General features: G+C 42.9%; 1 protein-coding gene across 1 annotated transcript; it reads right to left on the bottom strand.

Annotated features, from left to right (window-relative positions):
* Window positions 1-7,179: 7,179 nt before the first annotated feature.
* On the bottom strand, window positions 7,180-67,067 carry DLGAP3 (DLG associated protein 3). Its single transcript, XM_070949370.1, has 10 exons — window positions 66,045-67,067; window positions 48,738-48,943; window positions 47,059-47,173; window positions 42,516-42,759; window positions 39,461-39,801; window positions 26,438-26,523; window positions 19,041-19,465; window positions 15,174-15,265; window positions 13,725-13,868; window positions 7,180-7,401 (listed from the first exon to the last, which is right to left on the bottom strand). Exons 1-10 carry the CDS (start codon window positions 67,065-67,067, stop codon window positions 7,180-7,182), a joined length of 2,898 nt encoding a protein of 965 aa, XP_070805471.1.
* Between the last annotated feature and the right edge of the window lie 77,112 nt (window positions 67,068-144,179).

Below are 144,179 nucleotides of genomic sequence, written 5' to 3' on the forward strand. Positions count from 1 at the left end.
GTCCCCATGACCCTAACCCTAAAAGTCAAGATGGCAGTCATTTTGTTGCACATGGGAACCAGGTAAAAATTTGATGACACCATCCTGCCTGGAAGTACCCCTGAAGTGATGGTTAGTTCCTTGCACTGAAATTTACTTTAACAGCAATAACAATAGCAATAGCATTTAGACTTATATACCTCCCCATAGTGCTTTACAGCATTCTCTGGGTGGTTTACAATGTCAGGATATTGCCCCCAACAATCTGGGTCCTCGTTTTATTGACTTTGGAAAGATGGAAGACTGAGTCAACCTTGAGCTTGTCAAAATCGAACTTCAGTCTGTGGGCAGAGTTTGTCTGCAATACTGCATTCTAACCACTAAACCACCAGGGCTCCAACTAACCCACCTTTCTTGGTCTGCATTGCATAATAAGATATAAATTTGATTGCACTAGGTGAATAGTGCAAGATTCCCGGTTAAATTGTGGTTTGCTAATTCATCGTTTACCTTTCTGGAGCTTTGCATGTATGTGACACACTGACTTACACTAAATTGCCCCTTAAATTACGAACACAAGAAAACAGAGCTTTTGCCAAAAAATAGATCCCCTCTGAGAGGTCAACAACAATTTTTGGATCACTATTGGATAACCTCACATGGTTTGTCATTCTCTTTTTCTCATCACATTAGCTTGAGAATCTGAACTTCCATCTACCTTCACATGGGGAACATAAAATATATAAAACTAGGGACTAGAATCCTTCCTCTCTGTATGTGTATTAAATGAGGGCATGCTTTATTGACCGAGATGGTTTCATTTTTAAATATTGATTTGCTTGTCAGATACAGTCAGAATTGCTAATAGGTATATTAAAAACGAAGCATGAAAGATGCAAAACAGGTAATAAATCTTATATTGGGCATATATATATATATATATATATATATATATATATATATATATATATTTAGTGCAGATGTAGATAAATCTTTGCTTTTCCCAAAATTCTTAGGGTCTTTGCAGAATCCAATACTGCTGGGGGGTGGGGGGCCCACAGGAACAGGATAGCCTATTCTAGATATTTTTTTTTTGGCTGCCAGCAACAGAGTTCCCCCCTCCCCCTCGAAAATTAACCACTGATTCATTTTGTGTGTATTCCTACTGAAATAAATTCCTAGTCTGCATCAGACAGGCATGAGTGGAAAAGCCACCTGATTTCATCAGATTATATTGCCTGAGCATGAGTCATAGTCCCTAATTACCTTTTCAGTTATCTTCCCTTATTTGATGTGCCAGACAATATTTGCATCTGTGTCTGAGGATGCTATGGTGTCAGAGTTGAATAATGTCCCAGAAAGGCATTCCTTTTCTCCTGCTCTTGTGGACTTTAAGGAAGTAAGGAGGGCATGAAGAAAAGCCAAGTCAAATGATCAGGCTCTATGTTTTCCTATCGTAGGTGAAAAGTTACCAACGTATAAAAGCCATGAAAACCCAAGATCCATGACACATAATGGTAGTGTTCTGAATGGCTCTATATATCATGGATCCCTGGTTTCCATGGCTGTTATGTTGGTAACTTTTCACCTATGATAGGAAAGCATAGAACCTGATCATTTGACTTGGCTTTTCTTCATGCCCTCCTTATGTCCTCAAAGTATATTATATAGATCTATACTAATCTCCCTTTATTTCTTTATCAGCAAAATATAAATGATCAGCGAAATATATATATATATATATATATATCTCAAATTTATATTTTGCTGATAAAGAAATAAAGGGAGACTAGCATAGATCTATTTCAAGCTATTTAGCTCTCATCAGCTAGCCATACCGTTACTTGGTCTGCCTGCATGTTAGGCAGTTGTATTAACCTCTGAGCCACAAGTTCTCCTCTCTTCATCAGTTTGAGCCAGGGGTGTATCCTCCAAAAGATGTCAAAGGCTAAGATCTTCTAAGGCTAAGATCTTCTAAGAGTAGAAGGTTCTTGAGAGCTGAACTGTGAGAAGTCCTAGGGCCGTGATGGAGAACCAATGGCACGTGTGCCAGAGGTGGCACGCAGAGCCCTCTCCCTGGGCATGCACACCGTTGCCAGCTGCTCTTCCAGGTTCCATCATGCATATGTGCGCTAGGCAGCTGGTCTCTTCTGGGTTCTAGCGCACATGTGCATGATGGAACCTGGAAGAGTAGTTGGCCGCCACATGCATGCACACCAGCCAACTGCTGTATTCTGGGTTCCAGCATGTGCGCGCATGAGCTCGTTTCGGCACTCGATGCCAAAAAGGTTAACCATCACTGTCCTAGAGGGTTGCACAAGATAGTGGTGTCTTATCTGACATCTTGCATGATGTCAGACAAGACAACCAGTTTTGTGATCTCTCTCTCTCACACACATATACCAGGGGTGAAATCCAGCAGGTTCTGACAGGTTCTGGAGAACCGGTAGCGGAAATTTTGAGTAGTTCAGAGAACCGGCAAATATCACCTCAGGTGGCCCCAGAGTGGGGTGGGAATGGAGATTTTGCAGTATCCTTTCCCATGGAGTGGGGTGGGAATGGAATTTTTGTAGTATCCTTCCCCTGCCATGCCCACCAAGCCATGCCCACCAAGCCACACTATGCCCACCAAGCCACGCCCACAGAACTGGTAGTAAAAAAAATTGGATTTCACACATACATGCACAGAAAACTGGTTGTCTTATCTGAGATCACGCAAGCTTGTGTAAGCTCCTAGGACCTCTCACAGTTCAGATCTCAGGAACCGTAGGAGATGTCCCACTCTTAGAAGATCTTAGCCTTTGACATCTTTTTGGGAAATGGACTAGGCCAGGGGTGGGCAACTGTGGCCCTTTTAGAACCTGTGGACTTCAACTCCCAGAATTCCTGAGATAGCCAAGCTGGACTAGACACCAGAAATATTTCGTAGTGTCTTCTGCACTGTTATTATCGTTCACCAGCACCAACAACGGGTCTTTCCTTCCTCTTTTACACAACACTAAGCTCAAAGCAAACAAATTATATTATGCCTTCGTTCAACATGCAGTATACTCTGCAGAGTTGTACTACTATAACAGAAGTGGAAACCCAAATAAATACAATTCTGGGAGATAAACTATCAGACTAAGAAGTAATACGTTCAAAGTTGAAATAAGCCCAGAAGGACTCTGGTTCTCTTTTCCAAAATCTGAATTTGAACTGGTTTTGGAAGTCAATAGAAAAGGCTAAGAATTGTCTTGTGTGAAAATCCTTTTATGAAACCAACTTATTTGCTTTCTCTCTCCCCCCAGGGAACCTGCAGGGGCTTCTGCCATACTAGACCAAATGCAAAGAGTTGACATTCACGGTTATGCATGTCAATCTTTTTAAAATATTTGTTTTTAGTAACTTCCTTTGGCAACGGAGGGATGAGAGATGATTGTAGAACAGATCATCCATTGGTTGTGTATACATGAGAAACCTAACTAAGTTAGATAAACACTTTGCAGATGCATTCACACAATCATTAAGCTTGGTTAGTTTTCATTTTCTTTTTGTGGTGGCTTAGTGTGTTGTGTAAGCGGGGGGGGGGGCATGATCGCTCAATGGTCAAAGACGCTGAGCTTGTCAGCTGGAAAGCTGACAGCCTGGGTTTGAGACCTGAGTGCCATGCTAGGGGTGATCTCCCATTACTTGCTCCAGCTCCTCTCTAACTAGCAGTTAGAAAGCATGCAAATGCGAGTAGATAAATAGGTACCACTTTGGTGGGAAAATAACAGTGTTCTGTGTGCCTCGGAATATAGTCATGCTGACCACATGACCATGGAAATGTCTTCTGACAACGTTGGCTCCCTATGCTAGGAAATAGAGATGAGCATCACTGTTAGAATCAGACACACCTAGACAGGGGAAACCTTTGCCTTTACCTTTACCTGTGTGTTGTCTAAATCTATTAGTTTATGCTTCAACATGCAGCAAAACCAAGCAAATGGGATATTTCAGCAAGCAACTTAAAGCATTATGTGGATGCAATCAGATATTTGGGATCCTGCTAGCACAGTCTTCCTGGATCTGAAAGTGACCTCAGAAAGGTTTGGCTGGGCATGATAGGAGCTATAATTTAATACCTCTGGAGGGCATGTCAAAAACTAGTTAATGCTACTTTACCCAAGCTGGTATACTCCATTCAATGGAGATTGGTAACTCTTTGTTGACAAACTAGGAACATGGACAAATAAACAGAATTCTGGTATCTGTTTATGGCTTGAAGTTTTGTAGCTGTAATTTATTCTTTTTTTGGGGGGGGGAGGCATGGTAATTCAGGGTTCTTTTTTGGGTAAATGTCCTACTTTGTTCTGGCTCTCCTTCCCATTTCCTTCTTTCCTGCTGTTCTCTCCTCTTAATAACTGCTGAGAATAGGAGAAAACAAGGATCTGTGGCAATAAGGCTGTCCTTTTCTTTTGGGATCCAAGACCGAAGTCAGGGTTTCTCAACCTTGGCAAATGTAAGACAATTGGACTTCAATTCCCAGAATTCCTCAGCCAGTCACGCTGTCAGGGGGAGTTCTGGGAGTTTGTATCCATGTGCCTTAAAATCGTTAAGGTTGAGAAGCTGCTGACTGAAGATTTCTCTCACCCTCTGATCTGACCATGGAGGTACCAATGACTCTGAATGCCACCCCGATGCCACCCCGTCTGGAACTAAGCTGCTTCTTCTAGGTTTTTCCTATTTCCCCCTATCATTTTTGTGTCGTCAATTCTTTGGTTATAAACTAGGAACTGAGAGAGCCCTAAATCCACAGGTCTCAGTCTGTAATACAGCACAATCAGGGGTGAGCTGCTGGGGGTTCGCAGGGGATTCGGGAGAACCTCTAGCTAAGATTCTGTAGAGTTTGGAGAACCCCCAAATCCCACTCCTGGCTGGCCCTGACCACACCCCCCCTCTCCCAGGAGTCCCCACGCGGCCCATTTTGGATGCAGGTAAGTGCAGGGCGCGTGCGGAGGTTCGGGGAGGGTGAAAAACGGGCCTATTGGAAATTCAGGAAGGCCAGAAACAGGCCCATTTCCAGCCTCCAGAGGGCCTCTGGAGCCTGGGGAGGCCATTTTCACCCTCCCGGAGGTTCGAGGAAAACCTCCGGAGCCTGGGGAGGGCAAAAATGCCCCCCTCTGTGGTGCAGGTGGCCGACAAGGCCACACCCACCATGGCCACACCCACCCAGCAACCAGGCAGAGAACCCCTTGCTAAAATTTTTGAAACCCACCCCTGAACACAATCCCAGCATTCAACAATTCAAGCAGTTCTTTCCAGAAAGTCTCACGGATCAATGGCACAAAGTCACTCTCAGCAAGAGTGGCCCAGTGATTGATTTTCTGTTTTTTAATGGGGGAGAGTAAGCATCAGTCCCATCACCCTCTGTATACTGATGCTGTTTTAAATATCCATGAACTGACTTACTGATTTTCCTTGCATTAGACTAGGAGCTCTCAGAACACCTGGTTCTTCTTGGGAACTTCCATCCAATAATCATCTCTTCCAATGTGGAATTGATGGACACAATTCACTTGTTTATTCTAAGGTAGACTTCCAGAGTCTGGTGTCCTTCACTAATTCTCAGCCATTGTGGCCAATAGGAGTTGACGTTCAACCTATTTGAAGTCCTCCAGTTCTAGGAACTGAAGCCTAACTTCTTGAAACTGAGTTTGGGAAGTCTTATCTAGGACGTACGTTGTAGAAAGTAATTCTAAGGCAGGGGTCAGCAACACGCAGCTCTGGAGCCGCATGTGGCTCTTTCATCCCTCTGCTGTGGCTCTCTGTTGCTAGTCGGCTCCACAATTGATAGGGCTTTCAGTTAGGACAGGTAGAGGAAAAAGGATGCTGCGCTAGGAGGAGACTCTATGATGGGGGAACCGGACTTCCGGTTGGCTCCAGAATTGAATGGGGGCTTTGTGGCTCTTTGAGTGTTTAAGGTTGCTGACCCCTGTTCTAAGGAATAAAAACTCTGGCCAGTGAGTGCCCCATGTAAACATTCCTTTTTCCTCCTTAGTGAGTTTCCACTGATCCTTTTGAAAAGCTCAATCTGGCCCTGGCATAACATAAAAGAATTATGAATGGAAGACATTTTTAGGAGGACCCCCCTGGAAAAATCCATGAATGAGGCACTAGCATAGCCCTCTCTGGAAACATCCCTCGATCTTCTTCGAGATTCTTTATAATTACCGTTGTACTATTCTAAATCTCATTTGGACTCTCATCAACAACTTCCTTCTTGGATAGCAAAACTGTGGCTTTCTGTCTGAACCACAGGTCCCTTTTGATGCATGTGATCAGATATTGGTCCCTTGAGGGGTACCACCAACCCTTTAACGTAAAATAACATTCTGAACTCTCCTACCAAGGAACCTTTTTCTGGGTGGTTTTTTTGCAAATTTCTCTAGACGTTTTATCCTCAAGGCTCCTTAGGAAACCACTGTGACATGCCAAGATTCACTAAGACACTGATCCGTCGACCTGACCACCATGTAAGACTTGGTTGCTTGCTAATGGTCCCAGCTTGAGACGTATCATATGTGAGTGGGTGGAAACGGAGGGAGATTTGTATGGTTTGTGCAGGTGAGTGGTGAGAAGGGGGCTGCTGATATGGAAGGGAACAGGGTCTCCTGAGGAGACGAGAAGCTCTCGCCATCAGAAACACAGCTGTGGTCTTGGGGGCAGTTTCTGCCCTTTCGGTTATATTTATAGAAGTACATATACATATATATTTTTTTTAATATAAATATTGATGGGTCTAGAACCCACGGAGGTGGAGTGAACGGGGGTCGTGGGAGGGGGCCCGAGCCTGCAGGACAGTGAGAAAAGCTCATATACGGGGTTGATTTAAAGTGGAAGGGATAATGCCCGCTGATGGAACAGGAGGCAAAGATGATAAGAAGAGGAAGGGAAGGAGATGAGGGTCCTGATGGATCCGAGGACAGCTTATGATATAGGCTGGTTGTTGCCAAGTCCTGCTGAGAGGGATGAGTGTAAGGGCCAGAACCTTAGTTTTCTCAACTGTCTTGTATGAAGTTCATGGATTTCTCAGAAGTTCTTCTTTTTTTTAAAAAAGTAGAGACCGGGTAGATCCTTGTGTTTCTCTCTTGAAAGAAACCATGGAACATAGCCAGCAGATCCCCAGAATGCTGTGCGCTCTGCCTGGCGGAGGGTTAGAAAAGGTGACCCCAGCCCTCACAGTCTGGTCTGGGCCTCTGGGATGTAGATCTCGATGCTGTCCGCGCTCTCAGTAGCTGAGCTCTGGCGGAAGGAGGCAGCCCGCTTGGCCGCCAAGAGCCTCTTGCGAGCTTCTTGTCTCTGCCGGTCCACAGAGTCCAGAGATCGGTCCTTCACCGGGTGCAGCCGGGAGCGTGGTGGCTTCTTTGGTATCGGCGGAGGCACCTTCTTTTCCTCCTGCTAGAGAGAGAAAAAAAGACACACAGAGAGAGAGGAGACATGTGGAGAGAAAAGGTATAAGCCATCCATGGGTAAAAAGAAGATGTATCTGAAAAGGTTCCTGTGTCTTAGAATAGGGGTCTCCAACTGTGGCCACTTTAAGCCTGGCGGACTTCAACTCCCAGAATTCCCCAGCCAGCAAGCTGGGGAATTCAGCCAAGCTGGGGAATTCTGGGAATTGAAGTCCACCAGGCTTAAAGTGGCCAAGTTTGGAGACCCATGTCTTAGAAGACCAAATGTGGCTACTGAGGAGAAGGCAGCTTTTGCAGCACTCCAGGATGGCCATCACAGAAGTTCACAATTAAGTTAGAAATGGATTTAGAAAACTCCTGCACAGAATTCTGGAAATTTTCCTCTGAGGTCCTTTGTAACCTTCATTGTTTTTAAGTATAAATTAAAACATCATTAATGTTATCAATTTCTTGGAGACTTGTGACTTCTTGGGTAATCACAGCATGACATCCACTGTTAAGTCCCAAAGGTGCCTTTTCAAGAGGATTTTCTGGTTTTTTCTTTGAAGATGTTTTGCTTCTCATCCAAGAAGCATCTTCAAAGAAAAACCAGAAAATCCAGTTGCCTCTTGAAAAGGCACCTTTGGGACAACCATGACCTGGATGACTGAGAATCTCCATAGACATTCACCGTTAAGGTCGTTGATTCTACCTCTACCCCTTGCAAAATCCGATATAATTGCAAAACAATTTCTTAGAGGACATTGAATGGCTGTCTAAACTGATGCTATAGACTAGTGTTTTTAAACTTAAGTGTCAGGCACATACAATTGGACAGGGTAGAGTTCAAACTGGCTGCTTTATTGTATTTATGCCACTTCACCCATGTTTTAATGATGTGTAGGTCATCCTGGAGTTGAGCATGACTCATGGTGATTCTGTATCTTGTGTCAAAACTCTACCACTTTTAAACATCAGGTGGAGCATTGATCACATCATCATCTTGTCTTTTGGGACCACACCCTATGGAGATAATGATTTCTGGAATTGTCATGTACTTACAAAGGCTGATTTTGTTTAGCTTCTGAGATCAGCCAAGGTTGACTAAGTGTTGTCGCCTAGGAGAGCTATGCGTATACAAATTTGTAATTTTATGCACATGTATTGATCACAAATATGCTCTGATGGAAGGACTGAAGTGCTTTAAAATGCATATTGCCATATTTCTATCAACTTTGTTTATGGCCCAACTGCATGCATTTTCATATTTCTGAGACCCTAGAAATATTGCCATTAAAATTGTAGCTTTTGCCTGATGCATGAATGAACCTGACAAACTTTGGTCTCTTGATCATCTTAACCCCCTCTCTGTCTAGGATATGGAATCGCTCTAACAAGAATGTGATTTTGACAGGGCTGGTTTAATGATCTCTTTGGCTCCCTTTAGTTTTGCTGAAGTAATGCAGAAGGAGAGACAGAAAATGCAGATAAATGAAGAGCAAAGAAAGTTTTATTCCCACACTAGATCAATTTTCCATATCCTGGCGTTCCTGGGACATTTTAGCCACACACTCTGTGAATTATGAAAACTGCTGTCCCAAGTCATCAGGATTAGGGATGGTGAAGAAATTCAGGGTGTGTGCAGATAATTTTAATTTCTCATTCTGTAGCCAATCCACAACGCAAAAGCTTTTCGTTCAAATGTTACCTTTTTACTGAATTTTGCAGTGCAGATTGTTTTTAAGGATAAGTTATTAAGGGAAAGTCTAAGATGATAGATAGATAGATAGATAGATAGATAGATAGATGAGAGATAGATGGAGATAATAGAGGATATAGATGATAGACAATGGATGACAGATATATACCAGTGGTGGGTTTTAAATTTTTTTACTACCGGTTCTGTGGGTTGGGTTGGTGGGCGTGGCATGGCTTGGTGGGCGTGGCAGGGGAAGGATACTGTAAAATCTCCATTCCCACCCCACTCCAGGGGAAGGATACTTTAAAATCTCCATTCCCTCCCTAATCCAAGGGAAGGTTACTGCAAAATCCCCATTTCCTCCTGATCAGTTGGGACTTGGGAGGTAGAGAATAGATGGGGGCGGGGCCAGTCAGAATTTTTACTACCAGTTCTCCGAACTACTCAAAGTTTCTGCTACCGGTTCTCCAGAACTGGTCAGAACCTGCTGAAACCCACCTCTGGTATATACTATAGATAGATGACAGAGATAGATGATAGAGATAATAGGATTAATAGATAGATGACAGACAGATAGCAGATAGAGCTAATAGATGGAGAAAATAGATATGATAGATAGATAGATAGATAGGTTGACAGACAGAGATAGATAGGCAGATAGACAGACAGAGATAGATAGAAAGATAGACAGACAGAGATGATAGATAGATAGATAGATAGATAGATAGATAGACAGAGATAGATAGACGATAGACAGACAGACAGTCAAACAGACAGATAGAAGAGAGACAGAGGGAGAGTGAATAGCCATGAATATATGCGTATGAACGTTCATTAAAATCATGTACAAAAAAGAATTAAGGTTAAGGCCACTTAATTATTTGCAAAAATGACATGTATTTGGAAGAATCCTGGCTTTCTGCACCCTTAACATGGAAGATGGGGAAGAAACATCTACCATATTTTTTGGAGTATAAGATGCACCTTAGTTTTTGGGGAGGAAAATAAGAAAAAAGCTGATTGGCAGGTGGATCGGCCTCCCGGAAAACCCCCAATCAGCTGTTCCCAGAGGTAAATTTTAGCAACAGGTTTCTTGGTTGTTTGCTCTGTGTCTTGCTTCCCCCTCCCCCTTTTTTTTCTGCCTCTGAAATTTCTGAAACTCTGTTTCAGAAAAAACTGTTTTTCCTGCCTCTGAAAGCCTCCGAAACAGCTTCAGAAAAAAAGCCTCTGAAGCTCTGTTTGGGGGCTTCTTTTCTGAAGCTTTTTTTCTGATGCTTTTTTCAGCCTCCGAAACCTCGTTTGAGAAGCTGGGCGGGGCTACATTCGGAGTATAAGACGCACCCAGATTTTCACCCTCTTTTTTGGGGGAAAAAGGTGTGTCTTATACTCCGAAAAATACAGTATGTCAAGAATCTGGGTTTGAAATGTAGTTTTCTGCCATGCTGGAGGTGATGAAGCTGAAACGCTAAAGAGAACAGGCCTCTGGCTAGCACCCAACCTTACCAGCCAGACGTGCTGGCCTTAGTCTGGAAGTGCCTAAAAAAGAAATAGGCACAGCTGTGAGTGGATGCACGGAAGTGGCTTGAGATGCACACACGCAGACACACACGAGCGCACACACACGGAGAGCGAAAGAACAGACGCCTTAAAATGAAACACATGGCAAAAATAAATAAATAAACCAAATCTGGGACTTGTTTCTCAGCCAAATTTCGAGCTGTTCCCCCACCTCTCTATTTTCAGGAAGCCTGGCTGTTTTCTTCCTTCCTTTCTTAAAATATAATGAAAGAGAACAAAGATTCACTAAAAATGCCCAATTATTTTGCCGTGGCCAGCAACGCAGCTTTTTACAGAGATGGGAAGGAGGTGTGTGTGTAGGAGGAAAAACAGCCCTGATTGCTGTCTCTCAATCCTTTCTCTCTTTTATGTTCAGCAAATCTCTCAGGCCACCTGCGAGGCAAGGAAGCAGAAAGCGTCTGATGAGTGTTTAGCTGAGAGTTTGATTTATTTTTTTCTTTCCTAAATTGGCAGATCTTTAGGAGATGTGTCTTCATGGGAAAGAGTCCCTGGTACCATTAGAACAGAGGTCTTCAAACTTGGCAGCTTTAAGACTTGTGGACTTTTTTTTTTTTTAAATTTGATTTTATATGCTGCCCTTCTCCGGAGACTCAGGGCGGCTTACAATGCGTTAAGCAATAGCCTTCATACTTTTGTATATTTATACAAAGTCAGCTTATTGCCCCCACAAACTGGGTCCTCAATTTACCTACCTTAGAAAGGATGGAAGGCTGAGTCAACCTTGAGCCTTGGCGAGATTCGAACCTGCAGTAATTGCAGGCAGCTAGATGATAATAACAGGTTATTAGTCTGCTGCGCCACCAGGCTCTTTTAAGAGTCAACTCCCAGAAGTCTCCAGCCAGCATAGCTTGAAGTCCACAAGTTGAAGTCCACAAGTCTTAAAGCTGCCAAGTTTGAAGACCTCTGCATTAGAGTAACAGTGACAATTTAACAGAGTTGGAAGGGACTTTGGAGGTCTTCTAATCCAAACTCCTTCTGTTTGAGAAGTCTCTATATACCGTTTTGGATAAATGGCGACTGTATTTTTCAGACTATAAGACGCAGAAGACGCACCAAAATTTCGAAGAGGTAAGTAAGAAAAAAAAAAGTTTTTGCCCTCCCCGGCACCCAGGAGGACTCTGCAGGCCTCCCAAACCCTCTGCACGCCCCGTTTTTTCCAAAAAATGGGCCTGTTTTTCGCAAACGTGTGACGAGCAGAGTGGGGCTTCGGGAGGCCAAAAATGGCTGTGTTTGGTGTATAAGATGCACCAACATTTCCACTCTCTTTTAGCAGGGGTAGGGGAAGTGTGTCTTATACTCTGAAAAATATGGTATTTAATCTCTTCTTAAAAACCTCCAGTGATGGAGCATCCACAACTTCTGGAAGGAAAGCCATGCCACTGATTAAGTCTTCTCATTGTCAGGAAATTTATCCTTAATTCTAAATTGGATCTGTCTTTGATAAGTTTCCATCCATAACTTTTTGTCCTGCCTTCAGGTGCTTTGGAGAATAGGCCAACCCCCTCTTCTCTGTGGCAACCCCTCAAATATCGGAAAACTGATATCAGGACCCCTAGTCCTTCTCTTCATTAGATTTCAGGTAGTCCTTGACTTACGACAGTTCATTTAGTGACTGCTCAAAGTTACAATGGCACTGAAAAAAGTGACTTATGACTACTTTGCACACTTAACGACCGTTACAGTATTCCCACGGTCACGTGACTGAAATTCGGATGCTTGGCAGCTGACTCATATTTATGACGGTTGCAGTGTCCCAGGGTCACATGCGTCCTTCTGACAAGCAAAGTCAATGGGAAAGCCAGGTTCACTTAACAACCATGTTACTAATTTAACCATTGCAGTGATTCACTTAACGAGTGTGGCCAGAAAGGTCGTAAAATGGGGCCAAAATTCACTTAAATGTTTCGTTTAGCAACAGAAATGTGGGACTCAATTCTGGTCATAAGTCAAGGTCTACCTGTACACATATCCATTTCCTGCAACTGTTCATTGCACAGGGTCCCCATTCTGGAGAATTCATAAGAAAGACCCCAATGCATCAAGCTGCCATTCTGGGTTTGTGAGCAAATGAGGCTCAAGGGTATAACTTTATTAGTGGGTCGAGCATAGAAAGCTGCTCTTGATAGTGTGGTTTCCTGGGAAACATCCATTACTCTGCAGTTTCCCTGGCTGTTCATGCTTCCCAGTTTGAAAATGTTTGGTGGAAAAACTTCTGGCTGGAGGTCATTGCTAGGAAGGATGAGAAGCCGGGCAGGCCACTGATTTAGAGAACGTCCTGTGAAATGCAAGATAGGAGCTTCAAAAGGACCTGTTCATTGTCTCATACATAGCCACAGTCCATCCAACTCTTCTCTACTTGGACAGATATTTCAAATTTCAAACGCAAACTTACCTTCATCAAACTTCCTTACATCAGATCAAAAAAGAGCCAATAGAAACACAAGTGAGCTAGAGAACTTCCTGTGAAATGCAAGTTAGGACCTTCACTGTTCATTGCCTCATTCATGCCATAGTCCCGTGATGGCGAACTTATGGCATGCATGCCAGAGGTGGCACACAGAGCCCTCTCTGTGGGCACCCATGCCATCGCCAGCTGCTTTTCTGGTTTCCTGGCATGCACATGTGCACTGGCCAGCTGGTTTCACGGGCACTAGAGTGCCAGAAAATGGCCTGAAAAACAGGGCCATTTTCTGGGCTGTTTTCAGGCCGTTTTCCAGGCCAAAAATGGCCTTTAAATGGCCCTGAGAATGGCCAAAAACGGTGTGATAATGGCCTGGAAAACAACTTGTAAATGACCAAAAAAATGGCCAAAAATGCCCAAAAAACAGGCATGTGCACCAGCCAGCTAGTCTTTGGGTTTCCGGCACTCCAGCTCATGTGCATTCCAGTTTGGGCACTCTGTGCCAAAAAGGTTCACCATCACTGTCCATCCAATTCTTTTCTACTTGGACAGAGATTTTGGAAGCAAACTTACTTTCATCAGACTAAACAAGAGCCAGTACAGTCAGCAAAGAAAATATAGGCAAGGGGTTTTATCTCATCCTCTTCTTTTTTACCTTAGCCTCAATGGGCTTCCACCCGTTAGATTTGAGTTGCTGAAGTTCGGCAAACTTCATGCTGACATCCTCAATGGAGAGCTGCAGGAGATCCCAGAATCCAGCCAGATCCTGGAAAGTGGGAATGGGGAAAGCATTGGGATCCTGCCAGGAAGAAAATGAAAGGGAAAAAAACGTTTAGTTTGGTATCAGAGTCAGATTTTGGTCTGCTGCAAGAATGATTGCATGATGTGGGCAAAAATATGAAGAGGGCATCCTTGAAGGTGAGATCAAAGCTTTGCCTGTTTTTTAGTGTGGAGAAAGGGTCTCCAGTCTCCAACCAGTTTGGACCGGATCGCCTCATCCGGTAGCGATGGCGGCGGGTGGTTCAGAGAACCGGTAGCAGAAATCCCTGCACTCCCCCACCCCCATGCCCAGCTGAGCCGCACGATCATCAGAGGCTTTTTTTTTTTTTACTTTTAAAAGCATTTTTTCTACAACCTCTTCGACTGAAAAAATGCTTTTAAAAGAAAAAAAAAGCCTCTGTGATCGTGCGGCTCAGTTGGGATCGTCAGAGGCTTTTCAAAGCATTTTTTTTCTGCAACCTCTTGGCCGAAGAGGTGTAAAAAAAATGCTTTGAAAAGTCTCTGAAGATCCCAGCTGAGTTGCCTGATCGGCAGAGGCTTTTCAAAGCATTAGAAAAAATGCTTTGAAAAGTTAAAAAAAAAAAAAGTTGGCCACGCCCACCCAGTCACATTACCCCCCCACCACCACCAAGCCATGCCCACAGAACTGGTAGTAACAAATTTTACATTTCACCACTGTCTCCAACCTTGGCAACTTTAAGCCTGGTGGACTTCTACACCCAGAATTCTGGGAGTGGAAGTCCTCCAGGCTTAAAGTTGCCAAGGTTGGAGACCCCTGGTGTGGAGTATGGAACATCAAAAGCTTTATGTGGCTGATTCATTGATTTTTGGACTATCACATCCTGTAGACCTTCCTGGTCTGCTGGCAACTGAAGTTTAAGAACATTCAGAAGACAAGGCTTTGCCCATTTCTGGTTCAGTATGGCATGTGGCATTTTCAATGACAACTTGGCATCTACTGTAAAATCACACCCAGGGAAAACTGGCTGAAGTCACAGGTAGCATGGGCAAGTTTTACAACTCCCTCTTTTCTTCCAAAATCTCAGAAGGTGGCAGCACCAGACTGACCATTGTGTAGATTGAAACATAAGGAGGAACCACCAGGAATTCAGGGTTAGAAGTTAGACATCAAATCAACCAATTTAGAAGAAATTTGTGGCAAGCTAATATTGCATTGTTGCCAAGAAAGTCCCTGGACGTGACCATGAAGTCACCAGAAGCTGAATTCTTGGAGGAAGCTGGACTTTTCTTTAACCACTCCAAATTAAGAAAGCCTATTTATGCATCATATAAATGTATATCATATATCAAATGTTCCCCTCACCATATTTTGCTGGCAGAGTCGGTAAAACTGTTGGACTTTCTGGCTCATCAGGAGCTGGGCACTGCCAACCGCACTACGGATCTTCTCAAGAACTGGACAGGAACAAGATAAAGCAAGAAAATCAATGGAAACAGTCACGATTGGGATAAATTTGAAGCCTGTTCTGTACTAGTGATTCTTGATAGGTCCTTCCTCTGCATGACAAATCAGCTTATAAGAGCCTCCAACCTTGTCAACTTTATGACTTGTGGATTTCAACTCCCAGCTGAGGAATTCTGGAGGTTGAAGTCCATAAACTGTAAAGTTGCCAAGGCTGGAGACCCTTGAATGGCATTGCATAGGTTTTTAAAGAGCAATCTTTTATTTTTTTTAAGACAAGGCAACCAGCACCGAGGGAAGCTTATTAATGCTGGAGTTGAAACAAGCTTGGAAGAATAGAATAGAATAGAATTTTTTATTGGCCAAGTGTGATTGGACACACAAGGAATTTGCTTTGGTGCATATGCTCTCAGTGTACATAAAAGAAAAGATACGTTCATCAAGAATCATAAAATACAACACTTAATGATAGTCATAGGGTACAAATAAGCAATCAGGAAACAATCAATGTCAATGTAAATCGTAAGGGTACAAGCAACAAAGTTACAGTCATACATAGAAGATGCTAATTCTTTGGAAAACTGGCATTTACGGCAGGCAAAAAGCCCCCAAATTTGGCACCAACAGCAGATTTCCTCCAGATGCAAATAACAACTTCAGAGGAGGTTCCTCCTTCCCATCTAAATGGCTGAAAGGATTAAATCCCTCTCCCCTTTCCATGCTTGCTGCTATCTGGGGAACATCCAGCCCCATGCATTCTATTTCCATGTTTCAGAGATGGCATGTTAATTACAAGCGATCAAGGGCATATTTGAATGATTCCCCCAGGAATGGAAAAAAAATATCTGCCTATTATTATACATTTCTATATGAACCTTCCAGTTGTTGTTCTGTTTATGTGTTATAAGACAATCTATGAAAAATTATGCTAACCATAAATAAAATAGTTGGGTGGGTTTACTTTTATGTACTATGTTGGCTTAGTTTAGTGAGTGAACTCAGTTCTACCCAAAGTAGGAAAGGGGACTCCATGTCTGTACAAATGTTGTGGAATTGCACTTCCTATAAACAATAGCATTTCTCTCTCCCTCCCTCCTTCCTTCTTTTTTTTCTCTCTCTCTCCTTCCTTCCTTTCTCTTTCTCTCTCTCTCCTTCGTGCCTCCCCTCTCTCTGTGTGTATCAGAGGTGGTATTTAGCCGGTTTGCACTGGTTCATGCGAACCATTGGAGGAAATTTGGCCAAGGTCGCTGAACCGGTGTAGCCGGCTGGCCACACCCCCGAACCAGTTCCCCGGTCGCTGCTTGTTCGCCCTGCCACCATGTTCTTCGTGCACGTGCATCCCATTGCCTTGCAAGTCCAATGAGATGTGCATGTGGCGGCGATGGCACGGCAGCAGCTTTTTCCGCAACCTCCAGTATTTTTCGGTGGCCTGCGGCCAGCCGCCTCTTTGAGAGCCACTTTGCGGCTGTGGCGGCTGGCTGGGGGCAGCTGAAAACTCCGGTCAGCTTGCCTTCCGGACTCTGGAGCAGCTGCTGTGGAAGGTAAGCAGCCCAAACAAAGAGGCGGTGGTGGGGGAGGAAGTGGGGCTAGGGCCAGGGCCACTAAAGGAGGGGAAACGGGGATGACTGGCGAAGGGAGGGCGGGCGTAGATAGGTGGAAATTCCAAAAATGTTCCTACCTTTTCCTGTGGACGTGGCTAGGTGGGGGGGGGTCATGTGACTGAGTGGGTGTGGGCATGAGTGACATCAAGTTGGCCATACCCACTCAGTCACATGCCCCCTCCAGCCATGCCAACCGAACTGGTAGCGAAAATTTTTGAAACCCACCACTGATGTATATGTATGTATGAGAGAGAAGGCAGGACACAGTTTCAATCACATGATCCAGTTGCCATCTTGACTTCTTTACTTTTTTTGGGATAGCGTTGTCTATTGTACAACCCTCTCTCTCTCCTGGCTCATTAGTTATGGTTTATGAGTTTCCAGAAGTAAGCAGATAATCCATCCCTGAGATAAAGCAATAATGATAATACTAATAATACCATCAAGCAACTTCTGCCAATCCCAGGTCCTTGGGAAGAACTCAAATGGTGGATAAAATGCCAAATCCAGCCTAAACATCTGGTTGACTGTATGACCAACCATAATGATACATACGAAAGCTGTACCAAATTCTGCCATGCATTTACTCCAGCATGTTCTACTTTCTACCCCAAGATACTGGAGAATATCTTAATTTCACTTGGAAGTGGTTTTGAGCTTACTTTATTATTGGATGTGGGAGAGGAGGCAACATTTGCTGATGTTGTTTACCGTGACATATCTTACCATCCCTCTGAAACCTCTGTTAGGTTCCATACTTCCCAGCCAGAAAAAGTTTCATGAAAGAGTTTCTTTTTCTTGGGATTGAATCCATGCGTGGAAAGCTAGATTGATAGTGGCTTTCTGGAGCAGGGGTCCGCCAGGCTTAAAGTTGCCAAGGTTGGAGACCCCTGCTCTGGAGACTTGGTTCTACAAGTCATAGAGGACCTTCAAACACCTCCTAAATACAGATAGTCCTCACCTTACAATGGTAACTGAGCCCAGAATTACGGTCACAAGTTGGCCGATTACTAAACGGGTCATCATATGACCGACCGGATTTTACAACTTGTTTTGCGGTGGTTGTTAAGTGGTCACTAAGCAAATTCATGGCCATTAACTGAATGCCACAGTTGTTAAGCAAACCTATTGTCTGCAACAGGTGTGTTTTGCTGAAATTTTGGTCAAAGTTGTTATAAATTGCAGTCACATGACTGCACGAGGCTGCCAATTGAAACGGTTCCCAAGCACCCAAAATATAATCACGTGACCACAGGGGCACCTTTGTCACCAGAACTTCAAACCCAGATCAAAAATACCATTTTTTGGAGGGTCTGTCGTAACTTCAAACAGTCATTAAACGACTGTTGTAATTGGAGGACAATCTATAATCAAATAAATTGAAGGCATTTCAAGAGGAATCCCTGGATATACTTCTCCCTTTTAAAAGTGTTTGAATAAGCAAATTATTTATGTAATGCAAGGATGATCGATAACCTCCCACCGGCCAATACGCTCTCACAGAGAGGGCCTCCTCGGGGTGCCGTCGGCCAGGCAATGTCAGCTGGCGGCCCCCAGGGGGCGAGCCTTCTCTGTGGGGGCACCTGCCCTGTGGAATGAGCTGCCTCCTGGAATACGATTGATCCCGGACCTCCGGACCTTCCGTAAAGCCCTGAAGACGTTTTTATTTTATCAAGCCGGCCTAGCCTAAATGGTTTTTAATTGGGATTTTAAATTTTATGGATTTGGGGTTTTAAATTGGGTAGCCAGTGATTTAATTCTTTTTAATTGTCTTAACTTTTGCATTTGTATGTTTTTTAATTTTGGCTGTTCACCGCCCTGAGTCCCTTCTGGGAGAAGGGCGGTATACAAATTAAATAAATAAATAAATAAATAAATAAATAAATAAATAAATAAATAAATAAATAAATAAATGACAATTTCTGCATAGCCTCTCCAAATATTTTCTGTAATCTAAAAGCAACATGAAATGCAGCACCTATTTATGGCTTTTGATTTATTGGTCTAAATGTTGGATACTACTCATCGCAATCATCATTTCGTTCTCTAGTTAGGTATTAATTTTCTTGTCCGAAAATATGTTCAGCCACAGAGCCCTACAGTTTGGCTTGCGCCCAGGAACAGTGCAGATGGAGCTACCCAACTTCCCGGCCCTGGGGAGACTCACTCTCTTCTGGCAGATCGTAATCTTCTGCCTCCAGTTCCATCTGCTGGCACCAGCCTTCCATCTTTTCCACCTCGGCCTGCAATAACTTGATGAACCACTCGCCGTCCCGGTGGCAAGGCGACGCTCGGCCAGAATCTGGCAGACTGCGGGAACCTCGGTCCATCCAGGACTCCTGTCGTGGCACTTCCACCGTGTCGTATTGCATCTGGTAGTCCTCCCGATAGGCCCACTGCCCTTGCGTGTGAACGGTTTTGTAGACGGAATATTGCCGCGTGGATTCGGGCTCGGAGGAGTGCCGCTGGAAGGATCGTCCAAACTGAAGGGCCTTGTCCTCGGTGGCCACGGCCAGCCCAGCCAAGCCTTCCAGCTCTAAGTCAGCCTGCACCCCTGCTGTCACACTGTTGGACCGCTTGAACCGAGCACGCCTGAGATGAAGAGGAGAAAGGATTAGATTTCCCTGTGTGAGGCAATATAGTAGGGGAGGTGGGTTCTCAGGAGGGAGGGGCTGCGTTCCAGAGGCAACTCAGCTGTGATATTTTGTGTGAGAGAACGAGGGTGAAGACAGCCTCTCCCTAATAGTTCCCAAAGTATGTCGTAGATGCAGATAGTAGAGTTTTTAGTCTGGCAAGACTCTGTCTATAGGTGTGGGAACAATAAAAAAACTTACTGTATTTTCCAGAGTATAAGACGCACCGTTTTCACCCCAAAAAAAGGGTGAAAATCTGGGTGCATCTTACACTCCGAATGTAGCCACACCCAGCTTCTCAAACGGAGGTTTCAGAGGCTGAAAAAAGTATCAGAAATGAAGCTTCAGAAAAGAAGCCCCCAAACAGAGCTTCAGAGGCTTTTTTTCTGAAGCTCTGTTTCGGAGGCTTTCAGAGGCAGAAAAAAAAGTTTTTTCTGAAACAGAGTTTCAGAAGTTTTTTTTTTTTAAAAAAACCAAGTTTTATTGTTTTTTTTCCTTTTCTCCTCTCCCACCTTTACCCACATCTTTCTTTTTTTTTTTTTTTTTGAACAGAGTGTTGGTCATTTCTTATCTTATACAATTAGTCAAATTCAAATACATTTTGCTCAATTACAATTTTTGTCAATATCGTCTTCCCCCCCTTTCTATTTTTTCCCCTTGAATATACCTCATTATTTCTATACTTGCATAAATAAAATATATAAAATTCACCTCTGGGAACAGCTGATTGGGGGTATTTTGGGAGGCCAATCCACCTGCCAATCAGCTTTTTTCTTATTTTCCTCCCCAAAAACTAAGGTGCATCTTATACTCCGAAAAATACAGTAGTTTGGAAGAATCATATGTCATTCTTGGTTTAGGGCCTGACATACTGGTATTCTATAACGCAAAGCAATTCAATGGAGAGAGGGTTGATCCACCTAACTCAGAAGGTTCTACTTTGACCACGAAGTTGAGTCATCTGGAACAACTCTTTTTTTTCCAATCCTATGGTACAAAACTTTCTCATATACATAGCTTTTGGGAACGGCATGTTTAAACTGAACGTCCCTCTCTCGACAGAGGGGGAGGGATACGACATCATCTATCTCCAGTCTACAACACGGTCCTTTCAACAGTTCCACACCCATTTGCATCACTCAGGTGACCCTTACGACACAGATAAACCTCCAGGTGACCTTAACGACTTGCTAAAAGAATGCAAATGACCAACTGTCTGCAAGGAGTATAAATCCTTCCATCCCCCATCATTCAGTCAGAGCTGAAGAAGCTTCTTGGATGAGAAGCGAAATGTCTTCAAACCCCCCCCCCCAACAACCAGAAAGTCCAGTTGCCTCTTGAAAAAGCACCTTTGGGACAGGGGTACAATGCTCGCAGTTTGGACCAGATCGCCTGCACACCGCCCATACCCAGCTGAGCTGCGCAATCATCAGAAGCTATTTTTCTTAACTTTTAAAAGCATTTTTTCTATAATCTCTTCGGCCGAAAAACTGCTTTTAAAAGTAACAAAAAAAAGTCTCTGATGATTGCGCCATTAACCTGTATTGTCAGAGGCTTTTAAAAGCATTTTTTTTCCTACAACCTCTTCGGCCGAAGAGGTTGTAGGGAAAAAAATGCCTTTAAAAGCCTCTGGTGATCCCAGCTGAGTTGCTTGATCGTCAGAGGCTTTTAAAAGCATTTTTTTCTGCAACCTCTTAAGGTTGTAGAAAAAAATGCTTTTAAAAGTAAAAAAAAAAAAAAAGTTGGCCACGCCCACCCAGTCACATTACCCCCCCCCTCCAAAGCCATGCCCACAGAACCGGTAGTAACACATTTTACATTTCACCCCTGCTTTGGGACAACCATGACTTGGATGTCTGAGAATCTCCATAGACATTGATGCATGTTATAAAGTTCTTTCTCGACCATTGGGGGCCATAAAAACCTGGGGGTGATTCAGTGACATTATCAGAGAGAGAGTAAGGCTAGAATGCTGAGCCCCTCTTTGTGATTGGTGGTCAAAATATATTAGAGATGGGTATGCAAAATGGGAAACTTGCCTTGGATTTTTTTTTTTTTTAAAAAACCATTCTCTTGGAACATGTCAGTTTTCTTCTGGAATGTGCTAATCTGTGCAACCCAGAGACGGTTTGATAGTTCTAGATGTTCACTGACGGACAAAGGAAGGGGTTCACGGTTTCCAGAGCTGCTTCATCTTTGAATCTGAATGATATGAGCAGTTTCCTTTTCCAGCCAATCTAGTTCTACAACTGTATGAACTACCATGTTTCCCCAAAAATAAGACTGGGTCTTATTTTCTTTTGGGTCCTAAAATAGCCACTAGGGCTTATTTTCAGGGGGTATTTTATTTTCCTCTCCATGTACAGGAGGCTTACTTCTTCTGCTTGCTCACGGTGGGGCAGGAGGCTGGCTGTGCAGGCTCTTAAGTAGGGCTTATTTTGGGCGTAGGGCTTATATTAGGCACATACATAAAAACCATTGGCCAAGATGTATCCCAATTTATCACCTAATTGTTGGAGATGCAACCATAAATCTGGAACATTCAACCACATGTGATGGACGTGCCCCATCGCAAGGAAGTATTGGTGTCAAATTCAAAAATGGTTGGAAGAAATTACAAAGCAAAAAATAGATTTGAAACCTGAATTGTTTTTATTAGGAATACTGGACCCGAAAATGAACAAAAACCTTCAATACATTATATTGCACATACTTACCGCAGCAAGAATCACATTTGCAAAAAATTGGAAACAAAAAAATGTACCCTCAGACGAAACAGTAATTAGAAAAATTCAAGAATGAGCAGAGATGGATAAAATGACTATGGAGTTGAAAGAGACAGAGGATTTGGAATATTATGAAATATGGAATAAAATATACAGTTGGCTCGAAAATAGAAATCAGAACAAGAAATGTTTAACTTAATATTGATGAAACTTAAAGTAACTGAACAACATTAAATAAAGAGATGTAAATATAAATGAATATAAATGTGTAGATAAGAACAATGAATATTATAATGTGTATATATATATATGTTGGAGTAATGCGATTATTCTACTATTGAATAGTAAATAAAAACTACAAAAGCAAAATATGTAAGTCGATACGAAATGCTGTACAATTACCATTAATGTTATGTAAATGTTCAATACGTTATGTCTTGACATGTTTTGTTTTTATATATGTGTGATTTTTGTGCTATTTTAAAAGACAAACTGTTTAATAAAAATTATTTTAAAAAAAGACCATGCTAGGGCTTATTTTCAGGGTAGGGCTTATTTTCAGGGAAACAGAGTACTTTGCGGCCCAAGAATTAGAATGTCAAGAATATATGGGGAACTTTGGGAAAACATGTCTTTTACATCCAGTGTGAGAGCTTACTGCAACTCTTTCTGCAACAAAGCTACTGGGTCCCAGAGGCAGGAACAAGAGTCAGAAAAACCCTCAACAAGCAGGAACAAATTCCATGCCTTCTTGTTTGAGCACCAACCTCCCTTGCGTTTCCTGGCCTGTTTCTATGGCAACCAGTGTTGGATGGATGCTAAAGGACCAGAGAGAGACTGAGAGCAGAAGAGGACATGCTGGCCAATTGCTCACGGGAAGAAGAAAAGGGGTATCTAGCGAGGTACTTCAAAATTCAAGGGTCTGGGTGGTGAATGGCAGGGATATCAGGTCAGACAGTACCAAAAATATTATAAACCCAAGTTTCTGGCTTGAGTGCTTATTCTTCTTTCAGAGTCAGGAATGCTCCCTTCCACGACTCAGACTGAGGAGTCCCTGCTCATTCCCAGGTAGTCCTCGATTTACAACAGTTCATTAACTTCAAAGTTACAACGGCATTGAAAGAAGTGATTTATGACTGTTTTTCACACTTACAACCATTGGTCATGTGATCCAAATTCAGATGCTGGGCAACTGACTCATATTTATGACGGTTGCAGCATCCCGGGATCACGCGATCACCTTTTGCGACCTTCTGACGAGCAAAGTCAACGGGGAAGCCGGTTAGTAACTAAACAACTGCAAGTGATTCATTTAACAACGGTGGCAAGAAAGGTTGTAAAATGGGGTCAAACTCATTTAGCAACTGTCTCGCTTAGCAACAAAAATCTTGGACTCAATTATGGTCATAAGTCGAGGACTACCTCTGTTAGGTTGTCCCAAGCCTGTATGTAGGGGTCTTGTATAAGCTACTATGATATCCCACCTATCCAGGGGTCAGCTCATGTATTTTTGCAGGCACTGATCTACTCATGTATTTTTGCAGGCACTGGTCTACTCATTTGTTTGCTTTTAACACTGATCAGCTGTAGGGCGGCCTTTTGAAGCCCCGCGGCAAGAGTTTAAACAGTTTTTTTTCCCTCTAGCCATCAGCTGGGACTCAGGAGGCAGCAATAGATTGGGGTGGGGCCAAATAAAAGGTAAGAATAACACGGGGTGTGTGTGAAGTGGGTGCGGGGTGCAGGGTGCGTGGGGGGGTGCGTGGGGGGGTGCATGGGGGGGGGGGCAGAACCGGTTCGGTGACATCATATCGTCACCGCTACCAGCTCGGGAGAACCGGGCCGAACTGGGAGGAACCCACCACTGTCTTGGAGGCTTCAGCTTTGCCACACAACGATGGGAGGGGGGGAAATAGTTAGATGGGGTTTTGTAGCCAAAACAATAATGTTTTCTTGTGGGGATGAAGGACATTCTCACAGGTGGCTGGCCAGAGGAGGAGCAAGTAACCCAGCAACCGGCCAGCGTCTGGATTGAACAGTGTGACCAATGACTTGGGGGGAAAGGGGAAACTTTTACTTCTAATCAGGTGAAAGCCACGGGAAATTTCAGAGTCGGCTTTCACCAATATGATGTATCCAATAAACTGTTCTTTGAGGAACTCGCTTGCCTTGGAGTTTTGTTTTCTATGGGTGCATTACTTGGAACGTTGACGCCAAGGTCCCTTCCAATTCTGTTACTCTGTTATTTCTGATATTACTTGCCTTGCCTGCCTTCCCACAGATGCTCATGAACCTGGGTCTACGAGACATGTTGCATTTGGGGATGATGGGAGTTGAAGTCCAACAGATCCAAATCACTCCAAGATTGGAATGCCAAAGTCAGCCCAACTGAAGTTCTTAATATTCTTGGCAGCTGGATGACATTCCCTAAATGCAGGGTATGTTCTCAGATAATTTTCACTTAATGATGGTAATTGGGACTGGAATTTCCATCATGGGGTGATGCAGTTATAAACATCACATACGTTGCTGCTTAGCGATGGAAATGCTGGCATGTATGGTTGCCGTCGTTAAGTGAATTACCACGGGTCATTAAGTGAGGATCTCATATGGGTGGCCATTTGTGACTTCCTGCTGGCTTCCCATTGTCTTTGCTGGTAGGAAGCCAAGAGCGCAAATGACGATCACATGACCGCAGGATGCTGCGAGTGACATAAGTATGAGAACCAGTCATTAAATATCACTCATTCAGCGCTGTCATAAATTCAAATAGTCATTGAATGAGTGAATTGTTTAGTGAGGACTACCTGCAGTTTGATTTGATTTAATTCACTCTTGAATACTACTTGTCAGCTGACTCTCTAGTCATGGATTTGTTCTTTCACATCAAACATTAGTGTTAGGTTGTGTTAAGAGCTCTCACTCAAGGCTTTCGATGGGTCCCGAAGGCCTTGGAGCAGGGGTGAAATCCAGCAGGTTCTGACAGGTTCTGGAGAACCGGTAGTGGAAATTTTGAGTAGTTTGGAGAACTGGCAAATACCACCTCTGGTTGGCCCCAGAGTGGGGTGGGAATAGGGATTTTGCAATATCCTTCCCCCAGGAATGGGGAGGGAATGTAGATTTTGCAGTATCCTTCCCCTGCCACGCCCACCAAGCCCACAGAACCAGTAGTAAAAAAATCTGGATTTCACCCCTGCCTTGGAGCCTCAAATTGTGCACCTCTGATTTAATCTGCTTTACAGGTCTGTCATTTGATCTTTTCTGGGTAGGGAGATATTGGAGGGAGCGGTCAAAAGTCAAAAAAGTCCAGATGTGGCTGCGATTGCAGGGTTGCCCTTTGTCCCAGGCGTTGCATCCAAGGAAGAGTCAAAGCCTCAATCTCTACTTGTGAGTATGTTTGATGGGTCCCCGTGTCATCTGAAAAGGGTATCACCTAGCGAAATCCCTCAAAAGGCATCCTGAAGTCATTCTGGCTTTTTTCCTACCATGTTAAACCCCAAGACAGGGCAATAATATTCAGATTTGGCCGTGAAGCATCCCTAGATAACCAAATTGTCCCATCACAGACTGTAGCAGGGATGGCTAACCTTTTCCGGACCGAGTGCCCAAAGCACAGTACAAACCCAAACCCCCAAAATCCAATGCACATGTGACCCCAGGTATGCGCCCTGCCCCCACGCCTCCCGCATGCCACATGCCACATGCCCCTGCACATGCGTGTGCCTCCCCACGTGCCCCACGCATGTGCGAGCAGCCCCCGGCATGCAGCCCACCCTCATGCATGTGCACGCCCCCTGTCCCCACCCCCCACATGTGCGGCAGAGACCCGATGACCAGCTGGCCAGAGGGAGGCACACGCGCATGCGTGACGGAGCTGAACTGGGGTGACGGCTCGTGTGTCCATAGAGAGGGCACCGCGTGCCACCTGTGGCACACGTGCCATAGGTTCACCATCATGGGATTATAGCAATGGATTATAGCAATGACTATAGCTTTTCTTGCTTGAGTTTCTCTGGAAATTTTGCCTTGCAAATACTGATCTGGGGTGGGGAGACGATACGGCTGATAATTTTTTGCATTAATTCAGGGGATTGGTGGCATGATGTGTGCTTGTGTATGTGTGTGTGTGTGTGTGTGAGTCTGCCTGTGTGCGTACATGTGTGAGGGAAGAGACACAGGCGCTGAGATGCATGCTTAACCAGCCATACCGTTTATCTTCTTCCACTTGAACACCGATGGAGTGAAACTCTCGACAGCTTCGGCTTTCGGTGTCAGAATCGGATATCGTTTCCACCTTTTGGGGAAGGGAAAGAAGACAGCAAGAAGGAAAGAAAGAAGTTGATTAATGGATCCGGAAGAAAAACCTAATTAGCGGAATGGAGGAGAGGTGGGTAGCTGCTTAATACAAAGGAAAGTTTATTAATAGAACCAAAAGAAAAAAAGAGAAAAAGAACTGAGACTTAATAACAAACATAATCCTGATAGTCTTCATCATTCATAATTAGGATGAGAATTTCTGTTGCTAAGCAAGACAGTGTTTAAGTAAGTCATGCCTGATTTTAAGATCTTTTGTGCCATGGTTGTTAAGCATGGTTGTTAAGTGAGTCACATGGTCATTAAGTGATTCTGACTTCCCCCCTTGACTTTGCTTGTTGGGAGCCAGTTGGGAAGGTCGCAAATGGTGGTCATATGACCCCAGGATACTGCAACCATGGTAAATACAGGATTGTCAAGTGCCCAAATTTTGATCATGTGCCTATGGGGATACTGTGACGGTTATAACAAATGTCTCACTGAACAGCATAAATTTTGGGCTCAATTGCAGTCGTAAGTCGAGGACTACCTGTATTTATTGAACCACTCTAATCCACCATCGAACAAGAGAAAACGATCACTGCACGAATAGTTGTTGCACGGTATGTGAGAACCTGGCTACTAGTTAGGTTTTTCACAACATGGACCATAAAGTGCCCGACTTCGATTTTAGCCTGATGTGCAAACATACTTGTTAGTGTGCAATTTATGTGCACATGAAGAGGTTTGCGTGTTTTTATTTATTACCGAGCTTCCTTCAAAGCAGCAGGAAGCAAAATGCTGAACTGGAACCCCACGAGGCTGCCAGATCTGTCTGCGGAAGATGCTCGGTCCATTTTGGCAGAGCGACCCCACGGTGGTTTACTGAAGGCTACCTGTGGCCATTGAGTCATAAGTTCACTTCTGTTGCAAAAACAGAGGCCTGGAAGCTGGAAGCTCTCCATGCCAGGGAAAGCTTTAATTGCCCAAACTTCTACCTGCTAGGCTGCTCTTAATGGCACCGGACTGGTTTAAAAGCAAAACAAAGAATAAAGTTGGAAATTCTTGTTCTTGTTGTTAGTTGCGAAGTTGTGTCCGACCCATCGCGACCCCATGGACAACGTTCCTCCAGGCCTTCCTGTCCTCTACCATCCTCTGGAGTCCATTTAAGCGCACGCCGACTGCTTCAGTGACTCCATCCAGCCACCTCGTTCTCTGCTGTCCCCTTCTTCTTTTGCCCTCCATCGTTCCCAGCATTAGGCTCTTCTCCAGGGAGTCCTTCCTTCTCATTAGGTGGCCAAAGTACTTGAGTTTCTTCTTCAGGATCTGGCCTTCTAAAGGGCAGTCAGGGTGGATCTCCTCTAGGACTGACCGGTTGGATGGCCTTGCAGTCCATGGGACTCACAGGAGTCTTCTCCAGCACCAGAGTTCGCTCAACCTTCCTTATGATCCAACTTTCACAGCCATCCATTGCAACTGGGAAAACCATAGCCTTGACTATATGCACTTTTGTTGGCAGGGTGATGTCTCAGGTTTAAAAGCAAAACAAAGCATACAGTTGCAAATTCTAGAGGCTTGCAATTGTCTTGATTTATGTTTGGAGCAGGTCCCGGAGAGGACTGGCACTGAAATAGTAAATAGAATTTTTTCAAACTCTCTTAAATGGCATGCAAAGTATCGCCATCTTTTGCAGAACACAACCCTGGACAGGTGAGTCTTTGAGAGACTGGCACTGCAGCTTAATTGATTCATTGGTGTCAGCTTGGAGTGGATTGTTAAGTGCTGTCCCCACTGCTTTTGACGCTTTGACCTTGTCAAAAGCAACTGCACACCATGAAGTTGGATCAGACACTTCCTTTCCGCTTGTTTGCCCCCTTGGCTGAACCGCTTGGATACCCTTGTCTAAACTTCATTGAACCTCTCCCGGCAACACCTGGACGGATGCTAAGTGACAAAGCCTGCTAATGAAGGAGACGGCAGGGCAGGTGGCAGAAACGCACATTTAGAAGATGAATAAAAATGAGAAGCGGTCCAAAGCGGGGCAGCTCTGGAAGGTGGAGAGGGGGGATGGTCAAAGAAGTGAGGACAATGGTTTCGGCTGCGCAATAACAATCTGGTCTCCTTTTTATATGCAAAGTGATAAACAGACAGAGGATAGAGCTACATTAGAGGATGGAGATAGATAAATAGATGATAGTTATAGATAGGTGATAGATAGATGATATAGATAGATAGAAGGGAGATTGTTGTTGTTGATGATGGATAGATAGATAGATAGATAGATAGATAGATGATAGATAGATGATAGATGATAGATGATAGATGATAGATGATAGATAGATAGATGATAGATAGTTAATAGATGATAGATAGATAGATAGATGGATGGATGGATGGATGGATAGATAGATGATAGATGATAGATAGATGATAGATGATAGATAGACGATAGATAGATGATAGATGATAGATAGATGGTAGACAGACAGACAGACAGACAGACAGACAGAGACAGCTAAAAGAGATGATAGCTAGCTAGGTAGCTAGCTAGAGATAGATGGATGATAAATAAATAGATAGGAGATAAATGATAATAGCTAGATAGATGATAGTGATAGCTAGATGACAGCTAGATAGACAGACAGAAGATTATGATAGATAGTTAGACAGAAGATAGATGACAGATAGATAGATGATAATAGATAGATAAATAGATAGAAGATGTGTATGCTGCTTTTATAAATTCAGCTTTGGGTGCACACATGCTGGCCCACCATTTCTGTGGCCTGCCGGTGGCTGGTGGCCTGGGGGTTGGGGACTCCTGTGATAGATGATAGCTAGCTAGATGATAGATATATAAATAGACAGACAGACAGACAAACAGACAGACAGACAGAAAGATGATGGATGAGAGATAGATAAATAGATGATAGTGATAGGCATATGGTAGATGATGGATTGAGACAGACAGACAGACAGACAGACAGACAGACAGACAGACAGACAGACAGAAGACAGAAGACAGAAAGACAAAATAGAAAGGAGGCAAATTTTTCTCAGCACAGTCTTAATTTTTTTTAATTTGCTGTGGATGCCCTTGAGCCAATCGAAAGGCCTGTTAATGAGGTGCTTTGAAGTGTGCTTCAGTTGATCACTTCCAACTTTTTCTGTTGCTAATGTGAAGTGAGAAAAATGTGATTGTCTTGGTTAGAAGGCAACTTTGGCTGCTCCTGTCAAAACATTGGGGGAAAGGAGGATGTTTCTGGAGCTGAAGCAGGGGTGAAAAACTCCTGGTTCAGACCGGATCGCCCAATCTGGTAGCGATGGAGGAGGGTGGTTCGGAGAACCGGTAGCAAAAATCCCTGCCCCCTCCCCCCATGCCCAGCTGAGCCACACAATCATCAGAGGCTTTTTTTTTTACTTTTAAAAGCATTTTTTCTACAACCTCTTTGGCCGAAAACATGCTTTTAAAAGTAAAAAAAAAAAAAAGCCTCTGATGATCATGCAGCTCAGCTGGGATTGTCAAAGGCTTTTAAAAGAAAAAAAAAACCTTTTTTTCTTTTAAAAGCCTCTGACGATCCAAGCTGAGTTGCCTGATCGTCAGAGGCATTTAAAAGAAAAAAAGTCTCTACCGATCAGGCAACTCAGCTGGGATCGTCACAGCCTTTTGAAAACATTTTTTTACAACCTCTTTGCCGAAGAGGTTGTAGAAAAAATGGTTTTAAAAGTAAAAAAAAAAAAAAAAGGCCACACCCACCCAGTCACATTACACCCCCCCCACCAAGCCACGCCCACAGAACCGGTAGTAACAAATTTTAGATTTCACCACTGAGCTGAAGCCAGTGTGGTAAGGAATGCTGAGATTTTATAGCCCTCCAAATTGTGTGTGTGTGTGGGGGGGCAAGAAATGTAAAGCTGACATTGAATTTATATTTCTGCCTTCAAGTCAGTATTGACTTCTGATAAGTGCCTGGACAAGTCCCAGAAGTTTTCTTGGCAAGATTTCAAAAGTGGTTAGCCATTGCTTCCTTCATAGGGCTGACAGAGAGGGACTGGCCCAAGGTCACCCAGCTTCTTTTGTGCCTAAGGTGGGACTAGAACTCCCCATCGCCTGGTTTCTAGCCTGGTGCCTTAACCACCACACCAAACTGGTTCTCTAGTATTGAATTGATCAGAGATAAACATGGGAAACACCTTAGGTGGGTTTAAATATTAAGAATCCTTCAGTGGCCAAACCACCTTGCAAAAATCTTTAGTCTACAGCCATCACGCACAATTCCTTGGGAAGCCTATTGCAACTGTCTTCCTACACCAGTGAACGAGACAATGCCTGGTACACCTTGAAGATCACAAGCCCTCTAGTTCAGTGGGGAAATCCAACTTTTTTTATGGTTCTGTGGGCGTGGCTTGGTGGACGTGGCAGGGGAAGGATACTGCAAAATCCCCATTCCCTTCCCCACTCCAGGGAAAGGATACTGCAAAATCCCCATTCCCACCCCACTCCAGGGGAAGGATACTGCAAAATCCCCATTCCCTTCCCCACTCCAGGGAAAGGATACTGCAAAATCCCCATTCCCACCCCACTCCAGGGGAAGGATACTGCAAAATCCCCACTCCCACCCCACTCCAGGGGAAGGATATTGCAAAATCACCATTCCCACCCCATTCCAGGGGAAGGATATTGCAAAATCTCCATTCCCACCCCATTCCAGGGGAAGGATATTGCAAAATCTCCATTCCCTTCCCCACTCCTAGGGAAGGATATTGCAAAATCTCCATTCCCACCCCACTCTGGGCCCAGCCAGAGGTGGTATTTGCTACCGGTTCTCTGAACGGCTTAAAATTTCCGCTACCCGGTTCTCCAGAACCTGTCAGAACCTGCTGGATTTCAACCCTGCACTAGTTGTTTCGTACTTCAACACCCCCCTCTGGCCAACAGGGCCAAAGGAAAGGAATTGTGAGATCTGCAGTCTGAACTGTGGGTAGGGCACCTATTTGACTATGTCTACTCAATGGAAACCTATAACTACTTATATCAGTATTATCTCATAAAGTTAGAATCATAGGGCTGGAAGGGGCCTCAGAGGTCTTCTAGTCCAACCTCCTGCTCAAGGCAGAAGGCTTTATACCATCCTGGATAAATGATAGTTCAGTCCCTTCTTCAAAACCTCCAATGATGGAACATCCACAACTCTGGAGGCAAGCTATTCCATTGATTAATTGCTCTCGCTGTCAGAAAATTTCTCCTTTTTTCTAAATTGGATCTCTCTTTAATGATCTTCTACCTCTTACTTCTTATCCAGCCCCCTGAAGCAGGGGTGAAATCCAGCAGGTTCTGACAGGTTCTGGAGAACTGGTAGTAGAAATTTGGAGTAGTTCGGAGAACAGGCAAATACCACCTGTGGCTGGCCCCAGAGTGGGGTGGGAATGGAGATTTTGCAATATCCTTCCCCCAGGAGTGGGGAGGGAATGGGGATTTTGCAGTATCCTTCCCCCAGGAGTGGGGAGGGAATGGGGATTTTCCAATAGGTTCCCCCCAGGAGTGGGGAGGGAATGGAGATTTTGCAGTGTCCTTCCCCTGCCACACCCACCAAGCCATGCCCACCAAGCCGCACCCACAGAACCTGTAGTAAAAAAAATTGGATTTCCCCACTGCCCTGAAGCCTTAAGAGAATGAGTCAATCCCCTCTTCTTTGTGATTGCTTGTGCTGTTGTGCATTCATGCAGCTATTCAAACTGCTGCTTTAATGCCGGTTCCACGCAATGCAGGCGGTCTTTGACTTACAATCATTCCTTTTGTGTCTGTTCAAAATTACAACGGCGCTCAAAAACGTGACCTACACTTACGACTTAGGAGCCTCGGTGGTGCAGGGGACTAAAGTGCTGTTAAAGTAGCACTTAGCTGCCAGCTGCCTGCAATTACTGTGAGTTCAAATCTCACCAGGCTCAAGGTTGACTCAGCCTTCCATCCTTCCAAGGTAGGTAAAATGAGGACCCGGATTGTGGGGGCAATAAGCTGACTTTGTATAAAGAAAGAACACCGTTTAGGGAGGGGCCTGAAAGCCCTACTAAGCAGGTATATACAAAAGTATGAAGGCTATTGCTTAACGCATTGTAAGCCGCCCTGAGTCTCCGGAGAAGGGCGGCATATAAATCGAACCAATAAATAACTAAATAACTAAATAACTAAATAACTAAATAACTAAATAACTAAATAACTAAATAACTAAATAACTAAATAAATAAATAAATAAATGACCGTCCCAGCATCCCTACAGTCACATGATTAAAATTTGGGTTTATGTATTTATGAATGATTGGAGCATCCGTGGATCACATGATCGCCATTTGCGACCTTCCTAGCCAGCTTCCGACAAGCAAAGTCAATGGGGGGGGGGAGCCTGATTTACTGAACGACTGCGCGAATCACGTAATAACATCAATGATTCTCTGAAAAATCATGGCAAAAATGTTTGTGAAATTGGGCATGACTCACTTAACTGCCTTGCTTAAGTCGAAAATTCTGGTCCCAATGGTAGTTGCAAGTCTAGGGCTACCTGTATCCTAAGCCACGATTGATAGAATGTAATGCTTGTAACAGAATGACAGAGTTGGAAGGGACCTTGGAGATCTTCTAGTCCAACCCCTTGCTCAAGCCAAGATACCATTTCATACAAATGGTCGTCCAGTCCCTTCTTTAAAACTTCCAGGGATGGAGCACCTACAACTGCTGAAGGCAAACCGTTCCCCTGGTTGATTGTTCTCACTCTCAGGAAATCCCTCCTTAGTTCTAGGTAGCTTCCCTCTTGGTTTAGTCAGAGGTGGGTTTCAGCAGGTTCTGAGCAGTTCTGAAGAACCGGTAGCGGAAATTTTGAGTAGTTCGGAGAACCAGTAGTAAAAATTCTGACTGGCCCCGCCCCCAACTATTCTCTGCCTCCCGAGTCCCAGCTGATAAGGGAGGGAATGGGGATTTTGCAGTATCCTTCCTCTGCCACGCCCACCAAGCCACACCCACCAAGCTATGCCACACCCACCAAGCCACACCCACAGAACTGGTAGTAAAAAAAATTGAATCCCACCACTGGGTTTAGTTTCAGTTATTTTTATGCCGGAACAAATTGGAGCTTAGTGGGACTGCCTAGTTCACCCAGTCTGCTACGACATTGTCTTCCATCCCATAAGAATCACAAACAGGAACCACCTAACCCCAACTTCCTTGCAAGTGAGTTCCATCTTTCTTGCGAGCGGCATCCACTTTTCCTGAAAATGCAAAGGGATTTGAAAGGGATAGTCAATAAATGCTTTTGTCATTTTTCTTTGGCACCAGAATAAATTAGATGAGGATTAAGGAGAAGAAGGGGGAGAGGATTATATTTGATTAAGTATCTATTTAGTCAGAAAAATACCAAAACAAAACAATAATCCCCAAAGGAGTTTTAAACATCTAAAGATTGCTTAGGGTACTCAAACTCCTTTTCTTGATTTTAAGGTCTCTTGGTTTTCATTTCTGACATTTAATATTCATTTGTTAGTTTGAGGGTCAGGAAAAAGAAAGATGGTGGGGACTTTCCATTTTTATTGAAATGTTCTTGGCTGATTAGCATTCCAGGGAATGGCCAGGGAGGTCTGTGTGTGCTAAGAAGATGAAAGCAGGCCGAGAATCATGGCTTCTCCTGAAGCTCTCTTGGCCCTTCCCTGAGCTTCTCTAAGAATAAGCTATGATGCCTGAATTTATATTTAAAAACAGGATTAAGGATGGTGACGAAAGAAGTTGGTGCTCATTAGAAACACGAGAGGTAAGTTAGTCAAAAAAGAATGGTGGGAAGGAGCTGAGATCAAAGTGGTGGCCAACAGATGCAGCTTAGTGCATTCTCTGAGCTGTATTGCTTGCATTGATGGATTGACTGATTTGATGGATTCATCACAATTACAAAACTGCCCGTCTTTTTCACAGAGCGATTCTAGATGGAGAGTTTTGAGTAGGATGGCGTGAAAATCAGTTGCTCACTCAGTTATGGTAACCGCAGTCCATCAGCGCTGCTTCAATTATAGACAAGCTTCCTATGATCTGTTGTGTGGATGTTTGGGTGGTTTAGGGGTGGGGAATTGTGGTGGGTGGGAGAGGGGTGTTTGGGGATTGTTATGTGTGTTGATCCTGGTCTTTTGGGTGTTAAGTGAATTTCGTTGTATGGGTATACTGTGTATACATGTACACTGAGAATAAAGTTATTATTATTATGTAACTTTCTCCTGAACCTAAAGTATCAAGTACCAATGCCACTATAGCAGTGGTGGGTTTCAAATTTTTTTACTATCGGTTCTGTGGGTGTGGCTTGGTGGGTGTTGCAGGGGAAGGATACTGCAAAATCCCCATTTCTGGTGCTATGCCATCCTAAATAGGATGGCATAGCACCGGGGTGGGTGGGCGCGCCACCCAGCCGCAGGTCGCCACTACTGGTTTGCCCAAACCTGCTGAATACCACCACTGCTTTGCACCATCCACTATTCTGTTCCTTTGCAGATCTTCTGGGTCCTGGAATATCTAAAGTAAGACCTGAAGGCCTTAGAAACATCACATCTGAGAGGAGGCCATGTGGGAAATTGATGAAATGTGTTGTGACAACATGACGCAGTCCCCCCTGACTTGCATACCGAGATGCAATATGAAAGCCTTTTGTGTTGGGATGTCACAATGCACATGACATCCTTTTCGCTTTGTTGCGGATTGTGCCACATACTTATGAACTATAAAGGTAACGGTTTTCCCTGTCCAGTTGTGTACGACTCTAGGGAATGGTGCTCATCTCCGGTTCCTAGCTGAGGGAGCCAGCGTTGTCTGAATATGCTTCTATAGTCATGTGGCTGGCATGATTATATGCCGAGGTTCAGTGGTGAAATCTTCCGTGGGTTGCCACCAGTTCGCTGTCTGCGCATGTGCGGTGTGCACCAAACACACGTTCTGCATGCCTGGGTGGTGCACGCCAAACACATGCTGTGTGTACCAAACACACGCTGCGTGTGTGCATGCACACTGCGCACCAAATGTGAGCTTCGTGTGGAAAAAGGACCCTTTTGAAGGTAAGTAGAACAGCGGGGTGGGGGGACAGCTGTGCTGCATGATTTAGATTCGCTTTCCTGCTTTCTAGCACAGCTGATCGTTGGAAATACCATTTCGGACAAACCGATAGCTTTTTTTTTTTACTACTGGTTCGCATGAACCAGTGCGAACCGGTAGCATTTCACCCCTGCCGAGGTGCACAGAACATTGTTACCTTCCCACCGAAGTGGTACCTATTTATCTACTTGCATTTCCTTGCTTTTGAACTGCTAGGTGAGCAGGAGCTGGGGCAACTAACAGGAGCTCACCCCATTGTGCACTGCTTGGGTCTCAAACCTGGGCTGTCAGTTTTCCAGCTGACAAATTCAGTGTCTTTAATTTCTTAGCTATCATACCCCCACAGTTATGAATGGTACTGTCTGCTCAAATGGGATCCTTGACTTAGTTTGCCTCTGGCAAACTCCTCTCTTAAGTCATCACACAAAGCAAAGTTATTGTTTGGGGGAATAACTTAGCCCAGGGGTCTGCAACCTTAAACACTCAAAGAGCCATTTGGATCCATTTCCCACAGAAAAGAAAACACCGGGAGCCACAAAACCCTTCCCTGTGCCTAACTATTTCTTGAGCGGCCACAAAACTAGCAGATGTAGTTTTTTTTTCTTTAATTTATATGCCGCCCTTCTCCGGAGACTCAGGGCGGCTTACAATGAGTTAAGCAATAGCCTTCATACTTTTGTATATTTATACAAAGTCAGCTTATTGCCCCCACAATCTGGGTCCTCATTTTACCTACCTTTGAAAGGATGGAAGGCTGAGTCAACCTTGAGCCTGGGGAGATTTGAATTTGCAGTAATTGCAAGCAGCAGATGTTAATAACAGTGTGCTTTAGTTGAATTAAACGTTCTGTTTTCTTATGAAATTTTTCTTTTCTTGGATTTATCCATGGTTGGCCTACTGGGTGTGTGTATGTGTGTTGAAAAGCTCGCAGATTGGTGGTTGTGATGCACATTTTGAGTGACAGGGAGCCACAGCAGAGGGATGAAAGAGCCACATGCAGCTCCAGAGCCCAGGTTGCTGACCCCTGACTTAGCCTGACAACAATGAGCACCAAATCCCAGATGTGAAGGGCCATGCGGTACTTTGGTTCTGAAGACAAAACACGGCTTTGGGCTCTGGATGCCATACCCAGCTGCAAGTCCTTAAACCAAGGACAACTTTTCCCAGGATCAGCTGAAGGATCACAGCATCTTGTGCAAAGAAATAGCTGCTTTAAGATGTTTCAAACAGATGCTATGCAAGGACCCAGGTCCAGGCTCCGGACTACCCTTTGCCTTCAAAATCAAAGTGCTGCTTAGCGTAACCTACGGATTCTTTGAAGCAGCAGCTTATCAGCAAAACCAGCTTACCAGGTCCAGTTGGCAGCCAGATTTCCTCAGAGGAAAAGTGTCAGCAAACTATGCAATTGTTTATTCAGTCAGCTACAAATACATCCCTTTGAGCTTTTCTTTTTTAGATCTTTAGATTTGCAACTTTTGGGAGTCTTCTTGGAGATGTTGTGGCCCGTCCGTGGCCTGTGCAGATTGTAGCCGATTCTGACAACGAGGAGGCTGGTGTGGTGCTGCGCCAGCAGCCTGTGCAGCTGGCACTTGAGTCAGATAATGAGGAGCCTGGAGAAGATGTGGTGCCAGAGGCAGGACTCAGCCAGGGCCTTCAGAACCTCCAGAAGCTCCTTTAAGTGAAGAGGACGAAGAGGAGGAGCCTCTTCTCAATGCAGGAGTGGCTCCTCAGGTGGAGGTCTCCTCAAGAGTAAGGCTTGGGGCTAATTGGCCACTCCCTTAGCTTATTTAAGGAGGAACGCCGACTGAAGCAATTTGTAGGGAACAACTTTAGTTCACTCTCCTTCGCGTCTGGATTCTCTGCAAATTGCTTCTGGACTTTCTGCCAACCATAGTAAGATTGTGATTACTTTATCTTTGGTATCTTGTAGGCTGTTAAGAAAGTTTATTAACAGCATTTGTTTGAGAAAGACTGAGTTATTTTAGTAAATTAAGTTTTGTACAGACTTTGTGTGTGCTGCGTTCTTTGGGGTCCATAGCTGGGGCAAAACAGGAGAATGCCTTGCCTGGTGGGAGAACTGAACTGAACTAGGGTTCAGGAGTTGGACTGGAGAAAACATAATGTGTTTTCCAGGCACCTGTACAATGTGAGATCACTATGAGAGGCCTAATAGATAGCTGGCTGGGGCATGTCGTGAGAATGGCTGATGGTCAGATTCCGAAAGATCTCCTGTATGGAGAATTAGTGCAGGGAAAGCGCCTCAGAGGGAGACCACAGTTGCAGTATAAGGATATCTGCAAGAGGGACCTAAAGGCCCTGGGAATGGACATTAACAACTGGGAAACCTTGACCTCCGAATGTTCAGCTTGGAGGCTAAAGACGCAGCATGGCCTTCTCCAATTCGAAGAGACACTTGTTCGGCACGCTGAGGCAAAAAGGCAGTCCCGGAACCAGCGAAATCTGGGGGCTGGGCAGGGGACAGAATGTATCTGCCCTCAGTGTGGAAGGGATTGCCACTCTCGAATTGGCCTTTTTACTCACACTAGATGCTGTTTTAGGACCTCTTTCCAGAGCACGATACCATAGTCTCTTGAGACTGAAGGATGCCAATGTACAATGTGAACTCTTGTATCCCTACAGTTTGGCAAGCATGGTTGCCTCAGAGGGGGTAATGTTTGAGAAACAAAGAACAGCAACAACAGCCACCAATGGACTTGATTAAAGGTATAATATAAACAGAGCCAAGAAGTCTTCTAGCAAACCCATATCATTTTCACGTTAGTGATTTGTAGTGTCTTCTTGAGCCATACAGTTTTCATTATCCCAGAATAAAAGTATTGTAGGCAGGCTTCACCTCACTTCAACAATGGATAGTTCATGCCGTGAAGACACTGTAAGTCAGTAGCACAGAAATGAAGTTAGAGAGCAGAAACACTCTTTGGTGACTTTGTAATATCACATTGCTTTCTTTGCAGATCACCACACCGGCTGTTTTGCTGGTAGAAATCAGATTCTAGCAACCATGGCATTGTAACCTTTAAGCTTGAAGGCAATTTCATTTTTGTGAGGCTGTGTGATGGATGGAAGAACCCTCTGTAGTCCAAATTTCATGGATCTTCTAAAGAAAATTCAATTTACTCAAGATTCATTCAACATTTTCCTTTTTTTTTTGCTATTTGCCTTGCAAATGTGACTGAGGAAGCTAAAGCTTCACAAAGAGTACCTCAAAAACCACCAAAGACTTGAGTAGAATAGAATAGAATAGATTAGAACAGAATAGAATAGAATAAATATAGAGATGTCTCATCGAAGTATTTAGTCTCTAGAAGACCTATGACTTGCATAGAATAAAATAGAAGAGAATGTAGAGTAGAGTAGAGTCGAGTAGAGTAGAGTAGAGTAGAGTAGAACAGAACAGAACAGAACAGAACAGAACAGAATGTAGAATGTAGAATTAGAATGTAGAATGTAGAATGTAGAATAGAGTAGAACAGAACAGAACAGGACAGGACAGAACAGAACAGAACAGAACAGAACAGAATGGAATGGAATAGAATAGAATACTTTATTTGGCCAAGTATGATTAGACACACAACGAATTTGTCTCTGCTGCAGAAGCTCCAGTGTACTTTCAAAGCAACAGAATGATAATAATCGTTCTCATAATAATACGAATAAGAGGGGAGTAAAGAAGATACTACATTTCTGATGGTCAATGATTACGACAGAAGTCAAGTAAGAGGCTGGTCACAAGCAGTGCTTGTTGAACTGGCCCCAGCCAAGATACAGCTTCCCTCCAGCATTGAGGCCATCCCAAACCTACCTGAACACCGATAGATGGACGCCATTTCCTCTGGCGAGCCAAACTTCTTAGCTCTTCCCTCCCTGGAATCGTCCTGATGATAAGGGTGGAAGGTTTGGGGGAAGTCCGGGGTTGGACCGAAGGCAAATCCAGAGACATGGCAGTGATCTTGGTGCTTTCTAAACTCTCAGAAGAGTTGCAGTGCTTGGTGGCCTCTTTGGCCCAGGATGAGCTTCGGTTGATCTCTCTGGGCAGGAAACTGTCATGGGTAGATTCGGTGCTGCTTTGGGCTGTAACAGCAATGAGGGGCTTGGCTTTGATTCCTGAAGGGAGGGCTGGTGGAGCTTTCCGGTAACTAAAAGCTATATGGAGGTTGGGGGTGGGTAGGGGAGAGAAAGGGAAGCAAAATGGAACAATTAAAAAGGATGCTACACTTTAATTAGCATCTACTAGGCTACATCCAGTGGTGGGATTCAAATAATTTAACAACTGGTTCTTTGCCCTAATAACCAGCTGGGTAGGTGTGACTTGGTGGTCATGTGACCGTGTGGGCGTGGCCAACTCAACTTCACTCACATCTTTATTTATTATTATTTATTTATTAGTCCAATTTATATGCCGCCCTTCTCCATAGACTCAGGGCGGCTTACAATGCATTATAGCACTAGCCTGCATATTTTTTTCTATATACCTGCTTATTAGGGCTTTCGCCCCCCCCCAAGCGGTGTTGTTCTATGCAAAGTTGGCTTATTGCCCCCACAATCCGGGTCCTCAATTTACCTACTTGAAAGGATGGAAGACTGAGTCAACCTTGAGCCTGGTGAGATTTGAACTCGCACTAATTGCAGGCAGCTGGCAGCTAAGTGCTAGCACTTAACAGCACTTAGTCTGTTGCACCACCGAGGCTCTTCTCATCGATGGGCGCTTTGCCTTAGCTGTTACAATGTAATAAGGGTTAACCAGAGAGTTTCTGTAAGCAGGGCAATAAAGATTAGGCTAGAAACAACACCAGAATGTTTCTTTCTTGCCTTCCTTACAGGATTAGCCCTATAAAGTGGGGAAAAAAAACCAAAATAAGATTTTTTCTAACAACCGGTTCTCCGAACAGCTTGGAAAATTAACAACCGGTTCTCCCGAATAGGTGCGAACTTGCTGAATCCCACCACTGCATCCTGGGCATCACAACTTCCTTGTCCCAAGGCTGCCTGGTTTGGTATTAATTTATTGAAATGGGAAGAAGGAATAACTCTGAGGAACAGCAGGAAGAGTTGCAACCAGAACAATGTCTAAGGGGCTGCCACAAAGAAGAGGGGGTCAACCTATTTTCCAAAGTACCTTTGGCGGACGAAAAGCATCTGAACTAATCAAGGAGAGAAGCAACCTGGAACTAAGGAGAGATTTCCTGATAGTTAGAACAATTAATCAATGGAACGACTTGCCTCCAGAAGTTGTGGGCACTCCAACACTGGAGGCTTTTAAGAAGAGATTGGACAACCATTTGTCTGAAATACTATAGGGTTTCCCACTTGAGTGGAGGATTGGACTAGAATCAGTGGTGAAATGTAAAATTTGTTACTACTGGTTCTGTGGGCATGGCTTGGAAGGATAATGTGACTGGGTGGGCGTGGCCAACTTTTTTTTTTTTTACTTTTAAAACCATTTTTTCTACAACCTCTTCGGCTGTAGAGGTTGTAAAAAAAATGCTTTTAAAAGCCTCTGACGATCCCAGCTGAGTTGCCTGATCGGCAGAGGCTTTTTTTTTCTTTTAAAAGCCTCTGACGATCCCAGCTGAGTTGCCTGATTGTCAAAGGGTTTTTTTTCCTTTTAAAAACATTTTTTCTACAACCGCTTCAATCGAAGAGGTTGTAAAAAGAATGCTTTTAAAAGCCTCTGATGATCAGGCAACTCATCTGGGATCATCAGAGGCTTTTCAAAGCATTTTTTCTACAACCTCTTTGGCCGAAGAGGTTGTAGAAAAAATGCTTTGAAAAGTCTCTGACGATCCCAGATGAGTTGCCTGATCATCAGAGCCTTTTTTTTTTTTTACTTTTAAAAGCATTTTTTGGCCAAAGTGGTTGTAGAAAAAATGCTTTTAAAAATAAAATAAAAAGCCTCTGATGATTGCAAGGCTCAGCTGGACATGGGAGGGGGTGGGGGGAAAGGGATTTTTGCTGCCGGTTTTCCGAACCACCCGCCGTCATCACTACCGGATTGGGTGATCCGGTCTGAACCGGGAGCATTTCACCCCTGACTAGAATACCTCCAAGGTCCCTTCCAGGTCTGACCATTTGTTATACAATGGTCAGATAAAAAAAAATCTGAGTCCAAAGCCAAAATGTAATTTGAGAAAACTGTCAGATCTGATCTTCCCTAGTTCTCATGAAGATTAAGAGAGGGAGGAACTTCATTCAGACTTGTTGTCAGTTCTCTAGGCTTGGAAGCCAAAGACCCTCAAGTAAACATTATTTTTATTGTAAGTTTATAATGACAGAATCTTGCAAATCTCAACGTGCTTTTTTCTTCCCTTCTTTATCTTCATGAGAACGAGGGAAGGTCATGTATGAGATGCTTTCTCTAATTACACTTCTCCCCAGGACTCAGGTGTCTTTTAGCTGACTGTTGTTTTGGTTGTGGATCTTCCTCTTGTTCTTCAAGGTTATTCCTTCTGTCCATTACATTTATAGACCCAGTTTATTGATAAGGTTGGCCAAGGACAGAAAATCCGATCAGTTTTTGTCTGTATTCTTTCCTGTACAAATACAAGCTAACATGAATTTATTCATAACAGAAACAAGTAAGTCAAGAATAGGTACAACAAATAGAATTCTACATTCCTGAAACTGAGAGTGAGAAGTAAGTTGGTTTGTTAGCCTGTAAGTTGGTTCAGGTATAGCTCCCTGCCTAAAACCATGGCAAGCTTCACATCATTCCATAGAACAGCATTTTCATACTTTCCTCAAGGTCAGCTCTAAATTCCTTTCCATCACATTACAGCTTATTACCAAAAGGTCTTCTGTTAATCTCACCTACCTAGAGGTTGCTCAACCTATACCTAGAGATTCTTCGTGGTACTTACAGGTGCTTGGCTTGAGGATGCTGCTGGTGAGAGGTTGGCCAGGCTGGTGAGTGGTTGTTGCCATGGTGAAGAGGGAGAGGCAGTCATCGTCCTGGGAGCAGCCGGCTTGAATGGCCCGCAGGTAACTATGGCTGCGCATGCGGAAGCAACCGGGCAGATCCAAAGCCTCCACAGCCTGGGACTCCACCTCTCCGAAAACAGACTCACACACAGCCTCAAACTGATGGTTCAACTCATCATTGATCTGGGAAGACAATGGAAGAGTGAAGAGGAGGGAATTCAGACTCATTCACACGTTCAATCATTTATCCATAAGTTGTCCTACTGCCTTCAAAGGAGTGTATCTACCTGGTGTCAACTTTCTGATGGGTGTCGGTTCTCACAAATCACTATCACATTCACCGTTACAACTAAGGTGTATTGCTGGTTTCTTACAGCACTTGAAGTCAAACTGTAGCAGCTTGTTGGCTATCATCTCAATGTATTGCCTGAACCTCACCATTTGTTTCACAGACCATGCCTAAATCAAAATTGAGGCTTCTTCAACAAACTCTGTTTGAATGCACCATACCTTTTGAGTGAGATGGCACAGGCAGCCCTCGACTGACTGTTCATCACTTAGAGACCATTCAAAGTTGCGAACGGAATTAGAAGTTCTGACAGCCGGCCCCTCCCCTGGGGTCATGTGATTGCATTTTGGGAGCTCAGCAACCAAGCCGCATTTCAGCTGTTTGCAGCATCCTGCAGTCAGGTGACTACAATTTGCAAAGTTTTTTGTTTTTTTTTTGCTAGAAACTGGCGTTTAACTTTTAATTTCTGGCAAAAAATGCCCATTGTGGACAATAGGTTCACTTAAAGACCAGCATGTTCATTATGTTTGTTTTATGATCACTGCATTTGCTTTATGATCCCTGCATTTGTTTTAAAACTGCTGAGTTCACTTAATGACTGCTTCAAAAAAGGTTGTAAGATCGGGATCAGTCACTTGATGATCTGTTTAACAACTGGCATGACTTACAATCGTAATTCTGGCCAATTCTGGTCATAAGTGGAGGACTATTTGTAAAGTGAGTCACTGAAATCTCCCAAAATGCCAGGCAGGAAACTTGTCCCCAATGAACTGTGTTCAATCCTAGGTTTTAGCAGTGGAACAGATAAAGTTAAGTATATGTGTAAATTAGATTGGCAACTTTGCCTTGGTCGAAGCCTTAAATTAATTAGCTAAGAGCTACAGCTTGAAATGATTATTCAGACAAAACCACAGAGTTCCAAGTTAAAAGCAAATCAGTCTTATTTTATAAAGGCTGGTTGATTCTGGTATACTGCTTAGTTGCGATTGCTGGAAATTGCAGAGATAATTTCTGCTTTGATTCATACCAAGTATGTTTAAATTCCACTCAAACCTATGTGAATAGTTAATTGCCAGTAAGAGTGATGGATTGAAGACTTCTTCCAAATAAAACAAATGCTTGTTTTGGGTTGTGAAAAGATAAATTCTGTTTCTTTCAATTGTTCAGAAAAGCACCTATTTCAAGAGTTTGGAAATCTGCAGATTTATGTATGATTCTCTTAGCCATTGTTGGGGATGGGAGAATCTGTCAATTTCAGTTGCTCTCAGTTGCTTTCCATTTCTCATTGGTGCAAATCTGTCAGTTTTGATTCTGTTTCTCATTTTTCTTTGCGTGAATTTGGCTTGTCTAGTCCCGCAGTAGTTCAAGATATATTTTTTTAAAAAAATTCCATAATATATGGTAATGAATTTTGCACATAATTATTCTTGCACAATTTTTGTTTGCAATTCTTGCTTCTGTCCTAATATGGGCGAGATCATCCGTGGTTTCGGGGTGGAGTACCATCAGTACGCTGATGACACCCAGCTGTACATCTCCACCCCGGATCACCCCAATGATGCCCTTGAAGTGATGTCCCGGTGCCTGGAGACTGTACGGATCTGGATGGGGAGGAACAGGCTCAGGCTTAACCCATCCAAGACCGAGTGGCTGTGGTTTCCGACGTCCCGATATAGTCAGTTGACGCCATCACTGACTATTGGGGGCGAATCATTGGCCCCCACGGAGAGGGCTCGCAACTTGGGCGTCCTCCTGGATTCACGGCCGTCTTTAGAAGAGCACTTGACGGCCGTGACCGGGAGGATTTTTTATCAGGTCCGCCTGATTCGCCAGTTGCGTCCCTTTCTGGATCGGGACTCGTTACGCACGGTCACTCATGCCCTCGTCACCTCCCGCCTGGACTATTGTAATGCTCTCTACATGGGGCTCCCCTTGAGGAGCACCCGGAGGCTCCAACTGGCACAGAGTGCGGCCGCGCGGGTGGTAATGGGAGCGACATGGCGCTCCCATGTAACACCTCTCCTGCGCGAGCTGCACTGGCTCCTGGTGGTCTTCCGGGTGCGCTTCAAGGTTTTGGTTACCACCTTTAAAGCGCTCCATGGCTTAGGACCTGGTTATTTACGGGACCGCCTACTACCACCAATAGCCTCCCACCGGCCAGTACGCTCTCATAGAGAGGGACTCCTCCAGGTGCCGTCAACCAAACAGTGTCGACTGGCGGCCCCTAGGGGGAGACCTTTCTCTGTGGGGGCACCTACCATCTGGAATGAGCTTCCCCTGGAGATACGGAGGATCCCGGATGTGCGCTCTTTCCGCCGTGCTGTGAAGACCTTTTTATTCCATCAAGCGGGCTTGGCCTAATCTCTTCCCTTTTTAAATATGTAAATTTTAATCTGTTTTTAAATTATTGGGGTATTTTAATTTGTCTGGGCCAAATAATTTAATTTGATTTTATCGGGTTTTTAAATTTTGTGTATTTATGTATTTTATTGTTGGCTGTTCACCGCCCTGAGTCCTTCGGGAGTAGGGCGGTATACAAATCAAATAAACTAACTAAACTATATAATAACATATGTGTGTGTTTGTGTGTCTATGCGTGTGTAAAAGTACAAAGTCTGAAGAACAATTTTGATTTGTGCATTGGTTTGAAAATGTAAAATTCATTGAAAAAATTGTCCCCAATTTTTAAATGCCCTAACCCACAATTTCAGTTAATTCTTTCCTTGAAATTCCGCTGGACCATCGCTGCATCCTGTCCTAGTGAATCTCATGAGTTAATTAGACATATCTTAAGAATGTTGTTTTCCCTTTAAACTTCTCAAATTCCAGCAACACTGACACAAATATCTGTTATTCATAACCAGGGCGGCCTTTTTATGTTTGCAAATCTAATGCGCTGTATGCAATAAATAAATATCAGCGCCCACACTCTCTTTTTCCCAATCACGATAAATAAAAAGCACAGCGTGATTTGTTACTTATCATTTCTCTTTCCTCTTTCCAGGATGCAGGGCAAATGAAATCTCAGGAATGCAAAGTGTGAATTTTTGGCTCCAGAGACTGAAGACTATTCCAGGATTACTCTGCAGAAATGGGTTGGTGTAAATGGTGCTTTTGAATGACTGAATGGCAAAGCATGCAGATGCCAAAACATAGAGAGGGAGGAATAATTCACGGATGCAGTTAAGGTGAGCATGCATCAGACCAAAGCATAGCAGCCAAGGTTTCTTAAGCCAAAGCAGCCTGACTGACATGTCTGGTATCCAATCAAATTTAGTCATTTCCACTGGCAATCCTGGCTCAACAGAGAGGGCTTGCATTGCAGATATTTGTGAATGGAACAATTCCTCATTTGCATGACAGCATTGCCATTTTTCAGTTAGCTATCAGTCCAAAGATCCAGCATTCGTCTGTTATAGCTAAGAGCTATGGTGGCGAAATAGTTAGAATGCAGCATTGCAGGCTGTATTCCTGCCCACTGCCAGGAGTTCGATCCTGACCAGCTCGAGGTTGACTCAGCCTTCCATCCTTCTGAGGTCGGCAAAATGGGGACCCAGATTTTTGGAGGCAACTGCTTAGAGAGGACTATAGACAGTGGTGGGATTCAGCCAGTTCGCACCACTTCGGGAGAACCGGTTGTTAACTTTCTGAGCAGTTTGGCAAGTGGTTGTTGGAAGAAATCATTAGGGAAGAGAACCGGTTGTTAAATTACTTGAATCCCACCACTGGCTGTTAACCACTATGGAGTGGTATACAAGTCTAAGGGCTGTTGCTATTGCTAGCTTTTGTTCCAGAAAGCTTTTGCTCCACAAAGAAGGGCGATCTAGAATTCTCTGGCATTTCTTAATGAAACATCCCTGGAGGAAAAAAAAAAAGCTGTACTTGCAAGCATCTCACTAGGGACAATGAAATGCAAACAAATGCCTCCTTGCCCTAAATTGATTTTTTTATTTGATCATCCCACTATACAAGCAGGGGAAAAAAGCAATGACAAACTCTCAATACAAGCAGGAAATAAAAAATGACAGACACTCAATATCCCGTACCCCAGTCATCCCGTTATAATACTGTACGTTATGTGACACAATTTCCACTCAGCTAAATTGACATCGGTGTTGCTTCTCATGACTGTCCATCACTTCTACTTGGTCAGCTTTCTACCATCCAAGAACGGAAGAGAAAAACCACCTCACCTGCCCAGTGGTGAAGGAACGTCCATACCCTTGTCCCCGTGGCCGGATTCGGGGTGGTGTGCAGCAGCTGGGACAGTTACAGATATATGAGTCAGAATAGTGTCTACTTGCAAACCTAATGAGAGACATGGGGAAGAAAGGTTTCTGAACAAACCCCCAAAGCAGGAGAGGAGCAGAAGACATGGAAAGGAGGCTGAGTGGACTGGCTGATTTAACATGGCCAAGTTCTCTGCTCCTATAAAATAGGTAAATCCTTGCAGGGGTATTGGTATGCTCCTTAATTTCAAACTGGCTATATATATATATATAAAATTTATATTTTGCTGATAAAGAAATAAAGGGAGACTAGTATAGATCTATTTCAAGCTTTTTAGCTTTCATCAGCTAGCCATACCCTTACTTGGGCTTCCTGCATGTTAGGCAGTTGAATTAACCTTCTGAGCCACAAGTTCTCCTCCCTTCATCAGCTTGAGCCAGGCGAAAGATTAAGTGTTTACCAAGACACCTGCTCTACCCCAACATGTGGGAGAGGGCATTCTGTTCCCTTTCACCTTTCAGCTCCAATCCAGGAGCCCTCAAGCAGTCGCATTCACGACAAACCAGGCAAAAGGCGAAAGGGAGCAGAATGCCCCCTCCCACACGTTGGGGTAGACCAGGTGTCTCGGTAAACACTATATATATATATATAGTGGCACTAAGGAATTAGAATTGTATGAATCAGGAAGACAAAATAATCAGCTATACAGAATGTGATTCTAGACTTGACCTCAACACTTCTCTGATAAGGAAGGAAGTTGGGTTGCCAAAGAGAGCAGTTTCTGGAGAACTTGGGGCCCTTGACATGGTACCATGTTAGCTCCAGGACAGCACAGAAGGCGAGAGTCAGTGACCAGATAAGTAGACTTCAGACTGTCTGACATTAAGGGGTCCTTGGTGCTCTCTGAGCTTGGTTGTTTTCTTGCAGATATTTCATGACCCAAAGTAGGTAACATCATTAGTGCTTAGTAATGATAATGTTACCTAGTTTGGGTCATGAAATATCTGCAAGAAAACAACCAAGCTCAGAGACCATCAAAGACCCCTCATTTCAACTCTTGAGGTACAAATATTCCCCTTTATTGACCATCATTACATTGCTCTGATGTTTGTTATTAATTACCATAATAAAATTTTGATTTGATCTGATTTTCAGTTCCTGGAAGCGGTGGAAGTCAAGGAAGAGGAAGACTGGCTCAGGAAGGATACAAACCCGCAGATCGTTGGGACAACTTGGCTGTCTGGAGCTACCCATGGTCCTGAAGGCTAGCTTTTTTCTACTCTGACCAACTCCTTCAGGTATCCCATATCTCACCTAGGTCAGGAAAAATAATTGGCTCCTAATCTGGGTTCAGGAACAAGCAAACACATTCTCAACTGACTTCTTCTGCTACTCTCTTTCTACAATTTCTCTGAACAGAGACACCATTATCCTCTACCCCTACCCACTTTGCCTTCCCCCATAATATATCAGTTTTGCTACAGGTATTAGGAAACCTCACTCAGATTTCCTATGGCTTCTTGTTCTTGGTTAAGAGAGCGTGCTTTATGTATAGCCCACAGCTCAGTTGAATGTTCATCCTTTCTTAAGCATTCCCCCCCATAGTAACCAGGAAATATCAGTACCCTTCTTAACTTCTTACTTGGTTCTGGCCTGATCTACGCTGGATGAACGGCGGTATGCCTCGCGCCGGGCCACCTCCTTGGGAGACACTTTGGTGCTGGTATCTGAGTCCCCACTGTCATCATCTCCCATGGCCTTGATGTAGCTGCCACTCCGCATCCGTCGACAAGGGATCTCGCCGTCCTTCCCCGATGTTGGATATCCTCCCCAATCATCCTGTGGCACCTGAAGGAAGAAGAAACTTTGTGCAGGAAGAGCACATGGTATGTTGGATCAGAAGGAAGTTCTATGGGAGGTCTTGGCTGTAATTAAAACAGACTTTATGAAGTGCTGTTAGAATATTGGAGAGAGAAACTGAGACGCATTGTTCCTTTTGTACCAACCTACTAAAAAAATTCCCACCTATGCACTAAATGCTGCCTTTCAGCTGTCACTTTTATCTTAGCTCTTTTTTGACTGTAAAAACTGCCGATCAGTGGAATGTGTGTCCCAGTGAATGGCTTCTTTCCCTTCTTCACCGGGATTTTTGAAACAGAGGCTGAATTTGAGGATCCCTTAGTTCCATTCCAGCTTCATGATTCTGTGATTCCTCTCCAGCACTCTTTTTCCACCTGGCTCATCTTTAATGGTTCTAAAAAAAGATAAAGACTCTAACTCTAGGGGATGGTGCTCATCTCTCTTTCCTAGCTGAGGTAGCCAATGTTGTCTGAAAATGCTTCTGTGGTCATGTGGCCAGCATGACTATATGCCGAGGTGTAGGGAACACTGTTACCTTCCCACTGAAGTGGTACCTATTTATCTACTAATCTATTTATCTAACGAGCCATGGTGGCGCAGTGGTTAGAATGCAGTACTGCAGGCTACTTCTGCTGCCTGCTGGCTGCCTGCAATTTGTCAGTTCGAATCTCACTAGGTTCATGGTTGACTCAGACTTCTATCCTTCCGAGGTCGATAAAATGAGGACCCAGAATGTCTTATTGCTATTGCTACTCACATTTGCATGCTTTCACATTGCTAGGTTTCACATTGCTGGGTTGGCAGGAACTGGGGCAAAAACGGGTGCTCATCTTATCATACGGTGCTTGGGTCTTGAACTGTTAACTTTCAGGTCAACAAGCTCAGTGTCTTAACCACTAGGCCACCACACCCCCTCTAATGGTTCCAGTAAACACTACCTTATCCCACCAACCTCCTTAATCCCATTTTTAAAAATGCCCTGTCCTTGGCACACAACAAGTCTCAGGATCAGAGACAGGCTGACATGAGCAGTAACCTGCTATAAAATAGGATACACTTAAGAGCAATAGAGTTGCTATGTTCATTTTGGTCATTTTCTGAATATTTATTGGGCTTTAAAGAAGCAGCATCAGAAGAGTATTGGCAACTTTCAACTTGGGTGTTGGAGAAGACTCCAGATAACACCATGGATAGAAATTGAACTGATGGGTCATCAAACAAAGAGTTTTCACGTAAGGTCCAAGTGACCAGGTCCAAATTTTCTTACTTTAAGTAAACTCATTTCTCTGGAAATGCTTTAATGCTTGGAAAGGCAGAAAGAAAAGGAAGAGAACAACCAGTAGCAAAGTGGATTGACTTAGTTATGTTGATGATAATTGCACCATTAGGAACTTGAAAGAACAGGTTAGAGATAGATTCATCATAGACAAAATCTACCTATGTGGTCATCAGGAGATGAACATGACTTAACGCCACATAATCAATCAATCAATCAATCAATCAATCAATCAATCAGTCAGTCAGTCAGTCAGTCAGTCAACCAACCAACCAACCAACCAACCAACCAACCAACCAACCAACCAACCAACCAATCTGAATACTTGTCCAAGGCAACCCCATGAAAATTCTGGTATAGTTACTGAATAGGAAACTGATGTAAGGGAATATCACTTGATTCAGATTTGATTTTTCAAGGAAAAGTAAATCACCTGAAATAGCAGATGCCTGAACCATATGCAGGGATGATGTTGGATCTAGCTCTCGGTGTCAAAATTAGTATTACACTTCCATAAATACATTTTCAGGGAAAATAGTATCCAAAAACATATACACGTAAATGCAACTTATTCTGTTCCTGAGTTTGAATTATCTGCCTGCCTGCCTATCTGCCTGTCTATCAGCACATTCTTGGGTCATTTATTGAGCATGAATTTTCACAGAACATATTCTTTTGCAGCAGAAAATGGAAGCCAATCAGTAACTACTCATGCAGGAAATAGTAATCAATATTTTTAATTATTGTTTCTCTTCTCTTCCCTGCCTTATTTCTAATCTTGTTCAGTTTTGGCCTATGGCCAAGACTATTAAACTAATTAAGAGACAACAAATCATGAAAAAAAATGGAAAGGTGTAGAGGAGGGAAATTTACTGCTGTGTTCACAAAATTTATTTAAGCAAGTCAAACAACGATCCAGTTTTTGCTCATCATGGTAAACTTGGCTAATGTTCATCTTAAATTTTTCTGTGGAAGAGCTTTAGCCCCTTTGGTTGGGTTAAGATTCATTGTATTGTGTTGACCCAGGAAATGGGTTAATGCAGTAATTAAGTAGAGTGTATGGTACAAAGCCATCCAATTTTTGATTCAAGACAATTGCCAAATCCTGGACATTTTCAGAGGACATTCATTCATTAGACACACACAGACAGAATGTAGATGGGGAAAAAAATAAAATGTCAAAGAACTAAATCCAGTATAATAATTATTAATTGAACTTCTGAGATGCTTTTCTTCTAATTTGCTAAAGCAAGCTTACTTGTCTTTTATTTTATCTTTATCTTTATAACAACTTTGTCAAGTGGTTGAAGCTGAAAACGATATCTGCAGTGAACTAAGAACCACTTCAATTTTTCCATTCTGTCCCTCACAACCAGAATCCTACTATGGTTCTTGTGAAAGTAAATTGAGATATTTGAAAGGGAATGTGAAGACTTTTTCCAACCTAGTAAATTTCCAGATGTTTTGGGATTACAATTTGCAGAAATTCTGGGATTCATCATGCCCACACTTCTGGGGAATACTGTTGTGATCTAGGCTTCCTTAATCATTAAATCATTGCTTAACGCATTGTAAGCCGCCCTGAGTCTCCGGAGAAGGGTGGCATATAAATCAAATTTAAAAAAAACAAAACACATGAGTATTCCCAAAAACCTTTTTTATTGCAACAGCTATGAATTACGCTCATTCACAGCTGAGTCCCAATTAGTTGCAAAAAGTCCTTCGGGAGAAGTCCTTCAGGATAATCACCAACCTTTATCTCCCTTGACACTCTGCCAAAGACCTTCTAGGCAAAGCCACACGGAGTCCAGAATCAAACAGAGATGCCGACTGGGAACAGAATTAACAACGTTGTTTTCCTGCAAAGTGCCCATGTGCCTTTCCTCCTCTTTTAAGCATTATGGGAGGGGCCAATCATCTCCAGGCCTTACTCCCGAGTCGTCCCTTTAGTTTTAACGGTTCTTGCCTTCTGGCAGCTCTGCACATGTGCGCACTAGGAACAGGCTCCTCCTGTCCCTCTGCCTCTCTTATGTCTGACTCTGGAGGCTCCAGAGTCTGCGCATAACTCCTAGATGGCCCTGGCCCCATCTCTGCCTCTGATGCAGAGCCCTCGTCCGAGCCTTCCCTAGACTCCAGGACTGGCCCAAGTTCCTCCCCAGCCTCCTCACTGTCCGACTCTACTGCCAGCTCCACAGGCTGCTGGTGGACCACAGCAAATACCAGATAGGAGACATCAGCATGACAGTTGAGGTGTTAAGTGGAAATAGGTTGTCCATTGCATCAAACTAGTTGGAGTTGTTAAATTTCTCTAACGTTGTTGTAACAAAGTGCTTTATATATCTTTTTTCTGTTTCTTTATCCTATTTTTTGTTTCTTTATTCTATTTTTTGTTTTGTTTTTGTTTTTTATTTCACTTTCTATTCCTTTGTATTCTTTTTTCTTTCTTTTACTTTTTAATTTGTAATTAAAATCACACACACACACACACACAATATGCTTGACTAAGTGCAGAATTTTATAAACCTGCAGTGAACAGGTTGCCAAGATGAAAAAAAAAATGTGGCCTTTGGTAGATTTTCTATTTCTCCCCAAACTCTTCTATGGTGATTGAAGACTGAAGCAGATAGTCACGATGGGAACCAACCAGTGGTAGAATTCAATTTTTTTTACTACTGGTTCTGTGGGGGTGGCTTGGTGGGGGTGGCTTGGTGGGGGTGGCTTGGTGGGCATGGCAAACTGCAAAATCTCCATTCCCACCACACTTCAGGGGAAGAATACTGTAAAATTCCATTCCCACCAGTGGTGGGTTGCTACCGGTTTGCCCCAGATCTGCCGAACTGGTAGCGGCGGCAGTGGGAGGCTCTGCCCACCTGCCCAGATGCTTCTGCGCATGCTCAGAAGTGTTGTGCATGCAAGCTTGCACACGCGCAAAACAAAATTGAAACCCACTACTGATTCCCACCCCACTCCAGGGGAAGGATACTGCAAAATCTCCATCCCTACCCCACTCTTGGGGGAAGGATACTGCAAAATTCCCATTCCCTCCCCACTCCTGGGGGAAGTATATTGCAAAATCCCCATTCCCTCCCCACTCCTGGGGGAAGGATACTGCAAAGTCCCCATTCCCTCCCCACTCCTGGGGGAAGGATATTGCAAAATCTCCATTTCCTCCCCACTCCAGGGGAAGGATACTGCAAAATCCCCATTCCCTCCTCACTCCTGGGGGAAGGATAGTGCAAAATCTTCATTCCCTCCCCACTCCTGGGGGAAGGATATTGCAAAATCTCCATTCTGTCCTTACTCCTGGGGGAAGGATACTGCAAAATCCCCATTCCCTCCCCACTCCTGGGGGAAGGATATTGCAAAATCTCCATTTCCTCCCCACTCCAGGGGAAGGATACTGCAAAATCCCCATTCCCTCCTCACTCCTCGGGGAAGGATATTGCAAAATCCCCATTCCCTCCCCACTCCTGGGGGAAGGATACTGCAAAATCCCCACTCCCTCCCCACTCCTGGGGGAAGGATATTGCAAAATCCCCATTCCCTCCCCATTCCTGGGGGAAGGATACTGCAAAGTCCCCATTCCCTCCCCACTCCTGTGGGAAGGATACTGCAAAATCTCCATTCCCACCCCACTCTGGGGCCAGCCAGAGGTGGTATTTGCCAGTTCTCCGAACTACTCAAAACTTCTGCTATAGATTCTCCAGAACCTGTCGGAACCTGCTGAATAGCACCCCTGGGCCAAGAACATTCTAATCCCAGTATCCATTCTGATATTTCCATTCAAGAGGATAAATCAAGCTACATCATTCCACCTTTCTTTCCATCCCAGAAAAACAGAACTGTAAGTTGAAAAGTGTTAGCAATTCTGTCACTGCTGCTTTGGGCTGGTCCTTCAGCCCTCAGTCACGATAGAAGAGTTTTTTTTTTTAAAAAAACTGGACTGATAAAAGGCAGAAAAGGTTCAGAGAAGAAACTGACATCAGATTTGACAGAAAGCATCCTATTTCCTCACTCCGGTGCTATCATTTTAGCGGAAATCAGAGTTTGCAAACCATAAAATGCAGGGTGTTAAAGTAATACATTCTTGATGTATTTCTTATATAGCATAGTTCTGGGAAGTGACAGAAAATTCTCTGCCCAGAAAATCTGGTAATTTGGGGGAATGTTATCTTATCTACAGTATATAAAACCACATCAGAAAGGTCTACATTGATATAAATGTGTTACGGGAGATTATTTGATGCTTCGTAAAAGAAGACGGTGTGACTTCTAATTATTTGCCTTGAAATATTTATTAAACATGACTGGTTGATTATGTGCCAACTACTCATCTTTGACTCCTAGTGATGACACAGGTAGATTTTTCTCCATGATGATCTGTCCCTAACCTCGTCCTTCAGCCCCACCCGTCACGCTGTTGGTCATCCTCTTCTTCTCTTCTCTTCCCTTCCACCTTTCCTTATTATTAAATATTTAATCGCTTAGGAAAAGGATCCAAAGTATCTTAGCTAGAAATAATTTCCTGTTCTGAAATGAAACCTCTGTCTTAAAGGAACGTAGAATAATGAAAGGGATCTCAAGCAGTGGTGAAATCCATTTTTTTTTTACTACCGGTTCTGTGGGCGTGGCTTGGTGGGTGTGGTGTGGCTTGGTGGGCGTGGCTTGGTGGGCGTGGCAGGGGAAGGATACTGCAAAATCTCCATTCCCACCACACTCCAGGGGAAGGATACCGCAAAATCCCCATTCCCTCCCCACTCTGGGGCCAGCCAGAGGTGGTATTTGCCGGCTTTCCGAACTGCTCAAAATTTCCACTACCGGTTCTCCAGAACCTGTTAGAACCTGCTGGATTTCACCCCTGATCTCAGGGGTCTTCTAGCTCAACCCCCTGCTCAAGCAGAAGACCCTACACCAGGGGTGTCAAACTCAATTTCATTGAGGGCTGCATCAGGGTTGTGTTTGACCTCGAGGGGCTGGGGTGGGTGTGACGTCACTCCGGTCAGGGGCACCTGTGGCCCGAGCGCTTTGCCAGTGAAAACAGGCTCCTGAGCTCCGTTTTCGGCTGGGATGGCCTCCTGCAACCCTCTGCCAGTGAAAACGGACCTTGCGAGGACCACATGTGGCCCTCCTGAGCTCTGTTTTTGCTGGCAGAGGCACCATGGGCCAGTCCTTCACTGTTTCCAGGGTGGCCCGGTGGGCCAGATCTAAGCACCCTGTGGGCCAGATCCTTGAGTTTGACACCCCTGCCCTATGCCATTTCAGACAAATGAGCCGAGGTGGCACAGTGGTTAGAGTGCAGTACTGCAGCTACTTCAGCTGACTGCTAGTTCAGCAGAGCAGCGGATCAAATCTCACCGGCTCAAGGTTGACTCAGCCTTCCATCCTTCCGAGGTGGGTAAAATGAGGACCCAGATTGTTGGGGGCAATATGCTATTTAGTATACTGTCTTTGCTGTAAGCCGCCCAGAGTCCTCGGAGAGTGGGCGGCATAGAAATATGACAAATAAATAAATAAATAAATAAATAAATAAATAAATAAATAAATAAATAAATGGTTGTCCAGTCTCTTTCCGAAATCCTCCAGTGATGGAGCACCCACAACTTCTGATGGCAAGACATTCCGTTGGTTGATTGCTCTCACCATTAGGAAATTTTTCCTTAGTTCTAGGTTGCTTCTTTCCTTGCTTTAGTTTCCAAGTTAGTTAGTTTCTCCATTTCCCTTTTAGCATTATTGTTGCAAAGCTGAAACCAAGTATTTTGTAGTTGGAATACTTTGACTCTGTTTCACGCAGTTCAAAAAGAAGGAGCTGCTGTGATCAAGGGAAGATCAATATGAGAATGACGGTACTTTTGGCCTTTTGCAGTGGCGTAGGCTCACATCACAAACTGTACAGCCTCTGCTGGGTGCAGAATGTGAGCATGTGATGCCAACTTTGTAGCTAGGGGAGAAATAGAAAATTCACCAAAGGCCACATTTTTTTTTTTGTCTCGGCAACCAATAACACTGCAGTTGCTGCTGCGTTTTTAAAGTTGTGTTTTCCGAGACTGTGCCATGTTTTGAGTCAAAATAGCTTTATTCCATTCCATTGGATTTTCTTTTTTTTAAAAAACAACATGAAAGAAATATTTTCTTGCCCACTTTGGGCAAATATGGAGAAGAACTCAACCCTGACTCTTCTATGGAAGTCCAGATTCCGAGGCTGAAGCTGAAATACTTTGGCCACTAAATGGGAACAGAAGACTCATCGGAAAAGACTCTGATGTTGAGAAAGATGGAGATGGGGAAGGCAGAGGATGAGATGGTTAAATACTGTTATCGACTCAATCATGGTCATAAGCTGAGGACTACCTGTATGTACCCATATACAGATATATACACATGTATACATATTATCTATCTATCTATCTATCTATCTATCTATCTATCTATCTATCTATCTATCTATCTATCTATCTATCCTTATGACTATAACCTTGTTGCTTGTATCTCTATGATTTATATTGTTTTATTCGTTTCTTAGTACGATTTGATTGCTTAATTAGTAACCTATTAGTTCAGCATTCAACGCCATCATTCCAGACATTCTTTTAAGCTAAACCAGCTAGCAGTACCTGAATACACTTGTAAGTGGATCATAAGCTTCCTAACAGAACATGAATTTGGGCAAATGATTTTAAATTTGTTTGTCTTTTTAAACTTTGGGCCAAATTGAGATATTTTCTTTTAATCTGTTCTTAATGTATTTATTATGTGTTTTTATTTGGCTATACACCGCCCTGAGTCCCTAGGGAGAAGGGCGGTATATAAATTTGAAGTAAAATAAAATAAAAATTCTAGGAGACAATGGAGGATAAGAGGGCCTGGTGTGTTGGGGTCCAGGGGGGCATAAATAGTTGGACATGACTTAGCAATTGAATAACAAACAACAATGGAGAAGGAGGAGGAAATTTTGCCTGTTCTCTAGCCAGTTTCACAACACAACTGAACAGAAAATTTTTCACAGTGCCATCAAGAATTCCCTGCATGAATTTAACTGCTTCTCAGTGTTCCATTTCTTTTCTTTTTCTAGCAGCATCTCATAATTAAAAGTGATTACACTCAGAAATGCCCAGAAGCCAGCTCTGTACAAAAGACTCATCATACAACCAGACTGGGGAAGAGTGATTGGAGACAGTGGTGAAATCTGAACTGGTTTACTGCCGGTTTGCTGGCTGCACATGCACGCTGCGTGCCAAGTGCGCGCTGTATGCACGCATGCACAGTGCCCACCACGCACCAAATGCGAGGTGTGTGTGTGCACACCTGTGCGCAGTGCACGCCAAAAGGAGGCATGGGGTAAGTAGAACAGCGCGCAGGTGTGTGTGTGTGTGATCAGCTGTGATGCGTGATCTTCAGAGCCTTTTTTTTAAACTTTTAAAAGCATTTTTTTACAACCTATTCGGCCGAATAGGTTGTAAAAAAAAAGCTTTTAAAAGGTAAAAAAAGGCTCTGACGATCGCGCGGCACAGCTGTGATTGTCGGAGCCTTTTTAAAAGCATTTTTACTACCGGTTCCAGAGAACCGGTAGTAAAAAAAATGCCTAAAAAGTAAAAAAAAAAAAAAAAAAAGTTCCGATGATCGTGCGTTGCTCAGCTGATTCGATGGAACTTTTTTAAAAACATTTTTTACTACCGGTTCGGGCTAACCGGACCGAACCGGGAGCATTTCACCCCTGGATTGGAGAAATATAATATCAAGAAGATAGGTTGGAATACGTGTCATTGATCTAGTAGGTGAAACAGATTTCACACTGAAAAGATCTAATGTCCCTCTGAACCTATTTCAGCTTTATATTGACATTTAGCTGGAATCTGGCAGATTGGCAGATGTGGGTCCAAGATCCCAAATTTGTGAACATAGGAAGGAATGTAATTGTGTTTGGACAAACCAAAAAGTAAACTAGTTTAAATGAACAAATATGATCAATATACATGTGCTGTCAATATATGCGACATGTTTCCCATTTTATGCAGGTGTAATATATGTAAAACACACATGCATAAACTCTCATTTAGAAATAACAGGTATTTTGCTTTAATGGAACTTCTTTCCCTATTGGACCATTAAATTGAGGGCTGGCTGGATTTAAATACTAATCAAAGTAAATTGGTAGTCCAATTTAGGAGGCAAGACAGGATGACCAAAAAGTTTCAGAAGACCTTTCAAGAGCTTTCAAAATTATCCTAAGTAGGCCGCTTGGAATTCTACACAAAGGTGTACATCAATATCCTCAACCCTGATCTAGAATGGCCTTCCCCAACATGATGCTCTGAATATGTGCTAGTCCACAATACCCATCTTGTGTCTTCTAATCCATCTTGAGCTCTGGTTGACATTTGATTTGTGAGATTTATGTCCCCTTCAGGAGTTCAAAGTGATGCACAGTGTTCTCTCTTCCTATTTGTCTCCAAAAGCAATAACTCTGTGAGATAGGCTAGGCTGAGAGGGAAGGACTGGTCCAAAGTCATCTGATGATCCTCATCCCTGAGCAGGGAGTAGAACCTGGGCCTCTCTGCTCCTAGTCTAACAACTATACCACTACACCAGTGTGGTTCTTGGCAGTGGTGAAATCCAATTTTTTTTACTACCGGTTCTGTGGACATGGCTTGGTGGGCGTGGTGTGGCTTGGTGGGCATGGCAAGGGAAGGATACTGCAAAATCTCCATTCCCACCCCACTCCAGGGGAAGGATACTGCAAAATCTCAATTCCCTCCTCACTCCTGGGAGAAGGATATTGCAAAATCTCCATTCCCACCCCACTCCAGGGGAAGGATACTGCAAAATCTCCATTCCCTCCTCACTCCTGGGAGAAGGATATTGCAAAATCTCCATTTCCACCCCATTCTGGGGTCAGCCAGAGGTGGTATTTGCTGGTTCTCCGAACTGCTCTCAAAATTTCTGCTACCGGTTCTCCAGAACCTGTCAGAACCTGCTGGATTTCACTCCTTGTTCTTGGGCTTAGAGAGAGGAACAAGTCCTGGTCATATTTGAGCCTTGACCTTAGAAAACAGACATGGGAATACTTCCATGGATATATGACAAAAAAATACAATACTTAATCATACATATTACGACAGCAGCAAGAATAATATATGCACAAAATTGAAAAATAATAATATACCAACAGAAGAAAATTTCATTAGAAAAGTTTTGGAGGGCGCAGAGATGGACAAACTCACAAAGAAATACAAGATAAGGAGGAAACAAAATACTACATGGTATGGGAGAAATGGTATAACGGTTAGAGGAGAGGTATAAAGGGCAAGGAAAGGTTAAACGAGGAAGATACAGGAGTTGAAACGTAGCAACAAACAAGTGGAAATGGAACTGACACCAAATGTATGATCAAAATTGAGTACATTGTTATTTTTATATTTTTAATCAATATCAGAATCATATATATATATATATATATATATATATATATATATATATATATATACATACACAGTAAATTGAAGTATGCGGATGCAGAAATTGTAAAAAATTCTTTTTTTTTGTTTTAAAAAAACTGTTTAATAAAAAATATTTTTTTAAAAAAGCAGACACGGGAAAGATGTTTTCATTGTCTTCTCCCAGACAGTTTGCTGGTTGCTCTTATTATTCTGTTTTCTCCCTCATTATCACTTGGAGACCATTGATCAGCCCTGTGCAATAGCCATTCTCTGCAATACAAGCTAGTAGCTCTTGCTACTTGTTTTTCTCCCTTTGTCTGCTTTTCCCCCTTTTTTTCTTTTCGGGAGAAGAGGTTATTATGGCCCTGACATTTCTTTAATCACCAGCAACATCAATGTGCAGAACTGTAGAGCATCATGGCAGGGGTGAAATGCTCCCGGTTCGGACTGGATTGCCCAATCCAGTAGCGATGGCGGCGGGTGGTTCGGAGAACTGGTAGCAAAAATCCCTGCGCCCCCCCCCCACCATGCCCAGCTGAACCACAGGATCATCAGAGGCTTTTTCTTTTTTTTTACTTTTAAAAGCATTTTTTCTATAACCTCTTCCGACGAAAAAATGCTTTTAAAAGTAAAAAAAAAACTCAGCTGGGATCGCCAGAGGCTTTTCAAAGCATTTTTTTCTGCAACCTCTTGGCCGAAGAGGTGGTAAAAAAAATGCTTTGAAAAGTCTCTGACGATCCCAGCTGAGTTGCCTGATTGACAGAGAGATATTTTTTAAAATGCCTCTCTGACGATCCCAGCTGAGTTTCCCGATCGGCAGAGGCTTTTCAAAGCATTAGAAAAAAATGCTTTGAAAAGTTAAAAAAAAAAAAAAAGTTGGCTGCGCCCTCCCAGTCACATTACCCCCCCAACCACGCCCACAGAACCGGTAGTAATAAATTTTACATTTCACCCCTGCATCATGGGAAAAGGAAGGGGGAAGGAGAGAAAGAGAGAAGAAGATTTGTGAGAGCTGGAAAGATTATCTGTAGAAAGAGATTCACTCTCCAGACCTTGATCATTTATGTTCTGTCCCCGTCCCACACGCACACACACCAACAGATGTTCAAGAGTTAAAGACCAAACCAGCCGGCAAAATCCTTTTCCTTATGATAACGGAACTTGGCAACAACTTAGTGGCTGCCTGCCAAGAGTTTATTACTTACGAAGAGGAGAGATAACTTCTCCCCACTTCTGGTACATCAAAAGAAACAGCTCAATAATTACAGAGTCAATCAAGTCCAGAGATAATCCAGCAAAGTCTATAGCAAAAGTCCGGCAATGCAGAATGGCGTGGAAGCTTTCAGCTTTGTTCGTCACAAGGTTTGACTGGCCACCATGCTCCCTTTTATATCCTGTGGGGTGTGGTCCAGTGACTCAGCCTAATCTCGGGCACACCTTTTCTTCTGTTGCATGCGCTTATCTCTGCGACGCTGGCGTGGATCCAGCCAAGACTCATTACCCTCATCACTGTCCATCTGTGGCTGCATGTACATGCTTGGCCCCGGCCCTATCTCTTGCCCTTCGGCGGACACCGAAGGCATTGCCAGAGAGGAGGGTCCTGGAGAGGGAGGCCTTGTCAACTCCTCTCCTTCACTCTCGGAGTCCTCTCCTGCCAATGACACAGGCTCAGGTAATGGAGCCACAACAGTTTATTAGATGGACCAAGAATCGACCCATGGTAAGAAAGCTTGGTAAGGATGAGTGGAAGTTTGTTAAAGAGAGGTCCAAACTAGAATTAAGGAGAAATTCTCTTGACTGTGAGAACAATTAATTAATGAAACCGCTTGTCTCCCTGAATTGTGGGCACTCCATCACTGGAGGTTTTCAAACATAGACTGGACAACCATTTGACTGGGATGGCATAAGGTCTCCTGCCTTGAGCAGAGGGTTGGATTAGAAGGCCTCTGAAGTTCTATGTTCTATGATTCTATGTTGTAGGTTTTAGTTAAAAGTCTCTTCCACCCTTACTAGGCATCCTCCATATTGAAAGCCGGGGTGAAATCCAGCAGGTTCTGGAGGGTTCTGGAGAACCAATAATGGAAATTTTGAGTAGTTCGGAGAACCGGCAAATACCACCTCTGGGCTGGCCCCAGAGTGGGGTGGGAATGGAGATTTTGCAATATCCTTCCTCCAGGAGTGGGGAGGGAATGGGGATTTTGCAGTATCCTTCCCTCAGGAGTGGGGAGGGAATGGGGATTTTGCAGTATCCTTCCCCTGGAACGGGGTGGAAATGGAGATTTTGCAATATCCTTCCTCCAGGAGTGGGGAGGGAACGGAGATTTTGCAATATCCTTTCTCCAGGAGTGCCGCCCTGAGTCTTTGGAGAGGGGCGGCATATAAATTTAATTAATTAAATTAAATTAAATATCCTTCCTTCAGGAGTGGGGAGGGAATGGGGATTTTGCAGTATCCTTCCCCTGGAGTGGGGTAGGAATGTAGATTTTGCAATATCCTTCCTCCAGGAGTGGGGAGGGAATGGGGATTTTGCAGTATCCTTCCCCTGCCACGCCCACCAAGCCACGCCCACCAAGCCACACCACGCCCACCAAGCCACGCCCACAGAACCGGTAGTAAAAAAAAAATCTGAATTTCACCACTGCTATAAGCACAGCTACTATGAATTAAGTAGACAAAGCCCATGGTAGAACCGGTAACCTCATAGTCATATCCATTGTTATTAAACATGATTACTAAACAAATTTATACGGTTGCCCAACTCACCCACAGGTGGTTCCTGGTGGCTTACAATATTAAAAATTCAGAACCTAACAGAACACAACCCCCATGGCAGTAGAAACACAATCAAATCAAGGACTTGATGAGCTCCATCTCCCTTTGTGACAGTCCCCGGTCCTGCTGACAACACCACTGTCTCCAGGCCCTTTCGGGAAAGCAACAAAAACAACCAATCGTACCTCAGAAGAAATGATATTTTCACAGAGAAATCCATGCAGTATTTTAGCATTGTTTTTCAAAATCACTACGGAATCTGGGAGGGGCCAATCAGCAGTTGTGCAAAATTTTTCCTCAGTTGCTGATATCAGGGAATTAGTCCCTGAGCACTGCCTATTATTATTATTATTATTATTATTATTATTATTATTTAATCTTTAGTGAGATTCACAGCCTTTGAGGCTGGTTAATAGCTCAGCAGCTCGAGTCCTAACCAAGGACCTAGGAACTGTTATTATTATTAACTATTATTTAATATTACTATTAATATTTATATTATATTTTTATATTATATTATATTATTAATATTTATATTTAATATTAATAAAGTTGATTATTATTATTATTATTATTATTATTATTATTATTATTATTATTATTATTTATTGGTTAATCTTTAGTGAGATTCACAACCTTTGAGGCTGGTTATTATTATTATTATTACTATTACTATTATTATTATTATTATTATTATTATTATTATTATTATTATTATTATTATTATTAGGGTCGTGCATAAGTGCACCAGCTTGCCTACCGTCCCTGTCCTAATATTCCTTTTTACTTACTCTTTTCATGTATTCAAATTGTGTTTATACTTTTACCTGTTATCTTATATATGCTTGATAAATAAACTTATGATTATGATCTGTCCATCTCTCTCAGAGAGGGACCGATTTTCAAGGCTTGTACAATGCAGTGAACCATAAATTAAAAGAGGTGAGGCTCACCGCAGCCCACTAAGCCATAAAAGCAAAACTAAAGTTAAAACTAACCAAGCTAAATGTGCTGCATCAGGGGTGAAATCCAGCAGGTTCTGACAGGTTCTGGAGAACCGGTAGCGGAAATTTTGAGTAGTTTGGAGAACCGGCAAATGCCACCTCTGGCTGGCCCCAGAGTGGGGTGGGAATGGGGATTTTGCAATATCCTTCCCCTGGAGTTGGGTGGGAATGGGGATTTTGCAGTATCGTTCCCCTGGAGTTGGGTGGGAATGGAGATTTTGCAATATCCTTCCCCTGGAGTTGGGTGGGAATGGGGATTTTGCAGTATTGTTCCCCTGGAGTTGGGTGGGAATGGGGATTTTGCAATATCCTTCCCCTGGAGAGGGGTGGGAATGGAGATTTTGCAATTTCCTTTCCCCAGGAGTGGGGAGGGAATGGAGATTTTGCAGTATCCTTTCTCCTGCCATGCCCACCAAGCCACGCCACGCCCACTACACCACGCCCGCAGAACTGGTAGTAAAAAAATTTGGATTTCACCACTGTGCTGCACGCACAAATATATACGCTAGATTGGTGTTGTGTGAATACCAATGCAACTCCTGGGGCTGCAGCTGACCTGGTGAAATGTCTTATCTCAAATGTCACACACTGGTATTTATTCATTTAGTAATCAAATTCATATAGCTGCCCATCCCACCAAAGGCGACTGAGCGGTACACAAACAACGGATAAAACCACACATTAAAAAACAACAAATATAGTATATATTTGAAAAAAAAACAAAATTTTGAAAAGTAAATATTATAATAATAAAAAACAAACAAACACAAAAGCAAATAAGCTAACAGTAGTAGCTCACTAGAATCCTGGAATTTAGTCCCAAAACTATAGCAGACAAAATGGTAAAATATGTATATATATTTTTCTTCCAGCTAACACAGAACAATGCAATTTTTGGCTGCTTCACAGGCCATGCTTCATCTTATTATTCGGTTTCTAGGGTTAGATGATGAGCCATAAATTAATCAAATAGAATGGTTTTCATTAGCATGCTAAATTAAAAAAAAAGAAAAAGGCCAAGCAAGGTTAAAAACTAGCCAGTGTATGGCTGTATTGTACGAAAGCATCTGTTAGGTTTTTATTGGCAAAATGTGTTGTAGGACTAAGCCAGGGGTCTGCAACCTTAAACACTCAAAGAGCCATTTGGACCCATTTCCCACAGAAAAGAAAACACCGGGAGTCACAAAACCCTTCCCGTGCCTGACTATTTCTTGAGCTGCCACAAAACTAGCCTATGTAGTTGAATTCTTCTGAAACTTTTCTTTTCTTGGATTTATCCATGGTTGGCTTACCGGGGGTTGAAAAGCTTAATAAATTGCATGCCAGGGGGTGTCACACATAGGAGGTTGTGATGCATATTTTGAGTGAGGGAGCTGCAGCAGAGGGATGAAAGAGCCACATGCAGCTCCAGAGCCACAGGTTGCTGACCCCTGGACTAAGCTGTTGAATGACAGGACTACAGAATTATCTGCAAGAATTCATCGGAAGAACAAAATTAGTTTTGTCATGTTGTGATGTCAGCTGCATCTCTTATATATGTTTATGCAGCACCCTGGGGCATAGTCAGAAAGGACCGAGGTTGCATCAAGACATTACAATGCTTATTTTGCACTGATGATGTTACATAGTTTGGTAATGAAACATCTGAAAGAAAACCACCAAGCTCATAGAGCACCAAGGACCCCACAATGCTTATTTCGTCCTGAGCTCCTCCTTGTTCCCATTGGAGATGCCCCGGGAATGCTTCACACTCCCGGGGCATCTCCAATGGGAACAAGGAGGAGCTCAGGACGAAATAAACATAATACAATCTCCTGCTCAGTTTAAGACTCTTATGTCACCTCACAGTAAAAAGGCTGAACACAACAAAGATACAGAATGCAATTTCCCAAACATGGGATTAGCCCAGAGATCTTCAAATTTGGCAGCTTTAAGACTTGTGGACTTCAACTCCCAGAATTCTCCAGCCAGCATAGCTCTGGATTAGCCAGATGGATCTGGTCCTACTGACTAGAATTTGGAAGTTGTAATCAAAAAAGAGCCTTGGTAGTACAGTGGTCTAAAGCACCCTGTTATTAAGACTAGCTGTCTGCAATTAAAGTAAGATCGAATCTTGCCAGGCTCAAGGTTGACTCAGCCTTCCATCCTTTCTAAGGTAGGTAAATTGAGGACCCAGTTGTGGGGGCAATAAGCTGACTTTGTATAAATATACAAAAAGTATGAAGGCTATTGCTTAGCGCATTGTAAGCCGCCCTGAGTCTCCGGAGAAGGGCGGCATATAAATCAAATTAAAAAAAAAATACAGATTGCAAAAGGTAGACCTAGGAAACCGATGGCAATATGGCTCAGTACAGTTATGAACAGGTAGCACTTGGCTTACGGCCATCTATAGAGCCTGTCCAATTTACAGTTGTAAGTTGTGATCGTGGAGGAGGGGCAGGATTTTGGACCGAGTCATAAATACCTTTTGGGGGATCTGTCATAACTTCAGAGGGTGCTAAGTGACTGGTTGAAAGTCAGGGACTACCGATATCTGAATAACCCATCAAATTAGAATCGAAGGTATAAGATGGACACCCTGAACGGTCTACCCACCTCCTTACCTGAAGATAATGGTAGGACCGATCCTTGGCCTTGGCCTCTTGAAGCATCAAGGCTTTTTCTGGGCCTCCTCCTGAGCTGGGATAAGCCTCCCGTGCTTGGCTGACTGTCATCGTATGCCAAGAACTCCTCTTGAGAGTCTGGCCATCCAAGGACATGGACATTCCTGCACAGGCTAAACACTTGCCCTCTCCACTTCCACTTTTGAGACCCTTCAAGGTCAAGTCTCGGAAGGCACTTTCAGGGGTGTCCACACAGTACTGGGTGCTCTGGTCAACAGCATGTTGTCTTCCGGACACCATGTAGCTGCTATCACTGTCCAGGTTATCATCGGAGCTCCACCAGCCCATCATCTTGTTCCGATGGCGGGAAGAAGACGACGAGGAGTCCATCTTCCGATCTTTGCTTTTGCTACGTTTGCCGTGCCGCGACTGGCGGTGGTGGTGAGGGTGGTGGTGGTGGTACCCTCCCTCGGTGCCCCGCCCTTCCATCTTGGTGCCGTTGTACTCCCGCTTGGATGGGGCTTCCAGGGAATGTGACTTGGCAAAGAGCTTCTGGACGGAATGGACGAGATGCCGGATGCGGCTGGGACTCTCACTGCGTGGCTGTTCTGTGCTGCTGGCCCGCTGGTACTGCAGGGTGTGGAAGCCGTCGTGGTGAAGAGGCAGCTGCTTCTCGAACTGGTCCAGGAGAGTGGGGGGCAGCCGGTTGATCTTGCTGGAAGGATGGGCGGCCGCCATGCACTCGTCACAGGAGTCGTACTGTTGAGGTGTGTGGTGCATTCTAGGAAAGGTGCTGCTACTGCTGGCAGCAGAAAGTGGTTCAGTTAGGCTGAGGGGAGGGTCAGCAGAGCTCCGGGATGAGCAGTAGTGGTCCAAGGAATAAGGCTCACTGGGACTGAGGAGGTATGGCTGGCGAGATTCCTGGCTATGGTGGATGTATTCCATTGGCTGGTCGCAGGCCTCTGGGATGCAGTGGCAAGGGTGTTCTCGTGACTGGTTGCGGTCCCCATGGTAGCTCTTCATGGTGTCATCACCGGGCAAGTAGGCCACTCATCCTGCTCTCTGTGGGTCAGGGGAAGAGGAAGACCCAGCACCTACAAAAAAAGGATAATGTTAAGAGTCTAGAATGGCAGGGCCACAGATACAGCTTTCATGAAAAAAGACCTCAGGTTCAATCCTCGACTCTGGAAAGATACCATAGGAACCAGTGGTGAAATCCAATTTTTTTTTAACTACCGGTTCTGTGGGTATGGCTTGGTGGGCGTGGCTTGGTGGGCATTGCAAGTGAAGGATACTTCAAAATCTCCATTCCCACCCCACTCCAGGGGAAGAACATTGTGTTGTGGTCTGCCAGCAGCCTGCGGAGCTAGCAGAGGAGTCGGACAGCAATGAGGCTGAGGAAGAACATGGGCCAATCCTGGAGGCTGGGGAAGGCCCGGATGAGGGCTCTACATCAGAGGCAGGGCCATTGGGGAGTGAGGTGCGGAGAAGAGAGGAAAACAAGAAAGGAGCAGGGCTTGTCTTGTCATAAATGGATTTCAGGAACCAGTCACCTCTACGCGGCAGCCATTCTGTGAACAGGTGTCTCTAGTCTTTCCTAATAGGTATTCAAGGTTGACTTCTACTAATGGGTGTAATTAGAAGTCACATGTGTATCTGGATGTTACAATTCCCAGCATTCTTACTATAGTATAGGCTATGCTGAGTGGGGCTACTGAAAATTATGGTTTGGTGACATCAGGGAAACATCATCATTATTACTGGTATATCCTGAAATAAGCTTTAGATGTTCTTCACCCATGGAAGATCACTACAGATGGTGACTGTAGCCAAGAAATTAAAAGACGCTTGCTCCTGGGGTGGAAAGCTATGGCAAATCTAGACAGCATACTAAAAAGCAGAGACAACACCCTGCCAACAAAAGTGCGCACAGTCATGGCTATGGTTTTCCCAGTTGCAATGTATGGCTGTGAAAGTTGGATCATAAGGAAGGCTGAGCGCCAAAGAATTGAGGCCTTTGAACTCTGGTGCTGGAGAAGACTCCTCCAAGTCCCTTGGATTGCAAGGTGATCAAACCGATCCGTCCTAGAGGAGATCAACTCTGACTGCTCTTTAGAAGGCCAGATCCTGAAGATGAAACTCAAATACTTTGGCCACCTAATGAGAAGGAAGGACTCACTGGAGAAGAGCCTAATGCTGGGAAAGATTGAGGGCAAAAGAAGAAGGGGATGACGGAGAACAAGGTGGCTGGATGGAGTCACTGAAGCAGTCATTGTGAGCTTAAATGGACTCCAGAGGATGGTAGAGGACAGGAAGGCCTGGAGGAACATTGTCCATGGGGTCGCAATGGATCGGACACGACTTCGCAACTAACAATAACAAAATTTCTCTCTAAGGGCGTCTTTGGTGTCATGTAAGGCAAGCTGGACAGAAAATACCAATTAGATAAAATCAGTGCTTAGGAAGTATGACAAAAAATCCTTGATGTGATGCCAACCTTTTTGCTGTGGTAGGATTGGAGTTTATGAGACAGCTTAGTGGACAACTGATTTGTCATGGAGAGGGAAGTGGGCAGTGTACCGAACAAAGCAAAGTGGTCCTTAAATGGAAAGAGGCCTTTGAATAAATAACTTGAACCCTCTCTGTATCTTGGGCATCTCACCTGCCCAAAGAGCTTTTGAGTCCCTATTCTACAAGAGTCAACAGCAAAGATAGCTTTGACAGAAGTCTTTATTTTTGCTCATCAGCTTGCCAAGGCCTCTGGCAATGGGCCCAGGACTTTATAAATCCACTTTTTATATATGTGTGGGTTGTTTTTTTTTTTGTTTGGTTTGCTGGTGTCTACAACTTGCGAGTTTTGGGAAAAATCTCTTCTTTGAGACACCTCCACAATATCTCTATGGTGGCTCATAGAAATGAGCAAAGGAGATGATTAAAAAGGGAGAAGTTTTACCAAAGGGCTCCTTGCTGTGGCTATATGAATAAGGTACCAGGAGCTCAAATTTAAGCTTTTAAATATTTTTAAAATAGAGTGTCCACCATGCATCTCTCAGCTCGCCTCCTTTGATACTCAGCAGCTGAAATGAAATGGAGATGGGGGCAAAAGGCCACCTCATGACTGGAGGCTTTGATCCAGATCCATCCTCTCTGAAAAGGACTTCAATCAAGGCTGATGTTGTTGGAGGAAGGATATTTTTAGACATTTCCTTAAAGCCGCCTGAATCTCTTAACTATTTGTCAAAAGCAACTGATGATTAAAGCTGGAGTCAGACTGAAAAGAATCCAGGGATGAAAAATCAGGCAAAGTGAGGCTAGGAGAGATCACCACCTGTGGCCAATTCCAGAGACCATTGATGAAAGCAGGAGAATCAGGGGCTGAAGTTTTCTCTGGATTCTACCAGGGTGAAATGCTACTGATTCAGGCCGGTTCGCCCAAACCGGCAGTAAATAATGCTAACTGGGCATGCACAGCCAGTGAACCGATAGTAAGCCTTCCATCCTTCTAAGGTAGGTAAAATGAGGACCCGGATTGTGGGGGCAATAAGCTGACTTTGTATAAAAAAAAACACCGCTTGGGGAGGGGGGCGAAAGCCCTACTAAGCAGGTATATACAAAAGTATGAAGACTATTGCTTAACGCATTATAAGTTGCCCTGAGTCTCCGGAGAAGGGCGGCATATAAATCGAATAAATAAATAAATAAATAAATAAATAAATAAATAAATAAATAAACCAGTTCAGATTTCACCACTGGATTCTTCCCTTCCAGAATTTGGGGGTGTTGAGGGGAGTTGAACATCCTCTCCGAGCTGCCATCTTTTGCTGAGTTTCACACTTGTTAGCTGCCAGTCTGAGGGGGGGGGCAGGGGTGGATTCTACTTACCTTTACTACCGGTTTGCAACGGGGCCATGCGTGCGCACTTGCTTCCCTCGCTCGCCCGCTCTTCTGCGCATGCACAGAAGCGTTCTGATGACGTCGGGGTCAGTGGGCGGAGCCTCCCGCCGGTTTTACTACCGGTTCTATAGAACCAGTACGAACCAGAGGCAACCCACCACTGGGGGGAGGGAGTCGGAGGGGAGGGGGAAAGCTAACGACTCATCGTACCTTTTACAGACACAACGTCAAGGTCACCCAGCTGGGCATGGCATGCAGCTCTGCATCGCCCAGTCTACAGTTGAAGAGACCATTCCCAAAACAATTTCTTTGAGTATGATTGGACAATGGGGGGGGGTGAGAGTGGGGACCAGCAATGGGAAGGGACAAAGTGGGAAAAAGTTAACCATGGAAGTTTTGACAGACAAACTTCAGTTCTGGATTTGCTATATTTGTAATCTACTAGACCTTTAGTATAAAGTAAACCTTTCCACACCCAATGGAGTCGAGGGTCGTTCTTGCTTAAGAGACCAAGTTGGGGCAAGACTGATACATATACACAATAAGCAGAACTATGCCCATTTTCTAACGCTTATGCAATGCTGATAGAAGCAAGAACCACTTGGTTTTCTGGAGAAATCTTTGTTCTTAATAAAGATAATGAGACAGAATCTCGAAAGACCGCCACAGCAATTCTCCAGATCTACTTATACCTAAGTCAGAGTCTCTTTCTTATGTTTCTCCCTCCCCCCACTTCTTGGGGCCGAAGTGTTTCTTTTGCAACCCGTCCTGTTTCCTCCCCCATATTTCCAGGGCCTGCTAGACATTTCATCAGAGACAGTAAGGTGCTCATCCTCAACTTGACACCTTTTAAATGTGTAGGATTTGGCCATCTGGGTGAGAATTTCAACTGGGTGAGTTGTAATTACAGCATCTCAAGAAGTGTCAGGTTGGGGAAGGTGTGGGACTGAAATAGAGTCTGTCTGTCTGTCTGTCTGTATCCATCTCCATCCATCCATCCATCCATCCATCCATCCATCCATCCATCCATTATCTATCTATCTATCTATCTATCTATCTATCTATCTATCTATCTATCTATCTATCATCTATCTATCATCTATCTATCCATCATTTCTCTCTTTCTCTATATCTATCTATCTATCTATCTATCTATCTATCTATCTATCTATCTATCTATCTATCTATTCATCCATCATATCTCTCTTTCTCTACCATCTATCATCTGTCTATCTATCTATCTATCTATCTATCTATCTATCTATCTATCTATCTATCTATCATCTATCTATCATCTATCTATCCATCATTTCTCTATCTATCTATCTATCTATCTATCTATCTATCTATCTATCTATCTATCTCTATCCATCCATCCATCCATCCATCCATCCATCCATCCATCCATGGGGATAGATGTGGGGGCAAATCCCAAAATTAAGATGGCTGCCGCAGCCATGCAGCTGAAGACCTACTCCTGTTTCCACATTCATCACACACACACACACACACAATAAAAGGGATAGGACTTTGATTGCATCATCAGGACTTTCCATCATGAGGTTGGGTGTTTTGTTTTGTTTTGTTGATCCCCTGATCATACTTGGTTTGGAACAACAAAGCGTAAAACAGCTCAGATTGTTTTACACATTAAAATCTCTAAATATATACACAATAAGTTTAAGCATCTCTCTCTCTCTCTCTCTCTCAGCATGTGACACTAAAACACACGTTCTGTTTTGTTACTTCAACATTTTATATTGAGAATGAATCTAGCAAATAGATTAATTTGGGAACCATGCAGTTTGTTGTGCAAATTCAGCCAGTGCCTCCAGCAGAAAAAGGAACCTGGATGGTTTGGATGAAAGCTACTAGGCTGGCCCACAAAGATCCAAGTGACCACGAAATCACAGCCAAGAATTAGAGTTTACTGGGGCTTATTTATTTATTTCTATCTCTATTATTTTTTACGAACAACCCAAGGTAGCAAATATATTCCACACACCTTCCTCCTCCTATTTTCTCCACAACACCCTGTGGAGGTGGGTTGGGCTGAGAGAAAGGGAGAGACTGGCCCAAAGTCACCCAGCTAAGGCGGGACTAGAACTCACAGTCTCCCAGGTTTCTAGCCTGGTGCCTTAACCACTGGATCAAACTGGCATTACTTGTGGTTGCCCTATAATTTGGCAGCTCCAATTTGGTACAACATGTATGGGATGAAATCTGTAATCTGGCGGACTGGTTGAATTTAATTGCTATTGCGACTTCGAGATAATCCCCCTTGCTAAATTTTTATGGCTAAAGCAGAAAAATCCTGCTAGGATGGCAACCAGACCAGGAAAGTGGTACATTTTAATAGCAGTTCTAGGTGTGATGTTACAAAGGCTTTCCCCCCTCTCCCCCTTGATAAAATCATTCAGTCGCTGCGGAGTAAAAAAAAAAGAAAAAAAGAAATTGCTTTTAAGCCACAGTCCAAATTGGTGGATTTTATCACTTTGGTTTTGCCTGGGGGTGGGGGGGGGGAAAGAAGAAGGATGGGTTGATTTCTAGCCAGTCATAAAAAATGCAAGAGCGAGCAAATGAATGAAAAAAAGAAAGAGAAGACCAAACGGAAAAAAAAAAAAGAAAGTTAAGGAGAGGGTAGAGGCAGGAAACGACTCCTTGTCGAGGAGAAAAGCCACAAGGTCATTCCATTCTCCGAGGAGATTTATTACGGCTTCATGCCTTTCGGCTTTTGCAAGGCACAAATCACCCTCCAATTATTCATAAATATAAAGCTGCAGCATTACAAACCAACTGCGGCAGCGGTCAGCTTCCAATTGCCAAACAAGTGGCCTTGTCAGTTAAACGGTTCCGTGCATCTGTTTGCTGAACAGGTGAGCAAGCAATCCAGCTGGGGACTGAAGAACACCAAAAGGCACAAGGAGCAGCCCACCCATATGAGAAGAAGGGTATCCTTTCATCGCACCACACCCAAGGGCCAGCAGCCTGTCCTGGAGAAAGCTGGGGAGTGAAGAACGGAGAGCCGTGCCGATGCTGAATTTAGCGGTAAAGGAAACCAGGTGGCGAGCGCTGGAGGAAGACCCAAGAGGGGACAAAAGCTCACGCACTGCTACCTGGAGGCGTTAATCACTCCTGTCTCTCTTGACTAGCTTGGTTCCAGATGAACAGCAGGCAAAACAAATGAGAGAAGCAGGATGTCTTTGTTCTTCCGGACGATCAAGTCATGCCTTTCCTTTGCCCTCCTCTGTTTGTTCTCGCTCACTGGAGAGGACACCTTGTTAACAGATTTGCCAGCCAGATCCCTGGACTTTGGAATTAGATCAGGAGGATTCGCCCAATGTGCATGGGACATGGGTGGGATCCCCCCTCCCAAAAACATGATATAGAATAGAATAGAGCTGGGTGGGACTTTGGAGGTCTTCCAGTCCAGCCCCCTGCTCAAGTGGGAGACCCTGTACTATTTCAGATAAGTGGCTGTCCAGTCTCTTCTTAAAAGCCTCCAGTGATGAAGCATCCACAACTTCTGAAGGCAAAGCTGTTCCACTGGTTAATTGTTCTCACAGTTAGGAAGTTTCTCCTTAATTCCAGGTTGCTTCTCTCCTTGATTAGTTTCCATCTATTTTTCTTGTCCTGCCTTCTGGTGCTTTGGAAAATAAGTTGACCCTTTCTTCTTTGTAGCAGTCCCTCAAATACTGGAATATTCCTATCATGTCACTCCCCCAGTCCTTCTTTTCTCTAGAGTAGCCAAACCCCACATCCTGTACCCGTTCTTCGTATGTTTTAGTCTCCAGGCCTTTGATCATCTTAGTTGCTCTTCTCTGCACTTTTTCCAATGTCTCAGCATCTTTTTTTTTGTAGTGTGGTGACCAAACCTGGATGCAGTATTCCAGGTGTGGTCTTACTAAGGTTTTATAAAGTGGTACTAATAGAATAGAATAGAATAACAGAGTTGGAAAGGACCTTGGAGGTCTTCTAGTCCAACCCCCTGCCCAGGCAGGAAACCCTACACCACTTCAGACAAATGGTTATCCAACATTTTCTTAAAAATGTCCAGTATTGGGGCATTCACAACTTCTGCAGGCAAGTTGTTCCACTTATTATTTGTTCTAACTGTCAGGAAATTTCTCCTTAGTTCTAAGTTGCTTCTCTCCTTGATTAGTTTCCACCCATTGCTTCTTGTTCTACCCTCAGGTGCCTTGAAGAATAGTATGTCATGTGATTTTGATTCCATTCTTCTGTTCATACAACCAGGGATTATATTAGTTTAAAGAAAAACCTTATATGATGGCTTCACTTGGTTTAGTTCCAGTGGTGGGATTCAAATAATTTAACAACCGGTTCTCTGCCCTAATGATTTCTTCCAACAACCAGTTTGCCAAACTGCTCAGAAAGTTAACAACCGGTTCTCCCGAAGTGGTGCGAACTGGCTGAATCCCACCACTGTTTAGTTCCACAAGAATTTGAGAGGATGGTTGGACAGGTTGAAGTCATGGATGTCTGCAAGAGGTGAGGGAAAGGATGCCATATACATCAAGGACATCCTAATATAGGTGACCTGAATTCTCCAGCAAGTCCCAAGTAGTCACAACGAGATCAGAGTTTTATTTATTTATTTAGCGTATGGCTGGTCACACACAGTATTAAAACACTTCGTTTTTACAGGTTAAAAACAATTAAAACAATAAAAAAACAGTAAGAAAACCTAAGAGGAAAACAGAAATAACATTTCAAAGTTTAATGTCGAGTTTGGAGATCCAGTCAGTAGCTGCCGTTGTTATGCAGAGGAAGTCCCTAGAATCTCCTGGATATCTTCTTGTTGCAATATTTTCAGGATCAGACTCAATAAAGATAATAAGAATTAGAGATTTAAATATATTTCTCTTTAATAATAATAGGCATTCTATATTCGCTGAATATTCAAGATAGAAGCAAAGAAAATGGTGAGGGTGGCTCCTTATATATACAAGGGGTGGAGCCAGGAATGGGAGTGGTAAATTATGAATACATTAAAATCCAAAGAATAAGTTAACCCCTGATGTCCCATATATACATTATTTACACAATAGAGAATAAGGCATTTACATCTGACAAATCCCCCTCTAAATGCCGGTTCGCTATACAACACCAATTACATTCAGATTCAGGACAATATAATACATACAATTTAGAAGTTAAATATTTGTGCTGTTTAGAAGGTAAAGGCTTCGTTAATATGTCAGCTAATTGTTCAGAAGTATCACAATGTATTGCTTTGATGAATCCATCTTGAGATAATTGTCTCACGTGCTTAAATTTTATATCAATATGCCTGGACCTTTGTCCAATGGCATCGGATCTGGATATTTCAATGGCTGCTTTATTATCTTCATGCACAACAAAAGGTAATGCAGGTTTTTTCCAAATATCTGAGATCAAGTCATTGAACCATACAAGGTTATTTGCAGCTTTGGATAAACAAACATATTCCGCTTCTGTGGTTGAAGTGGCTACCAGTTCTTGTTTACCAGTGTACCAGTAAACTGGACAATCATTCAATAGAAAAATATAACCAGAAGTACTCTTTCTGCATGATGTATCACCAGCCCAATCTGCATCTGCATAACAGGTAATTTTTGGTTCTTTGTCATTATTAGGTTCTAATACTAAACAAAAATCTAATGTACTTTTCAGATATCTTAGAATTCTTTTGACAGCTTCCCAATGATACATGGTTGGTTTGCTAACATATCTTGACAATAAATTGAGAGGTAATGCAATATCTGGTCTGGTCCAATTAGATATATAAAGGAGTGAGCCTATAACTGATCTGTAAAATGTATTATCTTTAAATTCAGGGGAAGACTCATCAGTGTTTCTAAGGAAATCAGTTTGCATAGGAGTGTCACAGGTTTTGGCATTGTTTAAATTACATTTGTTTAGAAGTTCAATGATCTTATCTTTCTGAGTAAGTTTGAATCCCCTTCTAGTTTTGTTAATTTGTACACCAAGGTATTTATTCACTTTACCTAGAGATTTCAACGAGAAATGTTCGTTTAACTTATTTACAAAGATTTCTCTGCTCTCTTTGTGTTTTCCTATATATAAAATATCATCCACATAAATTAATACAAATTCAATGTGATCATCACTCTTTTTTACAAAGAAACAGTTATCAGCAGTGGTAGCGTTGAAATCCATGGTCTTTAGTACTTTTACCAAGCAATCGTACCATCTCTTGCCAGATTGCTTTAATCCGTATAGACTCTTGTTTAATAACCAAATTTCATTCTTATTAGTGTATTGACTATGTGGTGCTCTTACATATATTTCCTTATCTAGTTTTGCGTGTAAATACGCAGTCTGTATGTCATATTGAAATACGTCCAGATTGAGTGCAGATGCTACTACTAGAGCTGTTTTAACACTCTCTGTCCTCACCGTGGGGGAGTATGTGTCAGTATAGTCTTCTGGATATTTTTGTGCATAACCTTGTGTAACTAGTCTAGCCTTGTATAAAGTATTGCCTCCTTCTAGGTTCTTAATTTTATAAATCCACCTGGTACCTATAATTGTTTTATCCTTAGGTGCGATCGCAGGAGTGAATACATTTAATCCTTGCAAACTTTCCATCTCTTTTTTCATAGCTAGTTCCCATTTTTCTCTTTCTTCACGAGGGAGTTTTAATACTTCCTCATATGTATTAGGTGTTATTTGTTCTCCATTCATATGCATTATGTAATCTTTGTATTTACTTGGTATTTGATTTCTATTGTTTCTAATAGCTCTTTCAGGTTTGCTATGGTTGTCGTGCAAATATCTAGCTTCCTTTTTTGTTAATGTGTCTGTCTTTATTTTATGCTGACTATTTGTCCAAGTTTTGGTTTTGTTCTTATTTTTGTTAATGTTTTGATTTTCTATTGTCCCTTCCTCGCAAGATATCGCATCTTTGCATTTATTTGGAAATATTTCATTAAGGTGCAGTTTAGACCAATTGGCCTGCTCATGGAACACAGCTGTTCTGGAGACTATAAATTTGTTATTATTATCAATGAATCTGTACCCTTTGGTTCCAGTTTCATATCCCATAAATCTTAATCTTCTGGATACGTTTTCTCCCTTTCTCCTCAACTGCTTAGGTATGTGCACATCTGCAGTGACTCCAAATATGTGCATGTGTGCTAATTTAGGTTTCCTATTGTACATCACCTCATACGGTGTCTTATTCACAATACTGGACCAGGTTCTATTTTGAGTGTAATTTGAATAATGTAGGGCTTCTGACCAGAATTGTTTGCCTAAACCAGCATCCTCTAATGTGCATCTAATCATGGTTTGTAGTGTGGAATTCTTTCTCTCTGCAATCCCGTTTTGAAACGCAGAAAATGGATTGGACGTGAAATGTAGCATTCCCCTATCCTTTAACCATTGGGAGAATTCTTTAGACATGAATTCACATCCCCTATCTGTCATAATTTGTTTTATTTTGATATTATGTTGTGTTTCTATGCGTTTGTAGAATTCCTTAAATTTCTGAAAGGTTTCATCCTTGTGCTTTAATGTGTAAACAAAACCATAGCGACTATAATCATCCACTATTGTTAGAAAGTAACGTTTTCTATAGGTAATTGATGGAGTTAATGGACCAACTAAATCCATATGTACTAAGTCAAAAATATTGTTAGTTGATCTGTTAGATTTTTTTGGTCTGGGACTGGTTTTTAGTTTGGTGGATTTACATACTGAGCATTCCAAATAATTATCACAATTTTTTATTTTGACACCTTCTGCGTGCTCAGTCATTTTTTGAACTACAGGAAAGCTTGCATGTCCTAACTTCCTATGTAAGATGTGAGCACACTCATCATGAATTGGTTTACCTATTTTTGGTTTCTTCTCATTGTGTGTATTTTTGTGATCATGAGATATTTTACATTCATCATTGTCACTGTTACTAACATTTTCATCATCTGCTTCAATACAATCTTCCATATTTGAATCAATGTTATGTAACCATCTTTCTTTTGTTATCAGATAGGGTAGACCTCCTTTTATCATCACAGTGCCTATATTTGTTTTGTCCTTCTCTAAAGTTGCTTTCCCCTTTGAGAAAACTATATTGATGTCAGAATCTCTGCTTAGTTTTATAGCACTTAGTATGTTATGAGGTATTTCTGGGATTAATAATACCCCCTCTATTTTACCTAAACCAGGCAAGGTCACATTTCCTCTGCCTAATACTTGAACCTTTTCTTGATTAGCTACCTTTATCACAAACTTATCTTCTGTAAATGAAGATAATATACTTTTGTTGTTAGTGGTGTGATTGGTTGCACCAGAATCAATAAGCCAATTATTGTTCTCATTTTGTTGTGTTTTGGTGCTTTCTTGTTTGTTTAGTCCATTTAGTGACCCAGATTTTCTCTCTTTTGAATTTTCTCTACCCCCTCTACTTTCTCTGTAATTTGGTGGGCTTCTATATTTGTGTCTATCTGTGGAAGACTGTCTATAATTGTATTTGCTCCTATATTCTGGCCTATGTCTCTCCCTTGAGACTTTGGGACAGTCTCTTCTACTGTGTTCCCTGGACCCACAATTGTGGCATCTAAAGGCTTCATTATATTTTTCTTGGAAAGCTACTTTCCTAAAAGATTTGTGTTCTGTTTGATTACTGGAACGATTTTTTCTTGAATTGTCTTCTGCTATCAATTTGTTAGATAGACTTTCTATGGTTAAATATCCTAAATTAATAGTATCTAAGTGTGACATAAAGCTATCCCATGATGAATCAAGTGAATTGATAATAACACTTTTCATTGTTTGATCTGAAATCACTTCCCCCCTCAATTGCAGCTCAGCTCTTATTTTGTTTAGAGATATCAAATGCTCACTTATAGAAACCCCTGGTTTCACTCTAGAAGAAAAGAAATCCTTAGACATTCTTGTAGTTGTAGCTACGCTATCGCTGTGAAATAGATTAAACATGCATTGAATTATTTCTGACACAGTTAGGTTTGATTTGATGCTATGATACATTGCAGGAGACACGCTAGATATTATTATGAAAAATGCTCTATGATGTAAACAATCTATTTTTAAAGTCCAAGGTCTTCTTGGAGGACTAGTTATAAAGAATAGTAAATTTTCTTTCATAAAGACAACCTGAAGTTGTTGATACCACTCTTGTAAATTAATGCCATCAATTCTAAGTTTTGGGAAGTCACTGGGTAAGTTCCCCACATTATTTTGTCCATTACTTACAACCTGAGGCAGTCCGTGGTCTCGCAAGTGCAGGAAATTACAGAACGGCATGGGGATGCTCGCAACGAGTCTGCGCGGTTCTCTGGCCAGTTCAAGTCTTTCGGGGCCGTCTACGTAGCTTTGCACATGCGCGTTGCTCATTTCTTCCTTGGCGTCGTCGTGGAAGGTTCTCTCCATTTCAGCTCTCTCGTTCCGCTCCTCTTCAGATGAGTCGGTCTCTGGTTCGGTTTTAGGGGTTCTGGTGGTGGCGACAGCTCTTCTCTTTCTTTCGTGTGCGTTGGCACTTGATCCGGTTTGCGGTGTAGGACGGAATCGGCATGGCTCTCTGGGCTCAAGTGTCGTCGCCTTCGAAGTCAGGATGGGAGCGTGCAGGTCTCGAGTTGTCGGTTTGATCTCTTGCTTCTTCGTTGGTGCCTTGGAAATTTTCAATCTTGGCCCAAAAGCAGCAAAAAGCGTTTTCATTGCTGACTTTACTTGAGACTTTGTTAAATCGTCTTCACTTTCTGATTCTGGTTCTTCTGAAGAGTTTGAGTCTTCTTTTTCACTTTCGTCGTCTGATAGCGTTTTTCGCGCCAGAAATTTTGAACTGAGCGTTTTGATTGGCTCTGCTTCACTCTCTTTTGAAGTTCGTTGAAACCAAGATGGCTGCCATTCAAAATTTCGCGCGGGATCACATCTTTTCTTTTTCGCAACGACTTTCTCAGTATTCATTTCACTCACAGTTTTTTGATCTTTGGGTTTTTCTTTAACGACGTTTTTCTCTCTCGCTGCTCCGTTGTTCTTCAGCATTTCTTGGAGGTTCGCGATGAGGCTTTCATCGTTCTTCTGGCTTTTTAGTATCTTCAATATCTCTGACCTGAGTTCGTTATTTTCTATTTCGATTTCTTCCTGGTCATTATTTTCATTTATCAGTTCTTCTTCTTCAGTGGTGTATTCTTCAGATTCTCTCGAAATCGCGTTAGTGGATTCGTTGATCATCTCTTGTTCAGTCTCTATTTCCTTGCTGTAGGCCCTGGTGTTGGGCCTATCTTTCTTAGACATTTTTAATTATTTATTGAGTCAATTAACCATCCTCTGCTACCAGCTTGTTGCAATATTTTCAGGATCAGACTCAATAAAGATAATAAGAATTAGAGATTTAAATATATTTCTCTTTAATAATAATAGGCATTCTATATTCGCTGAATATTCAAGATAGAAGCAAGGAAAATGGTGAGGGTGGCTCCTTATATATACAAGGGGTGGAGCCAGAAATGGGAGTGGTAAATTATGAATACATTAAAATCCAAAGAATAAGTTAACCCCTGATGTCCCATATATACATTATTTACACAATAGAGAGTAAGGCATTTACATCTGACACTGTCGTCACCACCAGAACCCCTAAAACCGAACCAGAGACCGACTCATCTGAAGAGGAGCGGAACGAGAGAGCTGAAATGGAGAGAACCTTCCACGACGACGCCAAGGAAGAAATGAGCAACGCGCATGTGCAAAGCTACGTAGACGGCCCCGAAAGACTTGAACTGGCCAGAGAACCGCGCAGACTCGTTGCGAGCATCCCCATGCCGTTCTGTAATTTCCTGCACTTGCGAGACCACGGACTGCCTCAGGTTGTAAGTAATGGACAAAATAATGTGGGGAACTTACCCAGTGACTTCCCAAAACTTAGAATTGATGGCATTAATTTACAAGAGTGGTATCAACAACTTCAGGTTGTCTTTATGAAAGAAAATTTACTATTCTTTATAACTAGTCCTCCAAGAAGACCTTGGACTTTAAAAATAGATTGTTTACATCATAGAGCATTTTTCATAATAATATCTAGCGTGTCTCCTGCAATGTATCATAGCATCAAATCAAACCTAACTGTGTCAGAAATAATTCAATGCATGTTTAATCTATTTCACAGCGATAGCGTAGCTACAACTACAAGAATGTCTAAGGATTTCTTTTCTTCTAGAGTGAAACCAGGGGTTTCTATAAGTGAGCATTTGATATCTCTAAACAAAATAAGAGCTGAGCTGCAATTGAGGGGGGAAGTGATTTCAGATCAAACAATGAAAAGTGTTATTATCAATTCACTTGATTCATCATGGGATAGCTTTATGTCACACTTAGATACTATTAATTTAGGATATTTAACCATAGAAAGTCTATCTAACAAATTGATAGCAGAAGACAATTCAAGAAAAAATCGTTCCAGTAATCAAACAGAACACAAATCTTTTAGGAAAGTAGCTTTCCAAGAAAAATATAATGAAGCCTTTAGATGCCACAATTGTGGGTCCAGGGAACACAGTAGAAGAGACTGTCCCAAAGTCTCAAGGGAGAGACATAGGCCAGAATATAGGAGCAAATACAATTATAGACAGTCTTCCACAGATAGACACAAATATAGAAGCCCACCAAATTACAGAGAAAGTAGAGGGGGTAGAGAAAATTCAAAAGAGAGAAAATCTGGGTCACTAAATGGACTAAACAAACAAGAAAGCACCAAAACACAACAAAATGAGAACAATAATTGGCTTATTGATTCTGGTGCAACCAATCACACCACTAACAACAAAAGTATATTATCTTCATTTACAGAAGATAAGTTTGTGATAAAGGTAGCTAATCAAGAAAAGGTTCAAGTATTAGGCAGAGGAAATGTGACCTTGCCTGGTTTAGGTAAAATAGAGGGGGTATTATTAATCCCAGAAATACCTCATAACATACTAAGTGCTATAAAACTAAGCAGAGATTCTGACATCAATATAGTTTTCTCAAAGGGGAAAGCAACTTTAGAGAAGGACAAAACAAATATAGGCACTGTGATGATAAAAGGAGGTCTACCCTATCTGATAACAAAAGAAAGATGGTTACATAACATTGATTCAAATATGGAAGATTGTATTGAAGCAGATGATGAAAATGTTAGTAACAGTGACAATGATGAATGTAAAATATCTCATGATCACAAAAATACACACAATGAGAAGAAACCAAAAATAGGTAAACCAATTCATGATGAGTGTGCTCACATCTTACATAGGAAGTTAGGACATGCAAGCTTTCCTGTAGTTCAAAAAATGACTGAGCACGCAGAAGGTGTCAAAATAAAAAATTGTGATAATTATTTGGAATGCTCAGTATGTAAATCCACCAAACTAAAAACCAGTCCCAGACCAAAAAAATCTAACAGATCAACTAACAATATTTTTGACTTAGTACATATGGATTTAGTTGGTCCATTAACTCCATCAATTACCTATAGAAAACGTTACTTTCTAACAATAGTGGATGATTATAGTCGCTATGGTTTTGTTTACACATTAAAGCACAAGGATGAAACCTTTCAGAAATTTAAGGAATTCTACAAACGCATAGAAACACAACATAATATCAAAATAAAACAAATTATGACAGATAGGGGATGTGAATTCATGTCTAAAGAATTCTCCCAATGGTTAAAGGATAGGGGAATGCTACATTTCACGTCCAATCCATTTTCTGCGTTTCAAAACGGGATTGCAGAGAGAAAGAATTCCACACTACAAACCATGATTAGATGCACATTAGAGGATGCTGGTTTAGGCAAACAATTCTGGTCAGAAGCCCTACATTATTCAAATTACACTCAAAATAGAACCTGGTCCAGTATTGTGAATAAGACACCGTATGAGGTGATGTACAATAGGAAACCTAAATTAGCACACATGCACATATTTGGAGTCACTGCAGATGTGCACATACCTAAGCAGTTGAGGAGAAAGGGAGAAAACGTATCCAGAAGATTAAGATTTATGGGATATGAAACTGGAACCAAAGGGTACAGATTCATTGATAATAATAACAAATTTATAGTCTCCAGAACAGCTGTGTTCCATGAGCAGGCCAATTGGTCTAAACTGCACCTTAATGAAATATTTCCAAATAAATGCAAAGATGCGATATCTTGCGAGGAAGGGACAATAGAAAATCAAAACATTAACAAAAATAAGAACAAAACCAAAACTTGGACAAATAGTCAGCATAAAATAAAGACAGACACATTAACAAAAAAGGAAGCTAGATATTTGCACGACAACCATAGCAAACCTGAAAGAGCTATTAGAAACAATAGAAATCAAATACCAAGTAAATACAAAGATTACATAATGCATATGAATGGAGAACAAATAACACCTAATACATATGAGGAAGTATTAAAACTCCCTCGTGAAGAAAGAGAAAAATGGGAACTAGCTATGAAAAAAGAGATGGAAAGTTTGCAAGGATTAAATGTATTCACTCCTGCGATCGCACCTAAGGATAAAACAATTATAGGTACCAGGTGGATTTATAAAATTAAGAACCTAGAAGGAGGCAATACTTTATACAAGGCTAGACTAGTTGCACAAGGTTATGCACAAAAATATCCAGAAGATTACACTGACACATACTCCCCCACGGTGAGGACAGAGAGTGTTAAAACAGCTCTAGTAGTAGCATCTGCACTCAATCTGGACGTATTTCAATATGACATACAGACTGCGTATTTACATGCAAAACTAGATAAGGAAATATATGTAAGAGCACCACATAGTCAATACACTAATAAGAATGAAATTTGGTTATTAAACAAGAGTCTATACGGATTAAAGCAATCTGGCAAGAGATGGTACGATTGCTTGGTAAAAGTACTAAAGACCATGGATTTCAACGCTACCACTGCTGATAACTGTTTCTTTGTAAAAAAGAGTGATGATCACATTGAATTTGTATTAATTTATGTGGATGATATTTTATATATAGGAAAACACAAAGAGAGCAGAGAAATCTTTGTAAATAAGTTAAACGAACATTTCTCGTTGAAATCTCTAGGTAAAGTGAATAAATACCTTGGTGTACAAATCAACAAAACTAGAAGGGGATTCAAACTTACTCAGAAAGATAACATCATTGAACTTCTAAACAAATGTAATTTAAACAATGCCAAAACCTGTGACACTCCTATGCAAACTGATTTCCTCAGAAACACTGATGAGTCTTCCCCTGAATTTAAAGATAATACATTTTACAGATCAGTTATAGGCTCACTCCTTTATATATCTAATTGGACCAGACCAGATATTGCATTACCTCTCAATTTATTGTCAAGATATGTTAGCAAACCAACCATGTATCATTGGGAAGCTGTCAAAAGAATTCTAAGATATTTGAAAAGTACATTAGATTTTTGTTTAGTATTAGAACCTAATAATGACAAAGAACCAAAAATTACCTGTTATGCGGATGCAGATTGGGCTGGTGATACATCATGCAGAAAGAGTACTTCTGGTTATATTTTTCTATTGAATGATTGTCCAGTTTACTGGTACACTGGTAAACAAGAACTGGTAGCCACTTCAACCACAGAAGCGGAATATGTTTGTTTATCCAAAGCTGCAAATAACCTTGTATGGTTCAATGACTTGATCTCAGATGTTTGGAAAAAACCTGCATTACCTTTTGTTGTGCATGAAGATAATAAAGCAGCCATTGAAATATCCAGATCCGATGCCATTGGACAAAGGTCCAGGCATATTGATATAAAATTTAAGCATGTGAGACAATTATCTCAAGATGGATTCATCAAAGCAATACATTGTGATACTTCTGAACAATTAGCTGACATATTAACGAAGCCTTTACCTTCTAAACAGCATAAATATTTAACTTCTAAATTGTATGTATTATATTGTCCTGAATCTGAATGTAATTGGTGTTGTATAGCGAACCGGCATTTAGAGGGGGATTTGTCAGATGTAAATGCCTTATTCTCTATTGTGTAAATAATGTATATATGGGACATCAGGGGTTAACTTATTCTTTGGATTTTAATGTATTCATAATTTACCACTCCCATTCCTGGCTCCACCCCTTGTATATATAAGGAGCCACCCTCACCATTTTCCTTGCTTCTATCTTGAATATTCAGCGAATATAGAATGCCTATTATTATTAAAGAGAAATATATTTAAATCTCTAATTCTTATTATCTTTATTGAGTCTGATCCTGAAAATATTGCAACAGACAGCTCTTCTCTTTCTTTCGTGTGCGTTGGCACTTGATCCGGTCTGCGGTGTAGGACGGAATCGGCATGGCTCTCTGGGCTCAGGTGTCGTCGCCTTCGAAGTCAGGATGGGAGCGTGCAGGTCTCGAGTTGTCGGTTTGATCTCTTGCTTCTTCGTTGGTGCCTTGGAAATTTTCAATCTTGGCCCAAAAGCAGCAAAAAGCGTTTTTATTGCTGACTTTACTTGAGACTTTGTTAAATCGTCTTCACTTTCTGATTCTGGTTCTTCTGAAGAGTTTGAGTCTTCTTTTTCACTTTCGTCGTCTGATAGCGTTTTTCGCGCCAGAAATTTTGAACTGAGCGTTTTGATTGGCTCTGCTTCACTCTCTTTTGAAGTTCGTTGAAACCAAGATGGCTGCCATTCAAAATTTCGCGCGGGATCACATCTTTTCTTTTTCACAACGACTTTCTCAGTATTCATTTCACTCACAGTTTTTTGATCTTTGGGTTTTTCTTTAACGACGTTTTTCTCTCTCGCTGCTCCGTTGTTCTTCAGCATTTCTTGGAGGTTCGCGATGAGGCTTTCATCGTTCTTCTGGCTTTTTAGTATCTTCAATATCTCTGACCTGAGTTCGTTATTTTCTATTTCGATTTCTTCCTGGTCATTATTTTCATTTATCAGTTCTTCTTCTTCAGTGGTGTATTCTTCGGATTCTCTCGAAATCGCGTTAGTGGATTCGTTGATCATCTCTTGTTCAGTCTCTATTTCCTTGCTGTAGGCCCTGGTGTTGGGCCTATCTTTCTTAGACATTTTTAATTATTTATTGAGTCAATTAACCATCCTCTGCTACCAGCTTGTTGCAATATTTTCAGGATCAGACTCAATAAAGATAATAAGAATTAGAGATTTAAATATATTTCTCTTTAATAATAATAGGCATTCTATATTCGCTGAATATTCAAGATAGAAGCAAAGAAAATGGTGAGGGTGGCTCCTTATATATACAAGGGGTGGAGCCAGGAATGGGAGTGGTAAATTATGAATACATTAAAATCCAAAGAATAAGTTAACCCCTGATGTCCCATATATACATTATTTACACAATAGAGAATAAGGCATTTACATCTGACACTTCTGTTAGGGCATTCCCTCACTATATGCTGGATAGTCTGTCGAGGGGCCCCACAATCACATTGTGCTGAAGGTGTCTTTCCCCATTTATACAGGGAGTCAGCACACACCCCATGAGTTGTTCTAATTCTATTATATGTCACCCATATGTGTCGGGGTAGGCTAAATCCTAGAGGTATACTACTAGGACTGATATGCTCGGAGACATCTTGGGGGGAACAGCTATTCCACGCCTCCATCCACTTTTGTGTGGTGTTCTGATGATCGGCCATCAACTTACGCGCTGTCAAGATTGGTGGATTTCTTGACTTTAATCGGCATCTTAAGAGATCAGGAATGTATCCATGTATGGGTAGAGAGGAATTTAACAGGATCTTACTATACTCCCGAATGAGAGCTTCTTGTCGTCGTAAGTGCGGGGGGAGTATGTGACTAAGAACTGGTAACCAGTAACTAGGTGTAGATTTTATGCACCCAGTAATTAGCCTCATCGTATGGTTAAGTTGAACATCAATAAGTCCTCTGCGTGAGCTGTTTATCCATACAGGTGCACAGTATTCCTCTGCAGAGTAGCAAAGCCCGAGGGCTGCACATCGGAGAGTTGGGGCTGAAGCTCCCCAAGTTGTTCTGCATAATTTTTGTAGGATGTTATTTCTGCTGTTAACCTTGGCAGCCATATTCTGGATATGTTTCTTAAAGGACAGGGTCCTGTCTAAGGTGACCCCCAGGTATTTTGGTGTTGCCTCGTATGGGAGCAGTTTGTTATTTAGGTATACATTGAGATCAGAGTGAAATGCTATAAGAAGAACAATTCTGAAATGTTAGTCCTTGGCACTACATTGGCATCCTCTCTTGGACATCATGTAGCCTGGATGGTAACACCAATAGCCCTCTTAGGTTATGCTCATTCAGGTGAGAAGCAGCACCAGATCAGGTTAGCCCCTGTTGAACAAGCCAACTGAACACTGTCTCTGCCTTTTCATCAGGAGTCTAGACTATTTTCCCAACAATGCCTAGAACCAGTGGTGAAATCCAAAATTTTAAACTACCGGTTCTGTGGGCGTGGCTTGGTGACCGTGGCTTGGTGACCATGGCAGGGAAAGGATACTGCAAAATCTCCATTCCCACCCCACTCCTGGGGGAACGATACTGCAAAATCCCCATTCCCTCCCCACTCCTGGGGGAAGGATATTGCAGAATCTCCATTCCCACCCCACTCCTAGGGGAAGGATATTGCAAAATCCCCATTTCCACCCCACTCCAGGGGAAAGGATACTGCAAATTCCCCATTCCCTCCCCACTCCAGGGGAAAGGATACTGCAAATTCCCCATTCCCTCCCCACTCCAGGGGAAGGATACTGCAAAATCTCCATTCCCTCCCCACTCCTGGGGGAAGGATATTGCAAAATCTCCATTCCCTCCCCACTACTGGGGGAAGGATATTGCAAAATCTCCATTTCCACCCCACTCCTAGGGGAAGGATATTGCAAAATCCCCATTTCCACCCCACTCCTGGGGGAAGTATACTGCAAAATCCCCATTCCCACCCCACTCCAGGGGAAAGGATACTGCAAATTCCCCATTCCCTCCCCACTCCAGGGGAAGGATACTGCAAATTCCCCATTCCCACCCCACTCCAGGGGAAGGATACTGCAAAATCTCCATTCCCTCCCCACTCCTGGGGGAAGGATATTGCAAAATCTCCATTCCCACCCTATTCTGGAGCCAGCCAGAGGTGGTATTTGCTGGTTCTCCGAACTGCTCAAAATTTCCGCTACCGGTTCTCCAGAACCTGTCAGAACCTGCTGGATTTCACCTGTGCCTAGAACCCATCTTCTAGCATCTCTGTACCAACATCAAAGGAGACCTTTCATTTCTAGACCCTCAGTCAATGGGTTTGGCATGCAATGGTTCATGGATCCACAGTGATATGCATAATTTGCCTGATGAAAGGAGAGTCTCAGAAAAAATATAATCACTCTCTTCCCTGACCTGGCAAGGGTTAAATAATTCATTCTCCTTTCAGTAATAGCAGTGATCTGTGTTAGAGATGAAATATCCTAAAATATTTTGCCCATCAGATTGCAGATAAGAAATAGTGAACTTTACATTAAGCTCCATGTCCTGAATGTGAATTTTTAACATTAGCATTCAGGCCCTTTATCTTGTTGGTATCCTTTAGTATTTTTGTTGTTGTTATAGTTTTTGGAAATATCAAATAGGAGTCTTCACATCTTGTCCAGCTTTAAATATCACTGCACGGCATCTAGTGTCAAATATCAAAATGAAATATTGGAGAATCTGCAGTGAAGTGCAGATAGTGGCCAACGTCTCCCTGAAACTTTCATGAATAACCAATGTGAGCTTCCTAAAAGAATGTTTTTGGAGATGGCAGTTTTGTTTTTTGGGTCTGGCTGGAGAGCATCACCAGCTTTGGAGATCGTCCAACTTTGAGTTACATGCCAGAAAAGTTTGCAATGTCAAGAGTCACCAGATGAAAAATGTGTAGCTGAAGAATTTGTTTTGTTTTTTTGTTTTGGCCCTGTTTGCAATCATTGACCCCTGGCAATGTCAGGCTTGATATAACAAGGCATCAGGGAGTAGCATTAATAGATAAATCTAATGTTGATTGATTGATTGGTTACAATTAATTGCATGCCCCTGGCTGCCAACAGAACATGAAAAACATCTGGAAAGTCCAGAGGTATTAAGATCATTCAAATCTTTGGGGAAAAAAAATTGAGGCTGTTTTCTATAAAATACATGCTTCGGACACCAGGGGTGGGCTTCAAAAATTTTAGCAAGGGGTTCTCTGCCCAGTTGCTGGGTGGGCGTAGCCTAGTTGGCCTCCTGCACCACGTCGGGGGTGGTGGTGGTGGTGGTGGTGGCGTTTTTGCCCTCCCTGGGCTCCGGAGGCTTTTCTCAAGCCTCCAGTAGAGGTGGGTTTCAGCAGGTTCTGACCAGATTTGGAGAACTGGTAGTGGAAATTTTGAGTAGTTTGGACAACCGATAGTAAAAATTCTGACTGGCCCCGCCCCCATCTATTCTCTGCCTCCCAAGTCCCAGCTGCTCGGGAGGAAATGGGGATTTTGCAGTAATCTTCCCCTGGAGTGGGGAGGGAATGGAGCCCACCAAGCCATGTCCATCAAGCCATGCCATGCCCCGCCCATCAAGCCACACCCACAGAACCGGTAGTAAAAATTTTTGAAACCCACCACTGGCCTCTGGGAGGGCAAAAAACGGCCTCCCCAGGCTCTGGAGGCCCTCTGGAGACCAGAAAAGGGCCTTTCTGAATTTCCAATAGGCCTGTTTTTCACTCTCCCTGTGCCTCCGCATGAGCCCTGCACTTACCTGCATCCAAAATGGGCTGCGTGGGGACTCCTGGGAGGGGCGGGGCGGGGCGGGTGGGGCCAGCCAGGAGTGGGATTTGGAGGTTCTCCGAACTCTACAGAATCTTAGCTAGAGGTTCTTCCGAACCCCTGTGAACCCTCAGCAGCCCACCCATGCTTGGACACCCTGAAGAAGAGGAAGGGTTTGGCCTGCCTCCTAAAGGAAAAGAAGATCTCAGAATGTCAACTATTTCACAATGAATGGGTCACCATTGAGAGTGCCATTCTCTGGATCCACATTCCCTTGATCTGTCTAGTTGCAGGAACTCATAGTGTCCTTTTCTGGCTAAATCATGTGGGGCAGGTAGATTCTACCTGGAGAAGATTCAGCACCTCCTCTCTGCATGAGCTTCCTCAGGAAGGAGCTTCTCATGGGGAAGATCATTCAGGTAGGAAGCCCAAATCTCCTGGCCTGGTATAGTATGTCCTGGACATAAAACGACGCTACAGAGCCCTGCACACCAGAACAACTAGACGCAAGAACAGTTTTTTCCCAAACGCCATCACTCTGCTAAACAAATAATTCCCTCAACACTGTCAAACTATTTACTAAGTCTGCACTACTATTAGTCTTCTCATCGTTCCCATCACCCATCTCCTCCCACTTATGACTGTATGCTTGTAATTTTGTTGCTTGTATCCTTATGATTTATATTGACTGTTCCTTAATATGATTTGATTGCTTATTTGTACCCTGTGACGATCATTAAGTGTTGTACCTTATGATTCTTGATGAACGTATCTTTTCTTTTATGTACACTGAGAGCATATGCACCAAAGACAAATTCCTTGTGTGTCCAATCACACTTGGCCAATAAAGAATTCTATTCTATTCTATTCTATTCTATTCTATTCTATTCTGTTCTGTTCTGTTCTGTTCTGTTCTGTTCTGTTCTGTTCTGTTCTGTTCTGTCCTGTCCTGTCCTGTCCTGTCCTGTCCTGTCCTGTCCTGTCCTGTCCTGTCCTGTCCTGTCCTGTCCTATCCTATCCTATTCTAAATACTGGTTTCCAGCAATGATGCCTTAAGTTGGAAATCATGTGTGTGCAGGACACTGCAAACCACAGTACTCAATTCAATTCAGTTTATCACAATCATAGACCAGAGACCAGATCAAATAAAATACTCAGTGAATATCCGATGAAAAGCTCTAGAAGAAAATAATAAATAACCGGTAAAGTCTATGATAAAAACCAGTCTGTCAATTACCCATGGTCTAACTATGCTAAAATTACAATCCATAAATGGTGAGGCCCGTAGTCAGTTTCATACTAAGAGGGAAAGGAATACGCAGTGCAAAAGAGTGCAGTGCAAACATTTGTTGTATAAAATGATGGATTAGCAATAGCACTTAGACTTATATACCACTTTACAGTGCTTTACAGCCCTCTCTAAGCAGTTTAAAGAATCAGCATATTGCTGGCTCCTCACTTTACCCACCTTGGAAGGATGGAAGGCTGAGTCAACCTTGAGCCTGGTGAGATTCGAACTGCCAAAGTGCAGTCAGCCGGCAGTCAGCAGAAGTAGCCTGCAGTACTGCACTCTAACCACTGCGCCACCGCGGCTCATTAGACTCATGTTTCTGACGAATCCCCCATGCTGCTGCACAGCATCTAGCCACCTGCACTGTAGTTATGGACTGTTCGTCGTTAAGCAGCCACTGCAGATAAGCAGTGTCAAAACAGCCAGGATACCTAGCCACTAGTCCGTCGTAACTTTGAACAGTCACTAAAGGACTTGTTGTAAGTTGAGAATATTTCTCAACCTTAGCAGCTTTAAGGCGGAGGGATTTCAACTCCCAGAATCCCGCTAAGGTTAAAGTTGCCAAAGTTGAGAAACACTAGCAAAACGGCTCCACGCATTGCACACACCTGTAGAATCCAAAGCATTTTGAACAGGAAGCTGATGAACATGCTTACTTGAACTAATAGCATTATTTTTCCAGTCGATGAATGTAGCGTTAGCGGCTATGCAGCAGGCTGTTTAAAAATAATTGGATATTTTAAGGCAGGCTATAACTGGGTGCTGGCACACCTCCCTTTTTGATAGACATTGGAATATCCCTTCTGAGAAAAGGCTTTCCTGCACCGGCATCTTCAGAAAACATTCGAAGCAAGCTCTTGGTTCTTCAGAAAATTTAGGATCGGGAGTGGATGGAGATTTCTAGAGAATCTGATGGTTGCAGAATGGATTGGGAACAGGATGGATGAGTTGTAGTCCAAAATAGCTAGGATCAGGGGGTGGGATTGAACCGGTTCAGACCGGTTCAGGCAAATCGGATGTTAATTTGAATCTGGTTCGCCAAATTGGTAGTTGCAAGGACTGGCTGACCCCACCCACCCTGCCCCTCCCCTCCCAGGAGTCTCCACGCAGCCCATTTTGGATGCCAGGGTCCATGTGGAGGCTCTGCGAGGGTGAAAAATGGGCCTACCGAAAGTACCAGAAGTCTGGAAATGGGCCTGTTTCTGGCCTCCGGAGGGCCTCCAGAACCTGGGGGAGGCCATTTTTGCCTGAGGCTCGAGGAAAGCCTCTGGAGCCTGGGGAGGGCGAAAACGCCACCCCACCATGGTCCAGGAGGCCAAGTAGACCACGCCCCCATGGCCACACCCACCCAGCAAGCAGGCAGAGAACCGGTTGCTAAAATATTTCAATCCCACCCTTGACTAGGATGATATGGTATCTTGTTGCTTATATCATGTACAATACCTATAGAAACAGGTGCTTTGGTCACACTATTGTGGTCACCAACGTGACTTCCTGGGAGTTAAAGTCTTAACGTTGCTAAGTTTGAGAAACAGTGATGTCCAGGCAGTCCTTGACTTGCAACCGTTTGCTTAGTGACCGTTTGAAGTTACAATGGCACTGACTTACAACCGGTCCTCACGCTTAACCATGGTTACAGCAATAACGATCGCGTGATCAAAATTTGCAAGTGGCATGCATTTATGATGCTTGCTGTGTTCCAGGGTCATTGGATCATCAGCTTCCCAGTCAGCTTCCGACAAGCAAAGTCAGCGGGGAAGCTGGACCCACTTAACGACGGTGTGATTTATTTAAAACAACCGCAGGGATTTGATTGGACAACCGTGGCAAGAAAAGGTAGGAACACTGGGCACCTAAGGCGATTCCCTTAACAACTCTGCCATCCCCTCGGGTGCAATTCACTTAACAGTCGTCTTTCTTAGCTGCGGAAATTGGTGATCCCGATGGTAGTTGTAAATCAAGGACTACCTGTAGATACAAAATCTGCCTGATGGGATTGGAAAGGGGAGGAGAAGGGAGGGGGGAATGTTGGAAGAGACTCATTAGGGCCCTCGATGAGAATCACTAAAAGCCAGGCTTATGGCATCTATTTTGCCCAACCCCCCCATGAAGAATTTATCTGATTTATTTCCACCGTTTGCAGTTCTTAAACTTCCCTCCCCCTCCCCCCCCCTCCCCCCCCAAGTCAAGGGTGCTTGGCTCTAAAAGCATCCTTAAATTACAATATAAATACCAAATGTTACATTGCGTTCGCCTTCTGCATTAATAATTTGAGCTCGAGCTAAGTGGCGGTGGAAAGATCTGTCACTTGGCACCAAATAAATAACAGGGCGCACCCTGCCCGCCCTCTCTAAATGGAACAACTTTAAATATTGCAAGCGTTCCAGGCATTTCATTATTTCTTTTCCTTTCCTTTCCTTTTTATTTTTTTTTAAAAAGAAAATTAAAAAGTCACAACAGTTAACCAAGCCTGTCATTATGCAGTGAGGCAGCCGTTGTGCAAGCAAATTAGATAGAAACACAAGAGTGCAGAACCTTGCAATTTTTTTTTTCCCAATAACGATGTTGCCCTCCAAAGACTTCTGAGAAATAAGATGTACTAATATTCCTGCAAGCATTGAGAAAAGTCAATACAGGTAAACCCTCGACTTACAACCATTAAGTGAATCTTCAAAGTCATACTGGCACTGAAAAATTGACTTGGGATAGGTCCTCACACTTATGACTGTTGCAGCATCCCCATGGTCAAAATTCTGGCAACCGGCATGTGGCTATGATGGTTGCAGCATCCCAGAGTCATGGAATCGCCATTGGCGACCTTCCCCGCCAGCTTTTGTCAAACAAAATCACCGGGGAAACTGGGTTCACTTAACAACCATGTGATTCACTTAGTAACGGAAGCGATTTGAAGAATAACCACGGCAAAAGAGCCTTAAAATTGGGCACAACTCATTTAACAACTGCCTTCCCTAGCAACAGAAATTCTGGGTCCCATTATGGTCATAAATCGAGGACAACCTGCAACGGTCGTAAGTGTGAGGACCAGTCCCAAGTCAATTTTCCATTGCTGTTTGATTTCTGCTAACAGCCTTTGATTGTGTGGATCACAACAAATTGTGGCAAGTTCTTAAAGAGATGGGAGTACCAGACCATCTTATTTGTCTCTTGAGAAACCTTTATGTGGGTCACGAAGCAACAGTGAGAACTGGACACGGAACCACTGATTGGTTCAAAATTGGGAAAGGAGTCCAGCAAGGCTGTATACTGTCACCCTGCCTATTTAACTTATATGCAGAGCACATCATGAGAAAGGCGGGGCTAGATGAATCAAAAGTGGGAATTCAGATTGCCAGGAGAAATATCAACAACCTCAGAGATGCAGATGATACCACTCTAATGGCAGAAAGTGAAGAGGAACTAAAGAGCCTCTTGATGCAGGTAAAGGAGGAAAGTGCAAAAGTTGGCTTGAAACTCAACATTAAGAAAACTAAGATCATGTTATCTGGCCCTCTCAATTCCTGGCAAATAGATGGGGAAGAAATGGAGGTAGTGACAGATTTTATTTTCCTGGGCTCCAAGATCACCGCAGATGGGGACTGCAGCCAAGAAATTAAAAGACGCTTGCTCCTGGGGAGGAAAGCTATGGCAACTCTAGACAGCATACTAAAAAGCAGAGACATCACCCTGCCAACAAAAGTACATATAGTCAAGGCTATGGTTTCTCCAGTTGCAATGTATGGCTGTGAAAGTTGGACCATAAGGAAGGTTGAGTGCTGAAGAATGGAGGCTCTTGAACTCTGGTGCTGGAGAAGACTCCTGCGAGTCCCTTGGACTGCAAGGTGATCCAACCATAGAGATAAAACCTGACTGCTCTTTAGAAGGCCAGATCCTGAAGAGGAAACTCAAATCCGTTGGCCACCTAATGAGAAGGAAGGACTCACTGGAGAAGAGTCTAATGCTGGGAACGGTTGAGGGCATAAGAAGAAGGGGACGGTAGAGAACGAGGTGGCTGGATGGAGTCACTGAAGCAGTCGGCGTGAGCTTAAATAAACTCCAGAGGATGGTAGAGGACAGGAAGGCCTGGAGGAACATTGTCCATGACGTTGCGATGAGTCGGACATGACTTCGCAACTAACAACAACAGCAACAGAATTCTTATACCCATTGAGGGTGACCTTCACAAGGACTTGTGGATGATTCTAATGCAGGGGTGTCAAACTTGTGGCCCATGGGCCGGATGCGTCACATGTTGGCCATGCCCTCCCCCAGTTTAGCGAAGGGGAAAAAAGTCGTGATACATCACATGACAACGATGTGATGATGCGAGTTTGACACCCCTGCTCTAATGGGTTGACGGTCATTAAACAATGGGCCTCTTGTGGGTCTGAAGTTAAAATAACCATGTAAACTGGACCAGGGGGTCCAGTTTAATAGAAGACCTCCAAAGTCCCTTCCAGCTCCATTTTATTCTATTTCTATTTCTAAGTCACTATCTTGAGCTAGCAACAAGCAAAGACGTCAAAATTTGCAAAACAGTCCAATTTGGCTCATTGAGCTTAATGGTTATAATGCATGCATTTCACAACAGGTTTCTCTGTCCAAGAGATTCCTGTTTTGTAATTTTGCCTAATATTCTAATTTTTACAGACACTTTCCCCCGCAAAAGGCACTTTGTATATGTACTTTTTCATAAATCCATTCATTTTTATACAGCATGTCTTTAACACATTAAAAGAAACTGGCAAATCCCAGTGCTATCTTTCAAAAAAAAACCAACATATTTTGAACAATTGCTAAATGTGAAAATCACTTTATAATCCTGTCTGGGCTGATAAAGCACAAAGTTTATAATTTGTGCTTTGGTTCCTGGAAGCCGTTTCTGAGAATTCTAGGAACTGAGTCTTGAAAATTGCCAAATTTGGGGAAATTATACAAAATTTGGTCTGGATTTAAATGATACTGTCTATGTGGAATTTGCAAAGAAACATTCCCACAGGATTTGTCTTCCAAATTAATTAATATATGACAACTTGTATGCTTGTGCCTTTTACTATTTCGGGGAGCAAAATCTCCTCTGTTTTCAATAGCTGTTGATAGTCACAATAATTTAGTAACAGTAACAAAGTTGGAAGGGACCTTGAAGGTCATCTAGTCCAACCCCCTGCTCACGCAGGAGATCTATATTAGGGATTCAAACCGCTGAACTGCCGACCTTTCTGATCGACAAGCTCATGCACCCTAGTGGTCAAAAAGCAAACTGCAACAACATCTCCTAAAGTTTGCAATGCACCCCAGTGGTCAAAAAGCAAAGTGCAGCAATGAACCCCAAATAAGCTAAAAGTTACTAATAAAGATATTAGTGCTCATTTTAGTGGAATTTTACATTAGTAATTGACTATCCAGCATCTTTGGCAAAAAGGCAGGGGCATCGATAGAAGGTTGTATGTCAAAGAAGTCAAGACGGAACCTATGATCAAACCCTTGCCTCTCTTAATATGTGTCATGAAAGGAGCAGGACTTCCATCTTGACTTTTTCTGTAGAGACATTATATTCCCTTTATACAAAGGGAAGGAAATCTGTGTGGGTCAAACATCATAAAATGGGAAATGGATGAGGGATATCTGGAGACTGTAGTTGAAATTGGCTGCAGGAATCCAGTTGGAGAAAGACTGTGATAACATCTAGACCAGAAAAACTGGAAGTTTCAGGAATCTACTTCTCAGAAGGTGGTAGACCCAAGAGTTATAAGGTTGCTAACAAAGAAAACAATTGGTCTCTTCCACACAGGTTAAATCCAATGACAATAGAACATAGACCTTAAAGGTCTTCTAATCCAACTCCCTGCTCAAGGTAGGAGATCTTATACTATTCTGGTCACATCATTGTCCAATCTATTTTTGAAAACCTCCAGTAATGGAGCACCCACAACTCCAGGTGACAAGCTATTCCACTAAATAATTGTTTTCACTGTCAGAAAGTTTCTCCTTTCTTCTAGCTTCTCTTTAACAAGCTTCCCCGCTTTACTTCTTCTCCTGCCCTCTGGTGCCACTGTTCACACTCTGGATAGTTATGAGATAGGCAATTGGACTTTGGCTGAGGTTTGGCCTGAATTGGGTGGTTTGTTGGGTTAATGCTGTGACAATGGTCCAAACTCTTACAACACTCAGCCAATGTCTGTAAGGGAAGAACATTCTAGACAAGGTTGATATGGAAGTTGTAATTTCAGAGTCAGCATATTGTAAGAATCAGGCTAATGCAATTGCTTGAAATCACCTTGGGGACAATGGAGGAGGGCGCTCCATACTACCTTGTTCAGGGCTCACTTCTGTGCTGGTCGAGGATGTATCTCAACCTGGGTGACTTTAAGATGTCTGAACTCCCAGAATTCTTAAAGTCACCCAGGTTGAGAAACACTGTGTTAGATTTCCAGCAAAATCTGAATCAAAGAAGGTTATCCCGCTATGATGCATAACTCATCTGGGAATGAGACTAGGAAAGACAGGACAGCACCCCCAAATGTCACAGACGCAACTAAGCTATTCAGTTTTGACTTAGAGCTCCAGCAAAAAGGCATCAATATTTGAAAAGCCCATGAAAAATTCATTCCCTTCTCAGGGTTGCGAGAAGACTTCTAAAAATTCAGGTTGCCTAGTCAGAAGGAGTTAACATTTATGGATGGGTCGAAGATGCTTTGATTTCCTCCTGGAAGACTTTCCATTAACTCATCTGGGAAGACGCCTACAATTTCTAAATTCTCAGGCCACAGATTAGGAAGAAGCAAAAGAATATAGTGGCATTGAAAGGCAGTCTATGGCTGAGACTTAGAGAATTATCTTTGCCCCGTGATATGTCCTGGGATTAGAATATTTCATAGAACGTACTATTAGAACATTTTATTGGAGTATTTATGCTTTTATTGAGATTGTGAAACCATGTTTCATTTTAAGATCTTGTTGGCCTTCTTACTTTTCATTCAACGAAGATAGATTTCTCAGGGAACTGAGATAAGGCGCACATTTCAAAGATAGCTTCCCCTCAGATAAATGTATTCTCAGAAACGTTAGAGAACCTGCTCAGCAAGGAAAGAAGTCCCATACAGGTAGTGCTTGACTTACAACCATTCATTTAGTGACTGTTTGAAGGTACAACACTGGAATTGTAATTTCTGAGTCAGCATGCTGTGAGAATGAGGCTAGCACAGAGTCCTTACCAACTGTGGTAGATTCTGGGTGGTGGTTTTCTTTAGTTTGGCAAAATTCTGTTTATAGGTGAGGAACAATAAAGGTAGGTGCTTAGAAACAACTCTAGGTATCTTTCTTGGTTTTTTGGAGACTGACATCAATCTTGCCAAACTAAAGAAAACTACAACTCCCATAAATCACAGATTCTGAAAACTATTAGGGAGGAGCCATCTTTACCCTCTTTCTCTCACACAAACTACCTGAACTGAGTCGTCTCTTGCTTTTCTGGGATATAATCCCTCCCTCCAAGAAATCCTGATTACATTCCACCCAGTGGTGGGTTGCTCCCAGTTTGATCCAGTTCTATAGAACCGGTAGTAAAACTGGCAGGAGGCTCCGCCCACCCTGCACGACGTCATCATGGATGATCTGTGCATATGCGCGGTCCGGTCATGAACCGGTAGTAAAAGTAAATAGAACCCACCCCTGATTCCACCACACTAACATAATGAACCAATGATAGTGATGCTGGGAGCCTTCGTTTGGCTGCATTGTGACACAGATCCCCTACGTAATGGCTGGCATAGCATTTCCAACTACAATGATGCTGAAATGAAGAAAGATGAGTTTTGAGGTCCCAATTCAAGCTTCACCCCTTCACAATTTTATTGTGATTACACATACAAGTATATAAGGGGGTAGACTTTGTATGGAGGACCCTGTGATGAGTACTTTGGACTTGTCCCCCCTCCCTTGTCTCATAAATGCTCCTGCAGGGTCTTGCAAGAAATGTCACGGATATGCAGATGGCTTCAAACATAAAATATGCTGTGCTTCTTCATTCTCTGTTCAAAACTGCTGATCTGAATTTGAAATGAGTTTCTCCAGCTCTCCTGGAAAGGTTTCAAACTTGAGACAGCTTGCTTTCCAGTTCAGAACAGATGCTTTGCTTTCAAACACTTCTGGAAGGTTTCAAACAGCTTGTTGCAAACTCAAAACAACAATTTTCAATTCTAAACATTTTCCAGGCCCACACATTAGTTGTTGAGTCTTGCAGTAATATAAGGAGTTTTACGGACATCTCAGGAGCAGCAAAAACAAATCAAGGCGATGGCCACAATTCATGAATGAAACCCTGCCTCCCTGTATCTTGTACGGTACTTGAGGATGACCTCTCAACCTCTCCGTGGACACCCCAAGGTGCTCTTGAATTTTGCGAGGCTCAAGGTTGACTCAGCCTTCCATCCTTCCAGTAGAATGAGAACCCACATTCTTGGGGACATGTGCTGACTCTGTAAACCACTTAGAGAGGGCTGCAAAGCAGTGCTATTGCCATTGGAACTCTACTTTCATCACCCCAGCCATTGCATCCAGTTTTGGTCACCATGATATAAAAATGTGGAGACTCTAGAAAGAGTGCAGAGAAGAGCAATAAAGATGATTAGGGGACTGTAGGCTAAAACATATGAAGAATGGTTGCAGGAACCGGGTACGTCTAGTCTAATGAAGAGAAGGACTAGGGATGATACGATACCAGTCTTTCATTATCTGAGGAGCTGTCACAACGAACAGGGGGACTTATTCTTCAAAGCACTTGAGGGCAGAACAAGAAACAATGGATGGAAACTAATCAAGGAGAGATCCAACCTAGAACTAAGGAGAAATTTCCTAATATTGGGAGCAATTTAATCAGTGGAACAGTTTGCCTTCAGAAGGTGCTCCATCACTGGGGGTTTTCAAGAAGAGATTGGTCAGCCTTTCATCTGAAATGGTATAGTCTCCTGCTTGAGCAAGGGATTGTCTTAAAACAGGGGTGGGCAATTGTGGCTCTTTTACAACCTGTGGACTTCAACTCCCAGAATTCCTGAGACAGCTTGGCTATCTCAGGAATTCTGGGAGTTGAAGTCCACAGGTTGTAAAAGAGCCACAATTGCCCACCCCTGGCCTAGAAGATCTCCCTTCCAATTCTGCTGTTCTGCTATTCTGCTGCTGGGGTAGATGGAAATTATATTTTACAACATTTGGAAGGTATCCGCTTATAACTGAATGGCTGGAGAACTAATCTGACCTTGACACATGCTGGGGACACCAGAGATGACTGCAGACCAAGAGATTCTGCTTCTCAATGAGCTGACAAACTGGCTCCCAGCAGCAGAGGACAGCTTTAGATCTGAGGTTATTCAAGCTCCTCAAAAGAGCTCCTTCAACTGAACATTGCAAATGTAATGCAGCCGCAGGGATGCATCAGTTATTCCCGCCCTTGTTACAGTTAACCTTGGTTAATGCCAGGCAGTTGGCAGCAAATTTTTAAAGATAGTTTAGCATTCAGGTAGGTGCTACCAGCCAAGGTCTGGGTTTGAAGTCTTATTCAACCCCACAGTCACATTCAACCTCAAAATTGTTGATATCAAAATCCAACAACCCTTAATTATTTGCACTTATTCAGTACCAATGAACTACAATGATGGAAACCTTGCAGATAATTTGGGGAGAATTTTCAGAAATTTCCTACTGGTAGCCAGGAATTTTTAAGCAGAACTCTATCATCAACAGGGTGGTTGTTGTTAGTTGCGAAGTCATGTCTGTCCCATTGTGACCTCATGGACAATGTTCCTCTACACCTTCCTGTCCTCTACCATCCTCTGGAGTCCATTTAAGCTCACGCAACTGCTTCAGTGACTCCATCCAGCCACCTCGTTCTCTGTCGTCCTTTTCTTCTTTTGCCCTCAATCGTTCCCAGCGTTAGGCTCTTCTCCAGCGAGTCCTTCCTTCTCATTAGGTGGCCAAAGTATTTGAGTTTCCTCTTCAGGACCTGGCCTTCTAAAGAGCAGTCAGGGTGGATCTCCTCTAGGACCGACCGGTTGGATCGCCTTGCAGTCCAAGGGACTCTCAGGAGACTTCTCCAGCACCAGAGTTCAAACGCCTCCATTCTTTGGTGCTCAGCCTTTCTTACGATCCAACTTTCACAGCCATACATTGCAACTGGGAAAACCATAGCCTTCACTAGTATTAATGCTAAAATCTCCACATTTTGTGTTGAAATGTCTTTTGATGGAGTATTTTCCCAGCTGAGGTTAGTGATATGTGAAGGTATTCTCTTCAAATAGTGCTAGCTGGGTGACTTTGGACCAATCACCAGGAGATAGTAAGTTCTAGTCCCATGAAAACCAGTGGGTGACTTTGGGCCAACCACCAGGAGACTGTGAGTTATATTTCTGCTTTAAGCATGAATGCTGACTGGGTAAAATTTGGCCAGCCCTTTTTTCTCAGTCCTAGGAAAAAGGCAATGACAAACCACTTCCAAAACTCTCACCAAGAAAACTGCAGGGACTTGTTCAGACAATTGCCAGGAGTAAAAAAAAAATGACTCAAAGGCATAAAAAAAGAGTACCAACTGTCCAAATTCCTTTATATCTAGAACTGAGTACTGCAATAAGGGGGGAAATGTTCCCTATTGCAACGTACTTCAATTCCCTTTGAACTCACTTAGCCTGAACTACATTTGTACTTGTGAGGTCCAACTGCCCAATTTGGAGAGAGTTTTTTGGAGTACTGTGCAATCCTTTTTTATTTTTACTACTGCAAGCAATTTGGGAATCTGTCCATCTCACTACTCACTTAAAGCTCCAGACCATTTATAAACAAGTGGTCAAAAACCTGGTCAAACTCTCTGGTTGTGCATCTCTCCAAATGCAAAACCCATCCATTTCTTTCTGCTTTCTGCTTCCTTTTCTTCCACCGGTTCAGGGGTACTATTCAGCAGCTTCTGACAGGTTCTGGAGAACCAGTAGCGGAAATTTTGAGTAGTTCGGAGAACTGGCAAATACCACCTCTGGCTGGCCCCAGAGTCGGGTGGGAATGGAAATTTTGCAATATCCTTCCCCCAGGAGTGGGTAGGGAATGGGGATTTTGCAGTATCCTTCCCCTGCCATGCCCACCAAGCCACGCCCACAAGCCACACCACACCCACCAAGCCACGCCCACAGAACCGCTAGTAAAAATTTTTGAATTCCATCACTGCATTGGTTCGATATTTATCAGTGCCTCTGTCTTCTTAACCCATGGGGAGGGGAGGTGAAAATATGGCATGATGAAGCAACACCAGCAAAAACAATCAAGTTAAGAAAAGTGAATCCTGCATTTCCGCAACCTCTTGAATTTCAGTTAAAGATCCAGTGCTGGGAAATGGCTTTTTCTTCTCGAAACCACAATGGGAGAACGAAGCTATTGTCTCAATCTCCCTTTTCTGTTTCTTTGTTCCCAAAAGTATCGGGAATAGCAAGGCGAGAAATTAAAAGGAAAGACTGCCGAGCAGAGATGTTTCTTCGTTCCTCCCCTTGAACATCTAAGACTCCTGTGTGTCTCACAAGCTTGCAACGCCCACTCCCAACCCTCAATCAGCGCTCAAACTCTTTCTTATTCCTTTGGCATTCCTCATTTGATGGCACACAACAGTGCCACTTTGAAACTCCAGGGAAATAAAGAAAGCAATCGCAGCTCCCTTCCTGTGCCAGCTAGAAAAACAGACAGCTGCTAGAAAAGCAGGCTTTGCCAGTGAAAACTGAGCAACAGTACAATAGGAACAAGTTCTTTTTGTTCACAACTGCCCAGTGGCTCTTCATATTTCAAGATAATTAAAGCCTAGGATACAGATTCCCTTGGTAGAACAGCACCGGGCCCACCAGAAAAGGAAAAATCGGTCCCAAACATTAACACCATGTTTAAAATGGGGAGGAAGATGTGACTGGCGCAGTAAGTTAATGATTGCGGGCAAAGGGGTTTCTATGAGAAAATGAACTGTAGCTTTTCGACCAAATGGAATTTACGAAGAAGCACAAAGGAAAAAAAAAAAGCTAAATCATCAAGACTTAATATTGGGCTGTCAAATGCAAGAGGAATCGGCACCCCTGGGAACCTGACCCCGTGCATAATGGCCGGGCCAGAGTAACACGGCTGAGCATAATTGCCATTACAAATAATCCTTCCCCTCCCACCCCCTGCATTATTATTGATAACACCGCTCTTCCTCCTTGTAATTCCGCGCAGCGCCCGTTTCTGCTTTTGGGGCATTCTGGGATGATTTGGCTCAGCGGGTGGGTGGATTGATCGCTGATGGCTGCAAGGCTTGGTGGGGAGGCCGGCATTAATTTCCCAGAGGTGTGATGGAGCTTATGGCAGTCAGCAGGTGGGCTGTTTTTGGCTGGTTCTCAGTCTTCTCCAGCTTCTAGTCTGGAGACAACCTGAAGGGATGAATCCACCTTCAGCACGGAGGATGGGGGTGTCTTGCTTTGATTTTGTTTTGTGCAAATTTAACCCAAAGGTGTTTTTGCAAAGACGATGGAACTGTCTTCATTTTTTTTTCTCCATGAAAATGTTTCACTTCTCATCTCAGAAGCTTCCTCAGTTTTCAAGACAAAAAAAAAAAAATCAAGAAATTTCCTTTGGGACAACCTTGACCTGGATGATTGAGACTCTCCATAGACACTGTGTGCAAGTTTGACTTTGCAAATGAAAGTGAAATCTCCCTTTAACTTGAACTCAGGAACCAGTGGCTAAATGGGCATCCCTATGTGGGCTTGTGACAGTAGTACAGAAATGGCAAGTTTGCTACTGAAAAATACTGCGATATTTTGCAAGCTCCCCACCGGCTACAGCTTTGGGTCTTTCATCCAGCAGCTATGAAGGAGGGACCTAGTTCAATTTGGCAATAGCAATAGTACTTAGACTTATATACTGCTTCACAGTGCTTTACCGAGTCAGCATTTAGAATAGAATAGAATAGAATTTTTTATGGGCCAAGTGTGATTGGACACACAAGGAATTTGCCTTGGTGCGTACGCTCTCAGTGTACATAAAAAGAAAAGATACATTTGTCAAGAATCGTAAGGTACAACACTTAATGATCGTCATAGGGTACAAATAAGCAATCAGGAAACAATATCAATATAAATTGTATGGATACAAGCAACAAAATTACAGTCATACAGTCATAAGTGGAAGGAGATGGGTGGTGGGAAGATGAAAAGATTAATAGTAGTGCAGACTTAGTGAATAGTTTGACAGTGTTGAGGGAATTATTTGTTTAGCAGAGTGATGGCATTTGGGAAAAAACGGTTATTGTGTCTAGTTGTTCTGGTGTGCAGTGCTCTATAGCCTTGTTTTGAGGGTAGGAGTTAAAACAGTTATATCCGAGATGCGAGGGGTCTGTAAATATTTTTACAGCCCTCTTTTTGACTCATGCAGTATACAGGTCCTCCATGGAAGTCAGGTTGGTAGCCATTGTTTTTTCTGCAGTTCTAATTATCCTCTGAAGTTTGTGTCTGTCTTGTTGGGTTGCAGAGCCAAACCAGACAGTTATAGAGGTGCAGATGACAGACTCAATAATTCCTCTGTAGAACTTTGCCCCCAAAGTCATTTTACTGACTTCGGATGGATAGAAGGCTGAGTCAACCTTGAAACCAATCAGAATCGAACTCCTGGCAGTGAACAGTGAGTTAGCTTGCAATACTGTATTCTAACCACTGGGCCACCATGGCTCTTAACCTTTAACCAAGGTTGCCTCAGTTGCTGCCACCCAGCTGGGCCTTGAAAAATGAAAGCAAAGCCCACTCCCTTTCCCAGTGTTATAGCACCTCTCTTCTGGAAACAGAAGCCTGTCTAGTCAGAGTTGGACCCTGCTCTGCACATGCTTAGATGTTCTCAGCCTTCCCAGGTAGTCCAGGCAGGAAAAGAGCCAGAGGAGATCATTCTAGTTTATTTTAAGGCTATACTATCGTAATCTTGCAAGGCTGAACATACAAATATCCCACTATCACCTTTGCAGGCTGAGAAGTTAGAGAGCTTCATTTCTGAGTTTCTTTCTCTGTCCGTTATGCAGCTTCAGGCTATGCTCTCTCTTATCTGGCCATTCCCTAGGCAGCATCTCTTTTCCTCTCTCTCCCAAGGCCATTCCCCCACACACCATTACAGATGTGTCTTTTAGTTATGTTCCACAATGGGTAATTGGAAAGACCAAAAAAACTGAAACCAAATACAGGCAATTGAAGGTGGTTATGACATCCTTAAAATAGCTTAAACCTAGTTAGCACAGGGGTTATGCATCAAGTCCTACTATTACAACTGGGGGCCCACCCTTTTATCAAAACAGGAAAAATTGAGTGGGAACTGTGGTTTTTTTTCCTGCTTCTGAGACAAAGACCATCCTAAAGTAGATGTATTTATTATTTATTTTGTAGGACTTAACAGAAAACAGTGTTAATGCATAAAACTTTAGGGAGTGCAAAATAGACTAGCATTAGCCTCTTTGTGGTGCATCCCAACTAATGTGACTTTGTCACAGCTAAATAGTCTACACCAGGGGTCTCCAACCTTGGCAACTTTACGACTTGTGGACTTCAACTCCCAGAATTCCTCAGCCAGCTGGCTGAGGAATTCTGGGAGTTGAAGTCCACAAGTCGTAAAGTTGCCAAGGTTGGAGACCCCTGGTCTACACATTCCAGCTGCTGGAGCTCACAAGGATCTCCCAGCAAGACATGATAGCAGTGTTCTAGCATTTGAAAGACTGCCACAAAGAAGAGGGGGTCCTTTTCCAAAGCACCAGAAGGCAAGACAAGAAACAATGGATGAAAACTAACCAAAGAGAGAACCGGGGAGAAAATTCCTAACAGTGAGAACAATTAATCTTCAGAAGTTGTGAGTGCTCCATCACTTCTAGGAAGAGATTGGATAGCCACTTATCTGAAATGCAAGATAGCATCTCCTTCCCTTCCAACTCCGTTATTCTATTGTTCTGTTGTTCTGAATACCAAAAATAAACACAACAGTTCTTTTCAGAACCAGCTGACAAAGGACATCGAAGCTGTCCTGAAAATTGTGCACCTTAATGTGAAAGGTATGAGCAGGGCTATAGTTGCTTTAAAGTACATTTAATATCCATCTCCCTCCCTCTCCCTCCCTCCCTCTCTCTCTCTCTCTCTCTCTCTCTCTCTCTCTCTCTCTCTCTCTCCCCCTCCCTCCCTCCCTCACTCCCTCCCTCCCTCTCTCTCTCTCTCTCTCTCTGTCTGTCTCTCACCCACCCACACCAACAACCCAAAAAGATTTTCCTAGGACGATTCTCTGCTTTTTTCTTTTACTTTTATGTACATGACTACTGGTACATGGAGGGAAGGGGAGATGCAAATGAAGAAAAACAGAAGAGTCTAGCTCTGTGATGGTGAAAACAGCCTTCCCCATCCCCTTGGAGGCCCTCCAGAGGCCCAAAACAGCCTGTTTTCCAACTTTTGGTTAGACAGGAAGTGACTTTTTTGCTGTCCCCAGCCTCCAGAGCCTCTCTAGGGCCTCCGAGGGGTTGGGGAAGCCTACTGGGCCATTGTGTGCCAGGAGCGGGGAGGGAGGGGTCACACGCTCATGTGCAGGGCAGGGCGCATAGAATTATGGGTATGGGCATGCACACACGTGAACCTCCCCCACCCCGCCCCTTCCTGGCACATGATGCCAAAAAGGTTAGCCAACACTGGTCTAACTGGTTGCTGTTCTTTTTTCTTTTAATCTAGTGTTTTTCAAACTTTGCCAACTTCCAGATATGTGGACTTCAGCTCCTACAATTCTCTAACCTGAAGACCCTGAGTCCAAATTGACTCTTTTCCATATCCTCCCACATCCCCTTTGCCTTCTGTGACATAGTTTTCACATTGCAATGTTCATGGTTTACTCATGGATACTGATCTCTAAACTTCTGTGAACTGGGGCTTCTTCTATAATATTATATATGACATTATTTTATGGTATAATATTATGCTTATAATATTACGGATATATGGTGTTAAGATGATAGGCATGAGACAAATTCAACCATAATATTATCATGTCTAGGTGGAGAGGAAATAAGGACTGCGCTTAAAATACATGTTTTTACAATATCCTATAATTACTAAGTAGTTTATACTTTTGAGAGAAATGAGTTGATTATATAAACGTGATTGTGCCACAGAAGCTAACATTTTCAGACGATAATATTCTTTTGAATTACATACTTGGTACATGGAATTTGACAACTCAACAATGTAAATGCCCTTATTATAGCTAAAAGACTCATACTGCAACTTTGGGAAGACAATTACACTTGTGAGCAGATTGCCTATAGATATAAACTTCATATGGACAAGTATCATGAATATATTAAATATTATTAAATGAATCTCATTTCTACAAAGTACAGTAGATTAAAATGTATGATAATCATATCAGTGATGGGTTTCAAATTTTTTTACTACCGGTTCTGTGGGTGTGGCTTGGTGGGCATGGCATGGCTTGGTGGGCGTGGCTTGGTGGGCATGTCGGGAAAGGCTACTGTAAAATTTCCATTCCCTCCCCAATCTAGGGGAAGGTTACTGCAAAATCCCCATTTCCTCCCAATAAGATGGGATTTGGGAGGCAGAGAATAGATGGAGGTGGGGCCAGTCAGAATTTTTACTACCGGTTCTCCGAGCTACTCAAAATTTCCGCTACCGGTTCTCCAGGATTGGTCAGAACCTGCTGAAACCCATCTCTGAATCATATAAGTGTACTGTAACACACACACACACACACACACACACACACACACACACACACACACACACACTTGAATAATATTTGTATTAGATAATTATATATAGAATTGTAACTATTATTCTAACTGCGTATTATACTTTATCATTTTTTTCTATTCTATTTTTCACTGCTTTTTAAAGCCCTTGTTATACCATTCGTTTTATAATGTATGTATGTTTGTGTTTTGTTTCTTTGGTTTTTTTCTCCCCTTTTTGTTATTCATTTTAAAAGCAATAACAATTTATTTAAAAAGTTTCATCTTTATCATCTTAATACAGACATTCTCAGTAATATTATCTTGATAAAACTATATATTACATTATTTTATATTGTACTATAATATTATAATATATTTCTATCTCCTGTATATCATCTTAATAGAGATGATCTCAGTAATATTCATAACAATCCAACAAAACAGGCTAAATTTGTATAATTGTATGATTACAGGACAGGATCTAAAGCTAAAGAATTGCCCAAAACTACTTAATAAATCTGTGGCAGAAGTAAGTTTAGCTTGGACATTTCACCCGGATCATGCCCTGCAACTTGACATGCTCCAGCGCACTAGTTTTTGCATGAACTTAAACTTGATTGTAAAAAATGCGATTATCGTAACAGAGTTGTCAAAGTCTGGAACATTCATGACTATCATTTTTTTTTTTAATTTGATTTATATGCCGCCCTTCTCCGGAGACTCAGGGCGGCTTACAGTGCGTTAAGCAATAGCCTTCATACTTTTGTATATTTATACAAAGTCAGCTTATTGCCCCCACAAACTGGGTCCTCATTTAACCTACCTTAGAAAGGATGGAAGGCTGAGTCGACCTTGAGCCTGGCGAGATTCGATCTTACTTTAATTGCAGACAGCTGGTGTTAAATTATAGTGCTTCTGTCTGTTGAGCTAAACCATTAAGTGTTGTATCTTATGATTTCTGATGAATGAATTTTTACGATGATTATGATCATGATTTTTCACTCGTTGCTGGTATGTACACTGACAGTTTATGCACCAGAGACAAATTCTCTGTGTGTCAAATCACACTTGGCCAATAAAGAATTCTATATTCTGTATTCTATCTTACCTGATCCAGTTGTATCAGCAACTAACTTTCACAGTTTTAATTCCAACTTAACCAGTGGTGGGATTCAAATAATTTAACAACCGGTTTTCTGCCCTAATGACCGGCTAGGTGAGTGTGGCAGGCAGCACTTGGCCTCCTGCACCCGGCTGGGAGCAAAAACGGGCCACGGGGGGGGGGAGGATACATCCCCCCTGCACCCCATTTTGTGCCTAGGAAGCCTCCCTGAAGCCTCCTGGGAGCGAAAATGGGCTGCGGGGGGGTGTACCACACCCCCCCATGCCCCGTTTTGGGGATAGGAGGCCTCCCTGCACTTACCTGGGAGCCAAAATGGGGCACGTGGGGACTCCTGGAAAGGGCGGGGCTGAATCCCACTGCTGAACTTAATTTCTGTGGACCTCATCCCATATTTAAGTGGTTCCTAAGGGGGCGTGTGTAGATGCATTAACGTGCCTAGCACCCTGTCACATTTTACTTTTTTTTTTCATTTTGTTCATTCAAATTTGTAAATTTTTGTTTGACAAATAAATAAATAAATAAATTCAAAATCTTTAAAAAAGATAAAGGTTAGGGCAGGGACTAAGGGAACAACCGGACTTTATTTTCATTCTTTCTGCTTCCCTTTGAAATCACACAGTTCACAGCTTGTTCAAAGAGTGCTCCACAGCCTTTTATACCACTTGCAGGATCAGTAACACTTCATTAGCATTTCCCTGTCAGGTCTGGAATCAAAGATCTTTGGGGGAATAAAACTCAGCCACTTCAAAGAGAAGTTGGGTGTCTAATGAACATTAGAGGTAATTGAACAACTTTGAAGCGCATTGTGTGACATCCCTTTCCAGAAGGGAAAGTTGTGTTCCTCGCCAAGTATTAAGCTGATGGGCTGTTTCAGCAATTCAGAAAGTCTGGTTGCAGATGTGAACAAGGAAGACTGCTCCCTCCAATGAGGTATATAAAAGAAATCTGTCGCAGGAACCTGTTTGAATGTATCTGTAAGATCTTACAATAGAATAGAATAACAGAGTTGGAAGGGACCTTGGAGGTCTTCTAGTCCAACCCCTACACCATTTCAGACAAATAGTTATCCAACATCTTCTTAAAAACTTCCAGTGTTGGAGCATTCACAACTTCTGGAGGCAAATTGTTCCACTGATTAATTGTTCTAACTGTCAGGAAATTTCTCCTTAGTTCTAAGTTGCTTCTCTCCTTGGTTAGTTTCCACCCATTGCTTCTTGTTCTACGGTGCTTTGGAGAATAGCTTGGCTCCCTCTTCTTTGTGGCAACCCCTGAGATATTGGAACGCTGCTATCATGTCTCCCCTAGTCCTTCTTTTCATTAAACTAGACATACCCAGTTCCTGCAACCATTCTTTGTATGTTTTAGCCTCCAGTCCCCTAATCATCTTTGATGCTCTTCTCTGCACTCTTTCTAGAATCTCCACATCTTTTTTACATTGTGGCAACCAAAATTGGATGCCGTATTCCAAGTGTGGCCTTATCAAGGCATTATAAAGTGGTATTAACACTTCACGTAATCTTGATTCTATCCCTCTGTTTATGCAGCCTAGAACTGTGTTGGCTTTTTTGGCAGCTGCTGCACTCTGCTGGCTCATATTTAAATGGTTGTCCACTAGGACTCTAAGATCTTTCTCACAGTTACTACTATTGAGCAAGGTACCACATATACTGTACCTGTGCATTTTGTTTTTCTTCCTTAAATGTAGAACCTTGCTTTTTTCACTGTTGAATTTCATTTTGTTAGATAGTGCCCAATGTTCAAGTCTGTCAAGATCCTTCTGTATCTTGAGCCTATCTTCTGGAGTATTGGCTGTTCCTGCCAGCTTGGTGTCATCTGCAAATTTGATGAGTTCCCCATCTATCCCCTCGTCCAAGTCATTGATGAAGATGTTGAAGAGTATTGGGCCTAAAACAGCCTTGGGGTACTCCACTGCATACTTCCCTCCATGTAGATGCAGTTCCATTGAGGACTACACGTTGAGTGCGGTTCGTCAGCCAGTTATGAATCCATCTGGTGGTGATGTTGTCTAACCCACATTTTTCTACTTTATCTGGTAGTAGGTTATGGTCTACTTTGTCAAATGCCTTACTGAAGTCCAAGTAAATTATATTGACAGCATTCCTCTGGTCCACTAATTTTGTCACTTTGTCAAAAAATGCAATAAGTTTAGTCTGGCATGATCTGTTTTAAGAAACCCATATTGGCTTTTGGTTATTACTTTGTTTGCTTCTAGGTGTTCACTGATTCGTTGCTTGATTATCTTTTCAAGAATCTTCCTTGGTATTGAGATCAGGATGATAGGTCTGTGGTTTCCTGGATCTATCTTTTTTCCTTTTTTGAAGATGGGAACTACATCAGCTCTTTTCCAGTCCTCTGGCAGTTCCCCAGTGCTCCAGGATCTTTCAGTGGTTCTGAGATCTTGTCTGCCAGTTCCTTCAGAACCTTAGGGTGTAATCCATCTGGTCCTGGTGATTTGAACTTGTCTAGGGTAAACAGATGCTCACTTACCATTTTCTTCCCTATTTTAAACTTGTGTTCCTAATCTGTTTTTTGTGGTGCTGTTTTTGATAGGTTGGACTGGTTTTTCCTTTGTGTAAAGACAGATGCAAAAAACGAGTTAAGTAGTTCTGCTTTCTCCCTGTCACTTTATTTATTTATTTATTTATTTATTTATTTATTTATTTATTTATTTATTTATTTATTTATTTATTTATTTATTCAACTTGTATGCTGCCTTTCTCCGAAGACTCAAGGTGGCTTACAATGCATTTAAAAACCATATAAAAAAACATTTGAAAATTAAAAACATTAAAAACTCATTCACACCATTCATGGCCGGATCTCGTGAGAGCACAAGAGCGAGATCAACGGCCCCAGGCCTGCCGGAAAAGCCAGATCTTCACCCCTTTTCAGAAGGTCAATAGGGTGGGGATGGTCCGGATCTCAGGAGTTAACTGGTTCCAGAGAGCTGGGGCAGCCACAGAGAAGGCCCTCCCCTGCGGGCCCGCCAGCCAGCATTGTTTAGCTGAGGGACCCGGAGGAGACCAACTCTGTGGGATCTTACCGGTCGCTGGGAGCTATGAGGTAGAAGGCGGTCTCGAAGATCTCTCTTGCCACTTTCTCCCAGCAATGGTCCAATTGTTTCCTTGATTTTTTTCTTGTTTTTAACATGTTGGAAGAAGCTTTTCTTTCTTTTCTTTGTTATTTTTTTACTTTTGTCGCAAGCCTTTGTTCATTGTGAGTCTTAGCTTTCCTCACTTCATCTTTGCAGGCGCGGGCTATTTGCTGATATTTTGTCTTAGTTATGTGTCCCTCTTTCCACTTTTTATACTTGTCCTTTTTGTCTTTCAATTTGTCAGAGAGTTCTTTATGCAGCCATGCTGGTTTCTTTTGAGAGCTGTTTTTTTTTACTTCTTAATTGGTATTGTGCTAGACTAGGCTTTTATAATCTCACTTATCTCAAGCTTTTTGAGCTGTTTTCCCCTTGAAGATTCTCATCCATGGAATCCTTTCCAAGCTCTATCTAAGTTTATTGAAATTAGCTCTATTAAAGTCCAAGACTCTAGTTTGACTTTGTTCTATTACTTGTGCTTGAAAAATGTTGAATTCCAATATTGCATGATCACTTACCCCCAAGGTTCCCTGTAGCTTCAACACCTTCTATCATTTCATCAGGAGCCGAGGTGGCACAGTGGTTAGAGTGCAGTACTGCAGCTACTTCAGCTGACTGCTAGTTGAGCAGTCAGCTGAACTAGCAGTCAGCTGAACTAGCCAGTCAAATCTCACCGGCTCAAGGTTGACTCAGCCTTCCATCCTTCCGACGTGGGTGAGTGGGTGAGTGAGTGGGTGAGCGAGTGGGTGAGTGAGTGGGTGGGTGAGGACCCAGATTGTTGGGGAAAATATGCTATTTAGTATACTGTCTTTGGTGTAAGCTGCCCAGAGTCCTTGGAGAGTGGGCGGCATAGAAATATGAAAAATCAATCAATCAATCAATCAATCAATCAATCAATCAATCAATCAATCACTGTTAGTGAGAATAAAGTCTGATCCCCTTGTTCTCTTCTCTACTTTTTGGGAAACAAAGTTATCTGCTAGGTTTGTTAGGAACCTGTAGGATCTTCCACTTGGTGCAGAGTTTGTCTCCCAGTTGATGTCAGGTTAGTTAAAATCCCCCATTACTATTGTGATGTGCTTCCTAGAATTCTTTATTGGCCAAGTGTGATTGGACACACAAGGAATTTGTCTTGGTGCATACTCTCTCGGTGTACATAAAAAGACAAGATACGTTCGTCTAGAATCATAAGGAACAACACTTAGTGATAGTCATAGGAAAACAGTCAATATAAATCTTAAAGATACCAGCAACAAGGTTACAGTCATACAGTCATAAGTGGGAGGAGATGGGTGATAGGAATGGTGAGAAAATTAATAGTAATGCAGGCTTAGTAAATAGTTTGACAGTGTTGAGGGAATTATTTGTTTAGCAGAGTGATGGCGTTCGGGAAAAAACTGTTCTTGTGTCTAGTTGCTCTGGTGTGCAGTGCTCTATAGCATCATTTTGAGGGTAGGAGTTGAAACAGTTTATGTCCAGGATGCGAGGGGTCTGTAAATATATACCTTAGTTAGCTGACTAGTAAAAAGTTCATCTACTTCCTCTGTTTGGTTGGGTGGCTTATAGTATAGACCTATGGCAATGTCATTTTCCCCCCTTTAATATTGACCCAAATGCATTCAAGATAATTTTCATCATTGTTGTGCTCTATTTCTGTAGAGATGCAATTATTTCTTACATATAGTGCAACTCCACCTCCTCTTTTATTTGGTGAATTTCTTTTAAATAATTTAAATCCCTCTAGCTGTATGTTCCATTTGTGGGTTTCATCCCACCAAGTTTCAGTAATGGCAACAATATCATATCTGCCCTCATTTACTTGAATTTCTAATTCACCCTGTTTATTCCTCATACTCTGTGCATTGGTGTATAGATATTTTTGCGGATTCTATAGGAGAAGGCAGTATTAACTACAGAACTAGTTGGGTCTGATAGTAAAATCTGCACCTGAACCAATTTATTTGTGAGCACCAATGTACATTAAAAGACATGTTTCTAAATGTGTGCCAAAAAATCATGTTTAAAAAAGTTGAAAAATACACATACACAAGCTACTTACATTTAGCAAATAGTGACAGGAGGGAAATTTGTCCTTTACAAAGGGTTTTTGGAAACTTTAAATACATAATTTTTCATCTACTAGGGGCAAAAGCATTTATTAGGGAAAATTGAATCAAAATTAAATACAGATTTTAAAAACCTGTTGGTGTTTGTATAAATGCACTTAATCGGGCTAGGATTTTAAACTACATTTGATTTTTCACAAGATGTTAAACTATAAATTAATCAAATGGACTGAATTATTCAATACACTAAGTCATAAAAGTCTGATGAAGGTTTTAAAAAAATACTTCAATGTGCTTTGTTATTCCCTTTCCCTTTTATGTCAGTTCGTATTTTAATGTTTGATGTTGAAATTTAATAAAGATATTATTTTAAAAAAGGTTTTTTTATGATGAAGATTTTATGGCATTTGCCTAGTGCCCTATTGTAGTTTTGCCGCTGATTTGGTGAAGCATGTTGTGCGAACAAACTAATAACAGCAAGAATGCACTATTACACCACCCAATAAATTCACCCAGATTCTATGTTGCTTTGAAAATAGATTTCAAAAGCGAATTCTCTTTCATCCAACGGAATGAAAACTTACAAGGGTAAAAAGCAGGAGAATTACTTTACATGCACTAGATCTCCCAACCAATAGCAGATGGTAAAAGTGACAAAACAGCTGCACATTTGCCTTGGAAATTTTCTCTAGGCACTAAGTTTACTTAAGTTAAATATTTTATGATAATTAAGTGATCTAAAAGGAACAGCCTGTGCCAGGGGAATGTTAAACAGTGGACATCTCAGTCTTAGATGGTTTGTAGAATCATAGGGCCAGAAGGGACTTTGAAGGTCTTCTGGGTTAACTGTGTGCCCAAGATAGGAGCCTTTATACCAGGGGTGAAATCCAATTTTTTTTACTACCGTTTCTGTGGGCGTGGCTTGGTGGGCATGGCTTGGGCATGGCAGGGGAAGGATACTGCAAAATCTCCATTCCCTCCCCTCCTGGGGGAAGGATATTCCAAAATCTCCATTCCCACCCCACTCTGGGGCCAGCCAGAGGTGGTATTTGCCGGTTCTCCAAACTACTCAAAATTTCCGCTACCGGTTCGCCAGAACCTGCTGCATTTCACCCCTGCTTTATACTATCCTGGGCAAATGGTTGTCCAATCTCTTCTTTAAAAAACCCCAGTGATGGAGTTTCCACAACTTTGGACCTAGACTCTGGGCCTTGCCCTATGAGCTTGGACTTTTTCTTTGGACTTCCCCTCTTCCTTTGCAAATTGGTTTTGGTTGTTTACTGGCTTGTGTTTATGGGACTGAGGGTGGCTGCCTTCAGGGAAGGATGGTGTGGAGCTTTCCTGGCCATTAGGGCCGTTTGTTGTGCATTAACAGAGCAATAAAGGACAATAAAAGATCAGGGGGAAAAAGAGTTAGAGCTAGATTCAGGAAGAGAAAAACTGGGGTGAAGATAAACGCTATGAACATTGATACATGAAGATGTAGCATGGATCCAAATGACTTTCTGGTATAAAGAGAAACTGAAGAGATGTTTGCTCCCATACAGATTGTCCTCCACTTAGGACCATAATTGAGCCCAAAATTTCCATTGCTAAGTAAGGCAGAACAATTAATCAGTGGAATAACTTGCCTCCAGAAGTTGTGAATGCTCCAACATTGGAAGTTTTAAAGAGGTTGGATAACCACTTGTCTGAAATGGAATAGGGGATTGCTGGTGGTTGGACTAGAAGTCCTCCAAGAGGTGGTATTCAGCAGGTTCTGACCAGTTCTGGAGAACCGGTAGTGGAATTTTTGAGTAGTTCAGAGAACCAGTAAATACCACCTCTGACTGGCCCCGCCCCCATCTATTCTCTGCCTCCTGAGTCCCAGCTGATCAGGAGGAAATGGGGATTTTGCAGTAACCTTCACCTGGAGTGGGGTGGGAATGGAGGTTTTACCATGCCCAACAAGCCACGCCCACCAAGCCATGCCATGCCCACCAAGCCACACCCACTAAGCCATACCACACCCACCAAGCCATGCCCACAGAACTAGTAGTAAAAAAATTTGAATCCCACCACTGCCTCCAAAGTCCCTTCCAACTTTGTTATTCTAATCCTAAAACAGTTGTTAAGTGAGTTGTGCCCCATTTTGCCACAGTTGTTAGATGAATCATTGTAGTTGTTAAGTGAAGTATGTGGTTGGAAAAGGAATCTGTCTTCCACCATTGGCTTTGCTTGTTGGGAAGGTCACAAAAGGTGATCCCATGATACTGTTCTACCCCAGAAGCAATTTTGCAGAGAATCCAGACGCAAAGGAGAATGAACTAAAATTGTTCCCTACAAATTGCTTCAGTTGGCATTCTTCCTTAAATAGGCTAAGGGAGTGGCCAATTAGCCCCAAGCCTTACTCTCGAGGAGACCTCCTCCTGAGGAGCCACTCCTGCATTGAGAAGAGGCTCCTCCTCTTCGTCCTCTTCACTTAAGGGAGCTTCTGGAGGTTCTGAAGGCCCTGGCTGAATCCCTGCCTCTGGCACACATCTTCTCCAGCCTCCTCATTGTCCAACTCGAGCGCCAGCTGCACAGGCTGCTGGCGCAGCACCACACCAGCCTCCTCGCTGTCGGAATCAGCTACAATCTGCACAGGCCGCTGACGGGCCACAACAGATACTGGGACACTGCAACCATCATAAATACATGCCGTTGCCAAGCACCCAAATTTTGATCACATGACCAGGGAGATGCTGCAATGGTCGTTAAGCATTGGTCGAAAACTCACCTTTTTTCAATACCATTGTAACTTTGAAGAGCCACTAAACAAATGGTTGTAAGTAGAGGACTTCCTGTATGCACAAGTCAGATATTTTAAGACCAAAACCACCACATATGCACATGAATTTAGAACATTAATTAAGCAACTTTACATTTCACTATCTTCTTTCTGTTATTGCTTTGTTTTGCCAAGCTCTTCTGAATTCATTAGTTTATTCTTACACCTTTCTGAGACAAACCAAAGTTTTCCAGTAATTTAGATGATGGAAAGCTGATCTGATCCAAGGGTTTCTGCTTTGAAGGTGTCACTAAAGTTTCTTAAGGCTTTTTGGTTACTGAGATTTACACATCCATCGTTAGCTAAAAAAATAATAATAATAGCACAATTTCCTTTCGTCTTATTTTATTGACGTTTGGGAATGGGGGAGGGAGTTTTTTTCCCAATTAGTATCTGAGCCCCAGACTTGAAAATTGACTCCAGTTTACAGGAAGGAAACCTTAGAAAACAAAACAAAACAAAACAAAATATCCCAGAATGGAATTTTGGCTAATGAAGAACAAAAAGGAACACAGCATGCGTACATGGATGCTTTTGCCTCTATTTCTTAAAGCATGCTGTTAAGTGAAAAAAAGGAAGGAAAAGAAACAGATGCACAATCTTTATTGCATTAATAATTATGGTGTTGTTTTATTATGCTGCTACTCCTGGATATCTATATCTATATTCTGTTTAAAAAAGAAGAAGAAAAAGAAGAATGGCCCCGGTATGGAATCAGCTAATTGGGTACATAATTTAACAGCTAATAATTATTTGCTTAAATCTGGAATTAGATGAAAAGGGATCAGATCTTCTTCCCCGCCTTTTCCTTCCCTCTCTGCAACAACAGAGACATAAGAAGAAGGTGAGAATATAATCAGCCTGTTAAGTAAATACTAATCATGCCATGTATAACAAAAATGTGCGCAGGAGGGGTGTCACGGAAGTATTGAATTTAGACGGTAGCTAATTTAGCACAGAACATGCGTTTCCAGAATTAGGCTTCGTCGTCTTTTGTTTGCTATATTTCTGGAGATGTTCCATCCATTCTTGCAGCCTTTCAATTTGACAATGACTGGAGCGCTGACCTAACTTCATCTTCTGATTCTAGAGGTTCTTGAGCAGGTAGTCCTCAACTTATGGCCATAATTGGGGCCAGAATTTCCTGTCAAGTTTGAACCACTTCTGAACCATTTTGACGCTTACTGTTATTCAACTTGCCAATGAACTGGGGGGAGGGAAGGGCGAGAAGGAATGCAAGACAATCCAAGAATAGACCGTGTGAGCCAAGAACCCACCAAGGTCACTAATGCAGGTGTCTGACGAAGAAATGAACTGTTCTCAAAGCAAAAGACTGATTCATAACTGGACAGCGTGGTCACTATGGGTGGGAAGAAGCAGGGGTAAAATTCAACATTTTTCCCTACTAGTTCTGTGGGCATGGCTTGGTGGGCGTGGCAGTGGAAGGATATTGCAAAATCTCCATTCCCACCCCACTCTGGGGCCAGCCAGAGGTGGTATTTGCCGGTTCTCCGAACTACTCAAAATTTCTGCTACCGGTTCTCCAGAACCTGTCAGAACCTGCTGGATTTCACCCCTGGGAAGAAGGGGAAACTAATGTTTAACTATGTAGCATTGCATGGGAAAACCTCAGAGCTGGTTTTGTTTCTTCAGTGCCAAAATGGTGTATCCAATAAAGTTTTACTTTTGGGATTTGAAAATTCCTGAGAGTGCCTACTTTTCTTGGGTTCACTAGTTGGACAGTTGACATTTCCATGGCTAAGCAGTTGGGGGTTAAGTGAGTCATACTCAATTTTACGACCTTTTTGCCACAGTTGTTATGTGGGCGTTAAGTGAATCTGGCTTCCCCCATTGACTGTGCTGGGAAGGTCGAAAAATGGTGAAGCTGGGATGCTGTAAATTTATGCTGGTTGCCAAGCAATTGAATTTGGTCATGTGACTATTGGGATGTTTGCAATGGTTGTAAGTGTGAGGACTGCTTGTAAATCATGTTTTTCCAGTGCTGTTATAACTTCAAACACTTGTGAAATACAACATAGAATAACAGAGTTGGAAGGGACCTTGGAGGTTTTCAAGTCCAGCTCCCTGCTTGAGCAGGAGACTCTGATCAAGCAGGGTTGAATGAATGATTCAATGATTGAATGAATGAATGAATGAATGAATGAAGGAAGGAAGGAAGGAAGGAAGGAAGGAAGGAAGGAAGGAAGGAAGGAATGATTGTAAGTCAAGGACTACTTATAAGTAGGACATATTTTCTAAAGTATCTTGCATGTGGACAGCTCTTTTGAACAGAATTTCAATATGCTTCTATCTTTGTTTGGTCTTTTTTCAGTCAATTTCTATTTATCTATTGGTCTTCATTAGCATATCCATTTGAAGTTGGAATTTCCTTCAGAGAACTTTTGGAGGTCTTTGTTTTTCCATGTCTGTTTCCATCTTCAACGTCTTTACTTGGGTCATTGTAATACTCCTCCTCCTCCTCCTCCTCCTCCTCCTCCTCTCTTTGAACAGATCTCAGATTTTTATTTTTTTTTGGTTAAATTCTTTCTTGATTGTTTCTTGGTTTTGGCTTCTTTTCTCTTTTGTGCCATTTCCATGATTTGGTATGAAAGCCAGTTTGCTGTCTTCAGTTGGGCCACCTTTTTCACACTGTTTCTTAAGAACTTCTTGAAGTTCATACTATAGTTCCTCTGCTTATCTCATTGATGAGTTCAGGGCTTCACAGTGATTTCTGATGTTCTTGAAAATGGCACGGAAAAGATCCGTGGTTGGCCTCCTTCTGCTGTTTCAGTCTATCGTGGAACCTGCACAAGAGTTGTTTATGATCTGTTCCAAGATCCAAGTCCCACGCTAATAGCAATAGCGAATAGAATAGAATAGAATAGAATAGAATAGAATAGAATAGAATTTTTTATTGGCCAAGTGTGATTGGACACACAAGGAATTTGTCTTGGTGCATATGCTCTCATTGTACATAAAAAGAAAAGATACATTCGTCAAGAATCATAAGGTACAACACTTAATGATAGTCATAGGGTACAAATAAGCAATCAGGAAACAATATCAATATAAATCATAAGGATACAAGCAACAAGGTTACAGTTATACAGTTGTAAGTGGAAGGAGATGGGTGGTGGGAATGATGAAAAGATTAATAGTATGCAGATGTAGTAAATAGCTTGACAGTGTTGAGGGAATTATTTGTTTAGCAGAGTGATGGCATTTGGGAAAAAACTGTTCTTATGCCTAGTTGTTTTGGTGTGCAGGGCTCTATAGCATATAGTACTTCACAGTGCTTTTACAGCCCTCTCTAAGCAGTTTACAGAGTCAGCATATTACCCCCAACAATTTGGGTCCTCATTTTACTGACCTCGGAAGGATGGAAGGCTGAGTCAACCTTGACCCTGGTGAGATTCGAACTGCGAAATTGCAGGCAGCCGGCAGTCAGCAGAAGTAGCCTGCAGTACTGCACTCTAACCACTGCGCCACTGCGGCTCATAACTTGGAACTTGCACATGACCGGGCTATGATCAACCCTGGCTGGCCTCCATCTTTTCTGTTAAAAATGAGCTCTTCTGCCTCTTTATTTATAGCAATAATATAATCCGTTTGCTTTCTTTGTCCTCCATCTGGTGATTCCATGCAGAGGCATCGTTTTGGTTGTTTGAAGACTGCATTAGCAAAGAAATAATTGGATTGGCAGAAATTGATGTCATTGTCTCCTTCATTTCAGTTTCCTAGGCAATTCAGTTGATCTAATTTTCCTCCTTAATATTTGCAACTTTGCCATTTGGGTCTCTGAACAAAAGCAGCATATCTTGTTTGCATGTTCTGTCAATTACAAATTGAACCTGATAATAAAACTCATCAACCTTCTTCTTCTTCTGCACCAGTGCTTGGAGCATAAACTTGGATAATTATCCTATTAAAGGATTATCCACTAAGTCTAGTTGATATTATTCCATCATTGAATGTGTTGTAGTCCAAAACTGTTCCTGCTGTATCTCTTCTGACTATGGAAACAGTCCCATTCCTTCTTTGTTTTTCGTATCCTGAGCACAAACAGTGTGATCTTTTGACCAAAAGTGTCCAATCCCAGGCAATCTCAATTCACAGATGTCTGAGATAGCAATACCAATAGCTCTAGCAGTAGCACTTAGACTTATATATCACTTCACAGTGCTTTTACAGCCCTCTCTAAGCGGTTTACAGATCAGCCCCTTGCCTCCAACACTCTGGGTCCTCATTTTACCCACCTTGGAAGGATGGAAGGCTGAGTCAACCTTGAGCCTGGTGAGATTTGAACTGCTGAACTGCAGCTAGCAGTCAGCTGAAGTAGCTTGCAGTACTGCACACTAACCACTGCGCCACCTCAGCTCAATACAGGTATCCTCGACTTACGGCCACAACTGAGCTCCAAACTTCTGTTGCTAAGTAAGTTAGTTGTCAAGTGAGTTTTATCCAACTTTACGACCTTTCTTGCCATAGTTGTTAAGTGAATCACTGCAGTTGTTAAGTTAGTTAAGAGACAAGGTGACGCAGTAGTTAGAGTGCAGTACTGCAGGCTAGTTCAGCAACTCACTTAACAACTGCCTTGCTGAGCAACGGAAATTCTGGCTGAATTGTGGTCTTAATTCGAGGACGGCCTGCAATTCTGCCTTTGAATCTTTGGATATTCTTTTGCTGCATGGCAACATCGCAACTAGATGTCCTTAAAGCAGTGGTGCAATCCTCCATGGATTGCCACCAGCTCACTGCCTGCACATGTGTGGTGCATGCCAAATGTGTGCTGTGTGTGCATGCGCGGTGTGCGCAAAAAACATGCTGCATGCGCATGTGCAGTACATGCCAAAAACACGCTGTGCACACATGCCCACTGTGCACCAAACACACACTGTGTGCGTGCATGCACAGTGTGCAACAAACACACGCTCCATGTGCGCATGCGCAGTATGTGCCAAACACATGCTTTGCATGGAAAAAGGACAAAGTAAGTAGAACAGCGAGGGGTGGGGGTACAGCTGTGCCGCGTGATTTAGATTCGCTAGAAAGCAGGATTCTTCAGCTTTGCTGGCTGAGGAATTCTGAGAGTTGAAGTCCACAAGTCTTATAGTTGCCAAGGTTGGAGACCCCTGGACTACAAGACCTCCAAGGTCCTTTCTAACTCTGTTATTCTGTAGGTACCTGCTTACTTTAGCTTGGCAGCTTAGGTGACTCTCCTGGGAGTACATATTATTGGGGGTAGACTCCTGGCATTCCCCACCCCACCAGAAGGAGGCAGCATGACATGGAGGGAATCTAGGCTGAGTCAGGCCCCAGAAGGAACATGCTTCTGGCTGTGCCCCTTCTGCTTCCCAGACGGGATAGAGAGGCAAACCCTGGAGGCTGAGGACCCCTTTGCCCATCCATCCCTGAAAAAAAATATATATCCCAGAATTTGTAACAAGATGCTGCCATTCAAGTGCATTTACTCAGAGCAGAGACTAAAAACTGCCTTGGCTTCCCTGCCTCCTGTAGGGAAGACGTTCTCTCGAGATGCTGAATGTGAAATCTTTCACTATAAGCCTGCTGACAGTGGAATGAAGCACATTGGAAATTTGCTTAGTGCTACCCTGCCAAGATTTTAAAACACACATATTGTTATCTCCCAGCTTGCTACAATGACCTACATAACAACTCAGGCTCACGCATTAATTCCTTTCCTCTTTTCTTCGTCAGGCTTTCTTTGCTTCCTCCTGTCACTTCCCTGGCAGTTAGGTTAACCAAATCACCCACACTAAGCCAGCAGTCAATAAAGGGACTGTTGGAGACTTAGGGCCATCATGTGCCAGGGAAGGATAGATGGCTCAGGAGCATGTCAACCTGCCCTGTTCATCCTCCTGAAGGAGTTTTAGATACTTCTTTCTTCTGGTTCTCTTTTCTTTCTCCCCGTCTTCATGTTCCTGCTGTTATTTCAATTTCATTGCAGGAGAGAGCTCCATTTTCATCGGCATCACAATAAATAAGATCTTTTCTTTTGCTCACCGGAAGGAGAAAAGAGCTCAGCATAAGTTACATACGTGCATAAAGTCTATACAGTAGAGGTGGACAATTTTTGATGGTTAGGTAGCATAGTTGGGGGGACCCAAAATGATGCAAATGCAGATGGCCAGACTTTTTGGAGAATCTTTTTTTCCTACTGGAGAATCTTGTTTCCCTGAAAATAAGATATCCCCTGATAATAAGCCCTCCCCCGAAAATAAGCCCTCCCCGAAAATAAGCCCTCCCTGAAAATATTTAAAGGCATGCACAGCTGGTCCCCACCATTTCCTCTAGTTAGGGTTAGGGAGACAGAGCTGGAAATCAGGCAAGATGGCAAGAGGAGCCCCATCTTGCTCCACACACCCCAAAATAATAAACCTCCCTGAAAATAAGGCCAAGCACTTATTTCGGGGTTCAAAAAATATAAGACAGGGTCTTATTTTCGGGGGAAACACAGTAAAAGTAGTTTGGGACTTTAAAAAAAAACAACTACAGTATGTTAGCATTGGATATTTTAGGGGTTGGACTGGGGTTTAGACTAAGACAGAGGTCAGCAACCTGCGGCTCTGGAGCCGCATGTGGCTCTTTCACCCCTCTACTGCGGCTCCCTGTCACTCAAAATATGTGTCACAACCACCAATGTGTGACATCCACCAGCACACGATTTATTGAGCGTTTCAACTCCCGGTAGGCCAACCGTGGATAAATCCAAAAAAAGAAAAGTTTCGGAAGAAAACAGAATGTTTAATTCAACTACATAGGCTAGTTTTTGTGGCCGCTCAAGAAATAGTCAGGGACAGGAAGGGTTTTGTGGCTCCCGGTGTTTTCTTTTCTGTGGGAAATGGTCCAAATGGCTCTTTGAGTGTTTAAGGTTGCAGACCCCTGGACTAAGATGTTGAGTCTCTAGAAAGAGGGTAGAGAAGAACAACAAAGATTATTAGGGGACTGGAGGTAAACCCGTACAATGAATAGTTGCAGAAAGTGGGAATGTCTAGTCTAATGAAGAGAAGGACTAGGGGGGACTTGATAATATCGTCCAATATTTGAGTGTCGGTCACAGAGAAGAGGGGTCAACCTATTTTCCAAAGTTCCTGAGGGCAAGACAAGAACTAACAGATGGAAGTTTAATGAAGAGAAATCGAACTTAGAATTTAGGAGAAATTCTAAGAAACTCACTGCAGTTTTTAAGGAAGAGATTATACAGTCATTTATTTGGGATGGTATCGAGCCTTCTCTTTGTGCAGGAGGTTGGATTAGAAGACCTCCAAAATCCATTCCAACTCTGTTATTCTATATTCTAAGAGTTACACGAAGTCCTGGCTTACTAAAAGGTTGCCTACTGTGGCATAATCAATAGATGCTTCCTTGGCAGCAGATCTATTAAACATTCTTAGAAGATAAAAGAAAGATAGGACTAAAACCAAACATTTATGGGCAAAATGCTGAATTCTTTCCAGAATATTGTTTTCTTCCTAATACTTTGCTTCCTCCATAATAGGCAGATCCATTTTTTTGGTATCGGCCTTTTAGGTAGACCAGATCAGGAAACAGACAATGTGTGTACCCCTGGAACTCTTATTTTATTGCTATTATACCTTGAATGCCTAGCATGGATTCTCTCTTCCCCTTCTTACACCAAAGGGAATCAAGACAGGGCAATTTTGATTTTTTTTTTGCTCACCTCATTCTGTCTATCTAGGTTAAGCTGATGTTTGCATAACAGTTGTTGAATCAAGACCATCTGTGCACTGCTCTGCAGTTTTGCACATCCCTAGGCCAAAGTGCTTCCTAACAAGGGAGGGGGAAAAGAGAAAGATGAAAGGGAAGGGAGAACATCAGAAGAGAACTTGAGAAAGTGGGTGAGCATGTAATGGAATGTAGGAATGACCTTCGGGGGAAGAGGGGAATAGATGCTGCCTAAGAAACAACCAGAGAAGAGAGGCAGGAGCTGCCAGTGGCTTAACAGTCAAAAAAGGGAACTAGGAAAGGACTTGACCTAATGGATCAAGCAGTTAAAAGTGTAGTGGGAAGTTCGTACCTTCAGATTTGCAAGGTTCTGTAGCCTTACAATGAAACAGATTTAGCTTCTCTTCATTGTGTTTCTTCTCTGGTTTACCCAGACGGAATGGGACTTTTTGTCTCCTACCCTTGGCTGCACCTCCTTCTACCCTAGTGTTCTTCTCAGGCGATTCTCCTCTGACTTTTCTCCTTGGCTGACATGCTCCAATTCATTCGCCCTGGGCAATGGGCCATGGCCCCTCTGTCCCATGTGCTTTGGTGTGGCTGATTCCCCGAAGGAGGGTTTGTCCTGGGTTTTTCGCCGTCTGGGACAGTTAGCCGCCAACCAATTGGCTAGCTGCCAATATTAATGGCTTTAGGAAAGGAGAAGGAACGGGAGGGAGTGGAAACTCCCCTGTACTTGATTGTGCCTCCCTGATAAATGTGTTAGTTATCACCTTTAAAGCACTCCATGGCTTAGGACCTGGGTACCTACGAGACTGTCTTTTGCCACCAATAGCCTCCCACCGACCAGTTCGTTCTCACAGGGAGGGACTACTCAGGGTACCGTCAGTCAAATTATGCCAACTGGTGACTCCCAGGGGGAGGGCCTTCTCTGTGGGGGCTCCAACCCTTTGGAATGAACTGCCCCCGGAGATACGGAATATCCCTGATCTCTGTGCTTTCTGCCGTGCCCTCAAAACCCTGATGTTCCAACAAGCGGGGCTAAACATATGAACATGTGAATGTTTTTAAAATGTTATCTAATTTTAGGTTCTATTTAATTGGGCCAAACTATGTTATAATAATAATTTTAATTAGCAATTTTATGATGTTTGTGTATCTATATTTTTCTTGATTGTATACCACCTTGAGTCCTATGGGAGAAAGGTGGTATAGAAATATAATAAATAAATAAATAAATAAATAAATAAATAAATAAATAAATAAATAAATAAAGAACGGGAAGGGAAGGGAAGAGCGGGGACAGGGGTGGTAAAGTACGCCAGCTTCATCCAAAGGGACAGTGCCTCTGTCAAAGGAGGGATGACATGGGCATGCATGCAAGCCGTGGATGCAGAAGAAGTGAGAAAAAAAAAAAGATGGGATAAAGAAAGGATGGACAACCTCCGATCCTTAGAAGTTATTGAATTACAATTTGCAGCAATCCTAGCGACACTAACCAAGGCAGGAGACGTTAGGACTTGTAGGTTCAGCAACAGATGTAAGGCTTTATGTCTGATGGACCTGGCATTATGTCTACTCAATTGCAACTTCACAGCTATATTTACATATGCAAACCCAATCATATGTCATGTGTCAAGTTCCAAACCTTCAAACCTTGCAATTTAAGTGAAGTATAAGTATACAAGTATACAAATCAAATAAAACATAAACAAAAACAAACAAACAAAGAGAAGGTTCTAGCAGGTTGATGGAAATGAACTTGCTAACCCCCTTAATACTTGGTCAAAGTGTGACACCAACAGGTTAAGCAGAAATGTTTGAAGAGGCTGCCCATCCTGTGAAGTGTGTGTGTGTGTGTGTGTGTGTGTGTGTGTGTGTGTGTGAGAGAGAGAGAGAGAGAGAGAGAGATAGAGAGGGAGAGGGAGAGAAATTAAATCTATTTTAGAGCATCTTTAGAGAACATTGTTCAAAAATAGAAAGAAAAAAAGGAAACCATTTGGCTGGTAGACAAAGAAGGAATTCTACCTATAAACACGATAGAACATGAAATATTATGGACAATAGAGAACAATTCAATACGGGCAGATAGATTTGCAGTCTTAATTATTACTATGGAAGATTATGGAAGAATTTCATTCTTCTCAAGAATATTTCAGCCCATCTCCTAGACCCGTGATGGTGAACCTATGGCATACGTGCCACAGGTGGCACACATAGCCATGTCAGTAGGCACACCAGCTCAGCTCCGGCATGCATGCACGCGCTGACCAACTGATTTTTGAGCCTTCTGGGCCCACCAGAAGTATGGAAACAGGCTGTTTCCTGCCTCTGGAGGGCCTGGGAGGGTTGGGAAGGCCCATTTTTCTTTCTCACCTGGCTCCAGATCCTTTCTATGCATCTGGGGAGGCTGAAAACACCTTTCCCTACCCCATCGGACGCCCAAAACGGCCCATTTCCCAACTTCCAGTTGGACAGGAAGTGACGTTTTTTGCTGTCCCCAGCCTCCAGAGACTCCTAGAGAGGCTCTGGAGGCTGGGGACAGCAAAAACGTCACTTCCTGTCCAACCAGGAGTTGGGAAATGGGCCATTTCAGGCATCCAGAGGGCCCCTGAGGAGGTGGGGAAAGCTGTTTTCGCCCTCCCCAGATGCATAGAGAGGATCTGGAACCAGGTAAGAAAGAAAAATGGGCCTACCGGGCCATTGCGTGCCAGGAGTGGGTGGTGGTGGTGGTGGTGGTGGGGCGCATAGAATTATGGGTGGGGGCATGCACGCACGTGAACCTCCCCCGCCCCCACCTCCTGGCACGCGATGGCAAAAAGGTTAGCCACCACTGTCCTACACTATTCCGGATGCCTTGCTGAAAAACTGTTTACTTCTGCAGGAATAGCTCTAAAGAAAAAGAACTCTGATATATCATGGGATCCGTTAGATGTCTGCCGCATCATTTTGGATTAATTGGATAGATGTTTAGCTAGGAAAGTTGGTTAACCCGAACTGATCAAGTGACAAACAGACAGAAGCAACTAGAATTAAGACAAAAGGAGAATCCACTTCCGGATTTAGAACATAGGATTGAAACCATCTGTAAGCAATTGGATTTAATGGAAATAAATGAGAAGATGAATTTTACCAAATAGAAACATTTCTGATAAAGGCAATATAGGTAGTCCTCCATTTACAACAGTTCGTTTAGTGACCGTTTGAAGTTACAACAGCACTGAAAAAAATGATTTATGACCATTTTTCACATTTAAAACCATTGTGACAACTTCATAGTCACATGATCAAAATTCAGATGCTTAGCAACTGGTTCATATTTATGACGGTTGCATTGTCCTGGGGTCATGTGATCCCGTTCCAACGAGCAAAGTTAATGGGGAAGCCAGATTCATTTAACAACTGAGTTACTAACTTTGCAACTACAGTGATTCACTTAACAACTATGGCAAGAAAGGTCGTAAAATGGGGCAAGACTCACTTAACAAATGTTTCACTTAACAACAGAAATGTTGGGCTCAACTCTAGTCATAAACTGAGGGCTACCTGTAAAGTAGAAAAACTGTTGTCTCGTCAACTATGAAAGGAACAAGAGAAAAATAACCTATTCTATTTGACATGATAACAGATACATTTCAATAGTGGAAGACATAAATCAATTTGGTCAAATATAACTCCAGATGATACTAACAAACAAATAATAAACTCTGAACATTAAGGAATATTTAGATACAACACTGTTTACAAAATTCACACAACAGAAAGAGAAACTGTTAATAAACCAATTACTGAAGAGGAAGTAAAAGAAACAATACACTTGTTGAAATTGAACAAATCTCTAGAATCAGAGGAATTATTGCTATATATTACAGGAAAGTTTAATTAAGCTATTAACTCAGGTAATGAATGAGATTCAACATCAATTAGTTTTTTCGGTCTGAAAGGAAGCTTCAATTTCTTTGATTTATAAAGGGAGAAATGATTAGAGTTGAATAGACATTTCATTACTTGATGTGAATTATGTAGCTTTTTCTGGCAATACTTGCAAAAAGACTAAATGCCCTTCTTGCTGAATTGATACATTCCGCTCTGAATGGATTTGATCTGAAGAGATAACGAGCGGGATAATATTAGACATGCTTTGATACTGATAAATAAGCCAAAAAAGTAAGAAAGTGATCACAATTTTCCAGATGTAGAGAAAGCCTTTGATAAGTTGGAATGACCTTAATATAAATTTATGAATCTGGAAAAGATGAATTAGGGTATGAGCTTCTTATATGGATACAGAATTTCCAAGAAAATAACTGTAAATGGATTTCTAGCACAAAAGGAGTAGCATAATGAAAGAATCAGACAAACTTCTTTTTCATGTTTATTTCTTGTCGGCATTAGAATCATTGACAGAAAACATAACAAGCAAATAAAACCTCAGGAATTAAATAATCAAATCAAGAACATAAATTAAAATTATATCCCAATGATGTTATACATTTTCCCATTTCCCATTTCCCACCGAGAGCGTATGCACCAAGACAAATTCCTTGTGTTTCCAATCACACTGGGCCAATAAAGAATTCTATTCTATTCTATTCTATTCTATTCTATTCTATTCTATTCTATTCTATTCTATTCTATTCTATTCTATTCTATTCTATTCTATTCTATTCTATTCTATTTCAAAGGACTCTTTGCAATGGATAATGGAACAGCAGTATAGGTGTCAGCCTTGTGAGATAGGCCAGATAGAAAGTATGGCCAGATGAACTAATTTTATTTTATTGTAAATTTACATGAAAAGAATCTTGCAATTCTGAAAGTGCATTTGTCTCTGTCACCTTTACAGCCCAAGAAAATAGGGACAGTCTCTTCTGAACATTTGCCCAACCCATATTCTGTTGCAGGCTAAGTTGTTTTTTCTCAGACTGTTTCTTTGGCTGCATCTCCTTGCCTTGCCCCCCCAAGGTCATTCCCAGATACCGTTACAATAGGTCAGTGATGGCTAACCTTTTCTGGACTGAGTGCCCAAAGTCCGTGTGCACCTGAACCCCCAAAATGCAATGCGCGCGTGGCCCCTGCATGTGTCCTGCCCCATGTGCATGCATATGCAATCCCAGCATGCGCCCTGGTCCCCGCGCTGCATTTGCGGCCCTCCCACACATGTCCTGCCCCCCGCGCATGTGCAGCAGAGACCTGAAGACCAGCTGGCCGGCGGGAGGCATGCGCGCATGTGCAGCGGAGCTGAACTGGGGCGATGTCTCGTGTGCCATCAAAGAGGGTGCTGCGTGCCACCTCTGGCATACATGTCGTAGGTTCGCCATCACGGCAATAGGTCATTAGCAAGTTCAGTTAATAAGAGTAATAATCAGATAATGAGATGGAAGGCACATCGCCCAAGTAAGCACAACGCTACTTACAGCAAAAAATGAACTTTAACATTACTGCTAAAAATTTTATGCAATTGGAAATTAATTGTAAGAGAAGGATAGGCAGAGCCTGGGGGAGGAGTCAAGAGAGGAATTAGACTGGAATCCTTACATTCCCACAAGTGCTCTAAGTCCATCTCCTCTTGAATTTTGTTAACTCCTATCTAGTGCCAAGTTATCACTGCCTGTTAGTTGACTAGATTCTTGTGTATAGGCCCGTGATGGTGAACCTATGGCACGTGTGCCACAGGTGGCACACGGAGCCATATCTGTGGGCATGCGAGCGTTGCCCTAGTTCAGCTCCAGCGCGTCTATGCGCACTGGCCAGCTGATTTTTGGGCCTTCCGGGCCCACTGGAAGTCGGGAAACTGGCCGTTTCCAGCCTCTGGAGGGCCTCCGGGGGGTGGGGAAGGCTGTTTTCGCCCTCCTCAGGCTCCAAGAAAGGCTCTGGAGCCTGGGGAGGGCAAAAATGGGCCTATCAGGTCCACCATGCCATCATGTGCCAAAAGCAGGGGGAGCATGGGGGGGTCGTGTGTGCATTTGTGGGGGGGGCGCATTGAATTACGGGTGTGGGCACGCACAGGTGCGACCCCCCCGTGACCCCTGCTTTTGGCACGCGACGGCAAAAAGGTTAGCCATCACTGGTATAGGCTGTATAAATCAGCTTAACTGGAACTTCGCGTGTGGTCCTGATTGTTCACGCCTCATATTAATTTAGCAAAACAAATTATGAAGATTTATTTAAGAACACTTACTTCTGGATTTGGAAAAATATTATAGTAGACATTTCAAGATGGGAGGAAATTCAGGTTGTCCTAGTTTGGAAGGATAACAGTGGTAAAAATGAATGTTTTGCCAAGGTTCACTTTCTTATTTCAAATGAAATAAGAATGGACGATAAGACATGAAAGGATTGCCAGAGACAAAAAATCAATATTTTTATATGGTTCTAATAAAAGATCCAAGGTAAAGTTCAAGGCTTTATAAGATATGAAAGTACAATGTAGATTGGTTAAGCTAAATTCTAAATTGTACTGCCAAGCTAAGTGTTTAACTTAGATTGTTAAAGCTGGATTGCTTCAACGGCAGAAACTGGACTTTCAAAGTCTTTGGTTTGATACAAATAGAGAAAATTACAGTGTGCAAAGAGATCATTCAAAAAAGCAGTAATTTGAAAATATTATTTTCATGAAGGGAAATCTACAGATAAATCAGAAGGGGACTAATTCGTATAAATGGCAAGATTTAATTTTTAATAAGATGGAAATGAAATACTTCCAAGATTCTCTCCTTGGAATGGCCAAAGCTACCTTGTTGATTTTTAATGCCTACAAATAAGTAATATAACCTGAAAGAAATTACAAAAACAGGGAGGAATACTGATTTGACTGAGTTTGAAAAAAATTACCACATAAAATGCAGATAATTTATAGGGATTTTCCAGCTGCTGTTGAAATGTGATTGAGAAAGTGAACATTTTAAAAACTGTGATTAAAGGGATACAGAATTTAAATAAAAGAGCTGACATGTAACAATGGGATTATCAGTAGAAGAAAAATGTCAATTTCACATCAAATATTATACTTAGAGAAAGCTGGTATGACATTTCCTAACAATGGTATATCATCTGTGTACTAATGGAAAAAAAATAAGCAATTCATTTTCTAAAAATGTTAGAAAAGTAACAATCAAATTGGATTATTTTTCTCATATTTAATGGGAAATGTTATTATGTTATACAACTGAGCAATATTTGAAACCATTTTTAAAAGCGGTTTTTCTGTTCAGTCTAATACTTTCTTATTAAATATTATTAAGGATTTTTTTACAAAACTGGCTTTGGTAATAGCTGCTAGGGTGTTTAATGCTTCTCCTTGATTATTATAAACAATCAGTTCCATAGAAAAATGGCAAGATAGGTTTGCATCAACACTGAAAGTTTATGTCTGAACTTTATGTCTTTAAAAACCTTATGTCTGAAAGATAAATCTGATATAGAATTTGTCTCAATGTGGAAACCATTTTTGGAGTGTATTCTAATAAATGGATTTGTACCACATCCACAGTTGTGTTTTCTGCTAACAGAAGATTACAATATCTAACTTTTTAATGTTTTGTTAAACTCACAAATTATTCAAGATTAGCTAGAAAATCATTGCAATTCTATAATTTATACCCCCAATAAATTTGGTGCTGATATCTATGGCTTTAGTGTGGTGGAATGTAATCTGGGCTCCCAGGAGGTGGGGGTGGTTCTTTCCCAGTGGAGCTTGGAGCCAATGGAGCTGGGAATGTCTGGTAGGCAGGAAGAGGGTTAAGATGCTCCCTCTCTAGCAGTTTATAGAGCATATCTATAGTTGTGCAGATAATTGCTTTAGTCTGGTAAAATTCTATCTATAGGCTGGGTGTCGGCAATCGGTGGCTCGGGAGCTGCTTGTGGCTCTTTGGCTCTCTGTTGTGGCTCCCTATCCCATCACTGGCTGGCTCCGCCCCTTGCCCTTCCCTCCCAGTCACTCCTCGCCTGGCCTGAGAAGGTAAGGGTGACGGCGGGGGAGGGTAGAGAAGCAGCCGGGGCTGATTCTCCGGTGCCTCGCTCTTGCTGGAGCTTCTTCCAGCCCTTGTTGGTGCTGGGCGTGCCTTGGTCACTTGGGGAGATGAGCAACCTGCTCTCTGCCCCGAGACACTGCCCTGACCAGGCCACGACTGACACTGGCCTCGCTAACATGAGGGCTGGCGGAGTGGGAATGGGATCCGGGAGGAAGGGATGACGGAAAGGAGGATGGGCCCATAGCTTCCAATCATGGCTTTAAGAAGCTCAGAAAAGAGGGCTGGCCCCGCCAAACCTCGCATGCTCACTCTGGGGGTCATGTGACTGGGAGTGAGTGACGTTGAGTTGGCCACACCCACCCAGGTTTTGTGGCTCCCGATGGTTTTTTTTTTTTCTGTAGGAAACGGGTCCAAATGGCTCTTGGAGTGTTTAAGGTTGCAGACCCCTGCTATAGGCTAACCACAATAAACTATTCAGAACTAACTCCATATTTCATTCTTGGTTTTTGGGCCTGACACTAAAAGCAAATTTCCCAGGAATGAAGATAAACATATGTGTCCCATACATGCTGTGGGATCCAGTCTGGGTCGGCCACTGGGTCCAGAGATTTAGTCTTCTGAGCTTTTGGACTCATGCTGGAGCACATTCTCACTGAACTTCTCTTTAGCACAGGGGTGTGAAACTCATGGCGGCATGTTGTTGTCACGTGGCATATTGTGACTTTTCCCCCCTTTGCTAAACCGGGGGTGGGAGTGTCCAGCGCATGATGCATCTAGCCCATGGGCCACGAGTTTGAGAATCTCTAGCAGATTGTGCTAGGGAGAAGTTCCCTGCGGATGGGCTCCATCCATCTGAAAGCTTGAAAGACTAAACCTGGAGACCTACCCAGATTGGATCCCGCAAATTTCCCAGATCCAATCTCATTAAACTTCATCAAAATTTATTTCCCAACCCCCCCAAACCCCCAGTGGTAGAATTGCCTGACAAGCATTGAAGTCCTTCTTTGAAGCCCAGCAAATGGGTTGCATCAATGTTATATTGAATCAGGTAGATCTCGAATACAGCACATAAGTAGAAGTCATTTCATGTTCCAAGTCATCACTTTTTTTCTTTCTGCGGCTCACCCTTGCAAAAAAATGCTTCATTCTTCATTCCACCTAATGCTGACAAATGTGCCTTACTCAAATGATAGACCGCAACCAAGACAGCAAGGTCATTAAACAGCAATGAGAGCAAGCAGCAACCAATTGCCAGCCTCGTTAGCATTAACAACGCTTTCTTCAGCACTTCCATCCACCTTCAGAGGACCGACATGGCTTGTGCATCAGGAGAGAAGGTGCTTTGGGGGAAGCACTGCAAGCATGCAAGTGAGACTAGCAAGAGGAATATTTCTGGAGTCTCATGAGCAGCGTTCTAGACATTGTTCTGTCACAGGGCTCCAAAATTGGCAGTCAAGTCAAAGCTGCGGGTCACCCTGAAGACTGGAGACATAAGGGCCCATAACCAGACCTTTCGTCCAAGACAACCAAGTTATTATGCTGTGTTGTAGTCCTGGTGTAGACCTATAGAGGACTTTATGTGTTTGCCTAGAGCAGCACAATGAATGGGGGTTGAGTGCCAGGTGAAGTGGGGTACCTAGCCTCTCTTTGTACTGCCTAGACCAGTGATGGCTAACCTTTTTGCCATTGTGTGCCAAATGTGGGAGGAGCACGGGGGGTGGTCACACACGCATGTGCCTACACAGAGGTTTTCTTGGAGGGCGAAAACAGCCTTCCCCACTCCCCTGGAGGCCCTCAGGAGGCTGGAAACAGCCCGTTTCCTGACTTCCGGTGGGCCCAGAAAGCCCGGTTTTTGCTCTCCCCAGGCTCCAGAGATTTTCTTGGAGCCTGAGGAGGGCGAAAACGGCCTTCCCCACCCCCCTGGAGGCCTTTGGGAGGCCGGAAACAGCCCATTTCCTGACTTCCGGTGGGCCCAGAAAGACTGTTTTTTGCTCTCCCCAGGCTCCAGAGGTTTTCTTGGAGCCTGAGGAGGGCAAAAACAGCCTTCCCCACCCCCCGGAGGCCAGAAACGCCTGTTTCCTGACTTCTGGTGGGCCTGGAAGGCCCGAAAATTAGCTGGCCAGTGCACACATGCGTGCTGGAGCTGAGCTAGGGCAATGTTCATGTGCCCACAGATATGGCTCCATGTGCCACCTGTGGCATGCATGCCATAGGTTCGCCATCACAGGTCTAGACCGATCACTAGATGGCAGCATGGAAGCATAGAAATATCTTTGCTGCCATCTAGTAATGAGCAACTCAGATTTAGTAGTATGGGGGTTAATTCTGACATGGTCAGAACAGTGGTGAAATCCTGCCAGTTCTGTCTGGCTCTGTTGTGGCTCCGTTGCCTGAGCCTGGGCTATCGACAGATGCAGACTCTGAGAGTGAGGGGGAGGAGTTGGCAAGGCCTCCCTCTCCAGGACCCTCCTCTCTGGCAATGCCTCCGGAGGACACCGAAGGCCAAACGATAGGCTCAGAGCCAAGCACGTCCCCGCAGCTACAGGTGGACAGCGATGAAGAAGATAAGTGCTGGCTGGACCCGCGACAGAGGCGCAGGGAGAAGCGTGCACAGCAGAGAGGAAGGCGTGCCAGAGATTAACTGAGTCACTGGACCACACCCCACAGGGTATAAATGTGGGTGTGGTGGCCGGTTCAGTTTGTGATGAGGAAAAACTGGAAATACTCCATGATCTCTGTGTTACTGGACTTTGCCTGCTTTATCGGACTGTATTTGGATTAATCCTTGTATTGTTGACACTCTGCCTGTTTTATCGGAATGCTGGCAGTCTAATCTTTGTTTTGTGTGAGTAAAGTCTGAATTGGCAGCTAGCCACTGGGTTGCTGCCAGCTTTATCTTCAAAGAGCTTTGTCGTGTGGCTTATTAACTCTGGGCTGTCTGTGGGGGTGCGTGTGGGGTATGGGGACAGAACCGGCTCGTGCGGTAGCAGTGGTAGCAGAAGACTCCGCCCACCCGCCCGGATGTCATTACTTCATGGTTTTAACTAGGAAGTAACCCATTTTTGACCCTCTGAGCATGCGCAGAAGGCTTTGCGCATGCACAGAGGGTCAAAAATTGGATGTGATGATGGTGCGTGCACACTTCCAAACTGGTAGGGAAGGTAAGTAGATTTAACCCCTGGGTCAGAGGTAGACAACTTGATATCAGTTCTGTTTGTTACCAAGATGAGAGAAAAAAGTGGAAACTCCCATTCAAAGAAGACTCAGCCTCTTTAGCTAGTTTGGGCTAGCTAAAAAACTGCACAAGTCTTACATATTGGGTTCCCCATAAATAGGACTCCAAATTCTTTCACAACGGCCTCTTAGCTTTTCTGCAGTACCGTCAACTGATCAGAAGTTCCTAGACCTCTGCATGCATGGTTGTTGCTTCTAATCCAGCCTTTCAGGAAGATGCCTAATAGTTTCACTAGCCCAGGGGTCGGCAACCTTAAACACTCAAAGCGCCATTTGGACCCATTTCCCACAGAAAAGAAAACACCGGGAGCCATAAAAACCTTTTGACATCTAAAATGAAGATAACACTGCATATATCGTTTTTTTACCTTTATGCTATGTATAAAAAAAAACTATAGTGTGTTGCATTTATGTAATCGATGAACTGCTACAGAGAAAACATTTTTATTTCTGCCTGCAACAAAAACATTTTGAACTCCAAAAAAAAAAAAAAAAAAGATAGGTCGAAAAGCTCAATAAATTGCATGCGGGTGGGTGTCACACATTGGCGGTTGTGACGCATCTTTTGAGCGACAGGGAGCCGCAGCAGAGGGATGAAAGAGCCACATGCGGCTCCAGAGCCACAGGTTGCTGACCCCTGCACTAGTCACTGGTGCTTTATGCTGGAGAGAACCACCCAAGAGATCCTACAAAGAGCAGAGAAGATAATAAGAGGTCTGGAGGCTAAACCATATGATGAACGATTGGGGGAACTAAGTACCTCTAATCTAATGAAGAGAAGGACTAGGGGGTGACATGATAACCGCCTTCCAGGACTTGAGGGGGCTGTCACAGAGAAGAAGGGGTTGACCTATTCTCCAAAGCACCTGAAGAAATGAGTGGAAGATCATTACAGAGAGATCCAACCTAGAACACTCACCTAAATTATAAAATAGTTAGATAGATAGTTGATTGGTTGATTTATCTTGTGAACCATATGAAAATCTAAATTATAGGCATCTAACCTAACTTAACTGTCACAAAGATTAAAAGGTAAAGGTAAAGGTTCCCCTCGCACATATGTGCTAGTCGTTCCCGACTCTAGATGGCAGTGCTCATCTCCATTTCAAAGACGAAGAGCCAGCGTTGTCCAAAGACGTCTCCGTGATCATGTGGCCAGCATGACTAAACACCAAAGGCACACAGACGCTGTTACCTTCCCACCAAAGTTGGTCCCTATTTTTCTACTTGCATTTTTTACGTGCTTTCAAACTGCTAGGTTGGCAGAAGCTGGGACAAGTAACAGGAGCTCACCCCGTTACGCGGCACTAGGGATTCGAACCGCTGAACTGCTGACTTTTCGATCGACCAGCTCATCATCTTAGCCCCTGAGCCACCACATCCCCTGAGATACAATACATTGCAGCAATTTATGAAGGGCCACAGGCTACCCAGCTATAACTCCCAAGAAGGTAAATCAAGAGTCTTGGTTCCACATGGAAAATATGGCATCTTTCCCTAGGTAACATGCTCTGCTGTATAACTAAGGATCTTCCCCATAGATACAACTGAAATGGGAAGGACAAAAGGCTGGATATTAATGAGCCTGGCTAGTGATTGGGATGGAGAAATTACAGAAGTAAAGCAGGGACAGAGAGATCCACAATATGGTGCCCTAAATCCCACCTCTCCTCCATCTCAGCCTTAGTCAACAATTAAAAAGTTAGAATAAGAGCTAGTTTGGTGTAATGGTTACGGTACCAGGCTAGAACCTGGCGAATGTGTGCTCTAGTTTTGTCTTAAGCATATAACTAGCTTCACTCCTTCTCAGCCCTAGGAAAAAGATCATGGCAAGACAGTTCTGAAATCTTACCAAGAAAATTGCACGGACTGGTCTAGGCAGTTGCCAGGAGTCACTACCAATTCACAGACATGAAACATAAAGAGATAAGTGTTATATTTGAGAGAATGGATCTGTTCTAGTAATGTTGTAGCCCGTCAGCGGCCTGTATGGATTGTAGCTGATTTGGACAGCAAGGAGGCTGGTGTGGTGCTGCGGCAGCAGCCTGTGCAGCTGGCACTCAAGTCAGGCAATGAGGAGGCTGGAGAAGATGTGGTACCAGAGGCGGGGATTCAGCCAGAGCCTTCAGAACCTCCAGAAGCTCCTTTAAGTGAAGAGGACGAAGAGGAGGAGCCTCTTCTTGATGCACGGGCGTGCAGAGCTGCCAAAAGGCAGGAGTGGCTCCTCAGGAGGAGGTCTCCTCGAGAGTAAGGCTTGAGGCTAATTGGCCACTCCCTTAGCCTATTTAAGGAGGAATGCCAACTGAAGCAAGCTGTAGGGAACAACTTTAGTTTACTCTCCTTCGCGTCTGGATTCTCTGCAAATTGCTTCTGGGCTTTCTGCCAACTATAGTAAGATTGTGATTACTTTAACTTTGGTTTCTTGTAGGCTGTTAAGAAAGTTTATTAACAGCCTTTGTTTGGAAAAGACTGAGTTATTTTAGTAAATTTAAGTTTGGTACAGACTTTGTGTGTGCTGTGTCATTTGGGGTCCGTAGCTGGGGCAGAACAAGTAATCAGAGTGTGCAGACACACGCAGCATCATCTTAGAACATAGAAAATAGGGTCGGAAGGGATCTTAGATTAGATCTAATCTAATCCCTTGCACAAGCATGAGAACTGACCCATTCCGGACAAATGGTTGTCTAGTCTCTTCTTGAAAACCTCCAGTGATGAGGCACCCACAACTTCTGGAGGCAAGTGACATGCCCATTTTTCACACTTGCAACCTTTGCAGTATTTTCAGAGTCACACAATCAAAATTCAGATGCTTGGCAAGCGGTTCATACTAAAGGACGGTTGCAGTGTCCCGGGGGTCATGTGATCAGCGTTTGCAAACCTCTGACAAGCAAAGTCCACGGGAAAGCCTGATCCACTTAATAACCATGGTATTAACCAGTGGTGAAACGTAAAATTTGTTACTACAAGTTCTGTGGGCTTGGCTTTGGGGGGGGGGGGGGTAATGTGACTGAGTGGGCATGGCCAACTTTTTATTTTTACTTTCCAAACCATTTTTTCTACAACCTCTTTGGCTGAAGAGGTTGTAAAAAATGGTTTTAAAAGCCTCTGACGATCCCAGGTGAGTTGCCTGATCGGCAGAGGCTTTGTTTTTACTTTTAAAAGCATTTTTTCGGCCGAAGAGGTTGTAGAAAAAATGCTTTTAAAAATAAAATAAAAAGCCTCTGATGATTGTGCGGCTCAGCTGGGCATGGGGTGGGGTGGGGTGGGGAGGGATTTTTGCTACTGGTTCTCTGAACCACCCACCGCCATTGCTACCGGATTGGGCAATCCGGTCTGAACCATTTCACCCCTGGTACTAATTTAAGAAATGCAATGATTGACTTAACAACTGCGGCAAGAAAAGTTGTAAACTCAATTAACAAATGTTTCACTTATCAACATAAATTTGGGGCTCAATTGTGGTCGTAACTCAAGGACCACCTATACTGGTTCAGTCTTTAAGATTTTTTTTTTTATAGCAGTGACTGAGACAAGGCTTCGTTTGCATTGCACTGTTCCTCCTGCTTTTTAAACACAATACCGCACAATAGAAATAGTACAGCTACAAAGGCTAATGTAACATAGCATGTTATTTATTTATTTTTTTTTACCATGCCTTACTTAGATCATTCTTCCCTACAAATCCTCCTATTTCTCACTTGCGTGAGGTCTGGGCATCACAGCAGTTGTAAGCCAAACTATTTGGGAGGGTAGAAGCCGGGCAAAAGATTCTGGATAAGGATTGCTTCAGATTTTATCTATATTTGGAATCTGCTCTCTTAACATGTACATGTAGCTACTATCATTATTCTTCCTTTAATGACCTTCCACGAGGCATCAAAGGTTGGAGCAGGATATCCGACAAAGCACAATCTGATGCCTCTTTTGGGCTATTGGCCTAATTTTAACTACCTCACTGATAACAACCAGTTCTCCTATCCAGGCACAGTCCCTTAAATTATAAGGTAGGTAGGTAGGTAGATAGATAGATGTGTGTTTGTGTGTGTGAGAGAGAGAGGGTGAGAGAGAGAGAGGGAGGGAGGAAGTGAGGGAGGGAGAGAGGGAGAGGGAGCAAGGGAGGAAGTGAGGGAGAGGGAGGGAGGGAGAGGGAGAGGGAGAGTGTGTATGAGAGAGGGAGGGAGAGAGAGAGAGGGAGGGAGGAAGAGGGAGGGAGAGAGAGTGAGGGAGAGAGAGAGAGTGTGAGAGAGGGTGGGATGGAGAGTGTGTGTGTGAGAGAGAGAGGGAGGAAGGGAGGGAGAGGGAGAGAAAGAGTGTGTGAGAGAGGGAGGGAGGGATGGAGAGAGGGAGAGGCAGAGGCAGAGGGAGAGAGAGAGAGGGAGAGAGAGAGAGGGAGAGAGAGGGTGGGACGGAGAGTGTGTGTGTGAGAGAGAGAGGGAGGAAGGGAGGGAGAGGGAGAGAAAGAGTGAGAGAGAGAGAGGGAGGGAGGGAGGGATGGAGAGAGGGAGAGGCAGAGGCAGGGAGAGAGAGAGAGAGAGAGAGAGAGAGAGAGAGAGAGAGAGAGAGAGAGAGGGAGAAGAGAATGTGTATGTGGGTTATCTGATATTGTGACCATATCAAGCCCTAATTATCGGCAACTAACCAAACTGAACACTCGCAAAGATGAGCTTCCTGTGCAAATGTAGCTACTGGGTCTGTAGCTGACCTGATAAGCATTGATGTACAAATAAAACCATGAAGAAATATGGCCCAATGATCTGGTTAAGTGAGCGTATCACACATCTCGAATCGTACTAGGATATTTTCGCATATATGGATTTTCCTGCTTGCTGCCAACAACAAGGGCCCCTGCATTAGATTATTTCCTTTTAATAGAGCCTTGGTAGTACAGGGGTTTAAGGCACCCTGTTATTAAGCTGGTTATTAACACAGCTGCCTGCAATTACTGCAGGTTCGAATCTCGCCAAGGCTCAAGGTTGACTCAGCCTTCCATCCTTTCAAAGGTAGGTGAAATGAGGACCCAGATTGTGGGGGCAATAAGCTGACTTTGTATAAATATACAAAAGAATGAAGGCTATTGCTTAGCGCATTGTAAACTGCCCTGAGTTGCCGGAGAAGGGCGGCATATAAATAAAAAAAAAAAGGGAGTTCCTGAAAGTTGAAATCTGAACAGGAAAAATCCGGAAGTCAGCCTTTGTGGATCATGACGGCTAATATTCTCACAACCTACCTAATCAGGCCAAGTAAAGACTAAAGCAGCTGCATTCACACACAATGCTGAGCTTAGTTTTACAAACCTGATTAGTGTTTAATCCTTGACGTATTTTGTGAACCCTGAGCATTTTATTAGTTTAAGCTACAACATGTTGCGCAAAGCCAGAACGTAAGTTAATTCAGTAACCGGATTACACAGGTGGTGCCTGAAGGCTGCCAAAAAACAAAATCGATTGCCCTCTATGGGAATTTTTATGAACATGTGAATGAGTGAAAGTGGGCAGATGACAGAATCCACTTGTAGCTTCACATGGAGCTTTCTTTCTCCTCCTCATGTGCACTTGGGGTGTCCGAAGAAATTTCTGGCATCAGTTTGAATATAAATTGCATGGCTCTCCATGGAATCTTTAGAGAGCAGAGAGAATGTCTTTCAACCACAAGAAGAAAAGCCACTACAATGGCAAATGTCTATAGAGATTCTCGGTCATCCAGGACATGGTTGTCCCAAAGGTGTTTTTTTCAGGAGGCAACTGGAGTTTCTGGTTTTTCTTGGAAGACATTTCGCTTCTCATCCAAGAAGCTTCTTTGGCTCAGAGATGAAGAAGCTACTTGGATGAGAAGTGAAACCTCTTCAAAGAAAATAGTAGTAACCGTGAGAGGGATCTTGGAGTCCTAGTGGACGATCATTTAAATATGAGCCAGCCATGTGCAGCAGCTGCCAAAAAAGCCAACACAGTTCTGGGCTGCATAAACAGAGGGATAAAATCAAGATCATGTGAAGTGCTAATACCACTTTATAAGGCCTTGGTAAGGCCACACTTGGAATACTGCATCCAATTTTGGTCACCACGATGTAAAAAAGATGTGGAGACTCTAGAAAGAGTGCAGAGAAGAGCAACAAAGAGAATTAGGGGGCTGGAGGCTAAAACATGAAGAACGGCTGCAGGAACTGGGTATGTCTAGTTTAATGAAAAGGAGGACTAGGGGAGACATGATAGCATTGTTTCAATATTTGACGGGCTGCCACAAAGAAGAGGGAGTCAAGCTATTCTCCAAAGCACCTGAGGCCAGGACAAGAAGCAATGGGTGGAAACTCATCAAGGAGAGAAGCAACCTAGAACTAAGGAGAAATTTCCTGACAGTTAGAACAATTAATCAGTGGAACAACTTGCCTCCAGAAGTTGTGAATGATCCAACACTGGAAGTTTTTAAGAAGATGTTGGATAACCATTTGTCTGAAGTGTTGTAGGTTTTCTTGCCTAAGCAGGGGGTTGGACTAGAAGACCTCCAAGGTCCCTTCCAACTCTAAAATTCTAAATTCTAAAAACAAAAAAGTCCACCTGTCTCTTGAAAAAAGCATATTTGGGATACGACAATGGCAATACACCTAGTCCTTCACTCATGACCATCATTGGGACCAGAATTTCTGTTGCTAAGCAAGCTGGTTGTTAAGTGAGTTATACCCAATTTTATGACCTTTTTTTTGCCATGGTTGATAGTTGCATGGTTGCAGTTGTTAAGCAAATCATGCAGTCGTTAAGTAAATCTGGCTGTTGTGACCCAGGCTTCCTGAGTCATTAGAACACATGAGTAGTCCCAAAAGCCTCTTTTATTGCAACAGTTGTGAATTCTGTTCATTCACAGATGAGTCCCAATTAGTTATAAAGAGTCCTTGGGGTAATCACCCACCTTTATCTCCCTTGACATGCTGCTGAAGACCTAATAGGCAAAAGCCACACGGAGTCCAGAATCAAACAGAACTTCAGGCTTTAAGCTGAACAGAATGAACAAACGTTGCTTCCTGCAAAGGCCCACGTGCCTTTGCTCCTCTTTTAAGTCTTATGGGAGGGGCCAATCATCTCCTGGCCTTACTCCCAAGTTGTCCTTTTTGCTTTAGCTGCTCTTGCCTTCTGGCAGCTCTTCTCATGCGTGCACTAGGAACAGGCTCTTCCTGTTCCTCTGCCTCTCTGCTGTCAGCCTCTGGAGGCTCCGGTGTCCACACATCACTCCCAGATGGCCCTGGCCCCATCTCTGCCTCTGACGCAGAGCCTTCCGGGCCTTCCAAGCCTCCAGGACTGGCCCATGTTCTTCCTCAACCTCCTCACTGTCCGACTCCACTGCCAGCTCTGCAGGCTGCTGGCGGACCACAACATTACCCAGGGGTGGGATTCAGCCTATTCGGACCTGTTCGGATGAATTGGTTGCTCCGACAATTAGCTGAGAGCGAACAGATTCACTCCGACGATCATGTGGGCCCGCCTTGCTCTATACTGACCTTTATTTTCTTTTTTTGAAGCCCAGCTGATTGGCGTGGCAGAGCAGATTTCCGTGCCTCAGCTGTTTTACTCACCGGGCCTGCAGTTGAAGGTAAGTTTTAAACCGGTTCGGAAATGAACCGTGTGTGCTCAGCGAATGGATTGTTACACCGGTTGAATCATTTTTTTTTTACTACCGGTTCTGTGGGCGTGGCTTGGTGGGCGTGGTGTGGCTTGGTGGGTGTGGCAGGGGAAGGATACTGCAAAATCTTCATTCCCACCCCACTCTAGGGGAAGGATACTGCAAAATCCCCATTCCCTCCCCACTCCTGGGGGAAGGATATCGCAAAATCTCCATTCCCACCCCACTTTGGGGCCAGCCAGAGGTGGCATTTGCTGGTTCTCCGAACTGTTCAAAATCTCTGCTAGCGGTTCTCCAGAACTTGTCAGAACCTGCTGGATTTCACCCATGGTTTAGGCATTTAGTTAAGATGCTAGCTTAAGCAGAGGTTTGATGATTCCTTACTTTTCCATTTTAACCTCTTTTTCTTTGCACTTCACTGATTTAAAAAAATATTATTAAAAATATTGAGATTGAGATCTCAACATGGCTGCCGCAGTGAGCCTGGTCAATCCCTAAACATCTTGGTTGAACAAGGAAAGTGGTTTTCCTCAGAATCCCAGTGGGAGTCTCCAAAGACAGTCCTATCGATGCATATGATAGTAGAGGCTGGTGCTTTGCTTTTCACAGGCCAGTTCCCTATTTATTAAAGAATTAAATTCATTAATTAAAAATAGGTATGACAAAGGGCTTGGAAACACCAAGGGAGAAATTTCAGGGGTGCTTTCAGGACCTTAGAGCTGCCTACCTCTGGCCATGGGGTCACTGTAGCTTATTCAAAGCAAACATCAATCAGAACCATGGACAGCTCTCAAAGTCTTCATCTGAAAACTCTAAGGCA

Source organism: Pituophis catenifer, unplaced genomic scaffold, assembly GCF_029215685.1.
Source record: "Pituophis catenifer annectens isolate HBS135680 unplaced genomic scaffold, rPitCat1.0.hap2 SCAF_9, whole genome shotgun sequence".
Taxonomy (NCBI): Eukaryota; Metazoa; Chordata; class Lepidosauria; order Squamata; family Colubridae; genus Pituophis; species Pituophis catenifer.

Coding starts and splice junctions, on each gene's coding strand:
- DLGAP3 (XM_070949370.1), bottom strand. CDS start 67,067: ATGAAGAGCTACCATGGGGACCGCAACCAGTCACGAGAACACCCTTGC. Junction 26,524..39,460: donor GTCCATCTATCGGTGTTCAG/GTAGGTTTGGGA, acceptor CTTCCCCAAAAG/GTGGAAACGATATCCGATTC. Junction 7,402..13,724: donor GGAAGCCCATTGAGGCTAAG/GTAAAAAAGAAG, acceptor TTCTCTCTCTAG/CAGGAGGAAAAGAAGGTGCC.